This window comes from Trifolium pratense, linkage group LG7 (genome assembly GCF_020283565.1).
Source record: "Trifolium pratense cultivar HEN17-A07 linkage group LG7, ARS_RC_1.1, whole genome shotgun sequence".
Lineage (NCBI taxonomy): Eukaryota > Viridiplantae > Streptophyta > Magnoliopsida > Fabales > Fabaceae > Trifolium > Trifolium pratense.
In genome coordinates this window covers 24,720,438-24,864,616 of record NC_060065.1, presented here as the reverse complement: position 1 = coordinate 24,864,616, position 144,179 = coordinate 24,720,438, and the positions used below count along the sequence as shown (strand labels likewise).

General features: G+C 34.0%; 8 protein-coding genes, 1 long non-coding RNA gene, 1 other non-coding gene and 2 pseudogenes across 20 annotated transcripts; 4 read left to right on the top strand and 8 right to left on the bottom strand.

Moving 5' to 3' along the window:
• Positions 1-18,018: 18,018 nt before the first annotated feature.
• Positions 18,019-20,851, top strand: LOC123896112 (annotated as a pseudogene).
• A 6,262-nt stretch (positions 20,852-27,113) lies between these two features.
• On the bottom strand, positions 27,114-33,871 carry LOC123897607 (diacylglycerol kinase 1-like). The gene is made up of 13 exons (XM_045948317.1): positions 33,661-33,871; positions 32,887-33,094; positions 32,091-32,213; positions 31,831-31,959; positions 31,371-31,456; positions 30,879-31,002; positions 30,370-30,418; positions 30,121-30,203; positions 29,580-29,647; positions 28,686-28,760; positions 28,287-28,374; positions 28,074-28,190; positions 27,114-27,676 (listed from the first exon to the last, which is right to left on the bottom strand). The coding sequence occupies exons 2-13, from the start codon at positions 33,079-33,081 to the stop codon at positions 27,350-27,352; spliced, it is 1,464 nt and encodes a 487-aa protein (XP_045804273.1). The 5' UTR covers positions 33,082-33,094; positions 33,661-33,871; the 3' UTR covers positions 27,114-27,349.
• Positions 33,872-54,828: 20,957 nt separating this feature from the next.
• Positions 54,829-55,515, bottom strand: LOC123896111. Its single transcript, XM_045946544.1, has one exon. It carries the CDS (start codon positions 55,513-55,515, stop codon positions 54,829-54,831), a length of 687 nt encoding a protein of 228 aa, XP_045802500.1.
• A 2,072-nt stretch (positions 55,516-57,587) lies between these two features.
• LOC123894618 (probable serine/threonine-protein kinase abkC) lies at positions 57,588-63,302 on the top strand. Its single transcript, XM_045944670.1, has 5 exons — positions 57,588-57,841; positions 58,813-60,121; positions 61,182-61,454; positions 62,179-62,334; positions 62,911-63,302. Exons 1-5 carry the CDS (start codon positions 57,834-57,836, stop codon positions 63,031-63,033), a joined length of 1,869 nt encoding a protein of 622 aa, XP_045800626.1. The 5' UTR covers positions 57,588-57,833; the 3' UTR covers positions 63,034-63,302.
• A 91-nt stretch (positions 63,303-63,393) lies between these two features.
• LOC123894617 (putative disease resistance protein At5g05400) lies at positions 63,394-71,036 on the bottom strand. Of its 7 annotated transcripts, none has more exons than XR_006803881.1 (6): positions 70,827-71,036; positions 67,486-70,557; positions 66,778-67,365; positions 64,349-64,429; positions 63,887-63,927; positions 63,394-63,775 (listed from the first exon to the last, which is right to left on the bottom strand). XR_006803881.1 is itself a non-coding variant. In XM_045944668.1 (5 exons), the coding sequence occupies exons 2-4, from the start codon at positions 70,537-70,539 to the stop codon at positions 64,388-64,390; spliced, it is 3,684 nt and encodes a 1,227-aa protein (XP_045800624.1). In that variant the 5' UTR covers positions 70,540-70,557; positions 70,827-71,004; the 3' UTR covers positions 63,394-63,927; positions 64,349-64,387. The 7 variants fall into 7 exon arrangements, 2 of the variants coding, with proteins under 2 accessions (XP_045800624.1, XP_045800625.1); XR_006803884.1 differs by having other exon boundaries at positions 63,520-63,775; positions 66,755-67,365; positions 70,827-71,002; XM_045944668.1 differs by having other exon boundaries at positions 63,394-63,927; positions 70,827-71,004.
• A 1,075-nt stretch (positions 71,037-72,111) lies between these two features.
• LOC123897381 lies at positions 72,112-103,974 on the bottom strand (annotated as a pseudogene).
• A 2,314-nt stretch (positions 103,975-106,288) lies between these two features.
• On the bottom strand, positions 106,289-108,291 carry LOC123897384 (thymidylate kinase-like). Its single transcript, XM_045947984.1, has 4 exons — positions 108,117-108,291; positions 107,943-108,002; positions 107,427-107,531; positions 106,289-106,801 (listed from the first exon to the last, which is right to left on the bottom strand). Exons 1-4 carry the CDS (start codon positions 108,219-108,221, stop codon positions 106,781-106,783), a joined length of 291 nt encoding a protein of 96 aa, XP_045803940.1. The 5' UTR covers positions 108,222-108,291; the 3' UTR covers positions 106,289-106,780.
• Positions 108,292-111,138: 2,847 nt separating this feature from the next.
• On the bottom strand, positions 111,139-113,476 carry LOC123897382. The gene is made up of 5 exons (XM_045947982.1): positions 112,847-113,476; positions 112,576-112,767; positions 112,312-112,503; positions 111,847-111,913; positions 111,139-111,573 (listed from the first exon to the last, which is right to left on the bottom strand). Exons 1-3 carry the CDS (start codon positions 112,961-112,963, stop codon positions 112,315-112,317), a joined length of 498 nt encoding a protein of 165 aa, XP_045803938.1. The 5' UTR covers positions 112,964-113,476; the 3' UTR covers positions 111,139-111,573; positions 111,847-111,913; positions 112,312-112,314.
• A 1,822-nt stretch (positions 113,477-115,298) lies between these two features.
• On the bottom strand, positions 115,299-117,669 carry LOC123897383 (protein transport protein SEC31 homolog B-like). The gene is made up of 4 exons (XM_045947983.1): positions 116,995-117,669; positions 116,646-116,859; positions 116,120-116,248; positions 115,299-115,398 (listed from the first exon to the last, which is right to left on the bottom strand). Exons 1-3 carry the CDS (start codon positions 117,070-117,072, stop codon positions 116,124-116,126), a joined length of 417 nt encoding a protein of 138 aa, XP_045803939.1. The 5' UTR covers positions 117,073-117,669; the 3' UTR covers positions 115,299-115,398; positions 116,120-116,123.
• A 2,441-nt stretch (positions 117,670-120,110) lies between these two features.
• On the top strand, positions 120,111-121,956 carry LOC123899096. Its single transcript, XM_045950152.1, has 2 exons — positions 120,111-120,696; positions 121,290-121,956. The coding sequence occupies exons 1-2, from the start codon at positions 120,385-120,387 to the stop codon at positions 121,830-121,832; spliced, it is 855 nt and encodes a 284-aa protein (XP_045806108.1). The 5' UTR covers positions 120,111-120,384; the 3' UTR covers positions 121,833-121,956.
• A 9,186-nt stretch (positions 121,957-131,142) lies between these two features.
• Positions 131,143-131,224, bottom strand: TRNAS-AGA. Its single transcript has one exon. It is a non-coding gene; the product is annotated as a tRNA-Ser (tRNA).
• Positions 131,225-132,413: 1,189 nt separating this feature from the next.
• On the top strand, positions 132,414-140,240 carry LOC123897179. Of its 5 annotated transcripts, none has more exons than XR_006804849.1 (4): positions 132,414-132,848; positions 132,960-133,382; positions 134,615-139,108; positions 140,023-140,240. It is a non-coding gene; the product is annotated as an uncharacterized LOC123897179 (long non-coding RNA). The 5 variants fall into 5 exon arrangements; XR_006804850.1 differs by having other exon boundaries at positions 132,931-133,382; XR_006804848.1 differs by having other exon boundaries at positions 132,414-133,382; positions 134,615-138,574; positions 138,686-139,108.
• The last annotated feature ends 3,939 nt before the right edge of the window (positions 140,241-144,179 follow it).

Genomic DNA, 144,179 nt, shown 5'->3' with positions numbered 1-144,179 from the left:
AATGACTATAATTTGTCACGAGAGTGAGAATTAATTAAAGTAGGATCAACATAGAACGCCACTTGAGATTTCTACTAGATAGTAAAAACTGAACATTGATTCTAATTCGGAAGAACGCCCACTTAGGATTAGAGTCGATAATTATTTCTAATTCGGAAGAACGCCCACTTAGGATTAGAAGTAATTTAATTATATTTGGTTTTCAAAAAGTACTTTATTAGCGGATGTGAGACGAGAGTTTAGCATCACCTTTATAATCTACAACATTAGTCAAGATTCGCGATAGCTGAGATTAGTGTTTTTAAACCAATATAATTCGAAAACTTAATTGTTTACACCACTAAATATCTAGAAGTAATGCAACTACTTTGTAAAGTATTTTATTAATTTCATGATGAGAGTTGTGAGAGCTGGAAGTGAGAACGGCTTTCGCCTGGAGCATCGACTTTATTAAAATACGACAACTAGGTGGTGTAGTAATTTTACTTAGCACGAAAACTACTTTGATAAGTATTTTATAATTTCATGATGAGAGTTGTGAGAGCTGGAAGTGAGAACGGCTTTCGCCTGGAGCATCGCTTTTATTAAAATACGACAATTAGATGCGGTAGTAATTTTACTTAGCGCGAATTAAATATCGAACCCTGTGAAGCAACTAAGAGCTCATCCTAGCAATACGCTTTATTATTCTAAAAACCCAAAAAAATATTTTCTTTTGTTTTATTTAAAAATTCTACTACTATTTACTATTTAGCCTTAGATTTACAACGTAACATTAGATAACGGTAGGTCGACTATTGGTCTCTGTGGGATCGATAATCTTTTAAAACTACACGCGACAAGGCTGTATACTTGCAGCGCATCAGATAGCACCAACAACAATGTCCTTTACTCTATGATGCTTAGTGTAGATTTTTAAGTTAGCTGGTGTGAGTAACTTTCTATGCTCAATGGACAATCTTCCATGTTCATTTAAGTTTTCAAAAGTTACTCCCAACTCAACCAAATCCCACAACTCATGATCAATAGCAGTAATATTGCTATACAGTCTTTCCTTCCACCACTCAAATAATGATGCATCACCATTAAATATAGGGGCTTTTCTGTTGCCACTATGTTCATGTGATTCATTACTCAAGTAGTCAAAACCAAAAGCATCACCGGCTTCACCGGTTGTTCTAGTGCTACTATCGTCTCCTCGAGACATAGTGTTCTCACAAGATCTTTACTGTCTCACTGTTAAGTGAAAGTAACACACCAGTGCTCTAGATACCAATTGAAGGTGTGAAAACACAAAAAGGGGGGGTTGAATTGTGTTTTAGTCAAGTTTAAAACTTTTTCAAGTTCTCAACTTAACTTCAACAGCAGCGGATAAATAACACAATAAAACAAGTTAAGAGATAGAGAGAGATCACACAAGCAATTTATACTGGTTCCTCTCACAAAACGAGAGTAGTCCAGTCCCCTTGCACTTCCAAGGGATTTCACTATAATCACACAAGATTACAACTGCTCAAGCACACAAGCAAGAGACTTCACCACAATGCTCAAGCACACAAGCAAGAGACTTCTCAAGTACAAATGTAATGAAAAAATAGAATGAATACAACAGCTCTTTAATCAGAACCTAGAAGAACAAATACTAAATATTTGAACTAAAAGTGCAACAACACAGTTCAGAGGTTCAGAGCTTGTATGTGGAATTCAGAGTTTGTTCGTCCGTGTTAATAATCCTTGATTATTTTTACAACTGATTCCTTTAGTATATATATAACTAGAAAAGAGTCGTTGCAAAGATGACCGTTGAAGTAGATAACCTTTTGTCTTCAAGCAGCCTGTCTTGATGCAGTTTGGTTGTAACTAAAACTGAGTAAGAGTTTCAGGTACTTTGACTACTGCAGAGAAGACTTTCCTTATTCAGCTAACACAACTGATGACCCACGTTCTCAAGATAGGACAGATAAAACGAGAGTAGCTGTTCTGATCAGGCTTGAAAGGTCCTTTTCTTCATTGGTAGAAGAGTTGACTTGCAAAAGAGAATCTTTACAAACTTCAAGAAGATCATCAGAGTTTGATGAAGCTTAGACCTTAAGAAGTTCTGAAGACTTCATCGTCTTAAGATTACAACTTCTGAGTTACAACATCTTCTGAACGCTTGCAAACTTCTGAACTCCTTATCTTCTGATCTTTAATCAGAGTTTAATTGAATCTAAGTCCTGCACACTTAAATTAAATTTTTAGTCCTTCCAATTGTTTATTAATACTTTGTTATCATCAAAACCTCAAAAGATTTAGGGGCAAACATTTTTAAATCAATTTTGTTCCAACACTGGTAAGAATGTGACAATTGTCCACCAAGGACAAAGATCTGTTGGGAAGAAACCTTTGTATGGTCCACCAAGGACAAAGAGTAATAATGTATCTGTTACTGGGGAGAAGAAAAAGAGTCTGAAAAGAAAAGTTCATCCTTCTAGTAAATCAGACTTTGAAAGGGAGACAAGTGTAGCTACATCTGGTGGCACATTCAGAAGAAGTGTGAAGGAAGGAAGGTCTGATGAGAACAGTGTCTGATCTAGGTGACTGTTTTGATAAGCTGGTAAGGGAATTTGTAGTGAATGTTGGTGACAATTGTGATGATCCTAAAAACCCTGAGTATAGGCAGGTCTGTGTGAGAGGCAAGTATGTTCATCTCTCTCCCTCCATAATTAACAAATTTTTGGGAAGAAGTGATGAGGAAGTAGCTGAGCTGGAAGTCACAGATAATGAAATTTGTAGAACAATTTGTTGCTGTTAATTGGGTTCCTACCACTCATTCCAGTAATGTAGCCAAAGAATTGGCTAGGTTCATTTATGTTGTTGGAACTAAGGCCAGGTTTGATTATGGTGCTTATGTCTTTTATGCCACTTTGGAACATGCTAAATCTTTTGCTCTGCAACTACCCATAGCATTTCCTACTTTACTGTGTGGTATTGTTCTTGATCAGCATCCAAGTATTTTGATCAGCTCTAATGTTGTCTGTAAGAGGGAATCTCCTCTCACATTGCACTATAGAATAGTTGAAGGGACAAATGTCCCACATAATGTTGCAACATCTGGCAAGAAAACTTCTGACTTCATGACCAGAAAAGAGATGATTGCTGATTCGATGAACCTATGCAAGTTGAAAACCTTGGTCGAAAGAATTATATCTTTATAGTTGTTGATGATTCCTCCAGATTTACTTGGGTAAATTTTATTTTAATGTCTTCAAAGACCTTTGTCAACGCCTTCAAAGAAAGAAGGAGGGTGTAATTGTCAGGATCAGAAGTGACCATCGGAAGGAATTTGAAACTGCTAAATTCTCTAACTTCTACTCCTATGAAGAATTAGTCATGAGTTCTCATCTACCCTCTATGAGCTTTGGATGGGGAGAAAACCAAATGTTAAATATTTCCATGTGTTTGGGAGTAAATGCCATATCTTGGCTAATAGAGAACAAAGACGAAAGATGAATCCCAAAAGTAATGGTAGGAATGGTGATCCTTTTGTTGTTGTCAATGAATCTCATACTATGACATGTTTGTATCTTGAACCTATCAAAACCCCTAATGTCGAATCAAATGTTGTTACTCATGTTAAAGGTTTTGTCAGTTCAAATGTTGTGAGTAGTGCTGGAACATCTGTCAGATGTACCTCTGAAACTTTCAATCTAGTATGAATGTTGTTGTTGTTGGTGACACTGTTGTTGAAATTGTGCATGTGTCATCTTCCAAGGTTGTTGGTTCTGACACTTTGTCATCCCTAACTAAAGTTGTGGTTGAGTCCCCTAAAGGAACCTCACATAAGTCTAATGTCATATCGGATGTTGAAACATCCTGGACCAACCCGTTAGTGTTGTTGAAACCTGTTCTGCAATCCCCCAAACTGATGCTGATATGGTTCTGAGAGTCCTCAATCTAATGAGGATCAACTAATGGTGGTTTGGAGTATTGAGGTTTTGAATGTGGTAGAAGAAACTGATCTTGATGATCTTCCACTTGTCCAAAGTTGTTGCTCAAAGTGTGACTAAAAGAGAACTAGCATGGTACGATTGTTTGTGTGGATGTGCATTCTGCTGAGAAGTATTATATGTGTTCAGATGTGTTATGATCATATGCGATAATGCTCAGATATGTGATGATCAAAGGTGATTACCACTATTGTAAGTAACTATTTCAGACATGTTTCTGAAACCTCTAGTTTGATGTTCTTATGTGATGACAATATATCTATTGTTGAAGATGCTTTTGGTATATGTCTCTTGAGATTGAAACTGAATAATACTCATCGGTGTTGAATAACTTGTCTGTTCTGGTACGAGATGTTGTAACATCTGTCTCAACATCGTGTTATCTCAAGTATTCCAACATTGTGTACAACATCTGTCGCTAAAATGCCAGAATGTTGTTGACTATGAGCCAAATATTGAGGATGATGTTCTGGGCATCATGTCACTTGACAGGAAGAAAGTTGACATCTCTTCTGTCCTCTTAGAATGTTTCATTCATTTTAAAGAAAATGTCTATTTTATGAGTGTTGACTATGGAGTTTGATGTGGTGGATATGATATGGTTCCTCCACTACTGATTTATATATGATGAACTATGTATCCCATGGTGTTATATTTGGTTGTAGTAGCTTTGTGCACTATGTGGTTGATGTGATGAAGATAGTATAGGTTTATGCCTTGTTACTTATGATCTTCATGCTATACTGTTGGAGTTTGGTCATGGTATTGTGGATGAAAGCGCGCATGTTCTCTTTCCACTACTTTTGTTCTCCGTATCTTTTGTGGGCTAGGCCCTGGATTTCTAGCACCTGTATGTGCCTATGGTCTGTAATATGTGCACTCTGGATATTTCTGTTTTTGCTACTCTGTGTTCTGATATGTATGATGTTTGTCAAAATTATGACTAAAAAGGAGGAGTAGTGTGTGTGTGGACAAATGTGTGGACCGATGTTCTTACATTTGGTGAAGTTGTTGTTCTTATGCTTCTATGCTCGTATTGATGTTCTTATGCTTCTATGCTCGTATTGAGGGGGAGTGTGAGTTATATATATATACATGTGTTAAGGGAGAGTAATGCTATTCAGGAGGAGTAGTAGTGTGTAGCTAGCCTGATAATGTGTTCTGATAGCTTATGCTCTGATAGCGTGCTTGATGGTTGTGGGAGTGCTATGTTCTTGATGTGTGATGTCATGCCTGATGTCTAGACATCCTGATCTGATGTGTGAGAATTTATTTTTCTCAGTATGCGGGGGTTTATTTCTCCCTATGTGGTTCTTTTGTGAGAGTTTAGTTCTCTCTGTTATGTAACTTGCACTTCTGATACTGTTATGGTACCTCTATGCCTCTGTTCTTTTGTTTAATGCACACTGACTTTATTTGTCATAATTTGTGGCTAAAAAGGGGGAGTAGTGATCTGTGATATGTAAGATCTATCTGCGTGATGTGTGGACAGATGTGCTGACATCTGGTGTGTATGTTGTTGCGGTTCTTCCTGCGATGTGTTAATCTTCTAGGCCTATGTCTGAGCGGAGTAAATGTTACCTTCAGCTCTGTGTGATGTGCATGCAAGAATTCCAAAAAGCATTTAAATTTGTAGCATAGGGCATGATCATAATCATAGTCATAGAAATATGGATGATTCATTGTGCTTAGTCATAATCATAGCAATATGGATGACTTTTATGCTTAGGATCACAATCATAGAAATATGGGTGATTTGGGTCACAGTCATAGCAATATGGGTGACTTAGTTAGTTACAATCATAGAAATATGAGTAACTTGTACATGCTTATTTATGAATGCACACATGTGTGTCTACAACAACTATTAAGCATTGATCACTCTGATTGAATGCTTCTGCTATTACAAGGATGTTGTAGTTCCTATGGTTGACTACATTGTATGCTTGTGCTCTGTCATGCACAAATTCAGGGGGAGTGGTAGTATGAATAAGTGACAAGTGTGATGCCAGATGCTGAGACATCTTGGCTTTATTCTCTGGTGGCTGGGAATTTATTTTTCCCTGGTGATCTTTTGTTGAATGGATGTACTCTAATTGTAGGAGTTTATTTCTCCTATCTTTGAATCCACTGTGAGAGTTTATTTCTCTCTATCTGCTCTGTGAGGATATATGTGTTCACTCCTGCTGTTGCATGCCTCTGTTACTACCTACAAGTTATTCGTAGCTGAAGAGCTCTCTTGGAAGTAGCTTAGTTGTGTTACTTTCTTTCCTAGTTGTGGGCTCATGTTGACTTGAAGGAAAGTATGGATTGTATCTCTCTAAAGACTGGTCTAAAATTGTTTTAGCCAAAATTTGCCAAAGGGGGAGATTGTTGGGTTTTTGTATGTTGGCTACATTTTGCAAAAACATCTTTTAGCCAAGTGTTGAGACATGTGTGCGTACACCAAGTATTGAGACAGATGTAACAACACTTGTATGTCTGATTGTTCGCGCTAGCTAGCGTTTTTATTTTCTACTCAATCTTTCGAAGATTTGATTGAAGAATTGTTTCGTGGTTTCTTACTCAACAAGGCGCACGTGATCAATGTGTTTCAGAAGGCAGCTGAACCCTAGTTCTATTTTCTAAAGGAATAAAATAACTTTTAGAAAATATAATATTTGTTTCAAAAATATATCTTGTGAAGATTGCTGCAGAAAATATAAAAGATTTATTTCAAGCAACCTGTAGGTAATGAGTTGATTATTGTACTTGGAGGAAGCTTTTAAGCAAGTCCAAATTGTGAACTTAGTCGTTGGCTAGGTGTTAATGTCATTGAAGTGTGTCTTCATCTTTGTCAAGGAGAGTGTCTCCATTATGTTGTTATTGAAATCCTTACTGGTTGTAAGGTTGAGGGGAGTGAAACGGGGTGTCATATCTAGGAGTTCCTAGGTAGAAGTGTCATTGGGTAGGGATTAAGTGAGGAGTTGTAAACGGGTGAGTTTAGCTCTGAATTAATACTGCTGATAGTGAATTTCCTCCTGGATTGGTATCCCCCAGATTAGGCTGTTAGGCTGAACTGGGTTAACAATTATGTGTGTCGTTTATGCTTTTCAGTATATGTTTTTAATGCTCTGTTTTATTGTTCTTACTGCTAAGACAAGTGTTACGACAAGTGTCTGCACATCGTGGACAACACTTGTCTACTATGTACCAGAATTTCAATTTCAATAAGCTGAAAAATAATAATGCATCACTTTTTACGGACATTTACATATAGCAGCAACACACATAACATACTCATGTTGTTTAGATTCTTATCATGTTAGTCTTTCGAATAATAGAGATTTAGAAAGAGTCTCTTCGAAGACTATAATTTGCCACGTTATTTCATGTTATAGAATCAAAAAAATAACAAACAAAAAATAAAAGTCCTAAATATCAAACGAAAAAAATATATCATATAATTTGAAAATAAGTTTGTTGTTTTTTGAGAAAATGCATCAAATTTAAAGGATATTAAATACCTGTAAAAGTGACGCATACCCAGCGAGCCCCTTTGTGGTAAAGACAGAAGCATCATTCAAGGTATCATATAATTCAACCAACGCAATAGCACCCCAAGCAAATCTACCACATGTAGACAAAACCCTAAACATCGGTAGATATTTTGCATCCACGCGTGTAAAACTCTTATCAGTGCAAATGGTACAGCCGACCAACAACAACAAATACGACCTAGCAGCACAATCATAATTCTTAACTTCACACTGCCTTATGTAGTTATCAAATCGCCATTGTTGAGAAAAATATCCACCTCGCTGCTTTCTTGTCTCTCTGGCCGTATACTGAATATTGACACCCAACAAATCAGCTGTAAGTGCCGCGGCTTCTTCCTCCGTGAACGATGACCGTGTGTAAAAGTCACCCCTAATCGGAATATGCAACAAACAGGCAACATCATCCAGTGTAATTGTCATTTCACCGAATGGCATGTGAAATGACGATGTCTCTGGGTGCCATCTCTCAACAAATGCGGATATAAGATTCGGATCGACCTTGTCCAAACTGGTCCGCTCAAGTGGACTCAACCCAGATGCAGTCATCCAACCTTCAACAATTGGTGGATGTTGATCAGGAACTCATTCGGCCAGTTTGCTACCGAGAGATGCTATCTTTAATTCAATTCTTGGTCCATGACGTTCCTACATTATATGACAAAGGATTGTAAATAAGTTTATCACAATTACAACTATTTTGGTCATATTATGGGTGACAGAAACCAGAGAATAGCGTAGTAATTAAGTGAACAAAACAAAACAAATGCAATAAGGCAGCAAGTAAGTGAACAAAACAAATGCAATAGCTATTTATAAATAATACTAGGTTACGAGTGTTACCAAAACATTAAGTGAATTTTTTCATAATTTTTGACCTGAGATTCTTTCCCCAGACATTGATCATAAGATACATCCTACTGCTATACATTTCATTGAACTTTAACTAAAACTATAAATAAAAATTGATTACCTCGCCAAACCATACATGACGAGCAACGTGCTCATGATACCGTGTCAGAAGACTAGTATCAATCGGTCCTCCAGGCCACACCACAGGCTGCACCACAGGTGGCACCTCCGGCACAAGCTCCTCTGCCTGGCGCCGTAGAAACTCTTCATGTCGGAGATCTTCGGAACGCCTAATTCTACCATCGCGTCCTCTGATACGCGCCACTGATAAAAAAAACAACATTCATTAATAAAAAAATGCAAATACAGTTTAAAAATGCATACCGGAACACTTGGGTTCGAGTATTCCGGTATGCAAATATTAACAAGCGAAACAGATGAGAAATTTTCATACCGGAACTCTTTTTTCAAGTGTTCCGGTATGAATATCATACCGGAACACTTTTTTTTTTTTTTTTTTTTTTCAAAAATGGAGAGCATGGCATCATAGTAATTCATCGACATCCCAACTATGTTGGCACCTCAATGCACTACCACTCCTCTACCATCTCATCAAAAGTATTATTAGAATGAAAAAACAAGAGAAAGGGTGGGGGGCATAAACCAAACCCACCAAAACAAGATTAGCGAAAGCGATAATTAGACAAACCAACTCTATCTCTAAAGAAACTCTCTCTAGTGCAACTTGGTAATTGATCCCACCAGACTAACCCATCAACAAAAAAACCCGCATTAGCTAATCTGTCTGCACAAGTATTTCCTTCCCTATAAATATGAGAAAATCTAAAACGAAAATTTCTAACGATATGAAGACAATTTTTCCATTTAACCTTCAGCTTCCAAGGGACCACATTCACATTAGTGAAAGCTTGAACTAAGAGGATAGAGTCACATTCAAGCCAAAGACGGGTCCATCCTTTAGCAGAAGCAAATTCAATAGCATAAATTGCAGCGCAAATTTCAGCATAAAGAGAGGTTGCAACACCAATGTTAGCCGAAAATGCACCTAAAAAAGTACCAAGATGGTCTCTAAAGATGCCACCACAAGAAGAAATACCTGGAGAACCTCTAGAGGCTCCATCAGTATTGCACTTCACCCAAAAACTAGGAGGCATGATCCAATTGACTTGTTTAATAGATGGCGGAGGGGGAGGATGACAATCAACACCAAAATGCTTGAGGATAGAAAATTCTTTTATAGATGAGTACATGTGACCTTTGGAATAATGAGCTGCTTGATGAATAAGACTTTTCACATAGATCAGATCACGAGAAAAATAGGGATAAATATCATTAAATCTGACATTGTTCCTGCATTTCCAGACCTTCCACAAAATATTGACAATGGCTGCAATAATGAGATCATGTAATTGAGGACTCCAACCTTTGTTACATATGCCAAGAAGGGAATCAAAATTTGAGAGATCAAGAGGCATGCCTAGCAAAGAAGATAACCAGTTCCAATACTGCATTATAAAGGGGCAGCGCAAGAACAAATGAGTACCAGTTTCGTAACTACTTCCACAAAGACTGCAACAAGAAACAATCGTGAGGCCTCTTTTGATCAAGTTATCATCAGTGGCAATAACATTGTGCATAATTCTCCAAGCAACTAAAGATCTAGAAGGAGGAATAAAAAGTTTCCAGATGAACTTGGTCCAACCTAAACATTGAGGGGGCTGCATACCACAAGAATATGCAAGTTTAAAAGTCAATTCTCCAGAGATAGAATCTTCCCAAACTAATTCGTCGGGTTCCGGTATGGATGGGAGAGAAAGAGCATGAATATCGCAAGTAATAATAGGAAATTGTTGTTTAAAAATTTCAGGTAAAGCCCAAACTTGATTATGAACGACTTCTGCAACTTTGGCATTCACCAGATGCAAAATAGGATTAGGAAGTGGCTCCAAAATTAAGTCTTTTAATTTGTAACCAAGCCAATTATCATTCCAAAATGAAGTAGATAAACCGTTACCAATTTGCCAAATACTATGATCACGAACCAAATGTAAAACATGTTTCAAACTTGACCAAATAGATGATGAAATCGCATGATTGATGGGACTAGAATTACGAAAAAATCTGCTTTTAAGAGTGATAGCCCATTGTTTGTCAGATTTAATCAAGTCCCAACAAAGTTTAAGACAACCAGCTTTGTTCACGTCTTTTAGTTTTCTCAACCCAAGACCACCAGCTGAAGTAGGAGTACAAACTCTGTCCCAAGATAGAGTGACCAATTTCTTCTTATCTACACTACCAGACCAAATAAAATTTCTAATACAACGATCCATCTGCTTAATCAAACCTTTAGGCCAGGAATAGACCTTGAAGCTATAAGTCAACATGCCATGAATCACAGAATTAACAAGTTGAACTCTTCCCATCATAGACAAAGAATGACCCTTCCAAGAAGCTAGTTTAGATTTGACTCTATCTGCTAAAGCCTGAAGATGAATGTTTTTAGGCTTCCCTTTAAAGATAGGAACTCCAAGATAGTCAAAAGGCAATGAACCCAAAGAAAATCCAAGAGTATTGGACAAAGTATTTAATCTGGTAGGACTAATAGAGCCTCCATAAAGTTTGCTCTTATGAGGACTAACCCTCTGGCCCGAGTTAGCACCATATTCTTCCAACAAATCATGAATGTTTCTAGCATTTTTTTTAGTAGCTTTACAAAAAATCATCAAGTCATCAGCAAAAAAAGAGTGGCTAGGAAGAATAGTTCTACCTGAAGTAATACAACTTAACTTGTTATCATCCACAAGAAGAGAAAGATGTCTGCTCAACACTTCTTCTGCAATACAAAAAAGAAGAGGGGATAAAGGATCCCCTTGTCTGACTCCTCTAGAACAGCCGAAAAAGCCAACAGTTTTACCATTAACCAAGAGAGACAATTTTGCAGAATGAAGAATAGTGGAAATCCAAGAACAAAATTTATGATTAAAGCCAAAAGCCTGTAGTACTTTGAGAAGGAAACTCCAATCTAAAGTATCAAAAGCCTTTTTAATGTCTATTTTCATAGCCATATTACCCCCGAAAGATTTTTTGTCCAACATGTTAATGGCCTCGGAGGCTATACAAATGCATTCATAAATATGTCTTCCTTGTACAAACCCTCTTTGATGTTCTGAAACAATTTTAGGAGCAAGCACCGCAAGTCTGTCCGCCAAAATTTTTGTAATAAATTTGAATTGAAAATTTGCCACCGCGATTGGTCTAAAATTTTCAATAGTATCCGCACCTGGAAATTTAGGAACAAGAGCCACATGACTAGAATTCAGATTGGGTAAAATCCAACCTTGACTGAAAAATTGAGTGACCGAGTCCACAACATCACTGCCAACAATATCCCAATAATTTTGAAAAAAACACCCCCCAAAACCATCAGGGCCGGGTGAAGAAGAACCATCCATATTAAAAACAGCTTGTTTAACTTCTTCAAAAGAAGGAATTTTGGTCATCATATCATTATCTGCAACAGTTATAAGATGAGGTATAGTGCGCTCAATAATATCAGTAGGAGCACAGTTATTGTTACTAGCAAATAATTCTTTGCAAAAATTTAACACATGATCTTCAATATCATTAATGTCTTCAATGTAATTATCCCCTGCCTTGAGTCTAATCATTCTATTAGATATATGCCTTATTTTAGTGAGCTTATGAAAATAACCAGTGTTTCTATCCCCCTCAACAAACCACTTGGACCTGGACTTATCTCTCCAAAAATGTTCCTGCACTCTTAAAGCATCATTCAGACTAACTTGAGCAAGTTTTTCTTCATCACCTAAAGCATCCGTGTAACCAGAATCATTAATAATTTGTTGAATAGAATCAACCTTAGCAACAGCATTTGACACTTTGGTGTTCACATCACCAAAAACATCTTTATTCCAAGATTTAAGAATAGGTTTCAAAGATTTCAATTTTGCTTGCAAAATAAACATTGGACAACCAACAACATCTTTTTTCCAATGCTCAGATATAACACGCTTACAATCATCATGAGACATCCACATACTTTGAAACTTAAATGAAGATAGAAAAGTTTGAACATCAGAATCAAAATTAAAAAGAAGAGGGTGATGATCAGATTGAACCTTAGGAAGAGTACAACAAGAGACAAAATTCCAAGTGTCAATCCACATAGAGTTGCAAATGACTCTATCCAAACGAAGAGCAGCATAAGCAGGACCTCTCCTAGCATTGGCCCAAGTGAACTGGTTACCAAGAGTATCAAGATGAATAAGATGATTAGAATTGGTCCAATTAGAGAATTCATCACAAGAAGTTTTATTAGGTAGACATCTGCCATATTTTTCGTGAGCACCTAAAACAGCATTAAAATCACCAATCATGCACCAAGGGCCAACAAAACGAGATTGAAGGGAATTAAGCTCCGACCATAGTTCTCTCCTATTCACATGGGAGGTACTAGCATAGATTGCAGCAATATAACATGTTTGTTGATCAAAAGTAAGAGAGAAAACCACGTGTTGTTCTGACAACTGAAGCACCAAGGGATCAATATTGAGGTCACAAAACCCCCAAAGATTAGGAATACCGTGTCTTCTAAAGTTGAGAGCAAATCTTTTAAGATTAAGAGGTCTCAAAAAATCACCAGGAAATTGAGCATAAGATATCATAGGTTCAGATATAAAAATAATATTCGGTTTATGCTTTAAGCATAAATTTTTTAAAACTAACCTTGTGTCAAGGTTTCCAATGCCTCTGGCATTCCAATAGAGAATCTTCATAAAGAATTAAGTTGGCTACCCGTCCTAGACCGGGTGTGTAAATCAGGTTTAGGAGTATATTTTTTATTTTTACCCCTACCTTTCTTTGAGGTGACAACAGTGTATTCCCCTCCTTCATCTTGTGAATCGTCAACTTCATCTGCCCATGATGATGGATTCTTATCTAAGTGGCGGTCTTTCTCATGAACAACTGGAATGTCACTTGTTTGCTCTACTATCCGAGGATTCAGAATTTCATGATGTTGTGCATGATCCACAGTGACATCCACATTTTTGTCATTTTCTGCATGCTTCACAATCATGTCAGCATGATTACCATTATCTGCACGCATCTCCTTATTCATTATAGGTTCTACAAAAGTGTCTTTCACCACTTCCGCATTCTCTTGATCAGATTCGGGATGTAAAGATTCATAATCAGAGACTTCTTCATTTATTTTCTCATTGTCCTGGACAGGTTCATTGTTCTTATTTTTCTGCTTCGGGACAAATTTTGGATTAGGTTTGTTAGGAACAACCTTCTCCACACTTTTCTTTTGGTCCTTTGCCTTGTTGTTAACGTTTCTACACTTGTCAATAGAATGGCCAATGCAGCAACAATGTTCACAAAAATATGGCAAGTTTTCATAATCTATTTCAACAAAGAAGGCATAGCCTTCCCTTTCTACAAGAATCTGATAATGCAGCTCCTCAGCAAGATTAACATCAACCAAAATGCGCGCAAAGTGACCCATGGTGCGCTGTTTAGTTGCTTCATCCAAAGAAAGAGGTGTACCTATGCCAGATGCAATGGAAAAAAGAGTCGTAGGCATCCAATATTCTTGTGGCAAACCATAAATACGAATCCAAATTTGAGCATTAGTAACCTTCAAGTTTTCAGGTTTAAAGTCACTGGACCAAGCAGACAGACGCAACAAACCCGGCTTAAGATTCCATGTTCCGATGCTCCAAACCCGATTGAGGTCTTCACAATTTTGAAAATAAAACTCATAAAAGCCCTTTCCCAACGGAGTGATTTGCCATTTATTTACCGGAGCCCAAGCTTTGGTGAGCTTCTCGCGAATTTCATGTAAACGCAAAGGCTTATCTCCCTTAGCCATGATCAAACGGCCATGGAGATTGTTCTTGCATCTATCCAAACCCGCTTTGTAAGAATCCTCCGGTATTTTAATAGATAACCTCTTTCCTTTTAAGCACGGTTTAGGGAAATTACCTACCGGAACGTCGCAAACATTATGTAGAGCTTGAGCAAACGATTTCCGTTGAGGTGAAAGAACAGGAGCAGGCACAGCAGTGTCATGGGGACGATCAGAGGACACATTGGCAGCAAGAATTGACCAAGGAAGGTCCCTGGAACGATGATAGATGCTAGCAGCCATTGACACACAGTCAGGAGTCGAACTCTGTTACAAGCGTGTAGAGAAACTCACCAATCTTTGCAAAGCTCAATCCAGGAAAACCTAGAGAGCCTTGACACGATTGATTCTCTAACACAATTACAGAACAAAGAAAACCCCAATTGATTCACAATAACAAAAGAACGCAGAAGCCAGAAACGTGAAGCGAAGAAAATCACAGATCGACAAACGAGAGAGAAAGAAGAATCGACAGTAACCAATCAGGAAGCGACGGAGATCGTGGTGGCTGGACAGTATAAGAACGGCGATGGCTGAAGAACCCGTTCCGGCAGAGACAACGCAAACTAAATCGCAAACCAGAACAACCTTCACCGTTAGCCGTTCAAGCAACCGTCGAAGTTAATGACTCAGAACACCAACTGGAACGGCGGTGGTCGTGGTGACTGGACGGTATAAAGGCAGCGAAGGCTTAGGCGAGACTCGGCGGCAGAGACATCGCGAAACCCTTTTCCTGGTTCAGCATTCCCAAATCAATAATACAATTTTGTCTTGAATAAGATTCGAACCCGCAACCCTTTAGTGCAAGGCAATATTTCCAACCACTTTTTTTTTGAAAAAAGAGTTCCGGTATGAATATTCATACCGGAATACTTAAACGAAAGTGTTCCGGTATGAATATTCATACTGGAACACTTGAAAAAAGAGTTCCGGTATTAATATTCATACCGGAATACTTAAACGAAAGTGTTCCGGTTTGAATATGCATACCGGAACACTTGAAAAAAGAGTTCCGGTTTGTTATTCATACTTACTCTCTCGATTTCCTCTTTCACAACACCGGAACACTTTTTTGAGAAGTGAGTGGAAAATGAATTTTTTTTTACGGTTTTACTTTATATACGGGGGCATTTTCGTCATTACAAAATTTGTGTTGGGGTAGATGGAAGATTGTTGGGGTAGAAAAAAAATTTCTTATAATTGAGTGATTGTTCCACTTTTTAGAAAATATGAAATTAAATTAGGAATTTTGATTTTGACACAAATTTATAGAGATTAATTAAACTAATTGTAAAAAAAAAATTATGTGTGGTTTGACAAAAAAAAATTAAACTATGAATTATTGTAAGAAAATTGAACAAGAGCAAAAAAATTGCTTTGAGAAAAACAAAAAAAAAAAGTATTGGTTTTGGATATGGATATCCGGTTAAATAATCGATTTTTATATTTGGATAACCCATACATATATCAATAAACCGGTTAATTTCATTTTAGAATTAACCGGTTTTTTTATTTTGGATATGGTTGTGGATTAATGACTATAATCGATTATTTTGTGCACCCCTAACTGGAACAACATTGTTACGGTGCGCAATTTGCATCTCTGCCACTTAACCCTAGCAGTTTACCTACTTTCTGCATAATGCATGCCAAATACCTTAATACTTGCACCAGTTAAGCGGCAATCATGCAAAGGAAGAGGTCTGCAATTAGTTATGTAATAAGATCATTAGCATACATAAAAAGACAAGTAAAGTATTTAAATGGTTTAACCAAGAGATATAGATAATAAGCTAATCACAACTCAAACCACATACGTCGGCTGTATTAGAAACAAACTATTCACCTAATAATAATTTAAATTCATACTAAAATCATGCTAAAAAGATCAATTATATGTCCTACAACCAGAATCATATATATTTGTGCACAAACCAGTAGAATATCCTGATGAATATGAAGTTGTGTTGTTAGAGATTGTTTGAAGTCTCACATTGCTTAGTTTCTCGGGATGTGATGTGTATAAATATGTGAGGGCAACCTCACCCTTTAAGCTAGCTTTTGGGGATAAGATCCAAGCATATTTAACATGGTATCAGAGCCGGGTTAAAGACTACAATGTGGGCATCTGACCCAGGACCACGCTATGTGTGAGGGTGGGTGTTGAATATGAAGTTGTGTTGTTGGAGATTGTTTAAAGTCTCACATTGCTTAGATTCCCGGGATGTGAAGTGTATAAATATGTGAGAGCAATTTCACCCTTTAAGCTAGCTTTTGGGGTTGGTAGGAGATCCGAGCATATTTAAGAATCATATGTCCTACTTTCATCCTTATGTCAACACCTCCTCAAACAAGTAAAAGCCTCGATACAATTTTGGTTGCAAAGTTGCAAAAAACAGTTCTGAAACTTCACAAGTTAACATATATAATATCATAAAAAGTAAAATCTTGAAGAAACACATTAGATATAGAGCATATCATATACAGCTAAAAAAATACAATCAATACCACCATAAAAATTATAAATCAAACTAATTCAAAAATTATTTCTTTTTACAAAATGAAGATTTTTTCTATAAATAAAATCACTTTATAACTCATAAATAATTTTACTACTTTATTTATGAAAAAAAAACTACATTTTGTTATTTCTTTGAAAATAAAGTATTAATTTATAAAATTAAATTGTAATTTTTATTAAAAAACACTATCAATTTTTTTTATATCATCAAAACACTATCAATTTTGTTATTTATTTTATTTGTTGTGTAAATGTTAATTTTATTAATTATCTCTTAATTTTTTATTTATCGTTTCAATTTCAATGTTACGGAATATGATATTTTTTTATGTTAATTACACATATAAATAACTATTTTTTATTGTGTTAACATTATATATAATTTAAATAAATAATGTTTTTTAAAAAAAAAATTATATTTTTTATTAGGGGTCTATTTTTATTATTTGCCCTGGACCTCCAAAATCTCGGAACCGGCCTTGACTCCACTTATTCACCTTTAAGGTGGAATTTCTAGCCACTAGGCTACTTGACAAAAAAAAACTTTTATTTTTGACTGAACAATTACAAATACTAATAAAATAATAAAGGTGATTTTTTATTTTTAGAATTTTTTTTTTCTTTAAAGAGTCTCAAACAAATTATTTTAAAAGGTAATATCTTCTTATCAATTTTTTCAGATTCTATTTAAAAAAATGAGTGTTGTAGTGGATAAGGATAAGTGCATAAATTACAAAATAATTATGAATTTTCTTACAATATTCTCTTAATAATTCTCTTAAATTATGAAAAAAATATTAAACTTTCTTTTAGTCGATATTATATACTAAATAAATATTATTCAATAAATTTAAAAAAAAATCTTATAATAAGGAGAAAAGGGATTATTATTGTTATGAAATATATTCAGATTCAAACTACTCTTTTTATTAATATATTTGGACTTAAACTACTGTTTTTATCAATTTTCACGTGTGCATTATTCAGTGAATCCGAGGACAAAAAAAGCATTGCATATCAAATCTTATCTTTTGACTATTTTGTTTTTCTTCCTTTTGTTATATTTGGCTATATATATTTTGTGTAACCACTTTAACATTCATATAAGCTTGTAAGTTGTAACAAAAGCTAGCTAAACATCATTGAGTCTAAAACAAGCAAAAACAAATGGGTAGAGAGTGCTCAATTCCATCGCTGAAGAAAAAATTGCTAGATGAAGAAAGCCTTGTTGAGTCAAATACAAAGACTCTCCAAAGAAAGCCTGGATGGAAGGCTATGCCTTATATTTTAGGTGTGTTAATATGTAATATAATTTGAATTTTTTTTAATTTTTCTATTGTGCTTAGGGGAAATGATTGATTAACATGAAGAATAATGTGCAGGAAATGACACAGTTGAGAGGTTGGCAACTTTTGGAATGCAAACAAACTTTATTGTGTATTTGATGAAAGTTTATAACATGGATCAAGTTCTTGCTGCAAATATTATGAATACTTGGATGGCTGTCTCCAATGTTGTTCCACTCATTGGTGCCTTTGTTGCTGATTCCTACTTGGGAAAATTTCTTACAATTGCCATTGCTTCCTTTGCTAATCTTATGGTATGTTTTCATTTCATTAATTTTAGTTGATATATATACACCCTCGTGTCACTATATTATAAACAAAAAATATTCTTAGCTTCATTAAATATCGAGTTATATGATCTATATTATAGATTGATAAATCAGTTATTCAATGAATTTGAAAATAGTTTTTCCACTTAAAATGTTCGAGTCATACCACTACACTATATTCTCTCATATTTTATCCTATTTCTTTAATAAAATTGTTCTCTTATAAAAATAATAATAATAATAATAATAATAATAATAATAATAATAATAAATAAATAAATAAATAAAATTGTTCTATCTTTGGAATTAAATTTTTGGGTTCCTAACATTTCAACACATCTTTAATTTGTTATTAAACCATTTGGATTATCATATTATATAATTCAACTTTTGTTTCTAAAATTGATTATAGGGATTAGTGATACTAATGCTAACAGCATGGGTGCCACAATTTCATCCAACACAATGCTCAATTCAGCAGCAACAACTTGGTGTGTGTAATGGTCACACAGATTTCCAACTATGGATCTTAATTTTTGGTCTATTCTGGTTATCAATTGGCACCGGTGGAATTAGACCTTGCAGCATTCCCTTTGCAGTTGATCAATTTGATTTGACAACTTCTGAAGGAAGACATGGAAGTAGCAGGTTCTATAGTTTGTACTACACCACACAAACCATAGTCATGTTGATAAACCAAACACTTTTGGTTTATATTGAAGATTCTGTTAGTTGGACTCTTGGTTATGGATTGTTCACTTTGTTTATGTTGATTGCAATAATAGTTTTCTTTGCTGGTACTAGAGTTTATTCTTATGTTCAGCCTGAAGGAAGTATATTATCTACCATTGCTCAAGTGTTGGTTGCAGCTAGACACAAGCAACATCTTCATCTTCCTTCTTCTGGTGATACACAAGGAGTTTTTTATGATCCTACATTGCAGAATGAATCAGAAGAAAAATTGCCTCTTACAAAAGAATTTAGGTAAGCACTTATATGGTATTATAGTCAGTGTTTTCAGAATCAGACTTGTCAGTTTAGCCGGTTGAATTGAGAACTGGCCAATTTGTCAATCAATTCAAATGAGGTCAAATCTTAGCCTCTTAAAACTGGATTGAACCGAGTTAAACTGCGCAGATGATTCAACAAATTTTGTTTTCTCTTGATTGTTTTAAAAAAAAAGTTAAATCTAAAGTCAAAAGGGATAGTTGATCTTTAAAAAAATAGAACGAGTTAATGTAGACCTTAGTAAAACTCTTATGGAGGGTTTGACCTCCATAATTGTGTCCCAAAAGGCTCTGAAGGTTAATATCTGCAGATGCGCGTAGAGGATAAGCATTTTAAAAAAAATTATAATGTAGACCTTAATAAAATACTTTCATTTACCTAATTATCACATTTAAAATATTAGTAAGAAATTTTTAAAATATAGATGCTTCCTTAACCTTATAATTAATGATTTTAATGGCTGACATTTTTATTTATTCTAGGTGTTTAAACAAAGCTGCTCTTGTGGTTGAGGAGAATGAATTAAACGGTGATGGATCAAGCAAGGATCCATGGAGACTTTGTAGCATCCAACAAATTGAAGAATTAAAGTGCATGCTAAAAATAATACCAATATGGGTCTCAAGCATCATAGTCTTCATTCCAATAGGACAACTATCAATATTTTCAATATCACAAGCCTTAAAAATGGACAGATACATAGGAAATTTTGAAATACATGCCGGCTCAGTATCAGTAATAACATTGATAGCAATAGGTATATTCCTACCTTTCTATGATCAAGTAATTTCACCATTACTAGAGAAAATAACAAAACAAGAACAAGGACTAACAACCCTTCAAAGAATTGGACTTGGACATGGTTCTGCAATTTTATCAGTATTAGTTGCAGGGTTGGTTGAAAAAAGGAGAAGGGAATTAGCAATTTCAACGCTGGACTCTAAAGGCGTTGCGCCTATGTCAGTAATGTGGCTAGCTCCTCAGTTTTTGCTTATAGCATTTTGTCACATTTTTGGAACAGTTGGATACACCGAGTTTTTCAACAAAGAATCGCCTAATAGCATGAGAAGTATAAGCAATTCTTTGCTATGTCTCAATCTTTCAGTCGGTAGTAACCTTAGCACATTCATTGTTAACATTGTGCATTCTTATACTGGAAAACAAGGTGAAGTAGATTGGCTTGATAGTGATATTAATAAGGGAAGATTGGAGTATTTCTATTTCATCATTGCTGGATTGGCAGTGCTAAATTTGTGTTATTTCATATTTTGTGCTCGTAGATACCGTTACAAGGCCACTTCATTGAAAGGATGAAAATAATGATAATTGACATATGGGGGAATTGCATAGTCCTTCTGGTTTTTTTTTTTTTTTTTTTGGTGGTCAAGGAATAGTGTGCTTCTGGTTTATAGATATGTTATACATATATTTTCCATAAACTCTCCTTGTAATAGAATTGACATGAATCATTTTCAGAGTATTTAATATTCAATGTCCGTTTTCTACCTATCATAGCTATAATTTTGTAATTTAGTTTTTTTTTTTTGGTATAGATTTTGTAATTTAGTTATTTATACCTTAGCATATATTAAAATGGCTTATATTTTCTTATTATAAGAAAAATATTGTTGAGAATAATACCTAAATATCTTTTTTTGAAGATTTTAGATTTAAATATATTTTATATTAATTTTATATTTATATTTTAAATAAAATAATATATTAGGGTTTAAGATTAATATTTTTGTTCTAAATATTTAGGATTTGTTTAGAATTTATAGGATTAGTTTATATTTCAAACATATGATTTGTTTTTATGTACATCTATATATAGAGCAATATAATTATGAATAATATATGATAAAAGAAAAATAAAAACATGAGAGTATTCTCCAGGTAAAAATATGTATTCTTCTCTGTTTCTCCATAAAAATATATCCCATCAAATTCCGCAATACTAAAAACACAAAAAACACCATATCAGTGGTATCAGAGCGCTCTCTTTCACAAGGACCTGTAAAGATGGAAGGAGAAGATGAAGACGAAGATGAAGAAGACGAAGAAAAAGAAGAAATCAACCAATAACCCATAACCAAAAATTATAACCACAACTATATCTTTATGTGTTACATGGAATATGCACATTTAATAACCAAAACCAAAATCAAAACCAAAGGAAGAAAAAAAAAACAATCAGCGCAAATCTCGGATTGGGTACAACAAAAAAATATTCAGTCAAGGAGGAGTGTTGAGAATAATGCCTAAATATTTTTGAAGATTTTAGATTTAAATATATTTTATATTTATATTTCAAATAAAATAATATTAGGGTTTAAGATTAATATTTTTGTTTTGAATATTTAAGATTTGTTTAGAATTTATAGGATTAGTTTATTATTTCAAATATATGATTTGTTTTTATGTAGCTTTATATATAGAGCAACATAGTTATGAATAATATATGAGAAAAGAAAAATAAAAACATGAGAGCATTCTCCATGTAAAAAATATATATCCTTCTCCATTTCTCCCTAAAAATATATCCCACCAAATTTCGCAATATCAAAAACACAAAATACCATATCAAATATCACAAACGCCCCAAAAATACAAGGGAAAAATCAATATTAATAGTTCTAATAAAGAAACTAAATCACACAATATAGAAGTTTGGATAATAATAACATTAACTTGCTCGTTAACACTACTGGCCAACCTGTCATAGATACAACTCTCAACGCGTGTGTGATGTCTTGAATCCAATAGGAGATTGGAACCATAACTTTCTTAATGATAATTTCCGTGTTAAAACCGTAAATCAGAGCGCTCATTGGATAGTCTAGATACCATTGGGTGGGGAGGAACAACCACAAGACACTTCACGGTTCAGAGCACTTATAAACTCCAAAGAGGGCATTATCAACCTTTAGATGGAGAGTGGAAGGCCCTCATTAAATTCAAACTTTCATTTGGATGGCTGTCAGTGAGCGACTTCTCACCAACTAGGAGTAAATGGGGTGTTGGTATTTCCCCTTTATGTAACAATTGTGAAAATGAAGAGACAATTATTCATGTGTTAAGGGACTGTCCACGGATACTATGAGTTTGTTCATATATTTATCCTTTTTGTTTTTAGCGACTTTGAATTGCATCGAAGTACTCTATCAATTTGAATGAATGGATATCGTTATTTTAAGTAAAAAAAATAGAGATATCATTAGCTACGATAATAAATGTTGAACCAAAATTCTTTTTATTCACCAAGCCGAAAAAGAGATATTGTTTATTATTACACACGGGTTGTATATTTACATTTATTTAATTATGTTGTCTAGAATTTTTTTAAATAAAATTGTGTTTTGAATTTAAAATATAATTATTTCATTATTTGTCTATAAAATGTAGTATTAACCTTAAAAATCAAATTAGGCCTGAAAAGGCATACAATAAGAATATTAAGCATAATAGTTAAGATGTTCTTAAAGGATAATGATCTTAACTGTTGATCAGAATAAGTGGATGGCTAGCTAGCAGTCCATTGAGCAGGTGGTTGACAACAGGTCGAACAGATGATCCACGAAGGGGTTTGTACCTGTAGGTGCTCCGATGTCAAAGTTAGAGATGGAATGAGAGCAAGAGAGATACAAGAGAGAGAAAGTAATTGAGTGAATGAATAGTGTTACATAGCTCTCCTGTATAGGAGAGTTTATATAGCCCTCAGCTCTGGGCCAAAGGTCCTCCTATTGGGTTGGACTGTGATGTTAGGCCTAATAAGAAAGACTGCCAAGATACCCCTTTTGCAGTGGCGTCCCTGGGTTTTCGGGGGCTCTGTGCGAAATATGAAAGTGGACCTTTAATAAAAAAAAACGTAACTTTTTTTTATAAAAAAATCATCATCGATTTAAATTGCAAATAACATAAAATTATAATCATTCTTGTAATAACATAAAAAAGATTCATAGTCTAACAATAACAACAAAATACATTATAGTTACTTTGCTTATAAAAAAAAATTCTCTTGCTACTTAAATCGACTCATTCTTGCTGCATTTTTTGAAGCAAATTCATCAATCAAGTCTTCATATTGTATGTCATCCAAGAGATTATTCTCAATTGCTATCAATGCTAAGCCGTTAAGTCTTTCTTGTAACATGGTAGACCGCAAGTAAGACTTCAACAACTTCAATTTTGAAAAGCTTCTTTTCTGCAGAGGCAACTGTCACAGGAATAGTTAATAAAATTCTATATGCAATAATTGTATTAGGAAAACAATTCATGCCTTTCAAAAAATTTAATATATCAATAGGCCCCATCTTTCCTCCAGGCAACATATTTCTTAGTAACCTTAACTCCACACATAGTTCTTTCCCAACAACATCAAACTGCTCATTATGTTTCAACCTTTCCTCTAAATTACTACAACAAGAGTTCAAAGTTGCATCATCCAACAATTGTAAATTTTGAGAACTAAACAAGAAACCAAAAATACTTTCATATTGTTGGTATTGCTCAAATCTCGTTTTAAGAGATACAACAGCTTGATCAACAAGGTAAAGAAGATAATTAACCCTAAAAGATTCCTCTTCAGATAGCTCAACTGACGCGGTACTCAAATTCTCATCAAATTGTCTTTTTCTTTGAATTTTACGCTTTTGAGAAAATACTGGATCAATGTTCAATTCAAGAGCAATTTCCGTAGCATAATTCAAGGCATTTTTAAAACCAGTTTCTCTATATTCCTCAAAAAATGAAATCAACCCCTTTATTTTTTCCATAGCAAAATCAATAAGCATATCACTTGACTGTAAGAGTTTGCTAACCGTATTAATTGCAAATAATATTTCATACCAAATAACTATCGCCACTAAAAACTTAAAATCACCAAGCTCATTTGTTGCTAAGGATTTGGCTTCACTTTCTATTTTAGAATCTGAATCATTTTCCGACACTTCAAGTAAAGCTTCTCTAAAATCTGACATTTGAAGTCTTATAGCTTTGACACTATCTATATGACTCTCCCAACGAGTTGAAACTAGGAATCTCCGGCTGGAAGGAATCACATGTTTACATAGAATGGGAGTAGGATTTGTGATTAACATTATAGCTAAGCTACTATAGTTTCAGCATTAGTGGAAATTAAAAGAAAATCAGTAGCAAAATTAACACTATTGGTAATTATACTGCATAACTACAGTACGGCTATTGGTAATTAACTAATTATATGGGAACACTATTGGTATCATTACTAGAATAGCAAAATTAACTTTGGGAGAAAAAGAATGATGGGAATTGGGAATTGAGAAACACAATTAAAATAGCAAAATTGTGATTTTACATTGCAAATTTTAGAAACCCTAACTTGTAAAATTTAGTTTTTACCTTTGAGAATAGAAGGAAGGAGGTTAAGTGGTTAACCGACGCCTGGTGATGGTGGCAGGAGGCAGGTCGACGCCGGCCTGGTGGTGAATTAATGGAGGCAGGTCGTAGGTTTTGAAAGAACTTGCGAACGCAGAACGCAGAAAGAAGGCAAAAACACATAACGCAAAAAGCAGGCTTCTATTGCTGCTTTTTTTTTTTTGTTAGGAAAACATTGTTGGGTTGGGCCTTTACAACAGTTTCTAACATACATAATTAATTTTTACACCCCCTAACTTACTAATACTACTACCCTATAAATTTTTTTTTGAGGCCCTCGATTTTAAGAGACCTTGTGCCACGGCCCATGTCGCACATGGGCCTAGGCCGCCCCTGCCCTTTTGCATAGTGGGAAGAGTAGTAATCTACTCATATCTTGGTAGAGTTGATCTGTTTGTGCTCTGCTGATGTGGATACAGTGGATACACTGTATTGGTCCAGGTAGGCATTGATGTGGACTAGCTTTAGTCCAAGTCCAGAACAGATAAAAACATAGCTTAGAGATTCAAATTAATGAATTTTAGATCCTTGTGTGTGAACCAATTAAAAGATAAACAGAAAGCACGTGGAAAATGAAGTATATCGATTATGTTTAAGAAATTATTATGACATTGTGTGAAACAAAGTATTTTCTAAAATTGAATAAATATAAAGATGGTAATACTTATATGAATAAAAATTGTTTAAATTGATAGGAATCAAAACAAAACTTGATCATTTGGTCGATATTAGAAAGTCCTAATAGAATCAAATTTCATAGACTTAGTAAGTCTAGACTTACTAATCAGCAAAGACACAATTTAGCAAGTAGTGTGAGAGGGAAACAACTCCCTATTTTCATGATCAATTAATGGTGTAGTTGGCAATGATCCTACAAATTCAGTATTTTGAAATCAATGAAATGCAATCAACACAATTAAGTCTTTGGAGGAACATCTTTACACAATGAATTATCTTCTTTTCTTATTATTCTCTTTGTTCATACACTCAAGTTCTGCAACAATTAACTTTGATTACTTCATGTTGGCTGAAACATGGCCAGCAACTTTGATTATTATTTTTATATGGTGTTGGTAATGAGATAATTTACTTCTATTTATTTTACCAACTTAATCCACTGAAGCCTGGGATTGAAAATGTTTGGCCGTCTCTAACTGGAAAGAACTTTGGCTTCTGGAATTATGATGAGTGGAAGGTTCACGGAACTTGCTCCACATTGACAGCATATGATTACTTTAAGCTCGCGTTAGATCTTTATGCGAAAAGTGATATCAAAGACCTTCTCCAAAAGAAAAATATAACACCGAGGATGCTATAAAGGTAGGCCTGGCGGCTCTGCACCGCAACTTAATTGTGAAAAAAAATCTGGGAATTTGCTGGAAGTTAGACTTTGCTTCGATACTAGCACAAATCCAAAGTATAAAAATTGTCCTACTTATACAAATTGTCCAACTAATGAATATTTGATGATGTATAGATCCACCGATTGATTGTATATGATTGGTTTGAAATTTAAATTAAGTTAATAGGAAATTAAATTGGAAAATCTGTTATTATTATAAGTTTGAAGAAGAAAGTAAAGAGAATGTAGTAGTAAGGATCCATGTTCAATTGATGCAAACTCCATTCCTTCAAAGGGTAATGGTAGTCCGTTGTTGAGAGGATCCATGTCAATAGCAGTTTCAAGCACATCATGAGAATCTACCATGGTGGAATCTTCATGCTTATTTTTCGTCTTTAATCTTCCTAATGACACAAATAGTACCTAACAAAATTAACATGCTAGTAAAACTAAGGTCATACTTGTAAAGCTAGAAACAAAGGATACTGTAACGTCAAAAAAAAAAAAGGATATTGCACAAATAAAGCAAAAAATAAATAAAATGAACTACTGTTACTCAACAATTGTACCAAGATTGTGAATATGTAGAGAGTAGAGACCAATCATGCACAAATTGATGTAATGGAAGATTGGAAGGGAACGACGGTACTGGTGAGGTGCAAGAGAGATAATGAGAAAATTAAGTATAAAATAAATATCGGAAGTTAATTACTATGTATTAGAAAATATTTGATTTTTTTTTTTTCTATTTTTAACACTACGATATGTCTAAATGAATGATTTTAATTGGTCGACCGTGTAAAATGGTTTTACTCTGTCAGAGTATTCTAATTAAAATTACTTTTTTTTTTTTCAAGATATATTTCTTCGCCACTATGCAAGTGATTTGATTTCTTAGTCAATCTATTTAATGGAATTACTTTTAGAGTAAACTTACAAATACTCTGACCAACCAACCAAAAGGCCTCTACAAACTAGAATTACAATTGAGTTCTTTAAAAAAATAAATTAAAATTGAGTAAAAATGGTATGCACAAAAACAAATCGTTCACTCCCTCCCTATCATTCCTACCATTATTTCCTATTTAAACACCCCAGATTAAACAAACTTAGCTACACTAACTTAAATGAGCTATATCAACTTCTTCAGGATACTTGAATGTGTCGGCTGCACCAAACTTGCGACGTTCTTCACTACTATCATCTTCTTCATCACTACTATCATCTTCTTCATGGTCTACAGAAGGTGAGGAAGGATCATCGTCATGCATACTTTTAGAATGACGTAATGGGGTAGCAAGCATGCTCACTTGACCATGATGAGATATCTCAACAACAACTGTGGCATCATCTTTTGGGAGAGGTTGTTTCCATGGTTCGCCATCGATTCTCATGAATGTATAGTCAGCTGCACCCTTGTGAAACTCAAAACGGATTTTGCTAGCCTGTATGATTATTTTGAATTAGAATTGAAATGTGAGTTAGTCAAAAGAAGGGGAAGAAACCAATTCATTCAATATATGGTTTCTAAAAATTGGTCAAATAATTGGTTCTACATTTCACATTACTAGCATCTATAAAGAAAAATAAACATATGTTTTCCCTTTCCTATATGGATGGTCAAGTCAAGATTATAAATCTTTAATCATTAAATGGTCATTTAAAAAGTCACATGGTGTTATTGTTTTGTCATTGACTAATCACAATCAGAATTCTATGGTCAATATAAAATTATAAAGTAGTAGTATTAAATGGTCAACATAAAATAATCATACATTGAACAATAGAGATTAAAATTTTGACCATATAACCACACATTGAACTATAGATTAAATGGCCTACCTGTGCTAAACGAGTCCCGTGCCCATTTGGTGCAAACAAAACAAGACCATGCCATGCATCTCTAAAACCAACTACTTCAAATAGGCCATCATCGACATATGGAAGAGTCAGGTCTCTCTGAAAAGCAAAATTATATACATATCCAATCAAAATTCCAGATAAAAATATGCGTATGTTTTAACAAATGTAGAAAATTATACAAGGAAAACTTACATAAATTGACTTCTTTCTATTTGGCTTTCCCCAAGGATTGAGTCCACCAGAAAAGCTTGGCAAGTTGAGGCAAACTATTGATCGTATGCTGTATATGAAAGGTCAAAAGTTTGAATTAAAGAAATTTTATCTTCAAGTATAAACAACATAGGTCATCAAAGAAATTGAAAATCAAATCAACTTAAATTGCCAGTTCCTATTTTAAATTATTACATTAAACAATATGCATAAATTTTATGATGTATTTCAACTCTTTATTGTACGTACCCCTGAATCTCTTACAATTCAGCACAATTTATTATTCAAAAGTTAGCTCAATGATATAGGAATTATTGAACCATAATCTGATTATACAGTGAGATAGATAACCCATGATTACATGTTTTGCATATATCTCACCTGCGAGGTATGTGAAGGTCTTCCCACTGACCTTGCCTTTTCATTATCTTTACCTTTGTCAGCTGAGCAATATTCCTGTGTCAATATAAACATTTTGAATTATACTACCTAATAGAAGGTAAATTGTGAAGTTAGCAGTTAACACCACATAGTTCAGTAAACAATACAATAAAAAACATAAATATCCCAACAGAATCTAGCATTATTGTTAACAAGTTTGAACTGACTCAAAATATTATAAGCAATTATTCCTGTCTCAGCTTAGTACGAAGAATCATTCCTAGCTAAGGAAATATTTGAAGGACATGTTAATTATTTTTTTGCACTGTTCTCGCTTTCTAATATTGTATACCTGACTCTAATGAGGTGGAACACTCATCTTGTACAATAAATTTTAATGGATAAACATAAAGAAAAAACCATACTGGATAAACTCTCTCCTATTTGGTCTCTAAACTATAGAAATATAATAAGTTAGTCTTTCGGTTGCTCTAAAAATAGGAGAGAGAATGATAGTTCAGAACTAAAATGATAGATTAAAAATAGTTTAGGGAGTACTTGTTATATTTTTATTTTCAAACCCAAAAAGGAGAGAAAATTGACGGTTCAGGGACCTAATTGAAGGTTTATTCTATCATTCTCTTAAAAATCATCTTTCGTAACAATGGTAAGTGACTGCAAATGGAGGATGTGAGCAAAAACCAAATTTCTTGCACCAAATACATTGTAGAATTTCCGACGGAATGGTTGAAAACTAAGAAAAATAAATTTAATCCCAACTTTGTAAAATAATATAATCATGTGTTACTTTAATAAATAAATTGATCAAGAAACCAAAAAGTAAATAAAATGATTGAACAGTAATACAAATTGTTGCCTCTTTAAATAACTAACCGGGAAGAAGATTGAAACAAAGAACTCAAGAACCAGCCTTGCGTACATCCAAGCTTCAGATAAGCACTCTGGTTACCAAAAGAAGATGAGAAGACCCATTATTGACAATTGTGAGATAAAAGCAAATTATTCATCAAATGATATATGAAATTCATCAAATGATATGTAACTGGTTTATAAAATATTGCAAGAACTCCACAAATTATTCAGCCACTTGACAATGGATTATTTATATTTGTCTTTCATGAACTAGACTGCAATAAATGATAAGCGATAAATACTAAACGTTTTATTTAACTTCAGGTGATGAATATTTTGTGGATAGCTATCAGATAACAAAATGCTCAATTAATTTGGAAAAATGAAAAGAATTGGCAAGCAATAAGCAATTAAAAAAAAGATTATTCATGAACAGAAATTTTACTGTACTTGTCTATAAACATTTCGCATCCTGATGAAAGAATTGGAATTAAAGAAATTATGAAAATTAAGTTCATTTTCAATCCATAATATGTCATGAGTCGACAGAGGAATTTGGTACCTGATTATATAACTGATTTTTAAATTTTTCTGGATGTAACTTCCTCTCAGAATGAAAAGCATATGATACTTGCGCATCCATTCCTACATAAAAAAATACACATTTATGGCACTCGTTCTGGTCGGCGACTCTAATCTAATAGCTTTGAAAAAAATAGTCTTTAGTGTAGAACTCTTTTTACAAGCACAGTATCAAAATTTTCATAAAACACACTGCCAACAAAATTTAAGAAAAAGTTGATTTTCTTACCCATGCTAAAATAGTTCCAAAATCCACCTCGGTAAGTGTGGTAACCCTCCTGTGAAAAGACAATAATAATTCACTCATAAGCATACATGGAATGCCTCACTCCTTGAAAAGTAAACGAAAGTAATAAGAACTAAAAACTAAATAAATACCAAGGGCTTGTTTGGTTTGACACAATTTTCTGTTTCACTCTTAACTTCAAACCACATCAACTTATTTTCACTTTGTTTTGAATGTATTATTTGAAAACAGAAATGTAAATGTAAAAAATAATAGCACTTTTTTATTAAATGTTGGAATAGAAAATAAATACAAAAAAGTATTGTCTGAAACAAAATATACCCTTACCACAGAAATTTCCTATTTTGTTTTGTATCACTTTTATCCTATATTGTCAAAATTCCAGTTACTTTTATAGTTATCAGATAACCAGAAAAACATTAAAACCATCTCTGTCGTATACAGCTTATATAGTTTGTTATTTAATTTGTTATTTTACATATAAAACTCACCATGTTTAATTTATCTGATGAAGAGACACGATTAAATGCATGCAAAGCATGGGGCAGCTCAAGGGGCGCAATTGGGTCACACGAACCTTCTTTTGGAGCCTTCATTCTCATTATTATATGCCAGCTGAAAAACATTTTGTTATTAATCAATTATTTAAAAATTAAATCTCAGTAAAATCAAGGAAATTCATCAGTTGCAAAATAACTAACAAAAGATGCCAGCAACTTTTGAATTATTCCATCTTTTTACATTAGCAAGTCTTATAATACCAAAACTTTATGTTTGATTGGATCAAAAAGTCTCATTAGAAGTACTGATAAGGAGCGAAAATTAGATGGACGGTAGTCCATTAGTTAGAGGAAAGGTGAGACCAATGAAATTGGCTGCAATGCTACTTTATATTATGATAAATGAATCTTGTTTAAATTGTTGTTCATCCATGTGAGAGGTTTCATGGTTTCTTAAATTTAAAAAAAAAATGGTGAAAATACCTGTCTATTTTCATTTCCTTCGCAGCTTTTACGTGATTCAGAAATGATACCACTGATTGGATGTCGGTGGTCGGATTTTTCTTTCCCTGTGTGAATGAAATAAATCATATTGAGCACATATACGACATATACACTGTTTCTAACACAGGGCACCATTCGTTTGACTGTGACTAGAAATATATGGGCTTGTTAATCCAATATGATTAATGATTCATAAATTAGCCTTGTAATTCAGAATTCCAATTGCAATTTGGTAACTGTGGTTTGTTACAAAATGATAGTAAAAATGCAAACAAAATGATTATTGATCCAAATGATAAAATTAAGGCAAAGAAATATTCAACCCTTTGAATTGATATTGACATTGACTCGCTTAAAAAAACATTAACAAAATGAAAATTTTCCATGTGATTCAAAAATTCTCATAGTTCAGGTTAAGCAAAATAGTCAAATAATATACCCATCCAAATGCGAAGGGAAGATTATTTCCCGTCCCGAGTGGCACCATTGCAATTGGCGGTGGATGAGGTAATTTAAGGTCAGATACCACTCCAAGAAGCCAGCTAGCAGTACCATCTCCACCTGCAACCTAGATTTCAAACAACATATTAAAATTGTCAGACCAAAAGCATTGAAATAAGAGGCTAAAAAAAGCATTTGCACATGGTGCAGGGACAAAAAAAACGCCTCAAAATTTGAAAACACAAACGATCAACTTACAATTATTCTCAACCTATTCTGAATTTCAGCAGCAAAATTATCTCCATTGTGCTTTAGCTTTGCTAAATTAGCATAAAGCTGATGCAGCACCTTGTCTGGAGCATGTACTCCCAAATCAAAAACCTGGCAAACAAAAATTTTAAAAAGAAAAAAAACTTTAGCATCAATCTAACCAAAATAAGTAATAGTTGCATAGAAACTCTTGATATTACAGAGAACCACCATCAAATACGACTTAGGTAGCCTTGATTACAATCTCATTATGTGTTGACAGTCCAACTTTAGATGAGATATGGCGCACGATTTTAAATTGCAGTTGGGGTTTAGTTGTGAACCTTTATATTGCGGTAAAATGTGAGAAATTGACGTTGATATTGTGGTTGTGATACCATTGTGGATATCTCAAGATTCTTTATATTGTGACCGCAATCATGATTGCAGATCACATTTACAATTGCAAACCACAATTTAAAACCATGATATGGCCTGAAAGTGCATTTATAAGTAGGACGCGGACGCAGACCATTAAGTTAAGTCCAATGGCGCATGGCAGACGGCAGACGATTGCATAAAACAAAAAATCCGCCATTTAATCTGCCATAAAACATGGTGGTCGTAAAAAAATCTGCCACCACAATCCGCCATGGCCAATATTTAACAACATTGGTTAGATCCAACCCAAATTCTAATCATATGATCACAGAAACATCAAAAACCCTGATATCGCCCAAATCCCGGTTTCCAAAACCTTGGTTGCAAGAGGGGGAAAAAAAGCTCTCCTCCAAGATAATTATACCTGATTTTTGTTAAGAATTGAACTATAGGTAACAAAAAGCTCTCCTCCAAGCTGACCACCACTTTTGGAGTTTATGAAAACAACCACTGGACATGCAGGTACATGATAAACACCTCTGTTCTCAGCTCCCGGCAATAGTATATAATCCGGAATCGAAAATTCCTTCAATGTTCTTATGCTATTTCCATCACCCATTGTTATCTCCCAACTGCACAATTTCAATTATTTCATCAAAAATAAAACCCTTCATTTTTTTGAAGCAAAATAAAACCCTTCATAAAATCCAAAATTCAAACCAAAAACAGCCTTTTTGACAGCACAAGACACACGAAAAATACTATAAATTATTAAAAATAAAATTCAAAAATTAAAACAACGCGGTAATGGTTTTCAACCAAGATGAAAATTTGTTACGCGGTTTGTGCTTCATTGGTTCTAACCGTTTGAACTTTCCAACAACTTTTGCGATCAGCTTAACAAAACACAATTATTATTATTATTATTATTATTATTATTATTATTATAGAGATTGTTGAAACAGAGAACAAGTTTATTATCCAAGAAAAACTTAACCACCATGAAACAGTAATAAGTAACGAGTAAGCAACAGAATCAGATTCGCCAACTAAAAAAATAAATTAATTCGGAACTTTTTAATCAGCCAAACAGGACTTTGTTCCAATAGTTGAAACAGGTATCATCGTTCACGAAAATGATAAAAAAAAAATTGAAATTAAAAAGAAAAAGTTAAAGAAAAAAAAAAGAAGAAAATACCTTGCGGAAAAGGTAAGTAGAAAGAAAGATAGATTCAAGAATGTTCTTAAAGGAATTAGTGTTTAGCTTTGAAGCGAGGGTTGATTCGTTGAAAATGTGAGGGAGAGAGAGAATCGTTTGTTTTATTGTTGAAGGGTGGTTGGGTTTAGAAGTGGAATTGGAATGTTCTTATATAAGACGGAATTACAGTTGAAATTGAGTGTGGGGCCAGCAGACATAAAGGAAATGGGAAAGGAGGAAGACGAACGTTACTGTTTACTCGGATACGACAGCGACCTTCTGCCACGTTGTAAAACTTTTTTGTTTAGGATTTTCTTTTTGTTTTCATCACCCCAACAATTTGCTTTTACGTTGTAAAACTTTTTTACGGTTTAAAAGCTATTTTAAAATAAAATTTAAATTAAGTACTTTGTAAATAAAGTTAAAGTTATTTAGTTATTTCATTTTTAAAAAAACTTAAAATAAACTACAATTTAAAATTTGTTTGATTAAATCTTACTTATTTATAAAGAGGATATAAACAAATTTTAATGTCAACTTTTTAAAATACTAACAATATCTTCTTTTTTTTTTGAGTGGCAAAAGATTTTATTAACAAACTCACCATAACATAAGAGATATCTTTTTTTTAGTAACAAAAATCTTTTACTAATAACAAACTCACCATAAAATAATGCATGTCTTTGCATAATAAACACAGACTGGTGCAGAACATGTCTGTCTGACTGCTAATATTTCATAAGAGTTATGATAATATATTAAAAATCATTATAGATATATAAAATAATTTAAAAATATAATAAACAAATATTAACATTTTGTGTGTCCATATATAACATTTTAAGTTAACTAATAGTATTTTATAAAATCTACCTTTTGATTAAAAGTCTATATTATTTTAATCATCTATGTAAATTTTTACACAAATCTAAAATACATTGATGCGTTATTGATATTCATAAAAATTAAAAATGTTCAATAAGATACATAAATCTTTAATTTTAACGGATTTAAATAACATAAAATAATTTTAGGTTTATGTAAAATTTTATATAAATAATCGAAATTATATAAACTTTAAATTCATTGTAAATTTTATAAATTTATATAAAATATTTTTTTTTACTCCTAAGCGGAGAATGTAAAAAAAGTATGTAATATATTTTTTTATTGGTAGATAAAAAAAAAATAACAATATTTATAAGAAAGTTACACACATAAATAGGGGAACGAAGTTTGAAAATTGAGTACCACGTCCAAACTAATAATTTTGATATTTTTATCGCTTAATATAAGATTTGTAAATAATTTTTTTTTTTGGTATTGTATATACAGTAGTATTCTTTTATTTGTCAAAAATGCATGTCTCAATAATAACTTTTTTCACTAAAGGCGATTCTTTTCCTTGTATTTTTTTTTTCGCATCTTTCCTTGTATTTTTTAAAATGGAGTTTATGATAACTTAATTAAAAATAATAAAATTTATTTTAAATTCATTTTTTTATATATTAAAAAAGTAATTTTGACATCCAGTAACTTAAATATTTATGTTAAACATTTTAACTTAATAAAAATCACATTTTTGTAAAAAAAATATATCTTTCAAAAAAAATTATGAGAAGTTATTGAAATTAGCATCTTATTTTAGATATTTTTAAAAAATTTATGATCTAAAAATATTCGTAACAAAATGATCAAATAGTTAAATTGACATTCCACGAAAAAGTTATTTAAATCAATTTTTCATTTGAATAATTTGTAAAAATTTATTTGTTAACAATTTTTTACCCCTCCATTTCTAATTATAAGACCCTTTTATAAAACAAAAAAAAAAGTGTCCCTAAATATAAGATCCTTTATAAATTTTTAGATGCATTTATTACACTTTTCGAAACATATCTTTTAGGAGAATGTTAACTTGTGCCCTTAAGGGCACATGTTAAGAAGATAAATGTGGAAAAAATTTATTGAACTTGTGGTGTATTCAATTATCTAAACATTAAATTCTTTGTATCATTTAATGCTATATTTCTATTTTTAGATAGCTTAACATGTGCCCTTAGGGCACAAGTTAACATGACCCTATCTTTTATTAATATATTTTTTTTTAGGCAATAGGAAACATATATTAAATAAAAATAAAATATATAGAGATTGGGGGGACATTAGACCTGACCCAATTACAATCCAAACGAAAATACATCGTGATAATACAAATTAGGTGGAACAACAACCCTAATCAATTCTAACAATATAAACCCTCTTCATGAGCGCAACCCAACAAACCCGCGTACAGGCACGAAACCAAGTAACAAAAAAAGATGAAGAGTGAGACCATCGACAGAGATCAACAAGGGTTCAAAATGAAAAATCAATAATCAGTGTATTAATACACAAGAGTAATTTAGTAATAATAACACACTATGACAAAATTATTACTCCAGTAATTTTACTTAATATCGTAATTTTAAAAAAAATTCTTATAAAAAGGTATGGAGATGGTAAAAAAAATAACTTTGGTACGTTCGAAGAAATGCACCGTATGGCATATGAATAATAAATGTTGCAACAAAAATAATCGTGCGAAACCGAGTACACGCTGTAAAAGAGCCACCGTGTAGCAGACGTTCATTTGGCTCCTATTTCAAATTTCATTAAATTAATGTTTAAGTTTTTATTTTTTTATATAAGCAAAATTATTAATGTATAAACTTATAATTGTCTTCAAATAATATAACTTTTGTGTCCCGTGAACTTAGTTCAGTTGGTAGGATTTTGTTTTATATATGCAAGAGTCGAAGTTTAAATTTTTTTTTTTTTGGTACAAAGTTGTAGTTTAAATTCTGATCATCTCACTTATCCACTTTAAGGTGAAATTTTTAGTCTCTATGCTACTTGACCTAAAAAAAATAAAAAATTTGATAAGTAAAGCTACTGAGTTTGTTCTAGTGATGAGGAGTTTGGGTAATATATTAAAAGTTGTATGTTCAATTTTAATTTTTTTAAGTAACAAACAGTCAAACACTAGCAATATATATTTATATACATGGTATTTTATTTTGACATTAACAAATATTTTGAAAATGAAAAATTGGGGGTTCGAACTATCAGCATCAATTAGTTTTCATTCATAAGAATATAATAATTTTAAACTTTTTTTTTGTTGGAAATAAAAATTTTAGACTTTAATACACAAATATATGTATGCTATTATTGTCTTACTAATTATTTTATTTTGTTGCAAAAATATTATGAAAGTTTTTTTTTTTTTTGTTGGAATGTTCAATTAAACTATCAAGAGAGATTTGTTTTAATGGAAGAGAGTGTTGGAACAAAATTGATTTAAAAATGTTTGCCCCTAAATCTATTAAGATTTTGATGATAACAAAGTATTAATATACAATTGAAAGGACTAAAAATTTATTTTAAGTGTGCAGAACTTAGCTTGAGATAAGCTCTGAAGAAAGCTCAGAAGACAAGTCTTCAGAAGTTCGCAAGAACTCAGAAGATAAGAATCTTCAGAAGTTACTTACATCAGAGGATGAAGACATCAGAACTTACTAAAGTCTGAAGTGAATCAACTCTGAGGTATATCTTGAATGGAGTGAAGATTCGAATTTGAAGGTCAACTCTCCTACCAATGAAGAAAAGGACCTCTCAACCTTGATCAGAACAGCTACTTGCATTTTGTCTGTCCACAATGGAGAACGTGGGTTATCAGACTTCTTAGCTAAATAAGGAAAGTCTTCTCTGCACTTGGTCAAAGTTACTGAAACTCTTACTCTGTTTTGGAAACGACCAAACTGCATCAAGACAAGTTGCTTGAAGACAAAAGGATATCTTCATCAACGGTCATCTTTGCAACGACTCTTTATCAGTCCTATATATACTAGAAGAATCAAGTTGCAAAGTAATCAACAATCTTACACGCGCTCGAACAAACTCTGATTTGCGAATACAAGCTCTGAACCTCTGAACTAGTGTTTTTAACTCTTAGTCCAAATACTTTGTACTCATTGTATTTGCTTATTAAGGTTCTCTTAAGAGCAGTTGTATTCTTTCAACAACTTTATTATCTCTGTTATTTGAGAAGTCTTAAGCTTGTGTGCTTAAGTGAGAAGTCTTAAGCTTGTGTGCTTGAGCATTGTTGTGAAGTCTGTTGCTTGTGTGCTTGAGCATTTGTAATCTTGTGTGATTATAGTGAAATCCCTTGGAAGTGCAAGGGGACTGGACTACTCTCGTTTTGTGAGAGGAACCAGTATAAATTGCTTGTGTGATTTTTTCTCTCTCTTATCTCGTTTTATTTGTGTTACTTATCCGCTGCTGTTGTAGTTGAGTTAAGAACTTTGAAAAAGTTTTAACTTGGCTAAAACACAATTCAACCCCCCCCCCCCCCCCCCCCCCCCCTTCTTGTGTTTTTCACACCTTCAGAGAGTATCCTCTATCAGGACGAAGAACCTAACCAATACTGTGTAAAAAGTAAAGCAACTGATATATTTTTTTGAAAAAGCTAAATTAGTCCACCCAAATTGGCGCCAGAGAGAATCGAACCTCAGACCTCAAGAGGAGCACACTCTCAGGTCCCAAGCCAATACCAATGCACCAACCCAAGTGGGTTAGTAAAGCAACTGATATTATAGTTTGGGGTCTCGCGTCTCAATTATTTATGTAAGTTTCAATTAAAATATCAAAAAGGGTTTGATTAAACGAAAGAGGTTAATCTCTTATGGTGTAAAAAACTAAATCAAGCAGTGTAAAACGTAAAGCAATTGAGACTACAATCTTAGGCTTCACATATTAATTATTTTTTTTAGTTGCTAGACTATATTTAGTTGCTCTAGTTACTAAGTTAGTCTAGTTAGCTAGTCTATAAATAAGCTTTAATTGTCATTTGCACTTAAATTTTTTCATTATTGTAATTCTACTCATTACCACCATCTATACAAGTTTTTTTAGTTTTCTCTCTACTTTTCCATGGATGTCATGTTTCTTAACACTAGTAACTACTAACTGAACTACACTTAAAGGATATCACACTCAAAATTTGTTGGTATTAACCTTCTGATTTTTAGGGAAATAAAAGAGGCTCAAGTAATCTAGAGTTTGATCACGAGGTAAGTATAGTCAGGGGTGGAGCGCCTCATGGGCTGGGCAGGGCCATGACCCGCCCCAACATTTTTTTTCATATACATGTTATTAGGCTGCGGTTTTAAACCCCCGCTAAAAAGCCTGTCTGCTTCCAGTTTTGCGGGGGTTTATTAACCTCCCTTTAATAGTTCGAAAAAAAAAACTCCATTATTAATAAGTCAAATATCCTTTCTAATTTCATTTTTGAAGGATCCCTTCAAATGTTTTATTGTTTGATAATTTATAGATGTTTTTAAAATGAGTAATTTATTTGGTAATAAAGTACTCAAATTTTTATTTAAAATAGAGTTTTAGTGTATAAAAATTCATTTTCGATCAATCTTTTGTTAAAAAAAAATAATTTTTTTAAAGAGATTTATATAATACTATAAATATAAATACACGAACTAATTAAAAAGAATCAAGTTTACACATGAATTGACATAAAATATATTTTTAAAATGTACTTATTAAAAATTATAATGATCCATCTTTTGACTATTTTTAGATATTCAAATTAGATGCACCCTTAATATGATATGCTTTTTTTTAGTAATTTTTTTTGGGTATTCAATTTATATTCATAGCGGCCCGCCCCCATTTTTTGGGCTAGCTCCGCCACTCCGAGTATACTCTAACAAAAATTATTCACACTAGGAATCAAACTCTAATATTCTCATGAACGATTCGTCCAAGAAGAATTGATTAACCGCTAAAATCTAATTTGCAACTAAATAAAAATATCACATTAAAGTTGGGATAAAAATGTTTTTTATCCCCGTAAATATTCAAAGTTTTGTTTTTAGTCCTCCAAAATTTTAATCACATCGTAGTGCCACATCACAGTGTCACGTCAGCTTCCGTTAACCCAACTTTGTAGTAGGGACCATTTTTGGAAACAGAACATTTTTGGGACTAATATTGAAAGAAATTTTTTTTTGGAACTAAAAACAAAACTTAAAATATTTAGAGGGACTAAAAACATATTTATCCCATTGAATTTTCAGCACACCCGTTGAATTTTTGTTAAAGGAAAGAAAGAAATGAGATGACATAAATAAATGGATTTGGTCAGTTAGCCAAAGCTTTGGCTGCTTTTCCCTCGCTCTAGAAATCAAAACGGACCAATATGTCTGTGGGACTATTTCTTCCGTGGAATGGGAAGAAAATAGTGGCAACTAGCAAATGAAAGAAAGAATAGATACCCGTGAAAAATACTTTTTTTTTTAACAGCAAAAAGTATATATATATATATATATATATATAGAGAGAGAGAGAGAGAGAGAGAAGACTCCAATGGAGAAAGTACAATTGGTACTATACCCACACTCGGGATAAAGTACAAGGGGTACTTGACCCAAGGTCAAAATAAAGAGAGCAAAACATCACACACTACCTACGAATACAATCCATAGGATATGTCATCCATTCATAAAGAGAGCACCCACTACCCATCTTCTTATCTACAAGCCACTTCCATGAGGTAGAGGTGATATGACTTAGAACATCCTCCATTACCGGCACTTGTGCATTGAAAATCAAATCATTTCTAGCTTTCCAAATAGCCCACACCACCACATGTCACACCGCAAGGAGACCCTTAAGCCTTTTACCGCCCCCCACTCCCACACTAAACCTTCGGAAAATCTCAAGTGGATCTCTCGGCACCGCCACATCCCAATCAAACCATTTAAAAATTTTACCCCATAAAGTCGAAGCAAAAGCGCACCAACCAAAAAGATGACTCTGACACTCATGGTTCATTGGGCATAAAACATAAAAAGAATTAGAGTCATATTCAACAATTCCCCGTTTAGCAAGATTAACCCGTATTAGTAAGCGCCGGAGTAGAAGTTGCCAAGAGAACACTATCACCTTTGATGGGGCAAGACTTTCCCATAAACATGTTAGAAATAATATAAAACCATTGATATGGCTCTTGTAACGACCCGATTTTTAGTAAATCGATATTTTATATATTTGCATATATTTTGGGTTAGTGTTAAATATTTATTTACGCGACCTATAATTATTTATCGCGAACATAAGTTTGTGAGCGAAACCTTTGTCGTGTTAGTGGGCTTGGGCGTGTGATAGAAGCTTAATGGGCTTAGGCTATTGGGCTTGGTTCATGACCATTGGAGAGTAGTATAAGTAACCAAGTCAAAACCATGAATAGTATCACAATTCATTTTTCATGAGAAGTTAGAGTTTGTGAGCTTGAAGCAAAGCAAGAACCCTAGGAGAGCAAGAAGAAGAACTCGAGCAAGGAGAAGAGATTTAGAGGCCAAGAATCATCATTCAATCTAAGGTGAGAGTGGTTAAGCATAAGCTTGGGTGATCCAAGAGAGGGGAGGTGTCTAGCCTCCATTCCTAAACTCTCTCATCCAATTTCTTTGGGGTTTGGGTGAAGTTTCTTTATCATAAACATGTCTTTTCATCTTAGTATGCTTAATGAACATCTAGGAGGGAATATGTATATGTTTGATGATGGTTTTGCATGTTTATGCAACTTTGCTTATTTTGCAAGAAATTGACATGATTTTGTATGTGTGATGTGTTTTGGTGTTTTTGATTGTTGATACATGTATATATGTATGGTATATACATGATTGATCACTTATTATGCATTTATAACATGTTATGATGTATTTTGGATGGATTTGAGTGTTAAACCGCCTTATTGAAACTCAAGAACAGATATTTTTCTGGTGTAGTTCGCTAAGCGACCAGGAGTTCGCTGTAGCGAACAGGTTCGCTGAAGCTCGCCAAAGCTCGCCATGAGCAGGTGACTTCCGGGTATGGTTCGCCATGTCTCGCTAAGCCCTCGCTTAGCGAAGGCCTCTGTGACAGCAATTTTTGCTGATGTTTGTAAAGTGTGTGTATCCATGTATTTGGTTTCGTTTTGGTTTGGAATTATTATATGTTTAATAATTGTGTTGTGTGATGGCATTTATATAAAATGTCAAAGAAGTATATGTATGTTTGTATATCGGGTTGTCCGATAAAGAAGAATATCAGTTTGTCTGATAAAGAAGTTTAATGGATTATGTTATCCATGTAGTGAGCAGTAGCTTCGTGCTAAGTGATTATCATATGTTTGGTAAATGCATGGCATTCATAAATTCATGCATTATTTAGGGATATCAGACTTGTCTGATAAAGAAGGATATTGGACTTGTCCAATAAAGAAGGATATCAATGGTAAGTTCCTTGATAAAGAAGATGGTACCACATGCATTAGTCGTGTCTAGGTTGGCATGACATTGAATGTTTGGCATTAGTCGCATTTGAGTAAATGTGCAATTATGTGTTATGTGTTATGTGAGTTCTTTGTGTTGTCCGAAACGACGTGAAACTATCTGGTTGTGTATTTGTGAGTATGTGTTATCTGGTGTATTGCTTATGGAGGCATGTGTGTGAGTTAGTAATATGTGATAGGTTGAATATAGGTGCGTTTCTATATTCGTATGTATGTGATTATGTTTACTAACTCTCTACCTATTTGTTATGTGCTGGACCTTTGGGGGTTCAGGTATTCAGGTCGAGGTTTTCGACGAGCTTTAGCTGTAGATCGTTTTGGTGTGGAGCACTTTTGGTGAGGAGCTAGTGTAGGCTACCTTTGTATAGTTTTGTTAAGTTAGTTTGGTTGTGATGTATATTAGTGCTCTGGTATTTTGTAACATCGAGTCGGGGATCGTTTGTATTCCGTCGTATATCGATGCGAACATCTTAACTTATGTTTTATGTAGATGAATTATCTTTTGAACTATTTTGTTCATTGCTTTGAAAATCCTTTACTTAATGTTTTCCGCTGCGACGTTTCGTGTCATGTGCACGATCGTTTTATAAAAATGTTTTCCGTAGCGCTCCGGCTACTTATCTTTAAAAAGTTTTTAAGATCACGTTTTTAAGGGTAGTTAGTTCGGGGTGTTACAATAGTTGGTATCAGAGCAGGTCGGTTCATGTGAGCCATTAGGATTTTCTTTCTCTTGTATGAAGCATGTGTTGGGTACACTGTTAATACATTCTAACGTCGAGTGGTGATTCGTTCAGGAATCATGGCTGCTGCTAGGACCAACGCTCAGATTGCACAAGCTTTGACTGCTTTGACTACATTGGTGGTAAGGGATAATGACCCGGAAAGGGATAGTGAGAAAAGATTGGAAAGGTTTATGTCGCATAAACCGACTCTGTTTACCGGAGGCTATAACCCGGAGGTGGCTATCAAGTGGTTAGATGAGGTTGAGATCATCTTTGAAGCAATGAGTTGTTCTGAGGAGAACAAGACTACTTTGGGAACTTATGCCCTTAGAGAGGAGGCAATCGTTTGGTGGAGGAATGTGAGACTCAGGATAGGAGTGGACGGTGTTGCTATCGTTTGGGAAACTTTCAAAAGGGAATTTTTAAGGAAGTACTTTCCGGCTGATGTGAAGAATAAGAAAGTGATCGAGTTCATGGAGCTCAAGCAAGGAAATTTATCGGTCGCCGAGTATTCGGCTAAGTTTGAAGCTTTGTGTGTGTTTAGTCCACACTACAACACGGTGGAAGCCGAAGAGGATAAGTGTGTCAAGTTCGAGAGTGGACTTCGTCCGGATATCAAGCTTTTGATTGGATTTTCTGAAATCAGGGATTTTCCGACCCTTATGACCAAGGCAAGGATTTGTGATGAAGATAGCAAAGCCAAGACCAACTACTATAAGGCTTTGAATGATAGGAAAGGAAAAGGTTTGGATCGTGGTAAGCCGTATGAGAACAAGGGCAATGGAAGTGGAAGGAAGAAGCAAGGAAGTGGAAGTTGTTACAAATGTGGAGAGCGGGGTCATATGTCATATGATTGCCCGAGGAGAAGCGACAAGTGTTTCAATTGTGGACAGTTTGGGCACAAGGCCGATGCTTGTCGGGTGAAAGTGTTTTGTTTCAATTGTGGCGAGGAAGGTCACAAGAGTCCGGTATGCAAGAAACCGAAGATGCCGCGTTGAGGGTTCGTTCTCCGCTTTATCTCTTAGGTAATTTCGAGGGCGAAATTCTTTTAAGGGGGGTAGAGTTGTAACGACCCGATTTTTAGTAAATCGATATTTTATATATTTGCATATATTTTGGGTTAGTGTTAAATATTTATTTACGCGACCTATAATTATTTATCGCGAACATAAGTTTGTGAGCGAAACCTTTGTCGTGTTAGTGGGCTTGGGCGTGTGATAGAAGCTTAATGGGCTTAGGCTATTGGGCTTGGTTCATGACCATTGGAGAGTAGTATAAGTAACCAAGTCAAAACCATGAATAGTATCACAATTCATTTTTCATGAGAAGTTAGAGTTTGTGAGCTTGAAGCAAAGCAAGAACCCTAGGAGAGCAAGAAGAAGAACTCGAGCAAGGAGAAGAGATTTAGAGGCCAAGAATCATCATTCAATCTAAGGTGAGAGTGGTTAAGCATAAGCTTGGGTGATCCAAGAGAGGGGAGGTGTCTAGCCTCCATTCCTAAACTCTCTCATCCAATTTCTTTGGGGTTTGGGTGAAGTTTCTTTATCATAAACATGTCTTTTCATCTTAGTATGCTTAATGAACATCTAGGAGGGAATATGTATATGTTTGATGATGGTTTTGCATGTTTATGCAACTTTGCTTATTTTGCAAGAAATTGACATGATTTTGTATGTGTGATGTGTTTTGGTGTTTTTGATTGTTGATACATGTATATATGTATGGTATATACATGATTGATCACTTATTATGCATTTATAACATGTTATGATGTATTTTGGATGGATTTGAGTGTTAAACCGCCTTATTGAAACTCAAGAACAGATATTTTTCTGGTGTAGTTCGCTAAGCGACCAGGAGTTCGCTGTAGCGAACAGGTTCGCTGAAGCTCGCCAAAGCTCGCCATGAGCAGCTGACTTCCGGGTATGGTTCGCCATGTCTCGCTAAGCCCTCGCTTAGCGAAGGCCTCTGTGACAGCAATTTTTGCTGATGTTTGTAAAGTGTGTGTATCCATGTATTTGGTTTCGTTTTGGTTTGGAATTATTATATGTTTAATAATTGTGTTGTGTGATGGCATTTATATAAAATGTCAAAGAAGTATATGTATGTTTGTATATCGGGTTGTCCGATAAAGAAGAATATCAGTTTGTCTGATAAAGAAGTTTAATGGATTATGTTATCCATGTAGTGAGCAGTAGCTTCGTGCTAAGTGATTATCATATGTTTGGTAAATGCATGGCATTCATAAATTCATGCATTATTTAGGGATATCAGACTTGTCTGATAAAGAAGGATATTGGACTTGTCCAATAAAGAAGGATATCAATGGTAAGTTCCTTGATAAAGAAGATGGTACCACATGCATTAGTCGTGTCTAGGTTGGCATGACATTGAATGTTTGGCATTAGTCGCATTTGAGTAAATGTGCAATTATGTGTTATGTGTTATGTGAGTTCTTTGTGTTGTCCGAAACGACGTGAAACTATCTGGTTGTGTATTTGTGAGTATGTGTTATCTGGTGTATTGCTTATGGAGGCATGTGTGTGAGTTAGTAATATGTGATAGGTTGAATATAGGTGCGTTTCTATATTCGTATGTATGTGATTATGTTTACTAACTCTCTACCTATTTGTTATGTGCTGGACCTTTGGGGGTTCAGGTATTCAGGTCGAGGTTTTCGACGAGCTTTAGCTGTAGATCGTTTTGGTGTGGAGCACTTTTGGTGAGGAGCTAGTGTAGGCTACCTTTGTATAGTTTTGTTAAGTTAGTTTGGTTGTGATGTATATTAGTGCTCTGGTATTTTGTAACATCGAGTCGGGGATCGTTTGTATTCCGTCGTATATCGATGCGAACATCTTAACTTATGTTTTATGTAGATGAATTATCTTTTGAACTATTTTGTTCATTGCTTTGAAAATCCTTTACTTAATGTTTTCCGCTGCGACGTTTCGTGTCATGTGCACGATCGTTTTATAAAAATGTTTTCCGTAGCGCTCCGGCTACTTATCTTTAAAAAGTTTTTAAGATCACGTTTTTTAAGGGTAGTTAGTTCGGGGTGTTACAGCTCTATCCTAACACCTTAAGGTTTTAGGATAATCGGTCATTTGACATGGTATCAGAGCCTCTATGACTAAGTGGTCTAGAGTTCGATCCCCGCTCCCCTCACTTTCTAATTAAAAAAGTGGAATTTAAGCATATGGTAGGTGGGCCTATGCATTATCCACACTTCAAGCTCAAATGGGCTCTTGCGTGAGGGGGCGTGTTAGAAATAATATAAAACCATTGATATGGCTCTATCCGAACACCTTAAGGTTTGGGATAATCGGTTATTTGACAAAACACCCCAAATCCCTAACCAACTCCGGATCCAACGAGATCGGGGTAATGATCTTTTCGGATAGATATTTGTAAAGCAAGCTAACCGAGAACGTACCTCCGTTTGATAAGTGACATCTCCACTCGTCCTCGACATTAGCTAGTTGTATACATGGGGAAGCAACGTCACGTGAATATTTTAAGATTATTTTTTATTTGACCATGTTAAATTTTAAGTTATAAAAATAATAATTTGTGTTTGGTAAATTTTATAGTTTTTTTTTTCCTATAAGCTTTTTATTTTTAAATAAAGACTTCATAGCATTTCATTTATAATCAAATGAGCAATATATGTCGGTACATCAATGAACACGTGGAAGTTAGATATAGATGTGACTTCTCTTGATAAAACATGAGCTATCTCATTTGCTTGTATCCTATTAAATTCAACACATTTCTTTTAATTTATATCTTATTATTTTTCTTTTAATTGTACCTCTATCATCTTATTTAAAAATATATTTAAAAATATTAAATATTTATTAAGCGTATCTTTTTATTTCATTTCATATTCATAAGATAATTCAATAACTAATTTTACAAAACACTACAAATATAATCAAATAATTTATCCGCTATATAGTTATAAGCTATCAACTATTTCCACCAAATATATATTAAAATATGTTTAAATTTTTTAAAAAAATAAAAAATAAAAATTAAGTAGGTATTGATGTTTTCTTTTTCTTAAAACGTCTTATAGATTTCAAATTTTTAAACAAAGTGGCCAAGCCCAACAGAAACAAAAACTAAGAAATAATCATCTAGGGATAATGATAGAGCTCCTTTGGCACCCTAACACATGTCATGCAAGAAAATAATTAGCTTAACATGAGAATTATCATGGTAACATAAAGTAGTCAAAACATGTGCAACACATTTATCAAGTTCATCTTAAAGAACCTAACATAGTTATTCACTATATCGCATAGTTAGCAAAACGACAAGTCAATATTTCATGGCAATTAATCTAGCACATATCATATAAAATAAAACACAGTTCAAACATATTTTAGAATCCACTTTTACTACCAATTTCTATCCTTATAAAAATAGCATAACCACTTATTATACCTCACAAGGAACATATCAAGTTTCATGGTAATTATCTAGTTCATGATATAAACAAAACACATATCAAACACATACTAGAATCCACTTAACTTTATTACCAATTATACTCTTCTTATTTATATAAAAATTAATTTCATTTACTCAAAAAGAAAATAATTTAGATTTTCGACAAGATTCACATCATAAAGAATTACTACTAGCTCGATATTTATTTCATGTCATAAAGAACTACACACAAAGATACACATAAGGACATGCATAAGAATACATATAAACTCTACTACAATAGTTTAATTAAACCTTTAATGTCATTAACTCATTCAAGTCCTATTTGAACCTACGTTGCATAAAATAAATTTCAATATCTCATACAAGTTAGAATAACAAAACCATTACTATCTTTGCATTTAATTTATTCACAATAAAGTACAAAGAAAACGACAAGTCTCATATTCAAGCAATTAGAGCAAAACATCATCTATTATTAATCAATAGGAATCACATCATGTCATAACTTTAAGCATATTAAGTTATATTAAGCATAGAAGCATAATAATAAACATGAATTAACTTTCAAACATGTGAAATTAGATAATCATCGCATTTTTCTCATAAGACTCATAGTAATTCAAGTATTAACGAATTAGCATTTAAACAATCATCATTTTAGCAATCAAACATGAAGCGAGAATTATAAGTGCTAAATTCAATATCAATTAAAATACTAGTCTCAACTCTCAAGAATCAAGTAAAACATATGCCAATAACAACAAGATTCAAGAAACTAATCACACATATTTGCAAAATAATTAAATAGTGACTAATGTGCAAGTGTAACTACAAAATTACATCACAAGAAGACACAAGAGATACACAAACGCGACTGACACTACGCCCACTCAGTCTGACTGCACAGACTTGCTCTGATTGACACACATAACCCACGCAGTCCGAAGACAACGGGGCTCTGATACCAACTTTGTAACACCCAAACCCAATATTAGCCTTATTCTACCTTTAGAATCTTATTTTCAAAAACTACGCAGCGGATCAAATAAAGTCAAAGACTTAAATCAAAAAGATTGATAAAATATTGGTTCGAGATATTACAAATTACTTCAAAACCTTACTAATAACATTAATTGGTAGAATACGAGTTTAAACAAATCTTTGAATTAAATAAAGTATTATTAATTATACAAAATAATTAAGACTAGAGGACTCTACATATATAAAACCCCATTTTCCCGTGTCATAATCAGAGCGGAACTTCATCAATACTCGAACACACGACCTGAGAACCTGGACCCCCAAAGGTCCAGCACATACACAAAACAGAGAGTTAGCAAAATATCCGACTAAGTGCAAGTAACTCGATTACTATCCACACTTGAGTAAATAAAAGTAAGGCATAAGCATATATGTTCCTACACAATTCTATCTAATAAGCATACTCATTAACAATATAGCATAGCGAATTAGATAACAAATACACACATAATTATCAAAGAAACACTTATGTTAAATCAATGACAATTATCAAGTATCAAGTACAAATGACACATAATTCCTAAATGTACACTAATGTCAATTAGAAATGTATGTCTCCTAATGCATATCTAATGCATGTGGTACAATTCCTTTTTTTTTGGATAAACTTATATCCCTCTGCATCTCTCATTTGCTTACCAAAGCGCTTATGCATTTGACCAATTACATTGGATTTCCAACCTTACCAAAGGTCAATCATACAACATGAGTGCATGAAATGTTCACATAGCAATTACATGATATTTACATCTACACATATACCAATATGTATGTACACTATCAATCATAATTACTATTTCAATTAACTATCAACTTCATGATCAATTAACAATTCATATTATGATTCAATCACAAACATCATTGTCACACATAATGCATTTATTCCAATCAACAATCCAATTATCATTGAATAGAATACTAGCATATATTCCTAATTATTCAATCATTTGAATTCACAAAACTCATTTTATTTCCAAATAATGTTTCTAACATAAGAAATTATTAACAAGCAAGCATTATTCCAGAAAACTAACTTCAGATTTGGAATCTACACAAAAAACTGTGAAAAATAGGTTCAGGGTGCATGAACCATCGAAAAGTCAACACTCAGTCAACAGTCAATGCAGTCTGGTCAAAGTCAAGGGTCAACAGTCAAACTGTCAAACCTACAGTTGCGTCGGTTATAGCGTCGACAAGTTTCGACGCAAGGACCTGTTCATACTGCATAATTATTATGCAGAAGAATCAGCGACGCCATAGCGTCGACCTATTCGACGCAAACACTAAGTTGCAGATTTCCAGCAAAAACGCGTTTTGAACTTGGGTTTGACCCAAAAGTGCTTATTTTCACCAAAATCACTTATTTGAACTTAGGAAAAGTACATACACTTAATACCCAACATATAACTCATATAAAACAACTTAAACATAAGTTAAAAACATCAAATCATCAAGATTAATCATTTATCTTCAAGTTATTAGATTTTATCATAAATCTCAAAACCCACAATTTATGCAAAGCTTGAGCAATCAATCAAAAGCAATGATATCATATATGCATCAACAAGGAATAAAAACACATTCCTAATTCCCAAATTAACCACAACCCATAGAGATGAAAGAGTTTGGGTATGGAGAAGAAAGGTTCTTCTCCCCTCTTTATGAACCATCTCAAAATGAATAAATTACTACTCTCATACCTTATTGATGTTGGATTCTCTAGTCCTTCGTCTCCTAGCTCTTCTTCAATCTTCCCCTCTACTTACCTTTCCTCTTCACTCTTTGTTCTTTCTCTTCTTTTCTCTTTATCTATTCTTTCTTGAGATCTTCTCTCTCTACCTCCATCAAAATCATAATTTATGACAACCTCTCTCTAACTTGGTCTTTATATAGTTAGGTTTACCCCCTTCTTCTTTTACCAAAATACCCCTCTACTAAATGGGCCTAAAACGTATTCTAACATATCACTTCCCTCATTCTATTCTTAATGAGTTATTTCTATTAAAAACACGTAAACCAACAATTAACACATAATTAATTAATTACATTAAAAACCACAAATAAAATAAATGCAAATAATCAATTAATTACTAATAATTAAATTTGGGTCGTTACAACGGGTATTATTTCAAACATAGAACGGTTGTTGCAGACGAATCCGAACATGTTCAAGACATTTTCTTTGCACATCCTAGATCTATAAGCTTGTTCAATTCTTTTTCTACTGTGCTTTTGATGGATTCGACATACAAAACAAACAAATACAAAATGCCGTTATTTGAGATTGTCGGATTCACTTCAACTGGGAAAACATTCAATGTTGGATTTGCTTGGCTTACCAATGAAAAATAAGAGAACTTCACTTGGGCTCTAGAGCAATGTGTCAGTCTTTTAAGGAATGAGGACGTTAGACCGAAGGTGATTGTCACTGATAGGGATTTGGCTCTGATGAATGCAGTTGCCGAGGTATTTCCAATATCGGCTGCAATGGTTTGTCGTTTTCATGTAGTCAAAAATGTGAGTTCTAAGATGAAGGAAATTGTGAAAATCAAGAATGGGGAGAATGAGAAGCAGACTGATGTGTGGGATCGAATCACCAATGCTTTTAAGAATGTGTTAGAGTCGCCCACGGAGACAGAATATGCTGGCAATGTTATGGAGTTTAGGGAGCTTTGTGCGAGGTGGCCAAATTTTTTGTGGTATGTTGAAGAGACTGTCCTAGACACTGATAAAGAAAGGGTTGTCAATGCTTGGGTAGACCAACATATGCACATGGGGAATCACACCACGAATAGAGCAGAATCATCTCATGGTGTGTTGAAAGGTTACTTGATTGCGAAGAAGATAAAAAAAATAAGAAACCTATCCGACTGGATGAGATTCACTCTCAATGGGAGAAATTGTGTTTTGAAGATGAACATGCACCAGGCGACGTGGCTGGCGATTATGCTTGCTTGGCTGAGTGGAAAGCAATTCAAGTTATTACACTTTTATAAATATAATGTTACATTTCGTAGACTTTTTTATTATGATTTTAATTTTACATTATGTGTATAATGTTACACTTTGTATAAATTTAAATTTAATGAGTTTGATTTTTTTCTTTCTTTGTAGGAACGATTAAAAACAGCCGATGTTAGCGTGAAGAATGATATTAGGAATCAACTTCGTCTCATTGCATATCCAGAAACCACCAATGTGAAACCTCCGCTTCAAAAAGCAAAAACAAAAGGTGCTAAAAAGAAAAAATCAGTTCGTGTCACAAGATCCACGAGCAGGGATAAGTCTTGGTGGGAGCATGTTGATGATCATATTGCAGCTACACAGGCATCTCAGTCAAAACCAACAAAGTCAAAGTCGTCGACTTCACAAACAGTGCCTGAGGTGCCTAAAGAACTCGTCATCGGTACTTTGACTCCAACTCCTCCTAAAATTCCTTTTATCAACCATATGCCGAAGTTCATTCACCCATTTATCGAAGATATTATTGATGTTGATGGTGACGGTTATTGTGGATACCGTGTGGTAGCTTTGCACCAAAAAGGAACTCAACAAGATTTTGAGTTGATCAGACTGAACATGGAGAGGGAGTTGAGATTGCATAAGGAATCATATGTGGAGTTATTCGATACTGATGAGCGTTACAAGTATGTCACGGATGCACTTTTCCCACCTCCGAGAAGGAGTAAACATGCTTTTGCACCAAAGGACAAATGATTTACTTTTCCGGATATGGGTTACGTTGTGGCTACTCATTTTCAAAGGGTCGTTGTTCAACTGACAAATATGAAAAGATGTGGAGCATCTAGAACTTGTTTCCCATTGTGTGGCAAACCTCCATCAGACACATCAGACTTGGATTCCTAGATTATTTGCATCGGCGCGCTCGCTGACCACTTTGTGTTAGTGCGGTTGAAAGAAGGATGTCTGATACCTCCAACGGCTCATCAGTGGAAAAACTATTGTTCTGAAGAAGCTGCTACATGGGAGCCCATGTTTTTGGATAGAATGCAAAAGTTTGATGAGCTCTTGATCATTGAAAGAGCAGGCAACGACTTAGCCACGATTGGAAAGGGTAGCAAAGACAATCCACTCGAATTGTAGTTGATTTTAGTAGTTACATTTTGAATTAGTTAAGCGCATTATTTTTTGAAATGGTAGCTAAGCGCACTATTTTTTGAAAGGGTAGCTAAGCGCATTATTTTTTGAAGTATACCATGCCGATTATGCGTTGTAACATATTAACTTTGGTTATGTAATTTACTCATGAACTTTGGTTATGAAATGTGGTATTGTTGTAAATGAACTTTGGTATTATTGTTATGAAATATGGTTATGAAACTTTGGTTATGAAATGTTGTAACATATTGTAATAACATTGTAATAAGCTTGATATAATTTTGGAAATGAATGGAAAGAAAAAAACAGGTTTGGACCTCGACGATTTTGAGGTGGTTATGCAAGTGATTCTGCATAACCTGGCCTTGTTTACAGCTATTTCGAGCTTTATAAACTGAAATATACCAGTAATTTCGGGCTTTATCAATCGAAACCTAATTTCGGTTTCTGCGAATCTAAATAAGTTAAAATCGAAAGAAATACATGTAGGTAGGGGGTATAAAAGACTTGATGGGTGGATTGAAGAAAGGTAGGCATTCATATGAAATTGGGGTAATTAATGCAAAAATGCATCGACAGATTTTTGTGATCGATATTGCACCGACAATATTTTGTGGTCGATATTGCACCGACTTTTTTTTTTGTGGCTATTAATGATTTCTATGTATTATAAATACGTATATGGATAGTTAGAAAATAATTGAAATCGTATTTTACAAAATGAGTACTTCAAACCGGTTTGTTAAAAACAATTTAGCGACTTCTTATGCATTTTCAATCAAGTTTCGCGGTAACGACGAGTTGTTCTGCGTTGATTTGAAAAACACTTTAACAACTCTTCAATCTATCAAAAATACGATTGAAGTCATGTATCGCTTCAAATACGTCAGACAAATCAAAATAGATAAACTAGCGTATTCTGAGTCATACATCGATCTGGCAGCTGACCATGTTGGAGGATATGATGATGCACCACGAAAATACAAGTGGAAAGAGTTGAAAGATGATGAAGATGTGAAAAAAATGTTCGACTGGATTGAAATTGATCCAAAATATCCACGCTTGTATGCTATCTTAGTAATTGCAAAATGATTTTTGGTTTATTTTGTTGTTGATTTTCCGTTTATGTTGTTGATTTTCCGTTTATGTTGTTGTTGAATTTTATATTATGTTACGTGATTTTCAATTAATGAATGTTTGAATTAAAATTGTAAGTTGTAAGTTTTTTAATTAATCAATTTAAGTTAATTTTTTTTTGTTTCCCTCAACCGGATAAACACTAAACAAACCCATTTAAACCCCATCTACCACATTTAAACTCATCTACCACATTTAACCTCACCTAACCCATTTAAACTCTATCTACCACATTTAACATCACCTACCACATTAACCACCACCTACCACAATAATGTGCAACAATATGATCTATAAAAAAAAAAATGGATGTCTCACTCACACAACGCATGAGATCTACTCTTGCAGCATTTTACTACAACCACGGAAAACCAATTTTGTTTTCGCATTAACGATGATGAAACGTTCGTTGGTCTGAAACAACAACTGGACCAACTGAATCGTACCGTCAACAACCGGAACGACAACAGAACAGTTTCAAGTCTCAAGTATCGTAAGCCGTCGATCGGTTCCGACGGACGTGTTACCTTCACTGATATGATGCTTGAAAACAACGATGATATTCAAACTATGTTCTCAATTTTCGAGCAGTATAGCACCAGGGGGCCTATCGAATTAGATGCAACACTGACAAGATCTGTCGAAGCCATCCTTGCTATCCTTGTTCGTCCGGAAGATCCAAATCATGTTTCCATTTGATGCGTTATAACAATTTCACTCCGATGTAATACTTAATTTCCGTTTATTGTGTTTGATTTGTCTAATTTTGTTTCAATATTAGAGTTTTATCGAAACAATTTTAATAAATTTCAAGTCAAATTCATCCAGTCTTTTTCACCCCCAACAAAATCTTTTTCCCCCCTATGTACAGTTATTTCTATGCGTATATATGTTAATTTCGATTCGCAGAAACCAAAATATGTATTTCAATTAATAAAGCCCGAAAATACTGGGAATTAATATTATTTTGTGCCTTAAAAACCGAAGTATTTCAGGCCAAAAAACCTTTCAATGTAGTCACTGACTTGTAGCACCACCTCTACACATTTGAGGTCCAAACCTGTTTATACCACATTTTAGTATGTTATATATGTCAGAACATCAACATTAACCATCCAATCTAAAAATATTTTAGCGAATAATAAAAACGTAACAACCGGTAACAAATTACGAATTAAACGATACTAAAATACGTAGTGTACTACATCATATTGTCATAATCAAAATTACATCAAAATTATAAACAAACGTCAAAGTTACTAAACAACCACATCAACATTAAAGTTACAAAATTAACAAAGTCTACCCCCGAGTGTTGTAGCGTGTCCCCCTCGCCCACTTAATTCGCCTATACGCAAGTATCAGATTAAGCAAATTCAGAATCCGCTGCAAAGTACCATGAATAGGAGTTCCTTCCACCGCCTCACCATCGCGAACTGCCCTTTCGACCTCAACCTTGACACTCCGGCAAACTTGCATTATATTAGGGTCATTTCTTGCTTCCGCCGCCTCTATTAACACCTCTAAATTAGGTGGCCTTGGTGGTGATTCAGGAGATTGTACGGGTCGCATAATTGGATGCGACACTCTATAAAACCATGACATATATCCAGGTCCAGTGTCCCACGGGCTAGTAACAGGCTGACCCCTCATCGCTTCATCAATCATCCTCAATTCCAACTCTTCCGTAAACACACGATCTATCTCACACAAGTTCATTCCCGGCGTTGCAAACATACTCGGGTTTCTTGGAATGCCTTGCACATGTTGAAATTGTCTTAGCACACGTTCCGGCAAATGCTTGCCTTTCAATTTACCACACCTTAACCATCCAGAAAACCAACATGCATTTATCAAAGGTCGCACTTGTCGGTGGGCATCATACGGGCTGCACACGCAATCATAAGTTTGAATATTGTCCACAGTGCTTCTATATCCAGCTGCATCCTTATGTCCTTGCCCAGGAACAACCTTTGAATTTAGTGGCATGTTCGCTGCATAATTAGGAGCATCCACCCACACACTAAGTCTCGGAAGTGCGCAATTATCTATCCCTGAAAGTATGACGAACAAGATTCATTATAGCCAAACATACTTATGTAATATATGTCTATGTGACAACTTAGACAAATACAAATAATATCTTATATAACGCTCATATATTTTTACTTGAAGAAATGACATGTAGCCAGCCATCTGAGTCGTGCTAACCGTAGACCCGTGATCCAAATTCCATTCATGAACGCATGATAAATCTTGAAAGTACTGCAAATAAACAACATCCGCGTAGTAACTGCTCTTGTTGTTGAATATGGTGCAACAGACCAAATGTAGCATAAAAGCCCTTACGCTCCTCTCCCTGTAGAGCCTAACAACATGCACCGGCTTATTTTCAGCAATCGCTTTTTCGACAAGAGTCTGGTTTGTTGAATAAATAGTTTGCAGGGAACCATGCTTCAAATGTACCCTATTGATTTCGGCGAATGCATATCAATCTCCTCTCGTTCAACTCCTAGATATGAACTAACCATGTCAGCCCCTTCTCCCCTTGACATATTCGTATGGTTCAGAAACTTTCCTTGGATTGGAAGATGTAACAGACATTGAAACTTTCGGAGCTCACCTAATGGAAGGTGGAAAGTACTTGTTTCCGGATGCCATCTTTCAACAAATGCCCATATAACCCTATAGTCAAGTACGCTAAAATTGACACGGGTAAGCGGCTCCAATCCCGATGCTTCAATTGGATCCCAAAACCACCTCTCACTATGAGGCAGTTTGACAATATTTATAACCTTTTTCCCGCTAGCTTGGCAACGCAAAGTCCTCTTTAAAACCAGAAAAATTCCAACAACGCAAAACATTGAAAACTTAATTAACATAATCACGGTATTTAAAACAATTAATACATTTAATAAAACAATTAATACACTTAACGGTACCTCGTGATCATCTGGTGCTGCTTCCCATATCGGAACCGCCCTATGATTTCCGTATGTGTTAATAGGGACATATCACTTGGTCCTCCTTCGTAACCCTCATTTGCTGCATCTCGTCGTGGTTGTCGTGGTGGCTGTTGCGGTGTTTGTTGTGGTGGCTGTTACGGTTCTTCAGGTTCGCCATACTCGACATCCTGATTTAGAAATTGATCCGCGTCAAAATCATCCTCAACATTTTGTGCTTGGCCTAAACGTGACCGTGCACGAGTACGCGAACCACCCGCCTCAGCATCATGTGTTCCTCGCGCCGGAGTTGGTCCTTGCTGCTTACTACGACCTCGTTTGGAGGGCGATTTGCAGTAAGCTCTCTACGAGCGGAAGCATTTGCATTGCTTGTCTTTTCATGCCTACCTCTCCTAATATTTTCTTCCATATTTATCTTAACATGGAAAAATATCTTCACAATCAATACAATCTTATAAACTATGATAAATTCAAACAATAATTCAATCAACATTCAATCAACATTTAATCCTAACACCTATGGGAAACATTATTCATATGGAAGCATATTGAATTTTACTTACACATTTTGTCAAACACTTAGTGTACACCATAATACCAACTAATTACATACACAAATTGAACCTAATATCACATGCATTCATGTTAACATCTAACTAAACTAACAACTAACCATTAATCAACAATTCAGACATAGAATTTTGAGATAGAAAATTACTCAGGGAGGGAAAAAAAACGTAGAAAAGAGTGCATGTGATAAGAAAAACATGGAATGAGAAAAAAGTGCATGTAAATGTATGGAACTTACTTGATTAAGAATGGTTTGAGGTAGGCTGTTGAAGTTTTCCACAAAATCGCACACAAGAGGATGAAGGAGTAGTGTTGGATGTGTTTAGGAGAAAAAACGTAACTGAAATCAGAAGTCAAGCTTCTGTTTCTATATCAATTAACTTCGGTTAACAAAACTCGAAGTAAAAAGCGAACGATTTCTATTAACCGAATTTTTTTAAAGTTCGATTCGTATAACCCGAAACACCATACAGGGGCAAAAACGTAAGTTAGGGGTATAAAAGAAACGTGGGGGCCTAAAGAGAAAATATCTTCTCCAGGATGAAAGGAAGTTCAGGCCCGTAAAACAAAAAGCAGCCCATTTTGAAACAATTGGAATAACATTGACCACAAAGAACTCTCTCTCTCTCTCTCTCTCTCTCTCTCACTTTGCGGTGGCTGAGACAAGACAACATGTTGTCAACGCTGCCATGCACCACCTGATCCTCACCGAGACAGGACGAGGATGTTGTATTCAATATTCGAACTCATAGTCCCAAAATCATCTACGTCATCATGTCAAGGTTCTTCTTTTGTCTTTCGATACCCTGCAATCTCAATTTTGTGCTTAATACATCAATTTTTCTTTCATTTCTCCTTTAAATTATAAATAGTAATGCATGTTTTCATTTATCATATATAAAATCATAATCTCATTAATGTCATTCATTCATATTGTATGCCAATGGCTTAAGCTTGTTAGTTTTTTTTTTTTTTCCATTTTTTTCCCATTAATTTTTTTTAGGGTTCTGCAACCCTATTATTGCTATGATTATCTTTATCTTATCAAAATGAAAGGAAAGTAGATAACAAGTTGCGCCGCTAACCCTTTCTTTTCTGAATTTCAAATCCTACATTTTATGAGTTTTGTTTGTAGGACTTTTCTGCACCGGTAGGAGGACAATTTGAAGAACTTATTTATAGTTAAAATGACTTATATCATGACATAAATTTTTAATACAATTATTTGAAAGAACTTCCAAAAAATATCTTATGAAAATTCCCATAAGCTGTTTTTCAGCTTATTTTAATATACTGTTTGATTTGTATTTACACTTGAATTCTACCTATGTAGTGAATAAATGTTTTGATTTTATACAAATAGTTTTTCAATGTTCATTTTTTAATGTAAGTAGTATATTAGATATTAGCTCTTTAGCTCTTATGGCATAATCTCTCATATCATATGCTAAGAACTTCTTGAAAAAACGCTTAATTAAGTTTTTACCAAACACTTTTTTTAACGGCCAATTTTAATAATTAGTTTTTTGATTAGGATTTTTGTCCTTCACCAGGGTTTGAAACCTTAGTTCAAACCAGTTGAGCTACCCATCCCCTCTTACTGAACACTCTCTTATGATCAATTTGTATTTGTGCCGAGATTTCAGATATTGTATTCTTCTAGGATTTATGTGCGTGTATCTTTTGCATCTCCTAGCTTTGTTTGAGTTTTAGCATATGAAAAGTAAATGTTCAACTTCAATCTATTATGCAGGCTTCTCGCTAGCGGAAATGTTAGAAGGTTTGTGCATTCCTTTCGACGGAAACAGAACATTGTCAACTTGGAAGGATTTCATCCAATCGGGATCCCTTATTCAACGTACAAATTTTTCTCTCACTGTGGAGTTTTGCAGAAAGGACACACTCCATTTATGCTCTTTAAATCAAAGGTTACATTGTTGATGAATAGCAGTGCGAGGAACTTGTATACCTTCCCTGCAAATAATGTAAAATACCAGCATAGTCAAGTTCTTTGGAACGTGATGCATTTCCATAAAGGTCCAACTCTACCTCCAGTAGGTCGAATTGCCCGTGCTGTAAGCTTAGCTATGGTCAAATCAAATTTTGTTGTTCATGGTATGATTGCTGTCATAATAAGCGCTTGGACAAAAGGGAAATTAGCAGGAGCAGAAGCATTCCCGACAAGTGATTCATTGTACTTACACGCACAAGATGGACGTGTATATTTAACCTCAGCCCTCTTGGAAGTCCTTGAGATATTTATCTTGTTTCTCAGGGCTTTGTATTTACTGGTTTTGTTTTCTCCTTGCATAGCTATGGCTCCTTTAGTTCACCATTTTGGTATTCAATTTAGAAAAACATGGATACGAGTTGTACGCCTTACACTTGAAAAGGCTGGCCCAGCATTCATTAAATGGGGTCAATGGGCTGCAACCAGACCCGATCTCTTTGCTAGGGATCTCTGTAGTGAACTTGCAGAATTTCAAACCAAAGCACCATCACATAGCTTTAGTTATAGCAGAAAATGTATTGAAAATGCGTTTGGTCGTAAGTTGAATGAAATTTTTGAAAAGTTTGAGGAAGAACCAGTTGCTTCGGGCAGCATCGCTCAAGTTCATCGAGCTACACTAAAGTACAAATACCCTGGTCAGCAAATCAAGCCTGTTGTTGTAGCAGTTAAGGTTCGACATCCGGGGGTTACTGAAGCAATCAGAAGGGATTTCTTCATTATCAATGTTGTTTCCAAGATTTCCTGTGTCTTTCCTAATTTGAAGTGGTTGAGATTAGACGAAAGCATACAACAATTTGCTGTTTTTATGATGTCTCAAGTTGATCTTTCGAGGGAAGCAGCACATCTTAATCGCTTTATCTACAATTTCCGGAGATCGAAAGATGTTTCATTCCCAATACCTCTGTACCCTCTTGTGCACCCTTCTGTTTTGGTAGAAACCTATGAACAAGGTGAAAGTGTTTTGCATTTTGTTGAAGAGCTTGAAGGACATGAGCATATCAAAAGTTCTCTCGCACATATTGGAACACATGCTCTTTTAAAGATGCTTTTGGTAAGATATTCTGAATTCTCGTCTGATTTCATTTCTTTTTGTTAATAACATGGTTGTAGATTTGTGTTTATCAGACTGTTGATAGTTTTCTCTAGCTCATTAAAGTATTAAATGATGTAACGCTTAACCCAATTGATTAAGATTGCGCACACACATGCACACATACCACAGAGGGTGTTTTGTTAATGGGAATAAGGTCAAGTCTGGTTGCTTCAAAATCATCTTCATCCAGAAATTGCCCTGCTAACACTGGTTATAAATTGATGCCTTGTTTGTTGTATTTTATTCGGATATGCTTATCTGAAGGAAGAATAAAAAAAGAAGGAAGAATGAAAAACAAAGCTTATATTTACCAAACTTGTTTTTTATGAACAAAAACCAAACTTCATGTTAACATTCCAAAACTCTAATCATGCATTTCCTTGGTGGGTTTAAGACAAGAGTTAAGTTCTTCATGTGTTTTGTGAGAAAGGATTCATCATCTTCATTATGTTTTGTTAATATTTGTTTATCTTATATGCATGCGATAAAGCATCATAGAGATCTAGAACTATGTTTCAATAGTGGTGTGATTGCGGAATCACAGAGCATCGGAGGGATCAGCTGCGATGCTAAACTGGTGCATGTTGTTGGAGTGGCTCTAGCCACTGGAATCGCACTGAATGTGACAGGGGCAGGCAAGAGTTCAAAATGCCTCTCTTACCCCAGTGACTTCAGAGAATTCCCAGTCACAATCTGGTGCTTTTCGACCAGCATGAAAGAAGAGAAAAATAAATAATTCAATATAACTTAATTAGTATCAATTTGTTTAATTATTTAATAATTACAAAAAATAAAATAAAATAGAATAGCTGCTATCCCGCTATGTGCTTTGCCGCTATCCCTGTTTTGAGGTCAACTACTCTTTGTTGCTTTCCAAGATTGATTTCATTGATCCACAATGATTGTCTCTTTTTCATTGGTTACAAGTTGCAATCACTAAGGTGATATCTTATGGATAATTAGACATTTGAGTGAAATATTTGATTGCATTAACTTATACATATATCGCTTCTTCCAGGTAGATAATTTCATTCATGCAGACATGCATCCTGGAAATATTCTTGTTCGTATGGCAAAAAGGAAATCACCACCTGCTGTACAGCTCTTTAAGTCAAAGCCTCATGTCGTTTTCCTTGATGTAGGCATGACTACTGAACTTTCTAAGAGGGAACGAGAATGTTTACTAGAATTCTTTAAGGCTGTTGCGCTTCAAGATGGCCGCAGTGTTGCCGAGTGCACACTTAGATTATCGAAACAACAGAATTGCCCTGACCCAAAATCTTTCATTGAGGTAAAGAATTAAAGTTTTGTTTTCCTTGTATGATTTGTATCAACATCTAGATAACTTATCAGCACATAACATGCTTAATATTGTTTTGCATTCATATTTTTGGTGAATTTTATGCTTTGCTTACAATTCTACTAGTTGTGGCTTGAGGTCCATAACTGATTGGTACTCTATTTTTGAATATTTTTTGTTGTCAAAATTGTGTTACGGATATAGTGACTCCCGTGAGCATTGTGGGATTTCTAGCAAATCAGGTCAAGGCTTTGTTAGACCTCTAATCAGGCCAGGGGATGCATCACATCCGGCAACCAATTTCTCATTATATTGTAGGAACGGATCTTATGACATGAGCTAAGAAGAATTTGAACAATTTTATTCTCTTCCTTAATTTCTCTGGAGCTTTATCCTTCCTTGAAATTATCCTATCATTTTGCTAAAGTACATAGTTAGGATCAAGATGCAAGATTTTTCAACATCGTCAGAAAACTTAAGAACTCTTGTTTAACTGCCAGACCTGTATTTTTGTGGGACATTAATTGGATGCTCGTAGAGACTTTATGGTGAAATAATGATATTTTTTTTATTTTACGGAGTTCTGTTTTCCTGGATCTCCATAATATATAGTTGACAAGTGGTTTACCGTTGTATTATTGACATACCAATGAGTCATAAGTGATTCAGCATCAGCATCAGCCTTTCTTTACCTAAAATTTCCAGCGTTTAACAGGAGGTGGATAAATCATTTAAGTTATGGAGGTCCTCAGCTGGTGAAGCTGTCCACTCAGGTGACCGTATGCAACAATTGCTTGAGCATGTTAGGAAGTGTAAAGTCAATATAGACGGGAATATTTGCGCTGTGATAGTGACCACATTAGTTCTGGAGGTAAGTTCTGCCTCTAATATACCCTTTTAACAAATCATTCTTCCCACCCTTATAAATGAAGTGAATATTATCAGAATGAATGATATTTAGCATTTGTGCATTTCTTAGGATTTAAAGTTCATGTTTTTTTCTTCAATGTACACATTATACATCTTAAATTTTAAATTACAGATTATGTAAGAACAAGGAAGTTAATAAAAAGAGTCATGCAGAAACTCTTAACTCATAATTTCGTAAGTTGCAATAAAAAATACACAAGCTAGTAAGAAACACCAAGATATGACAAGATAGTTCTCAAATGCACGAGTTCATTATCCGCAAGAATTTAGTCCGAGTTTTCTGAGATTTTAGTCCACGATTAGATTATTGCAATTCTTGATTAGCCCGTTGAAATTTTATATATTTATTTAATTAATGTATGAAACTGAGGTTCTCAACTCAGGAAATTCAATTTGTAAATTTTAAACACCATAGACGCAGAGGATGGTTATACATGAAGTAGTTATGCTTCAGAGATACAAGCTAAATGTTTTTTGTTTTGCTTAAACATGAACTAATAATTTATGTTGCATTTAGGGGTGGCAACGGAGACTTGATCCAGATTATGATATGTTAAACGCTTTGCATTCGCTGCTATTTAAAGCGGACTGGGCAGAAGAATCTCTATCTTATGCCATTGAAGGACCTGTGGCTCCATAAAATGTGACCCTTTTTGGTTGCACCAAATATTGAGAATGTTGGTGCGTACAATTTTGTTGTAAATTTTTTAGCTATTGTTGCCGATGATCTCCAATTTTCCAATGCCATGTTTATGTCTATGTTGGGGATCTGGCATTGTGTGTAGTATTTTTTGAATAATTTACGATATTGAGATTAACTCCGTTGTAAAAGTTAAACTAGCAGGAAATAAAGTTGAATAAGTGTGTGTTGATAAAAAGTATATTCTATATATGTAATTATTTCCAGTATTTTTTTTTCCTGTAACAACCAAATCACATGATTTAATTGAACTACACTTGATTAGATAGAATCAAAATGAACTACATGTTATTTGTATCATTGGATTAAAAGCTTGTTATTTGTATTATTGGATCAAAAAGCTTTTTTCCTGTAACAAGTACAATATGGTGAATTGAGCATGACAGGAATGAAAGAACATTTTACAAATGTTTTAGATGAGTTTTGTCAAGGAAAGTAGGAATATATATGAATCACCTAGGTCTCTTCTATGTGTTCGTGACTTGGATGTTGCAATTGCACAAATTGTTCATCCCAAGCTCGAAATATCAGCCGAGTACCAGTATAGTGAACAAAAGTACATAATCAATATAGAATACACCATAATTATAATAATACTAAAACTAACAATAAGATCCATTTGCCGACGTCCTCACTGGCGAAGTTCATCGAATGCTCAATCCACACCTCTTCTGGACGGGATCTGCAGACAACACCATAAATGTCCTTCATGTAATCATTGAAAATAAGCACGGTAAAACAAGGCATCGGCCATGTCAAGGATCAATTGAGAAAAGCAAATTGAGATGCTCACAGTTAGCATATCAAAATCATCATTTGTGACTGACTAGAAACCTGTGTCAAAGCAAGGAAGTGCATAGTATCCTATTAGATTCATATAAATTTTGCAGGACAATACTGCATAACTGTAAAATGATTAAGATTGGACCATTCATATTGTTGAAAGACAAATAATGGGTTAATGTTATATTCACCAAGACTTGTACACAACTAGATAATAAAACAAAAGCAAAAATCATTTAAAAAAAGAAAAAGAAAAAAGGACTTCCATAATTAAAATAACACAGAAGTAATATACTGTCCATGTGCATTAGCAGCACACACAAATTGGTTGTATCAAGAACAACCATGCGCAAAGGATAATTTCATGTATAAATTGGCAACAATATTAGATGATCTCAATTTGTATGTGTAAATTTGTCCTGACTTTATATACTGATTTTAAGGTTATCAGAAAACATTAGATTTTCTTTACCTCTTGTTATCTCACAGTTGGTAGATAAAGATCAAGTCTTCAATCATCTTTTCCTTCTCTCTTGGTTTCTTCTAGTTGTACCTTCATCAACAAAAAATTCAAAATATTAGTCATGAGATAAACTAATTTCACACTAATTGAGCTCAGCAGCTGAACAAAACAGTCCTTGCCTCTTTTATACTCCTTCCACTTTGGTGGTTCTTGTAATGGTTGAGATACAGGATCAACAACGGATGTTTTGCAATATGCACCATCCACTTTACCATTCCCAATGCCAATTCCCATTTACGTTTCCACACAAGAGGCAGCTAGATCATCCTTAATACCATTACTGAATTTTTTTCGTCATCATCGTTACTGTCAACACGTTGGACATCATTGCATTCGTTGTTTAGGTTTTCGGAGTCCAATAAATAACCACCACTATTTTGGTTGACCAAATCAATGTGCTTTATGATGTTACTCGATTCTAACTGGAGTTACGGGACAAAATCATCCAGATCTAATGGCAATGAATTCAAACACCCACATTAGATCTGGAAAAAGAGTTTTGAAGCCTTTTGTGCTCAAATCTAGAATCGAGTAACATCACAAAGCACATTGATTGGACTACGAAAACCTAAACGACAAATGTGAGGATGTCCAACATGTTCATGGTGACGGTAATAATGATGACGAAGAAAATTCAGTAGTGGTGCTAGGCATGATCTAACTGCCTCTTGTCTGGAATTTTTTCAGGAGGAATTTAATTCTCGCAAACATAAAGTGTCAGGAATGGTAAACTGGACGAGGCATATTGCAAAACATCCATTTGATCCTGTAGCACAACCATTACCACAACCATCAATATGGTTCAACATAGAGGAGAGGAGGAATTTTAATGCAGGGGAAGGAGTAAAGTTTAATTTGATACATGTTTGGTCAAAAGAGGGAAGGGGACGGGTGAGATTTTAACTAGAAACATGTTTTGGTTCACAATCTTACTATAAGACACTATGAAGCTAGTACACCTCTATGATTAAGCGTGTCGCGGTGTTCGACACGTGTTGATGTTAGACACTCGTAAGACACTCACGACACGTGTCGAACAAGTGTAAAAAAAAATTGATTTTTCTTTACTTATACTCTCCTTACGCACATATCAGATATATCTACAAGAGTTAAAGAAGTGTCGAAACAATATTGATGAATGAGAGATTGAAGACATTATATTTTGATTACAATAATTTTTTCGATAGTAGATGGATAAATAAAGGTAAAATATTATTATACCTTGTTTTAAAACTTTTTTTAAGAATTAACTTTTCCAACTTAGATTTACATGTATATATTTTTATTCTCAATTTATATTTTTTACAAATATGTAGTGGTGCCGGTGTCCTATATTTTTTAGCGGTGTCACCGTGTCCGAGTCCGTACTTCATAGATCACACATAATCCTTATAATCTTCAACGCAGATCAAATTATCTGTTAGTATCGATACCAGACCGGTCGTTGAACCAGAAAGCATACAGTAAAATATTAATAAACAAACAATTACACAACATTGGTAGTTTCATACTATTAAAAACATAAAATATCATAAATCATCATAGTAGTATAAAATTAAAACATTACACATAAAACAATTCAAATCAAATTACCTTACATACTTAATAAAATTAAAATGATATAATACATAGTTATTAATACCGTAGTAAAATTTCTAGCCACTATACTATTTTACCCAAAAATAAAAAAATGAAAAACAGATTAAGCTTTTTACTTCATCTTTCATCTATTATTTTCCGCACCAAGCCTCAGTTTCTACTCAATAAAGCGTCGTTCTGATCAATATTTTTTTTTTAAAAAAAAAAGAAGAAAACTGCCCAGACCTGCCAAACTGTCTAGATCGCCGACTTTTACTGGTTCCACGTCGGTTTTACGGTTTTAATTCTGGTTCCCATGCACAGCGCTCGGACCGGATACAAGTCCGATTCCCGGTCAAACCGATCAGTCCGTTCCGGTTTTTATTACCTTGGTTAGTAGCAATTTTACATAACGTTCTAGCAAAAACAATATTTATAAAATAATTTTTAATAAATATTAATTTATATATATATAAACAATAAAACATTATCCTAAAGAAAAACAAACTTGAAAATGTAATAAATTCATAAACAATACATCTTCTCTCTTCCACTCCCCTCCAAACACCTCCATTTAGGGAAAGCAAAAAGTGAGCTTATAAGGGATTTTGCTCCCCTCTCTTTCTCTTCGTTCTAAAAATTGAACCAAAACACATAAAAATTAAAGACTAAAGAGAAGTTAAAAAAAAACGTGCAAGGACTTCTAATTGCACATTCATTGGAATTCTTTTATTGAAATATGTATATAAAAACTAAAGAGAATTTGCGTAAGTAAACCTTGTTTGTCGAGGAGTATTCACCTGAATTTCTCTCAAACTTGGAGATATGCTCGGGCATTCAACTATGTCAAGATGTTTAATTTTCGGAGTCTGTAACTTAAAACCCTTGCAAATATCAACAAAACTTGGCAACTTATGCAGTTCTATTTTTGATAAGTTTACAAGTCCAATTGCAACATCATTGGTGATAGTGTTGCCTCCCTTAAAAACTTCTTCTAGTTGAGTAACCTCTGACATTTCAAGAGTGCTTAACTTTGGAAGCATTCTAATCATAGCAACAGAGAAAAGACTTTTCATTTTTTTGCAATTTACAATCTTAATATCTTTTAGCTTTGGAAAACACACTTCAGTATTGGACACAAACTTTTCACTTTCTTCAATGATTTGTTCTAATTCATGGCAGGAGTATACTCGAAACGATGTCAACTCTGGTAGGCTTCTATGTAGCTGCTCCATTGAGAATAGAGATCTCAAGTTATTACAATTGCTCACTGCTAATCTTTGTAGACAATGGAGATTCAAAATATGTCTTGGAGAAGGACCTACCCTTGATATGAGGCTCAATCCAGAAAAACCACTTAAGGTCATTTTTTCTATCTTGACAACTTTCTGAAAAAGGAATTTTGCATCATATGAAAATGGTGTAAACAACACAAATTAATAAAGTATGAAATGCATGTTTGAAAAATAACATTTAAACAAATTTTCCATATAAAAAAGAATACGTACTTCTCTATCCTCAGAGCCGGCCAATGTAGCGATCCATGATGCACTCAACTTCGGGCAATTCTCCACAATTAGTACTGTCGAAGAAGGCCATTTTTCACAATTGTTTTCAGGACATATTCCAATGAGATTATCAAGATCTGTGAGTTTGAGACGTTTCAAATAAGGATGCAAGTTCTGATTTGGATATTGTTGAGAGGAATGATTTTGGTGATCACATTCACCAAATACAAGTTTCAAATGAGGAGCCTTCTTTATTTGTATCTCTTCCAGTGGTGCAAATCCTTCAACACAACAGATTGGTAATAACGACTCTAACTTCTTACACTTAGAAATGTGAAGTTTCTTCAATCCAGACATCACAAAATGAGAACTCTTTATCGGAGTCTGAAATATTTCATTGTTTGAATTAGAACCATCCTCACTTCCGGTGGCAATTATAAACTTCAGTTCATCACATTGTGCTACTTCTAGCACTTCTAGTTGTTGTAGATTGTGGGCAACAGATATCGAGAAGAGAGCTTCACCGAACACATTGTTTTCTATTTTCAGGACTTTAAGATTTCGTAAGTTACAGTCCTGTGGAAATATATTGTGTAACTTCAAACATTGTTGTATTTCAAGTTTTTCTAATCTCTCAAAGAAGCTTAACACGTGTTGAGGTGGACCACGACACAATTCTTCCAAGTTTTCTAATCTTAGCAATACCAATTCTACCAACTCAGGAACCAGACACTCTAGCTTGGAATCAGAGGCTGTATTGAAGATGTATTCAATCTCTGAGCAACCTTCGAGACAAAGAGATTTAAAACAACTCACACCTCCCATAACTCCAATCATGTCTGGCATGATAGTTTTACATCCTCCATGAAGATTTATGAAATGAACTGTTTCGGCTATTTGAAGAAGATTCTTCGTAGAAGCCTTCATATTGGAGATATTAAAATCCATTACTTCTAAATGTCTGGAGGTTTTTGCAAAATCTCTACTACGGTCAGCATGTATTACAAACCTTTGCAACCTTGGAAGAGTAATAATGTCCACAGCACACTGATAAATGTACTCTTTTGGCATGCATTTGAAAGCATATAACTCTTCCAATTTTGACAATTTTCCTATTGCTGCATTATAGTTTTCTTCAAGAAAACGACAATATGACATATCTAGAAGCTTCAATCTGTTTAGTTTTCCTATTTCTTTAGGAAGTTCATTGATGATACAATGTCGCAAGTCAAGAATCTCAAGTCTTGTTAAGTTTGTTATGAAAAGAATGTTATCTAACTTCCATCCATTCAAGCGTAGAGTTCGAAGATTTGTCAATGAATGGGTTGAAGATGGCAATGATAATGATGGATCACCATACCCATTATAGATTAGAGAAAAAACCTTCAGCCCTTTCACTCCTTGAAAGGTTGCACGGGATAAATCAAAGGATTTCCTCCTCCTAGAATGTACCAATAAAATTTCAAGGTTTGGAGCATGCAATTGATGAAATTTTTGATCTTGCTTGTCATACCACGAGGATAGCGCAAAACAATCTATTATATTATCATCCATTACCAATTCGCTAACTTGTTTGTCAACATTTACCACGATTTTGTGATTCTCTGATCTCTTTGCAATCCATAAGGCTGTGTCGCGAACTGTGTCGTGCATCTTCACGCACTCTTTGCTTTCCCCGGCATTCATCAACAAACATGATTGCAAAAGTCTGTTAGTCGTTGCTTCGATCTCATCTCTTGCCGAGTCTAGCGGAAATTCTCCTCCTAGTCCAAGTCCGACTGCATATCGGATCAAATCTTCTATTGAGATTTTATAATCTTCTGGAAACATAGAACACAGTAAGAAGATAAGCTTTTCTTTGTATGATAAATAATCATAGCTTAATTTCAGACAACTTAAAGCATCTCCCACTCCGTCCATATGATCGTCAATGGTCTCTGAATGTGTCAACCTATGAAATGCAACCTTCCATTCAGCATCGGATTTTCCTTTCAAAGAAGATCCCACCGCTTTGATTGCTATAGGTAGTCCTTTACATTCACGGCAAATTTTTTGTGGAACACCATCCAACGACTTGGAGAATGTTTCATCAATATGTGCATGTTTTTTGAACAAAGTCCAAGACTCATCTTCAGATAAGAGTTCTAGATGGATCTTCTTTTGACAATGCATCAAATCACATATATGTTGATTACGAGTGGTTACAAGGATCTTCCATGCACCCTTGTTATGGTTGTCCAAGTGAATCCCTATATCGTTCAAATTAAACTCTCTCCATAAGTCGTCTATTATTACGAGCATCCTCTTTTTTTCTTTCAAATTCAACCAGAGACGTTGTGCTCTTCCCTCGTCACTTTCTTCCTCCAATTTCAAGTTCAAAACATCAGCCACTCTCCCTTGAATATCTCTAATGTTTGGAGTTTGAGACACTGTAACTAATATAGCCTTGTCAAAAATCTTTGATGCTTCAACCTTCTTAGCCACTTCTGTTACAAGAGTTGTCTTCCCTGTTCCGCCCATTCCATACACTCCTATCATGTAGATGTCATCATCTTGAAGTGCCTCCAATAGTTCACTATTAGCAACTTTTGTTGATTCAAAATAAATAAAGTTCTCTGATGATGGGTACTGTATGCCAGGAAGAGGAGCACGGTGAGAAAATGGTTGAATATTGCTTTTGCCTTTGAATTTTCCTATTAACTCTATCTTCTTTACTATTTGCTTGCATAAACGGTATCTTTTCCAAGTTGGACACTGCCCTTGAAAGCAACTAGTATTTTCTCTCATCATCTGTTCTAAATCTTCAACCTGTTCCAATAGATTTTTCACATCATTTAGCCACATTTCCACTGGTTTCTCAATTTCTTCAGTTCTATGCTTGGCTTGTTCAACACGATCCAACAAGTTATCTCTTTCGATTACTAGCTCTTGCTTTTCATTCTCAAGATCCCCGATAAATTTATTAACGCAAAGAAAACATTTTCCTTCGCGTATTGCCGGTCCAAGCAAACGTTCAACCAAACTAGCCACAATCGAGATAGCAACATCCGCCATCAAATTATCAAAGGTGATCTAACAATAGAATCATGTGATGTGAACAATTAGTCAAAAAGTTTATAGCATGAATATAGTTTGCAGACAATAAAGAAGCATCTTAATGTTTGTCGGGCATGAAATCAATTTAAAATATAAATAAAGAAAAAACAAGCTAAACTTTCAGTCACACACAAAAGAGTAAAAAAGAAGCAAACCATGAACTTTATGTTAATCACATAGATATATCAAATTTAAACGGTAGATTTAGGCCTAATTATGACTGCTTAATATGCAAACTATCATACCTTATCTCGTGCTGGACTGGTGAAGGAGGTGCTCCGTTGGATTGATTTGGCAGGGAATTAAATTTTATGGTTCTCTTTCTTCTATGATTATGTTTCAGACAACAAAGTCGAGTGACGATTCAGCTTCAGTCAATTATTATCTCAACTACGGTACTAGTACTCTATTATGATTTAAGTGACCCCACGTACAAATTTCCTACCTTATTATTAATGCTAGCTGAATAATAGTCGTCCAACTCCAATCTGCTGGCTCAATAATCCAACCAACCCGCTGAGAGCATTCATAATGAAGCTCCCCAAATTTAAGTATTTAATTGGGTTTTACGTGCATACATCACTCATTTATAATTCTTTTAATAATAGTCAATTTCTCCAACCCAACACCTCTTAAAATGTTCTAAATCGGTCCCACTAATAACTCTATATCTCATCAATAATACTACATCCTTATAAGTAGGTCCCACAAAAATATATTATAATGAGGATAGAGGGGGTACCTATTTGAGAAGCAGTACCTATTAGATACTCAATTGGTTTTGTTCCAATGGTAGTACTTAATAAGTACCTATAAGTATCTAATAGGTACTAGCATTGCAGATGTTCTTGGTATTGTGTCTTTTTGTTTTTTACAATAGCACCTTTAATAAAGGCTAATTTAAGTGATTTCATAGAAGGATGAATTTGTTACTTTTTTTTTTACTTGAAGATACATGATGTGACAAAGTGAGTAGCATAAAATAGTAGAATTAGTTTATATTATCATCATTAATGTTTAACTACACAATAAGGAATTCTATCATTAATATAAGATACCTTATTTTTTCTATCGAGCAAAATATGAACGAGTTGCATAAATATAGCATTGAAGAGACCACTTACTAATAGTTTACAAAAATCAAAATACATTACTTAAAATAAAATAATGTTTTTAGTAAAAAAAAATGGAGTATATATTTACTATTAACAAAGGCATTAAAAAATAGTTTACATTTATTTCGGGTCAACCCGATTTTGTCTTAAATATACTTGAATTGACCCATAAATTATCATGTTTGTTCAAATTTTAGGATGGGTTAGAGTTGATTATACCTTATCCCAACCCTTGTTCACCCCTAAATTTTTCTATCATATTGAAAACCGTCGGTCAAGATTCCCACTCTCTCAAGCAAGTTTTTTTTTTGGTAGATAGAATAACAAAATCATTATAAACTCACATACATAAGGTGTTATGTTAAATGACGCTATAATTTCATAATTTGTCCACGTTCTTCTTGAAAAATTCTCAAATCCGAAATTGAAAATTTTAATTTATAAACATGGAAAACACGAAGGCCATACCCACCAACAAAAGTATGAAACTGTAAAGTATTTCTCCTAAAACTGGCCATTTGTCGCTTCCATTGTGATTTAAATTCCTAAACATGCAATTTCTAAAGGATAAAGGAAAATGTCTATGTTCCAGAATGCTTCATTACAGGTGAACCCAGAAATTTAATATGACATTTAATGACACAGGCCACTAAGATAAAGGTAGCAATTGGCAAATATGTATAACATGTTGCGTCCTTCTAAAACATCATGTTCCGCTTCAAGGTTGAGAATGTGCACCTTGTTCAACGTTTAATGAACGCTATATCTTTACTCAATCAATCATGAAGCCTCTCGAAGAAATAAAGATAACCCATTTCCTTGGGTGGATTAACGGAAGCCCCAACCTTATTATCATCGAAAATAACCCATCTACCATCTTTTAAAACATGAGCAACGTAATGACCACACAGCGTAGAGGTTCCACTGTGGCTAACAACTCCCATAAGTCGATATCCTGTGTTGAAAAAAACAATGAAATTAATATCACAATTCACAACAAAATTTTAACATCTTTCCCTCAAGCATTGTCCTGGCAGATATGAGCATAAAAAAACCTAAGACCAATTTTGAGGGAAAAATATGTTTGTATTAAATCTTGTAAACTTAAATTGGGAGTGCTACTAGTGCTTTGGATTCACAATTTTCTGACATACATAACTTGTTGCCTTCAAATCTTTGTCTTTCAATAGTAACGTTATTTAACCTTTTTTAAAAGACAAGAATGTTACATATTTTATCCAGAAAAGTTGCCATAAAAGTTTAGCTTTATGCCAAGGCTTAGCTCAACTGGCAATGCCAATATTGTTAGACTGAACATCTTCACACGGGTTCGCCCAAGACATCGCAGTTGTGTGTGTGAGTTTCAAGTGGTGTTTGTTACTTTGTCTATTGACCAAAAAAAAAAGTATAGCCTAATGCATAAATTGTGAAGGAAAAAGGAAGTTTGCAGAAAATATGAAACATCTAGTTCCACACTACCAAAGTATAAAAACAAACAGTAGATATATTAAATTAAATCAAGAAGAAAATGTAACCATTTACCAGCTATGGAAGGAAGGAACAACACAAACATGACATCAGGTTGGCACTGTTGTTTTATAATTGTTCAAACCTAGTTTAGAAGTTAGTTTCATTTCAAGTTAGTTGGTTGTAACTAACTTGTTAGTTAGTAGTTGGTTAGTTGGTTACTTGTCTATCAAGTTAACCACCTATCTTTTGTTTTCTATAAGTAGGAGTTAGAATAAAGTGTAGAATCATCTCTTGTAAACTTCCACAATATTCACTAATCAATAAAATCTCTTTTCTTTCTCCTAAATCTCCTTCCTCTTCTTCAATAACACAAAGTGTGTGTGCTTGTTCTCCAACAAATTGGTATCTAGAGCCTTTTGGTTCATTGTGTAGCATCACAAGATTCAGGTTCTTGGGTAAGATTGTCAACTTACAGAGGCAATGGCAAGTGGCAATGGTGGTTTACCCAACAATCTTCCAATTCTTGATGGAAAGAATTGGGAACGATGGAACAAGCAAATGAAATCTTTGTTTGGATTTCAAGATACACTAGATGTGATGATTAATGGTGTTGCAGCATTACCTGCAAATGCAAAGGCAAGAAACAATCACAAAGATTTGAAGAAGAAAGATTGCAAGGCAATGTATGCAATTCAGGCTGCACTGAATTCAGCAAATTTTGATAAGATCTCTCATGCTGAAACATCTAAAGAAGCATGGGATATCTTGGTGAAGTATTATAATGGTGGAGAAAAGGTGAAAGCTGTGAAACTACAATCATTGAGGAGGCAGTATGAATTACTGCAAATGGACAACAATGAATCGATTGGATCTTATGCATCAAAGGTTCAAGCACTGGTTCACACCATGAAGAGTTGTGGTGAAGAAATCTCTGAGAAGATGATTGTTGAAAAGGTAATGAGAACCTTAACCCCTAATTTTGATCATGTTATTGTTGCTATCCAAGAAGCTGGTAAAGTAGCAGACATGAAATTGGAAGATTTGGTCGGTTCTTTAGAAGCACATGAATTGATGATTAATGAGAGAAAGGGTGTACAAGAATCTGTGCAAGCGTTGAAAGCTCAAACATTCAAGAAGAATGGTGGCTACTGTTGAAATATAAAATAACAGAGAACACAAGAGGCATATGGTGAAAACCGTGTGTCATAGAGCATCACGGACATTCCATTATATAATATTAAGAGCATTAATTACAAAGGAATATTACTATGGAATATGCTATGCTAAGAATACTCTAGAATATATTTACAATAATATTAAATATCAACACTCCCCCTCAAGCTGGAGCATATAAGTCAAATGCACCAAGCTTGCCACATATGTAATTGATTCTAGGACCTCGCAGTGATTTTGTAAAGGCATCTGCCAATTGATCATTGGAATTGACAAAGCTTGTGACAATGTCGCCTGATTCGATCTTCTCTCTGACAAAATGACAGTCTATCTCAATATGTTTGATCCTCTCATGGAAAACTGGGTTTGAGGCAATGTGCAGTGCAGCCTGATTATCACAGATAAGTGTCATTGGTCTAGCATTTTCAAATTGAAGTTCTTTGAGTAACTGCTTCAACCAAATCAGCTCACATGTTACTAGTGCCATGGCTCTATATTCAGCCTCAGCGCTTGATCTTGCTACTACATTTTCTTTCTTACTCTTCCAACGAGTACACAATACCCAGAAGTGGATCGTCTATCAATGGGTGAGCCTGCCCAATCAGCATCCGAGTAACCAACTATCTGAGTATGACCTCTATCTTCATAAATGAGACCTTTTCCTGGTGCACCTTTGATGTATTTCAGAATTCGGATTACAGCATCCATGTGTTCTTGGCAAGGAGAATTTAAAAACTGGCTTACAACACTAACTGCAAATGAAATGTCTGGACGAGTGACTGTGAGATAATTCACTTTTCCAACCAATCTCCTATATCTCCCTGAATCTGATAAAGGCTCCCCCTGATTAGGTAGAAGCTTGACATTTGGATCCATAGGAGTATCAACAGGCTTTGCATTCAATAAACCTGTTTCTTCAAGAATATCCATTGCATATTTTCGTTGTGAAATCACAATGTCATCCATAGATTGAGCTACCTCAATGCCCAAAAAATAACGGAGTTTACCAAGATCTTTAGTCTGAAACTGATTCGAGAGGTATTGTTTTAGCTGAACTATTCCCTGCTGATCACTACCAGTTATGACAATATCATCAACATAAATTATCAGATAAATGCACCCTTGGACAGAGTGACGATAAAAGACAGAGTGGTCAGCTTCACTGTGAGTCAAGCCAAATTGTTGGACTACGGTACTGAACCGGCCAAACCAAGCTCGAGGAGACTGTTTAAGACCATAAAGAGACCTGTGTAACTTACAAACCATATTAGATGACTCCCCCTGAGCAACAAACCCAGGTGGTTGCTCCATATACACTTCCTCTTCAATGCCATTTTAGCTACAGACGAAAAAGTATCACTATAATCCAACCCAAAAATCTGAGTATAGCCTTTGGCCACCAAGCGAGCCTTAAATCGATCAATCTTACCATCCGGACAAACCTTCACTGTATAGACCCAACGACAACCTACCAAAGACTTTCCAGGGGGTAGAGGAACCAGTTCCCAAGTACCACTGCTTTGGAGAGCACACATCTCGTCAATCATTGCTTGCCTCCACTCAGGGTGTGATAATGCTTCACCTGGAGATTTAGGAATAGAAACAGAAGACAAGGATGACAAGCAAGTGTAATGTAAAGGGGAAAGACGACTATAACAAAAATCAATATAGTGTGGAGACGGGTTACATGTTGAACAAGTACCTTTACGAATTACAGGAGGAAGATTAGGCTCAGATTGCGGGACCGGATCCGATGACGAAGATTGCGTTGGTGGTGAGTCTTCAACGGCCTCTGGAACATGTGTAGGCACAACAGAGGGTCGTGGACGACGTTGATATGTTTGTAGTGGTTGTGAAGTTGGAGGAGCAACCATAGGTGTATCTGGTGGGACAGACTGACAAGGCTCAAGAGGAACAATGGTAATTTCCTGAATGGGTTCAGGATTAGTGTCTTGAAGTGATTCAGGAGTCATTTTGTTCGCTTCAAAGTATGGGATAGATTCAAAGAAGGTAACATCAGCCGATGCGAGGTATCGTTGTAATGTAGGAGAATAGCAACGATAACCTTTTTGTGACCGATGATAACCAAGAAAGAGGCACTTTAGTGATCGGGCTGACAGTTTGTCAAGACCAGGAGAGAGATTGTGAACAAAACACGTGGACCCGAAGACACGAGGAGGCAGCAGGTGAATGGGGGAATTAGGAAAAAGGACAGAATGGGGGATATTGCCATCAAGGACAGAAGATGGCATGCGGTTTATAAGGTAACATGTCGTTAAGACAGCATCCCCCCAAAAACGAAATGGAACATTACCATGGAGAAGCAGGGTCCGAGTGGTTTCAATGAGATGCCGATTTTTGCGTTCGGCTACCCCATTTTGTTGAGGTGTGTGAGGGCATGATGTTTGGTGGAGAATACCATTCAAAGCCATAAAATATTGAAATTGGTGTGACAAATATTCACGAGCGTTATCGCTTCTTAAAGTACGAATAGACACACCAAATTGAGTTTTGATTTCTTGGTAAAATTGCTCAAAGATAGAAAATAATTCAGATCTATTATTCATTAAAAATATCCACGTACAACGAGAAAAATCATCAATAAAAGTAACAAAATATTTTGATTGTAAAGTAGACATAGTACGAGATGGACCCCAAACATCGGAGTGAACTAAAGCAAAAGGGGACGAAGCCCGTTTATTGACTCTATCGGGAAAGTTACTACGAGTGTGTTTCCCTAACTGACACGACTCACAATGTAGACTAGACAACTTAGATAAACTTGGCACCAACTTCTGAAGTTTGGGAAGACTTGGATGACCCAACTGAGCATGGATTGTAAGTGAGGAATCTGTGGCGGAGCATGTTTTGGATGACAAAGATAGGTAGTAAAGGCCTTGAGACTCACATCCGACGCCAATCGTTCGTCCCGAACTCCGATCCTGCAAGGTAACATTACTATTAGTGAAAGTAACAATACAATCGAGAGAACGAGTTAGACGATTGACTGAAAGAAGATTAAATGGACAACCAGGTACATAGAGAACAGAGTCAACTGAAATTGAAGGTAGAATTTGGACAGTACCAATCCCTTGGGATTGAGTTTGAGAACCATTTGCAGAAGTTATACTGGGTAAGAAACCAGATGTAGAGAGAGAAGAGAAAAGACCTTTATTACCGGTAACATGATCAGAAGCACCAGAATCTAGAACCCAAGGACCGAGAGATGATTGAGAGAGGCAAACAGATGAGTTACCAGTGTGTGCAACCGAAGCAGTAGAACCGGAGTCCTTATTACTCTGACACCACCTGAGGAAATCTTCATAGCTTGTCGGAGAGCCTTGGGGAGAAGGCTTGGTTTGAATGATGCGAGACTGATCAGTTTGAATCATATTAACCCGACGTCGATGAGGTTTGCCATGCAACACCCAACAATTATCAATATCATGGTTGGATTGGTGACAATGCGCACACTTGGAATTGGAACGAGGTTTAGAGTTGGATGGCCCTCCTCGGTATCGATTCTTGTTATTTCCAAATGACGCAAGGGCAGCGGTGTCACCTGGTGCAAGGGTAATAACAGGCTCGAGTGAATGTTTTGCAGATACTCGAAGGAGGATAGCAGATGCTGTAGACATATCTGGAACAGTTGCAGAACCCAAAATCTGATCACTAATCGCAGAGTACTCTTCTGGTAAGCCATAAAGGGCAAGGGGCATGAAGAAGGTGCTACGTTGTTCACGTTCCTTCTCCTGTTCAGTTGTAGAGCTTGCGGTAGGAGGGAGAAGCTCATTAAAATCATGAAGTGCAGAATGAACATTACCGAGATATGTTGAAATAGAGCCGTCTATCTTTTTCGGAGTAATGATATTCATCAATTTGTGACAAACTTCATAAAGGCGCTGAGTGTCATTAGTATAAAGTTTCTTAGCCTGACTCCAAACTGATTCACACGTGATATGAGGACGGAAGATCGGTTTGATATCAGGGTGAAGTGTGGATTTGATAACACCGCACAATTGAGTATCGATCTGTTCCCATTTTGGTTTATCAGCTTTAGTTACCGTATCGGACTTCGTAGTGAGATGGTCCTTGTAACCTTGTCCGGTAACCCATAATTTGATATCAGCGGCCCAACTATCGTAATTGGAACCATTCAGTTTCTCTATAGAGAGAGGAGATGTAACGTAGTTGGTAAAGATACCTTTTAAACCATCAGAAGTGTTGTTAGCAGCCATGGGTAATCAGAAGAGGTAAACAACATGCACTTCGGTATAAATATGGGCTGTTTGTGAAAGAACACGTATTTCGGTCAGATATGGAACAAGAACGGAGAGGCGATTCCGGCGATCCAAACGGCGACCTGAACGGCGGCCGGACGCGCTGTCACGCGCGGGTACAGCGGCGGCGCGTGGGCGAAAGCGACGGTCAGAGAGACGGCGCGTGTGGGCGCGTGGATGATCGTTTCCTAACGCGGTTTTGGGGACAGGCCGGATCGGGGATTGCGATTCGGATGGTGGGGTTGGTTGTCGGAATGGGTGGCAGCAGCGGCGGCAGTGGTGGGAGGGGTTGAAAACTGACTGAAAATTGCCGGAATAATCACGGCAGCAAATAATGGACAAACTGGAGTTAACACACAATTTGTGGAAAGAAAAAAAATAAAAATAAAAAATCTTACCGAAGGACAGTGGGTCCACCGGGTAAGCACGGTGTAGGGTTGCCTCTTAATAGGCTCTGATACCATGTTGAAATATAAAATAACAAAGAACACAAGAGGCATATGGTGAAAACCGTGTGTCATAGAGCATCACAGACATTCCATTATATAATATTAAGAGCATTAATTACAAAGGAATATTACTATGGAATATGCTATGCTAAGAATACTCTAGAATATATTTACAATAATATTAAGGGTAAATGATCATTTACCCCCCTGCAAAATAAGCAAATTTTCGTTTACCCCCTTATGCAGATTTTTTTTCTGTTTACCCCCCTGCAAAAAATAGATTCACTCATTTTGCCCCCCGTGTGTACAACAAGACATGTGAATGTGCAAATCTGCTGACATGACTTGTACACTTGGAAAAATATAATTAATATTTATTTTTTAAATTCCACGTCAGATAATATATATATTTTTTTTAAAAAAAATCCTACAAATTAAAAAAACGGATTTTTTTTCCCAAAAAAATCCTACAAATAAATTTTTTTTCCTACAAAATTTTTTAAAAAATTTCCTGCAAAAAAATAATTTTTTTTCCTACAAAGAATTTATAAAAATGAATTTTCTTATTTTGCTCCCAAAATAAAGTTTATTTTCAAAATAAAAATTTTAAAGATTTATTTTCAAATCTTTTTGAATTAAAAAAAAACATGATCTTTATTTTTTAAAAACAAAACATTATTTTTTTTGTTAATCTCTTTGAATTAAAAAAAATAGAAAAAGAAGTTTTATTCGTGTTTTCCTCTTATACCAAAATCATTTGCCCTAGAACTAGAAAAATAGAAGGAAGCAGAAGACAATAACGAAGTAGAAGACGATTCCGGTGATTGAAGAAGACGACGACGAATATGATCACGACGGTGGAAGCAAACCGGCGAAGATTCTGTTTTTTTTTAAATCAAAAAGATTTGAAAATAAATTTTTAAAATCTTTATTTTGAAAATAAACTTTATTTGGGAGAAAAATATGAAAATTCGTTTTTTTATTTTAGGAATAAAATAATAATTTTGTACGAAAAAAAACTATTTGTAGGAATTTTTTAAAATTTTGTAGGGAATTTTTTTTTTATTTGTAGGATTTTCTTTTAATTTTGGAAAAAAAAAATCGTTTTATTAATTTTGTAGGAAAAACAATTTTAAATTTTTTTTGAAAAAAATATTTTCTGACGTGGAATTTAAAAATAAATATAAATGTTTTTTTCCACGTGTACAAGTCACGTCAGCAAATTTGCACAATCACATGTCCTGCTGTACACACAGGGGGCAAAATGAGTGAATCTATTTTTTGCAGGGGGGTAAACAAAAAAAAATTCTGCATAGGGGGTAAACGAAAATTTTCTTATTTTGCAGGGGGGTAAATGATCATTTACCCTAATATTAAATATCAACAGCTACAAAGGAAAGAATAAGTCCAAGAATGCTTCACAAAACCAGCAGAAATTTGATGAAAAATCTGAATCCTTCAAGAAAGGAGGAGGAACATCAAATTCAAATCCAAAGAAAAAAGGATAAAAGTCACATTCAATGTTACAATTGCCAGATCAAAGAAGGCAGAAGACAGTGATGATGAAGCAAACTTGGTGGAAGAAAACTCAGATGAAGGTAAAGGTGTTGTAACCTTCATGGCTGCTATGTCAGAAGATAAAATTGCTAGTGGAGCATGGTTCTTGGACACATGGTGTTCCAATCATATGACTGGTCATAAAGACTGGCTGATCAAATTTGATGACACAAAGAAAAGCAAAGTGAAACTAGCAGATGGTAAGTCCATACAAGCAGAAGGCACTGGGAACATGGTAATCAAGAGAAAGAATGGTAGTTCTGTCATAGTTGAAAATATCTTGTTTGTACCAGGTATGGATTGTAACTTGCTTAGTGTTGGTCAATTAATAGAGAAAGGCTTCTCAGTTAGTATAAAGAATGAAAACTTTGAACTCTATGATCCTGCAAACATGTTAGTTTTGAGGTCACCTTTGGCTAAGAATAGAACTTTCAAAACTGTGATCAACAATGCTACAGTAGAATGCATGAAAGTTGTGTCAGAAGATAAACAAAATTGGTTGTGGCACTTGAGATTTGGCCATTTGAATTTTAAATATCTGAACCAGTTAGCAAGTAAGGAAATGGTAGCAGGACTGCCCAAAATTCAAATGCAAGATAAGATTTGTGAGGGTTGCTTAGCAGGCAAGCAAACTAGGAACGTTTTCAAAAAATCTTTACCATTAAGATCTGCAAATGTTTTGGAAGTTGTACACTCAGATGTGTGTGGACCATTTGATGTGAAATCACTTGGTGGAAACAGGTACTTCTTAACATTTGTGGATGAATTCAGCAGAAAAATGTGGGTTTACTTGATACAGTCAAAAGATGAGGCATTTGAGGTGTTCAAAAGATTCAAGGCTTTGGTAGAGAATCAATGCAGCAAGAGAATTAAGATTCTCAGAATTGATGGAGGAGGTGAGTATACTTCAAGGAGGTTTGAGTCATTTTGTGAAGAGAATGGCATTGAACATGAAGTCACAGCTCCATACACACCTCAGCACAATGGTTTGTCTGAGAGAAGGAATGGAACAATACTTGACATGGCTAGATGCATGGTGAAGCATAGAAATCTGCCTAAGTCATTTTGGGGTGAAGCTATAAGTACTGCAGTGTATGTGTTAAACAGATGCCCTACAAAGAAACTCAAAGACAAAGTACCAGAAGAAGTATGGAGTGGCAAGAAGCCAAGTGTAAGTCACTTTAGAGTTTTTGGTGCATTATGCTACAAGCATGTACCAGAAGCAAGGAGCACTAAGCTGGATGATAGAAGTGAATCAATGATTCTAGTAGGCTATCATGTAACTGGAGCTTACAAACTGTACAATCCAACAACAAAGAAAATGATATACAGTAGAGATGTCATTGTTGATGAAGCAAAGAGCTGGGATTGGATATCTGGCAGCAGTACAAGCAAGCCAGTGATAAGCTTAACTGATGATGAAGCATCAGAAGCAGCAGATGCTGAAGCTTCAGGAGCAGCAGATGCTGAAGCTTCAGAAGTTGGAACCAGAGCCAGATCATCATGGGCAAGAAAAACTCCAGCCAGATAGATTACAAGATTGTGATGTGGTAAATGATAATGAGGTAAATGAAGATGGTGATCTAGTACACTTTGCACTGCTAGCAGGAGCAGAACCTGTTAATCATATTGAAGCTCTGAATAACATGAAATGGAAGCAAGCTATGGAGGAAGAACTATGTGCCATTGAGAAGAATCAGACATGGGAGATAGTCAAGTTACCATCAGGCAAGAAAGCAATAGCAGTAAAATGGGTGTTCAAATTGAAGCTCAACCCAGATGGCTCCATAGCAAAGCACAAAGCAAGATTGGTTGCAAGAGGTTTTCTGCAAAGAGAAGGGCTGGATTACTCAGAGGTTTACTCACCTGTTGCTAGAATTGAGACTGTAAGGCTGGTAGTAGCTATAGCAAATGCAAGAGATTGGCCTATGTACCATCTAGATGTCAAATCTGCTTTTCTAAATGGACCATTAGGAAAAGTAGTTTTTGTGACTCAACCTCCTGGTTTTGTGATAAAAGGTAAAGAAAACATGGTATACAGGTTGAAGAAAGCCCTATATGGTTTCAAGCAAACTCCAAGAGCCTGGAACAAAAGAATTGATGGATTCCTTGTGAAACAAGGTTTCAGCAAATGCAAGTCAAAATATGGAGTTTATGTACAAAAGTCAACTTCAAGCATCATTCTTATATGTTTGTATGTTGATGATCTCTTAGTAACTGGGAGTGACATAGCTAAGATTGAGAAGTTCAAAACTGTCATGATGACTGAATTTGAAATGACAGATTTGGGAGAAATTTCATACTTCTTAGGAATCGAATTTTTGAAAACTTCAAAAGGATTAATGCTACATCAAAGAAAGTATGCTGGTGAGATTTTGAAGAGATTCAATATGTCTGATTGTACCTATGCTATAACTCCAATGGAGACAAATCATAAGCTGGAAAAGAATGAAAGTGAAGATGCAGTGGATCCTACAATGTTCAAACAGATTGTTGGTTCATTGAGATATCTGTGCAATAGCAGGCCAGACATATGCTTTGCAGTTGGCTTGATTAGCAGATTTATAGAGGATCCTAGACAATCTCATATGAAAGCTGCTATGAGAATATTGAGGTACATAGCTGGCACACTAGATTTTGGAATTCTCTTTCCAAAGTCAGCAGTGAATGCAAAATCAGAGATAATTTGCTATTCAGATGCTGATTGGTGTGGTGATAAAGTGGATAGAAGGAGTACCACTGGCTATTTCTTCAAGTATTTGAATGCTTCAGTTGCTTGGTGTTCAAGGAAGCAACCAATAGTTGCACTTTCCTCGTGTGAAGCAGAATATATTGCTGGTTCTTATGCAGCATGTCAAGCCCTATGGATTAACTCAGTGCTTAAGGAATTGAAGATCAATGTGAAGAAGCCAATTACCCTGCAAATTGACAATCAATCTGCAATAAACTTAGCTAAAAATCCAGTGCTGCATGGAAGAAGCAAACATATAGAAGCCAGATTTCACTTCTTGAGGGAGCAGGTGAATCAAGGTAGCTTAGAAGTAATTCATTGTGCTACTGGTTCACAAGTTGCAGATATTATGACCAAGAGTTTGAAGATTGACAGATTTTTGAACTTAAGGAATTCACTTGGTGTGTTCCAACTTAGATCATGATGTTGAGCTTGTTGTATAGGTTTGAAAATTAAGGGAGCATGTTGTTTTATAATTGTTCAAACCTAGTTTAGAAGTTAGTTTCATTTCAAGTTAGTTGGTTGTAACTAACTTGTTAGTTAGTAGTTGGTTAGTTGGTTACTTGTCTATCAAGTTACCACCTATCTTTTGTTTTCTATAAGTAGGAGTTAGAATAAAGTGTAGAATCATCTCTTGTAAACTTCCACAATATTCACTAATCAATAAAATCTCTTTTCTTTCTCCTAAATCTCCTTCCTCTTCTTCAATAACACAAAGTGTGTGTGCTTGTTCTCCAACAGGCACAAATTTTCAGTTGTGCAGTGAAAGGGGGAAGTAGATTTTAAATGATGTGATAATTGATAAATGTGATCTTTTTTCTGATTAAAGATCAATATAATGAACAGAAAGGTACACCAGAAGAATTAGAAGCAACTTACTCCCTCCTCCATCAGGCAGGCCAACATCACCGGAAATGGATGCAGTGTCTGATGTGACAGTATCCATACTGGAGATCGACTGATGCCTCAGGATTGTTAAATATCCAATCTGTTGCTTTCTCAATGTCACCACCCTACAAAACAATAATTTCCATTTAGACCATAAAAAACCTTCCTTCACAATTTATTCAAAACCTAATCTTAGGCTGTGTCTGTTTCCAGCTATGTAATATTACTTCCGGGAAATTGAGGAAGGGAATGCAACATTCCTGTTTTTTGTTCAAATTTTTAAAAATTATTCCCGTGTACGGTTGATTCCCGGAATGTTACTTACCATTGATTTCCCCACATTTTCTTTTAATGTTGGCGGTAAGAGTAATAAACCCCCACCAAATTTTACCACATTCATTTCTATTTTTATAGAATACCATTTCAAGGAACATATGATTTTACATCTAGAAACAAACACCCCTACCGCTACAAAGGAGAAACAGAATATATAAAACGAGAAAATTACTGATGCCTTAAGCGCCTTTCGAGCAATATTTTCTTGAAACCCAAACGAAAGTAGAGTATCAACTTTTGATTGGTCAAGAATTGTCAATGCTTCAGAGCCATAAATAGGAATGTCAATATCTATGTAAAACAAATTAATCCAGCATTATGTACGTCGTGCATTAAAATGTACCTTGCAAACAAGTTTGCTTTTACATAATAAGTGAACCCTATTTCAGATTTTCAGATACCTGGATCATCCATGTGAGATAGTAACCAAGTCATTGCTTCTTCAACTCCAACATTTGATGTATTTACAGCAGCTTTCTGACAATGGAGATGATTAAGCCCATGGAAACAAGTTGAGAGATGATTTCTTCATTGGCTAAAGGTTTATTCGAGTCTTCCTCGTTTGGCACTGCCGGTCACAGATAACAAATGCCAAGAGATTCAAAGATCTTCATATAAATAGTCCAGTTAAATGATAATTACATTATTTAGTTGAAAGAGGCACAAATTTACATGACAATAACAGTTGCAAACTTGATGAAAAGAGAAATCTGTCAGTTCAATATATAAGGTTATTTTGCATGAACGGATTTATCGCAATAATTCATTTAAAAATTCAATTCCTTCATGGGAGATAGCGATCAGTGCAAGCTCAGTGCAAACAGGAATAAAAGAGACAAGAGTATTTAAAAGATTGTTAGATGGACTAAAGATATTACCAATGTAGGATAAATTTCAAAATGATATGCAATGGCATAGTGCAAGCAATCCAACTATGTTGGCACTCCAGTCATAATTTGTAAATCATAAGCAATAGAAAATGATATTACCATTGTAAGTCGACAAATTTATAAAAACTTGGCGCTGTGGTGGGAACTTATTATACATAAAAAGAAAGGTAAATGTGGGCAATGCCACAGATTAGAGACACAAGTTGCATTTTGGTTTCTATGAAACAAATCACAGTTTTTTTCTCTATTAGAAACTGATAGTCCCGCGTGACAGGGGAAAAATTAGGAGAGGGGACATCAAAGAATTGAACAGGTGACATTTGTTGAGTGGAGAGAGACAGAGAATCATTTCTATATATTGGAGAGGTGGAATTCGATGGGATGCAGGCTAGAATTGAGGGGAATATTGAGTTGGGAAAGTCAGGGTGAGGAGCACAGGATTCTTTCTCTGGTAGGTTTACGTTTATCATTTTCTACTTCAGTGTAATGAATATAGGCCCGGAGAATAAAATAGGCCCAAATTGTAGTTACTCATGGATTCTAGATCCTTCCTCTTTATTAGTGAGTCACTCATTATCTAGAATGTTCTAGATATCTCTTTAGGATGAGATGCTAGAGAATATGCCAAATTCTAGTCTATATATAATGGTATTAGATGAATATAATAATCAAGCAAAAATGAATGAATGAATTTAGTTATTTTAGCTTAGTGTAGTTTGTTAGTAGTTTTTAGCAATTATCTCTTCAAGTTATGAACAATCAAAAAGTTGTTCATAACAATTGGTGCTTTCATTGAGAGTTTTTTCTCATTACCATGACTTCTCTCTACCATAATCCGTTTCACCACCATGACCCAACAATCATTAGTGTTCATACTTTGTTGAAACCACAGGCATATCAAAACCCACCATCCATCAACACCGATATATCACCACCACCTACATACCCAAATTCCATTGCCAATAACTCCCCTCACTACCTTATTCGTCACATTGATTATGCTACCCAACAACTTCTCCATTCCCAGAGAGCTTGCCTCCATTCCATTTCCAATTTCGCCTCTGAGATTTCAGCACTCAACAACAGCCTCATGCCTCCCAATTTCACTTACCAACAACCACCTTTCATCGCTTCCACAACTATGTTTAATCACAACTTTAATCAACACTTCCATGATCCATTTCCACCACCCAAATCAACCCCCTTCAACCATCACAATTTCACCTACAACACCACCACCCACTTTAACAACCAACCTGTAAACCCACAAACCTTTGTTTCACCTTCCATTTCCACATCCACAGTCACCCCCACCGTTTTCACGCCATCACCACTCGAAATATGCACTCATCCATACAAACCTCCGGCAACTTCCCAAATTCTTCCATACAATTCCAATCACGTCACCATTGAGATCGACGCTGCGAAGAAACTTGTCCCAGATCTCTCAATCCTTTCTGATTCCGCTCCTGTGTCTGAAGTCGTTGGCGAACAACACGTTGCTATTATAGAGGATTTCAACGATGTGGCTTCGTCACAGCTCATACAAAATTTCACTGCAGATTTCTCAACACCTGAAACTGACGAGAGATCGAGTGAGGATGACGTCACAGTGAAGGACCAAGAAGAAGTTAATCACCGATTAACTCCATCAATTCCTCCGCCACGGTATGATTCAAATTGTGTTACCTCTTTCACCATCAAGTCCTTTGGCGATGTTTCAAAGAGTTTGGTTCCGGCGAAGCACCGTCCAATCTTTCCCACTCGGCCTTTACTTCTACCATACCGTTTCACTGTCGTGACAAACAACGACAACACTCATTCCGGCGTGACAAAACGACAAGTACTGAATCACAAGCTTTTCGTCAGCAATTTTGAAAGCTCCTTCGGTTTTCGTGTTGGGAGCACCTTCAATTTTGATCCCGGCGGTGACAAGTTTAGTCCGACGGAAAATTCTTGCGTCAATCGTTGCATTTTCTCTCTGTTGTGGGTGCCATGGGATAGAGGAAAATTGTGGGTTTCCAGCTTCCTATTTTCGGCAACTATTTTGTTTCCGGTGAGAGGCGCCGCTTCTGGTTCGCCGAGGGTGCCATGGAGCTCAAAAACGCCGATGAATGCACTCATCACAGTTGCTGCAATGCACGTGAAAGGGAGAGGATGCAATAAAGTAAGGGTAAATTGGGAATTGAAGTCATTAAAATCCTCTAATGATTTAATGGGCTTGTCTCCATACTTGGCCCAAGGTGCACTTTCACATTTGGCCCATGCTGCTAAGAAGAATTGCATTTTGAGCAAGAATTTGTGAATAAGTCCACTCAACACAATTTGAATTTTCTTTGGGTTTTGATTAAATTCTACGCTGCACTACATTGTGGATTTTGTTAGATTACACCTTGAGGACAAGGTGATTCTGTAAGACCAATGGAATGTAATGAATACAGGCCCGGAGAATAAAATAGGCCCAAATTGTAGTTACTCATGGATTCTAGATCCTTCCTCTTTATTAGTGAGTCACTCATTATCTAGAATGTTCTAGATATCTCTTTAGGATGAGATGCTAGAGAATATGTCAAATTCTAGTCTATATATAATGGTATTAGATGAATATAATAATCAAGCAAAAATGAATGAATGAATTTAGTTATTTTAGCTTAGTGTAGTTTGTTAGTAGTTTTTAGCAATTATCTCTTCAAGTTATGAACAATCAAAAAGTTGTTCATAACATTCAGTTTTGACTTCATTTCCATTACCCTTTAGTAAGGAGCTCAGTCTGGTTTATCTCAATATTTTCATGTTAAATAATGCTCCAGTTTCAGTTGATTGGGAAATACATCTTACTCTTATGCGGAAAGTTTATCATATATATATATATATATATATGTTCTGTTTTACCTATTGTCAGAAAACTTCTTACATACCCCCATCAGGTAATAGCTCTTCACCATCCTGGCGACCTTTGCTGCGTATATGACTGATATCTATGATATCAGGAACATCAATATACACATCTGAAAAATGGAAAAAATGCTTAGCAACTGTTGAAGTTTTGAGTTTTAGATAAAAGGAAAAAAGAAATAATAAGAGATTGAATATTATTGATGATAACTTGATAATACATACTTTATTAGTAACTTGAAACAAAGACTAAATACTGATCATATTTATAGAGATAGGTAAATAATTCTATATAAATAAGGAAATTAGGAAACAAATAATAATAATAATAATAATAATAATAATAATAATAAGTAATATAAAAATTTATTCTAAGCGATAATCTAAGAAACTATGTCAATTACTTTTGTTTGCCGGCTTTGTATAACCAACCACTTTTCTTTTGTCATTTGATATAAGCTGGAAACTTGAATGTTTTTAACTTTTTGAGGTTCATATATGATATATCTGCTTAAAATTTTGTTATGCACTTGATTTTTTTTATTTTTTTTTTACGAAAATGGCATAATTTTATTGGCAAAATGTATCTTACTATTTCATAATAAGATTTGATTCACGATTCAAAAAAAAAAAGGTCTTGTGGTTTATGATTTGTATCTCGATTTGATAGCATAAATAGATCAGAAAACTATTTAGAAAAATAGTACACTGTTTCATAAATAGGAAAATTAAGACAGCATACCAAGTTTTTTGGGTACTCATCCTGCCTCCATAACAAATCTTCGCATGTGTAGCACCAGGTAATCAGGAAATGAGGTCAAACCTGCAGTCCTAAAGAATAAACGATTGTTTCAGCATCAAGATGATTTTTGAATGCTATAATAGTAAGAATTATGAACTATAATAGTTTCACAACACCTAACCCAATGCAATTGTCATCCACTCGCCAGACACAATTATACTAATATATGATACGATGATAAGTCATTCATTAACAAGTTTAGGATATGATACGTTAAGGGTACATAGATTAAGGTTCTGTTTGGTAAAATTAAACTATAAGCTATAAGCTAGCTGATAGCTGAAAAGCTAGATAGCTGAAAAGCTAGCTTATAGCTGATAGCTGAAAAACTAGTTGATTGAAATTAAAGTGTTTGGTAAAATTAGCTTTTTAAATGATTGATAAATATAAAAAGACATAAACGGGGATATTTATATGTAGTGGGTAGTTTTTTTTTCAGTGGGTAGCTTTTTATTTTATAAAAAATAACATCTCAAAAAAAGCTATAAGCTCGTGAGAAAAGCGTTTTACCAAACACTTTTATTTTTTTCAAACAAGCTTATAAGCTAGTCCAATAAGCTATAAGCTAGTTTATTGGACTTACCAAACACACCCTAAAAAAATGGTAATGATACATGTTTACAGTCTTGCATCGAATGTGAGATGGCCTGTGTTGGGTTTTTGTATGTTGGCTACATTTTGCAAAAACATATTTTAGCCAAGTGTTGAGACATATGTGCTGACCCCAAGTGTTGTGACAAATGTTGGTACACTTTGGAACAACACCTGTCTCTGTATCTGTGCGCGCCAGCTAGCGGTTATTATTTTCTACTCAATCTTTTGAAGATTTGATTGAAGAATTGTTTCAAGGTTTCTTACAGAGGAAGGCGCACGTGTTTAATGTGTTTCAGGAGGCAGCCGAAACCCTAGTTTTATTTTCCAAAGGAATTATATTTTTGGAAAATATATTTTTGCGTTTCAAAAATATAACTATTATTTTCAGAAATATATCACTGCTGCCGCAATTCTAGCCCTAATTTTGTCTTGAAGCCCAAGTCGTTCTACTACTATAAATACGAAGGCAAGCATATGGTTTCAAGCATCTAAAATCGTGTCTTACAAAGCGTGTGTTTTTAGGGATTTTAGAGTGTTAATTGTGAGCCTTTCTTGTGTCTCATTGATGCAAGCTTAGGACCTGAGTGTTATTGAGTTGTAAGTGTGAACTTCTCCTAAGCTTTGAAGTACGGAGATTGTTCTATTGTGTTGTGTGGTTTGCTCGCAAGCTTTTAAGCAAGAGTGAATCCTAGTTTCTTAGGAGTGTGTCTCCACCGTTTGTAATCGTTGAATTGAATAACAACGCTGTCTGTGTTGTTAAGGTGGGAATTGGGACGGGGTCTCATATCTAGGAGTTCCTAGGTAGAAGTGTCATTGGGTAGTGATTAAATGAGAAGTTGTAAACGGGTGAGTTTAGCTTCGAAGTAATACTGCTGATAGTGGACTTCATTCCTGGATTGGTATCCCCCAGAGTAGGCTTTAGGCTGAACTGGGTTAACAACTCTTGTGTGTTATTTACTTTATTGTTTTTATTGTTTTATGTTAAGTACTCTGTTTATAGACAAGTGTTGGCGCACCGGTAACAACATCTGTCTACAACAGACAAGTGTTGATACACCTTGATCAACACCTGTCCACTGTGTGCCAGGAATTTCAATTGGTATCAGAGCGGGCACCCTGTTCTGAATTTTAGGGTGAGCTCCAGGGAAACTTTTTCTGGCAAGGATGGACAAAGAAGGAGGGTTTGTTACCAGACCACCTATTCTGGTTGGTGCTTCAAACTATGACTATTTGTAGTCCCGCATGATGGCCTTCCTAAAACAAATTGATAGCAAAACATGGAAGGCAGTTCTGAGAGGGTGGACTCCACCTGTGAAGATGGACAAAGATGGTAAACCAACTCTTGAGTTGAAATCTGCTAAAGAATGGTCCAAAGAAGAGGATGAGCTTGCTCTTGCAAACTCAAAAGCATTATATGCACTATATAATGGTGTTGACAAGCACATATTCAGACTCATCAAAAAGTGTGTCTCTGCTAAGGAAGCTTGGACAATTCTTGAGACTGTTCATGAAGGTACCTCTAAAGTGAAGTTGTCAAAGCTACAACTCCTAACCACTAAATTTGAGAATCTAAGGATGAATGATGATGAAACTATTCAGGATTTTCACATGACCATACTTGATTATGATAATCAATTTGATGCCTTGGGTGAAAAGATACCTGAAGAAAAGCTGGTAAGGAAAATGCTTAGGTCTTTACCTAAGAAGTTTGACATGAAAGTCACAGCTATAGAAGAAGCAAAGGATATCACAGATATGAAGCTGGATGAACTGGTTGGTTCATTACAAACCTATGAGGTAGCTACAAATGAAAAGATGGATAAGAAAAACAAAAGCATTGCTTTTGTCTCAAATGCTGAGGAAGAAGATCAACAGAGTGACACAGAGTCTGAAAACAGCATCTCTGATGCAATGGTTCTTTTGGGAAAACAATTTAATAAGGTGCTAAAGAGAATGGACAAACGCTCTAAGACAGGTGCAGCTGACACTGGTCGCAACACTTACAGGAATTTCAGAAAACCTGTAACAGATGAGAAATCAGCTCCAAATAAAGGTGTTCAATGCCATGAATGTGAGGGGTGTGGTCACATTAGAAGTGAATGTGGAACCTTCCTGAAAAAATAGAAGAAGGGGTTAAGTGTAACTTGGTCAGATGAAGACTCTGAAGGAGAAGCTGATACTGCAAAGGCTATACATGCATTGACAAGTGTATGTACATCTGACACTGAATCATGTGAGGAATAACTGACCTTTGATGAACTTGCTGAGTCATATAAAAAACTGTGTCTGAAGAGTGAAGAAGTCTGCAGAGTCTCTGAAGAGCAAAAAGAAACAATTGCTAAGTTGCAAACTGAGAGAACTGCAAATCTGTCAAGAATCTCTGAATTTAGTGCTAAATGGGAAGAAAGTTTAAAGATCATCGAGGAACAGAAGGCAACTATCATCAACTTAGAAGCAGACAAGATCAAACAACTGACAGAGATAGTCCATCTGAATGAAGAGGTAACTGAATTAAACTCTCATCTTGAGAACTTAAAGAAGCATGTTCTTAGGCTATTCAAAGGAAGTGATCTAGATGAAATCCTAGAAACATTGCCTACTCCTAGTAGATCCAAAACAGGCATTGGGTATGAATACAAAAATGTTAATAGGATTATGGATTACAACAAAGAAGGGAAATATATGCCTGAGATAAGTAAACAACCTTCTCCAAAAATGCATGACAGAATGTCGCCACACCTGGCTCCTAGACAGCAGAGACAAGTGTTACCACATGTGGCACCACATCAGCAAAGATGGCAGAGACCTAGATTTATACCTAGACCCAGAAGCAGGTACCACTCATGGAGATGTCATCACTGTGGAAGAAAGGGGCACATAAGGCCCTACTGCTACAAATTGTATGGGTATCCAAGTGAAATTCCTCAAGAGTCTGATCCATCCATTACTAAAACAAGGATGGAATGGAAGCAAAAGGATGATACAACCAATGTCAAGGAGTATACAGCTGAAAGCAGTGGGAAAAGTTTGATTGCCCATACGTCTCTCAGAGTCTCATCAAAAGAAGATTGGTACTTTGATAGTGGTTGTTCCAGACACATGACTGGTATTGAAAAGTATTTGAAGGGGGTAAAATCCTATGCCACAAGTTTTGTGACATTTGGAGATGGAGCAAAGGGGGAAATTAAAGGTATTGGAAGACTGATTGACCATGATCTACCAAAACTTGAAAATGTTCTCCTTGTAAAAGGGCTAACTGCCAATCTAATCAGTATAAGCCAACTATGTGATCAAGGCATGAAAGTCAACTTTACAAAAAATGAATGTCTTGTCAGCAATAACGGAGGAGACATCCTTATGAGGGGTGTTAGATCAAAGGACAACTGCTACCTGTGGATCCCTCTTGAAGAAGCTAATGTATCTACATGTCTCTTAACTAAAAATGAAGAGGTTAAGCTGTGGCATCAAAAATTAGGACACTTTAACCTGAAGAGCATGAAGAGAGTCATATCTGAAGAAGCTATCAGAGGACTACCAAGTTTACAGATACAGGAAGGCAACATCTGTGGTGAATGTCAGATTGGGAAGCAAACCAAAGTGTCGCACCAGAAGTTGCAACACTTGTCCACTTCTAGAGTTCTTGAGTTACTACATATGGATCTGATGGGGCCCATACAAGTTGAGAGTCTTGGAGGTAAGAAATATGTTCTTGTTGTTGTTGATGACTTCTCTAGATATACTTGGGTCAATTTTATTAGGGAAAAATCTGAGACTTTTGAAGAATTCAAAAATCTTTACTTACAACTTCAAAAGGAGAAAGATTGTAGTATTGTAAGAATCAGAAGTGACCATGGTAAGGAGTTTGAAAACTCTAAATTTGCTGATTTTTGTGCTGCTGAAGGAATAGCTCATGAATTTTCTTCACTAATTACACCTCAACTAAATGGTGTGGTTGAAAGAAAGAACAGAACCTTACAAGAATCTGCTAGAGTGATGTTGCATGCCAAAAATGTTCCTTACAAGTTCTGGGCTGAAGCCATGAATACAGCATGTTACATTCACAATAGAGTAACATTAAGAAAAGGTACTGCTACAACACTGTATGAACTATGGAAGAATAGGAAGCCTACTGTGAAATATTTCCATGTGTTTGGGTCAAAATGTTACATTTTGGCAGATAGAGAACCTAGGAGAAAATTGGACCCCAAAAGTGATGAGGGGATATTTTTAGGTTACTCAACCAACAGCAGAGCCTACAGAGTTTTTAACTCCAGAACAAGAACTATGATGGAATCAATTAATGTTGTTGTTGATGATAGTGATACAAGTGCAGATCCAGCTGAAGAGACAGATGTCATTACACCTGTCTCAACACTAGATGATGATCAAACTGAACCTGAACCTGATCAACATTCTGAATCTACTATGATGTGGGTACAAAAGCAAAATTTGATTATGGGTCATATTTCTTTCAAGAAACCTTAAGCCATGCCCTGACATATGCTGTTGAGAAGCTAGTTGCTCTTCCCACTCTGTTATGTAACATCATCCTTGAGCAACACCCAGATATTCTGAGAAGCACTGATGTTCCTTGTAAAAGGAAAGGGGTGTTGGTTATTGAGCAGAGGCTGCTGGATGGGACAAATGTTGCAGCAGGTGTTGGCACATCTGTCCAGGCTGATGTACTCTCTAGGAAGCAGATGATTGCAGATCTGACTGAAGCAAGCAGAGCTCTTGAGGCCAGGAAACTGAAAATAGATCGTGTGATTGCGGCCCTCAAGGCTGAGGAAGCTGCTGAGACTGCTGAGGGTGAGCCTGATGGACAAGAAGGTGAAGAAACTAGTGGCTCTGATGATGACACTGAGGATGTGATGGAGGACTTTGATGAAAGTTCTTCTATCTGATTTCTGATGTTTTCTTATATTTTTCTGATGTACTTTTGGTATTTCTCTTTTGTTCCTTTTATGGGCAAGGCCCTGGATTTATGGCACATGTGTGTGCATTATGGTCTGTAATATGTGCACACTGATATTCTCTTGTCTACTACCCTATGATTTCCTATGCATAGTGTTTGTCAAAATTGTGGCTAAAAAGGGGGAGTAGTGTGTGTGTGTGTGACAAGTGTGTGGACAGATGTTCTCACATCTGGTGACTGTTTCTGTGCTAATGTTTGTATGCTCGTATTGAGGGGGAGTGTGAGTAATATGCATGTGTTGAGGGGGAGTAATGAATATTCTTTCTCTATCTGATGTTTGTATGCATGAATTCAAGGGGAGTGTGAGTGATATTAACTCTTGATCGCCTGAAAATGTTTGATGACAAGTGTTGTGCCAAGTGATATGGCACCTGACTAATGAGTCCACTATCCACTATGACTGAGAATTTATTTTTCTCAGATGTTTATGGGAATTTATTTTTCCTGATGTTCTTATGTTGAAGGAATGCGCTTTAAACTATTAGGGGTTTATTTCTCCTACTTCTTAGCATCTACTATGGGAGTTTATTTCTCCCTTGTGTTGTTCCATGAGGCTAGTTGTGTTTTATTCCGCTGTTGCATTGCCTCTGACTATCTTGGAAGTAGCTTTATTGTGTGTTACTTTCTTTCCTAGTTGTGTGATCATGTTGACTCAAAGGAAAGGTAATATTGTATCTCTCTATATACTGGTCTAATATTGTTTTAGCCAAAATTTGCCAAAGGGGGAGATTGTTGGGTTTTTGTATGTTGGCTACATTTTGCAAAAACATATTTTAGCCAAGTGTTGAGACATATGTGCTGACCCCAAGTGTTGTGACAAATGTTGGTACACTTTGGAACAACACATGTCTCTGTATCTGCGCGCGCCAGCTAGCAGTTATTATTTTCTACTCAATCTTTTGAAGATTTGATTAAAGAATTGTTTCAAGGTTTCTTACAGAGGAAGGCGCACGTGTTTAATGTGTTTCAGGAGGCAGCCGAAACCCTAGTTTTATTTTCCAAAGGAATTATATTTTTGGAAAATATATTTTTGCGTTTCAAAAATATAACTATTATTTTCAGAAATATATCACTGCTGCCGCAATTCTAGAAGCCCTAATTTTGTCTTGAAGCCCAAGTCGTTCTACTACTATAAATACGAAGGCAAGCATATGGTTTCAAGCATCTAAAATCGTGTCTTACAAAGCGTGTGTTTTTAGGGATTTTAGAGTGTTAATTGTGAGTCTTTCTTGTGTCTCATTGATGCAAGCTTAGGACCTGAGTGTTATTGAGTTGTAAGTGTGAACTTCTCCTAAGCTTTGAAGTACGGAGATTGTTCTATTGTGTTGTGTGGTTTGCTCGCAAGCTTTTAAGCAAGAGTGAATCCTAGTTTCTTAGGAGTGTGTCTCCACCGTTTGTAATCGTTGAATTGAATAACAACGCTGTCTGTGTTGTTAAGGTGGGAATTAGGACGGGGTCTCATATCTAGGAGTTCCTAGGTAGAAGTGTCATTGGGTAGTGATTAAGTGAGAAGTTGTAAACGGGTGAGTTTAGCTTCGAAGTAATACTGCTGATAGTGGACTTCATTCCTGGATTGGTATCCCCCAGAGTAGGCTTTAGGCTGAACTGGGTTAACAACTCTTGTGTGTTATTTACTTTATTGTTTTTATTGTTTTATGTTAAGTACTCTGTTTATAGACAAGTGTTGGCGCACCGGTAACAACATCTGTCTACAACAGACAAGTGTTGATACACCTACACCTGTCCACTGTGTGCCAGGAATTTCAGCCTGAACTCCCAATTTGTAGGGTTTATAATTAGAGGCAATCCTCACTTTTCCATCCGGTTTTGTAGGGTTGAGTTAGACCAAATTTCCAATTTATTTATTTTTTAAAAACTCTCAATCTTAAGATGATATCGGAGCGTCCTCCAAAATCCGTTAGACCACTTGCTATCAAGTTTCCGCTATCCACGCACCAATTTAGGAGTGAGGGGGTGTGTTACGAGTCTCACATCCGATGTGAGATGTCTTGAACATGAGTTTATAAGTAGAGACAATTCTCACTTTTCAAGCCGGTTTTGTAGAGTTGAGTAATGCTCAACTCCCAATTTTAAGAATACAATAATGTATTTATAAAAAATTAAAATGATAGAATAAAATTTTATCAATGACTATTAATATACGAATTAATACATGCAATATTTTTAGTTTGGCTTAATTAGTTCAATGGTCCCTTAAAGACATTTTAGGTTTCACAATGGTCCCTTGAAGAAAAAAACGGTTTGAATTGGTCCCTTGAAGAAAAAAACGGTTTGAATTGGTCCCTTAAAGACATCTCCGTTTGACGCTTTGATCCTTTCCGTCAATTTTTTTCAAAAAACGTTAGTTCCACCAAAGATGTCATACAGTGTAAGTAGTCCACCAAAGACCTCATTGATTTTTTAAATTTTAACCATTTGATTTTTTTGTTGAAAAGACAACCATCAGATCCTGTAAGTCTATTGTATATAATGATGAACCACAAACACTTAATCTTTTTCTTCATCTTCTTTCTTCCATTGTTCTTCATCTTCAACAACACTTTCATAAGCTCAAAAAAAAATCCAGAAATTACAATCCAAAAATGCAAAAATTAAAACACTTCAAGAAATCTGATCTATTAAAACACAGTGAAAGAACCACAATCACTCCATCAATCATTAGCCTTCCTATTACACATTATCTCTTACTTTTTCAAAATTGTAATGATTTGACTATAAATGGTTTAAAACATATACATAAAAAAGTCTGCAAAGGCACGAAGCATGAATGCCATCGTGCATTATGGCTCCTAGGTATCGACACTGGATCGAAAATATGGTGTTAGACCCTAAAAAATAAGTCCCAAAATTTTCATTTTCAAAATAATAACGTTGCCTATTTGCAACATCATTTCTTCAACTTGTTTCTTATCCAATGCGCCTCACTATCTCTCATTGTGCAGCACATGCAGTTGTACAATAGTTATTTATTCAGTTTTGACCAACACAGTTATAGATTTGTATTTTGTCAAATAAAATATCACAATTACAAACTATATAACATAACATTAATAATATACTAAAATGTAATATTATGATCCATCATAAAACAAAGTAACATTATGAAGTAAGAATATCCGATATGTAAATAGTAAACGATAGATTACATATAACTAATAAGTATTATTAAGAAACAGAAAAAATATGTTAATAATAAAATAAATAAGTATGAAAATTTATATATGCAGTTAGAATTTGAAATTAAATTTAAATCAAGTCTGTTTCACAAAGACGTCCATAAACATCCAATAAAAATCAAATTTGTTTCAGTATTCGGTTTTTTTTGGACCAATTTGGATGTGCAACACCATGTTTCTATGCAACCTGGCTAGTTTCAGTGTTCGACGCCGGTCTCTACGGGAGCGGGTCAACGTTGTATCGCTTGTGTATTGACAAAGAATTAGAATTTAGTTATTTATTTATTTTGAAAAAATAATGCATCCATTTATTTTTTGAAAAGGGTCCTAACCGAACGAGTACACTTTCTCATAAAAAATGGTTTATCACATTTATAGATGATCACTCAAGAGTTTGTTGGGTGTAGGGAAATCTGATGTTTGTCAGGCCGTAAAAGATTTTGTTAAAATGGTGTAAAATCAATTTCAAACAAATATTCAAGTATTTAGAAGTGATAACGGCAAAGAATATTTTAACACAATGTTGAGTATTTTTTTTCGTGAAAATGGAATTGTGCATCAAAGTTCATGTCCTAACACTCCCCAACAAAATGGAGTTGCAGACATGGTAGTCAATCCCGGGCGATCCCAGTGGGATCCCGGTGGAGCAGAGCGGAGTGGAGCTCTGCCGGGACGGGATGGGATGGAGCGGCGCAGCTAAGCTTCTCGGTGGGATCCCAGCAGGTTCCCAGTGGACCGGAGCGGAGCGGGTCCCGGGTTGCCATCCCGGGTTAGGGCTGAGATTTTGTTTTCATGGGTTTTAAAGGCCATTTTTGAAATCTCACTCATTTTAGTAAGGGTAAAATTGGTTTTTTACCTTTAAAACTGTTACTTACTCCTAACTAAACCCTAGCCGCAATTCATTCTTTCTCTCACGCTATCGTACTATCTTCTCTCACTCTCAAGATCCAAACTTCTTCAAGCTTCATCTGCTGTTTCTTCTTCAACCTTCATCTGTTGTTTCTTCTTCAACCTCGGATGATTAGACTTAGACTTTGATGATGAACTCGAGTTTTAATTTTTAGTTACTTTATTAATCTAAGTGTTGGAGACTTGACTTTTGCTTATTTATTTTGCTTGACTATTGTTGGTAATTTTTAGTTACTTTATGATGAAGGTTTTTTTTTTTTTTGACAAAGATGAAGAAGGTGTTGTAGACTTGAGATTTGTGTTTTTAATTTTTAATTTATGAATGTTTTATGGATTTTGAGATGTTTGTTTAATTTTACATTAATTATATGTTTATAGTATTATTTATGTAATTTATAAATAAATAAAAAATAATAGGGGCATCCCGGCCATCCCGCTCCCCGGGATGCCGCTATCCCAGTTTTGGGGCTGGCCGCTCCGCTCCGGGATCCGGGATTAACTACTATGGTTGCAGAAAGAAAAAATAGGCACTTGTTGGAGGTGGCTAGAGCTTTACTTTTCGCAAGTAAAGTACCAAATTATTTGTGGGGTGAAGCAGTTTTAACTGCTGCATACTTAATTAACAGAGTGCCCTCCAAAGTTCTTAATTTTAAAACTCCAATTCATATTTTCAAAGAATGTTTTCCTAATGATCGTGTTTCAAACGATTTGACCTTAAAAATCTTTGGTTGCACTGCATTTGTTCATGAACATAAGAATATTAGCAAACTCGAACCGCGTGCTATAAAATGTGTTTTTGTTGGGTATTCTCCAACCTAGAAGGGATATAAATGTTTTGATCCAAAAAACCAGAAAATGTTTGTCACCATGGATGTTACATTCTTTGAAAACAAACATTTTTTTGACACGCATCTTCAGGTGGGAATTTTAAATGAAGATTCGTTTCAAACTGAGAACATGAGTTTTTTTAACTCGTTTCAAACTGAGGACATGAGTTTTTTTAATAATAATTTATCTTTGCCAGTATCACAAAGTTCTAAGACTTATACTTCTGCACCAACGAAAAATGGCCATGATTCTTTATCTAATCCTACTCCTGTTATGAGTAGTGAACTTGGTGAATCCGAGCCTACATTTTCTCATGAAGAAAACAATGAGAATCTTGAAAACAATGATAATGATGATCTAATTGAAATGCCACAAAATAATGAGTCATAAAGATAATAGGTTTAAAGCTGGAAACAAAACTTGGAAAGGAAAGGATTTTGTGAGAAAGAATCACAAAGAAAGTGATGAGTCCACATCTCAACACTGTCATGAATCTGAACCGGGGGATGATCAACTTCCTAAAAAAAGAAAAGGTAAGTCTATCTCTGTTTCTGAGAGTCGTATTTTGTATCCTGTTAGATCTTGCACTAAATACCCATTGTCCAATTTTATATCATATTCAAATTTGTCTTCGTCTTTTTCTGCCTTCACCTCAAAATTGTCTAGTGTAGAGATTCCAAAAAATGTACAGGTTGCTCTAGAAGTTCCAAAGTGGAGGGAAGCTGTACTTGAGGAGATGAAAGCTCTTGAAAAGAACAAAACCTGGAGTGTTATGACACTACCGGATGGCAAGAAGACGGTTGGATGTAAATGGGTGTTTACTGTGAAGTATGATTCAGATGGGTCAATCGAAAGGTACAAGGCTCGATTGGTGGCTAAGGGTTTTACTCAAACCTATGGTATAGACTACTCAGGGACTTTTGCTCCTGTTGCAAAATTGAACACTGTCAGAATTCTCTTGTCTCTTGCTGCTAACTTAGATTGGCCCCTACATCAGTTGGATGTTAAGAATGTTTTTCTCAATGGTGATTTAGAAGAAGAGGTATATGTGGACATTCCTCCTGGCTTTGAAGACAAGTTTGGATCAAATGTATGCAAACTAAATAAGTCTTTGTATGGATTAAAGCAGTCTCCTAGAGCTTGGTTTGAAAAGTTCACTTATTCCATGAAGAAACAAGGGTACATTCAAGGACAAGCTGACCACACCTTGTTCACAAAGTTCTCCCAAGATGGAAAAATTGTTGTCCTAATTGTTTATGTTGATGATATCGTCCTTACTGGAGATGATATAGTTGAAATGGCAAGAGTAAAAGAGAAATTAGCATTAGACTTTGAAATCAAGGACTTGGAATCCATGAGATATTTTCTTGGTATGGAGGTTGCTCGATCAAAAGATGGTATTGTAGTCTCCCAGCAAAAATACATTCTATATTTATTGAAAGAAACAGGAATGAGTGGATGTCGACCAGCAGATACTCTCATGGATCCTAATGCAAAACTTTGGGAAGAAGGTAGTGTTCCTGTTGATACTGGAAGGTACCAGAGATTGGTTGGGAAACTGATTTATTTGTCACACACTAGACCTGACATTGCTTTCTCGGTTAGTGTAGTAAATCAGTTTATGCATTCTCATTTTGAGGAACATCTTGAGGCAGTCTATAGGATACTGCGATATTTGAAAGCAAATCCTGGAAAGGGATTATTTTTTAAGAAAACTAGTGAAAGAAATGTGTTTATCTTTACCGATGCTGATTGGGCAGGTTCAGTCACTGACAGAAGATCAACCTCCGGATATTGTACCTATGTTTGGGGTAATCTTGTGACATGGAGGAGCAAGAAACAAGGAGTTGTAGCAAGAAGTAGTGTAGAAGCTGAGTTTAGAGCTATGGCTCAAGGTATTTGTGAAGGATTATGGATCCACAGAGTCCTAGAAGAGCTTAAGATGAAAATTGAGCTTCCATTGAAATTATACTCTAACAGTAAAGCCGCTATTAGCATAGCTCATAACCCAGTTCAACATGACATAACCAAGCATATTGAGATCGATCGACATTTCATAAAAGAGAAGTTAGATGCCGGAATCATATGTCTACCTTTTGTAACTTCGAGTCAGCAAACTGCAGATATCTTGACCAAAAGCTTAGCAAGACCCACCTTTGAGCATTTGATCGACAAGTTGGGCATGATAGATATCTATGCACCAACTTGAGGGGGGTGTTGAAAAATATTTAGTTTCCTAGTTTGTTATTTCTAGGAGATTCTAAGCTTATCTATTATTTCCTTTTATGTTTGTACTCTTCCTATTTAAACCAGTCTTGAGCTGAGGAATAACACACAACAGTATTCACTTATTATTTTCCACATTATATGTTGGTGTTAACTCAGCCTCCATATCACTCTACTCCATAACTCTCCCACTCCAACACACAAGCCAACCTTATAAGTTATATCCCCTAAAAAAATTCAAAATATATCAATATCGATGGCACGAACAGAGTTTCATGTATCCATGCATCATAGATATTAGCAGAAAAATTTCTCACAAAACTAAAGAAAAAATGTGATATACCTTAAGTAAAATCTGTTGACAATGAATTAAAAAGGAAGTTCTTCTAATTTAATATATTAAAAAAATTTAGAATGCTTACTTCAGTGTTGTTGTCTTTCTTTTCAAAGCAGTGCTGTAAAAATCATGTATATCCTCATGAGCAGAGAAGTTTGCAAGGCAAGCTTCTAAAGGCACCCTTGGACGCACAATCTCATCACCAGATCTACAAGAACAAAAATGCTTAGAGGTGTCTAAAAAATCAGATGAAGGAAATAATAAGATTTCTGAGCATTTGAACTTACAGATCCTTTCCTGTTAGCAGCCAACACTCGGTGGGATTTAATCCCACATCGGATAGATAGGACTCTTGAGAAGAGTTTATAAAGAGGAGGCAATCCTCACCTTACAAGCCGGTTTTGTAAGGATGAGTTAGGCCTCGATATTCGTGACATGGTATCAGAGCCTATCGGGTCTATCGTTGGGCTTCCGACATCGTTCACGCTTCAGGCCCATTGGGCCGGGCTGAAGCGTGAGGGGGTGTGTTAGCAGCCAACACTCGGTGGGATTTAGTCCCACATCGGATAGACAGGACTCTTGAGAAGAGTTTATAAAGAGGAGGCAATCCTCACCTTACAAGCCGGTTTTGTAAGGATGAGTTAGGCCTCAATATTCGTGACATTTCCTTCTGCAAGTTTCTCTGCTTTGAGTTTGTGAAAGGATTTTAATTCTTCTGAGGTTTCTCAAACAATGCAAATATTCAGTTTAAGATCACAAATGCATCTCATTTTTAAGTTAAGTTAAGGCTGATGATTGAAAAACTAACCTTTGTTAGTTGCTTCATGTAATGGGATATTGAGAGAAAGAATATAATCCTGCCTTCTATTGTATTTAACTTTTCCAGATGAACATGAAATTCTATCTTCAATGCCAAATTTGAAACTGTTCGCAGGATTCAGTTCAGTTTTCCCGGCATTAGCTTGTTCAACTCGGTCAATAAAATGAAGGAAAAATTCTAAAGCATCCTATAACATCAAGTGTGGGAACCAAGCAGTAAAAATATAGCAACATAACTTTAACTAAAGTACTTATTAAAATAAGGATAACAGATGCGGATTATGAAAACTAAGAGGATTATGAAATATGAATGCAACTATAGAAAAATTACAAATTTGGATCCTCCTTGATCCTTGCTCAAAAGCGGAGCAGTATAAAATAAGATAGAGAATGAGTTAAAAGGAAGAGATGAAAATAAAATGCGGCGAAGTTAACTGCTTGATTTTAAAAACAGCATTTGATTACTAGGTGTGTTGGTTATGACAGATGATATGCAATAAGAAAATGAGGTGGCGAACACAAAACTTGACATGTGAATTAAGGACTTACATTTTTTAACTCATCACAGAATACCTAATAAATTATGGGGAACCAAATGTTGGGAGATCATTTGAGTACAGAAATGAAAACATTCCCCACAAAATAAGCTTAAATAAAATCTGATTTTCTTCATTCATGCTCAAGAGATATTTTTATACGAATTATTATATATGTTTAAGCTCACGTTTCCTTTCCCCAATATATGTTTAAGCTCACGTTTCCTTTCCAAAGTAAAGTAAGAAAGAACTTTTAGCATAAAAAACAGAAAAACATTAAATACTTCTTATATATCATTAATTTTTGTTTAAAAGAAGTTACTAAACATACCTGTTGCCGAATAGATGAAAATTCAGGATGGATGGCTGGCAGCCAAATATGTTCAAAGCTGTAATTGCTGCCACTGGCAGCAATTACAGCTTTGAACATATTTGACCGTATTCCTTCTTGTTTCTGATGTTTGAAGAATAGTGGACAAATAGACAGAAATTGGGCAAAGAAAATTCATAAGAAACATGTTACGTCCAGAAGAGCATAATCAATTTATAAAATTATGACAGTCATTTAGGTATATATGAGCTAAGAATGTTAATCATCAAAGAGCCAGAAATCTTACTGCAGTTGTAGTTGAGGTAGCCAAATTTTCTTTTTCATCATTCTGGATGACAGATATAAAGGTAACGTATAAATTTGCAAGACACAATACAAATTGTAACATGAAGCTTATTAAGCTATGAAGACGTTTGCTACGAAGACATACCTTAAACTCTGGAACAGAGTATTTCCCAGAAAGTAAACCATGCGCCAATTTTGTCCTGCCAACAAGCGTACACATATATGCCTTGATGAATGACCTCTAAGAACAAAAAAATGTGTTCTTGTATGTAGGAAACAGTGTGTTCTCCTAAACTACAAACACACACATGGCTGGATGTTTTTACCATATTTTAGATGGTGTATTATAGGTTAAAATGAGTGGTTTGATCAATTAATCAGTTAGTTTCTGAATTGTATAGAATTTAACAAATAAAGTATTCTCAATAGTTGGGCTCTGACTGTCTTTGTTCCAAAAAAAAAAAAGTATTCTCAAGTCAAGCGCTTTCAAGCAAATGGTTAAATTGACAAAATTAATCATTCATAGAAAAGTTATCAAAAGATATATAACTATATATGTCGAGACTTACATCTAGTGTTAACGGATTTGATTCTTCATTTTATATATAACAACATGACTATTAAAAACGGATTTGCATTGCTTAATTTTTACAAATAAGGAAGGCTTTTCAGCTAAAAGTCAAAAGATTTTGATTACAAGCTTTCCTACGCACAAAATAATATTTTTATTGGTGGATAACATAAAATAGTCTAATCCAAATATGCACTTACTACTGCATATTCAGTTCTACAGTTGGATCAGCAGGAGACGACTCAAATGCCTTCTTTAGACTGAATATTGAATTTTCATTTTCTTGTGTTGAATTGAATTGGTTACAGGCAGTTACAAGTTCCTCATTTATAGTAGATGAAACTATGACCAGCTATAGCAGGTTCTATCCTAATTGTGACTGCCAGCTGTCCATTAATTGCCAGCTGTCATAACTACCTAATTACACAGAGAGTAAGCTTTGACTCAGCTAATTACACATAGAGTAAACTTTAACTAAGCTATATTTATATTCTGTTGATGTATCTCTAATAAAGCACAATAGCAAACACATGTGCCTTACATTTATGCCTTATATTTTTCATCAAAGCACAATTGCATTTAAGACAACAACTAGCTTTTGCATTAAGGCATCATCCAACATTTTCGGGTTAACAAGACAATCCCTAACAAAAATCATGGGAAAAAGTAAAACCATCTTATTATCGAATTTGGAGTTAGTAGTTTCATGTATACCATACCACCCTTTATTATAGATAATGAAAAGAAAAAGAAAAACCATCTCGGTGACATTTTCACAATTAGTAAGACAATGGAGACCATACACATTTTGAATAAAAGTTCATATTCAAATTTCATTAAAGACCACCATCCAACTTTTCCTTTATGAATAAAGAGTTCGTAATGCATTTTACTCTAAGGTCATTGAAGCATCTCATCCCTTGCAAAACTTATGAAACACTAGGAATTAGGGTGATTAAGTTCATAATGCAAAATCACTTTTAATTGCAGTTGCAGAATTGAATTTCGGAATTAAGGGTCATCAAAGCAGAATATATACCCATTTATTCATTATTATGAATAAAAATTCATAATTTTTTTTTAACAGAAAAGCGGACACCGATAGAGACAATTACTTGAGTAGCAGTTAAGGCAACAACTAGCTTTCACATTCAGGGACTAGGGTCACTAAGTTCATCCAGCATTTTACTCTATAGTCATTGAGGTATCTATGATCCATCCGTTACAAAATTTAAAAAACAAATTGTATGCATCAATTCCAACGGTCAAATTTAGGGTTACTAGGGCAATATACTCCACCCTTTTTCAGATAATGAAAAAAGATTATGTCACACAATGATTGAATGTTCTTGACTAAATTAAAAATAGATATCTCAACATGTATCAATGAAAATATATTGGATCGAAAGTTCCAAAATTACCGTAGCAAACGAAAAAGTTCTATATTTCAAAATATTGGTACCAAATAGGGTCTTAGAACAAAACACCTTTTGCTCAATTAGTAAGGTTATTTTGTTTTAATCAAGCAGAAGATTGAATGTTGTTGAATTATCAAGAATTAGAAAATGAGTATATCTGATCTGAGCATGCATCAATGGAAATATGTGGAATGAAAATAAAAAAATTACCATAGCAAACAAAGTTTATCTCTCAGCAGAGAGCATATCAGTTTATTTTGAATGTTCTTGAAAAAATTGTGTTTGATTTATCTAATAAATTGAAACTCAAACAATTATTACGAAGAAAAAAATATATAAACTAGGAAAATTGATACATCCACTCATGAAATCAAAACATAAGAAACTGAGATAGGAGTCATATACCTCTTAATCTGACTTTTCATTTTCAAAAGGTTGCTCTGATTCGTGCATCAAGACGCATCTGAACCATCAACCTTCCATTTACCCAACAACATTCTTTCAACTTCAGTTACAGTCGTCCAAGAACAGTTCCATGAGATTTCGGTTTCCAAATTACCGTTGAATCTTGGGAATTAACCACCTTATTAGCATGCTAAACCTGAACACTGTTATGCTCAGCAATAAAAGGTTTTGTATTTATCAAGAAGATTGAATCTTATTGAATGATCAAGAATGATAAAAATCGGTAAGGTTCTAACTTTTTTCAGTTACTAAATCCAAGACTTAAATTTATAATTATCAACACAAATATAGTGCTATTATGCCAACACCCACTGAATTTTATCAGATACAACCTCATTATGGTTTCCTCCATTAATCACAATGCAAGCATCCTTATATGGCATAGGTTGTCTGCATAATGCCATACATACCAGATCGATATTATAAGAAATAGTTTATACTCCAAAGAGTTAGTTTCTTTTTACTTTGTTCCTGAGAATTCCTTTGAAACCCTTATCAGTAGGGTCATCAAAGCACAATAGATATTATCCTTGCAGAAGATTATAAACCAGATAGGGCAAATATGTTTGAATGAAAATTCTAAAAACTGTTGTTTTAAAATATTGGTATCAAACATGATCTGACTTTTTGTTCTTCAATGATCAAGAACGGGAAAAATGGATAAAGTTGTACCTCTTTTTCAAGCAGAAGATTGAATGTTCTTGACAAATAAAAAATGAAAAAATGGGTCTTTGTATTGTTCTTAAGGCCAGAAAAACAGTTCATTACCTTACAGGAGGCATCATGAAGGACTTTGTAATGTTCGGCAACTTTCTTCTGAAACTCAAGCTTTTCATATCTTTCATCACCATACCCTCCTCTTTCTGCAACTTTCTGATATGAATGTGCAAAGAATATAAATAAGAAACAGGGAAACATGCATGAACCAAGCTCAAACAATGTAACCCATCAATAGTGAAAAAAAGTCAGAAGATCAAGGTGGATGAACTTTAGAAGCAAGAGAGCTGAAATCATTTATGTATTAGGACTTGAACCACCCTCCTGAATAAAAGTAACACATCTAACTTTTGTAAATCAACGCCCCACTCCCTATTTAATTCAAAATTTTATATCCCAACAACATGGAACATAGAAAAGGGAGCAGATAAACATTATAGAAAATAAGCATTGTTTTACAGAATAAAAACCTTTTCCAGCATGAAAATTAGTAAGCAACGTTGAAATTGTGTCTCAACCTAACCCAACAAACCACTATTTATTGGCCACATAGCAAGTGTTGCTTACATCTGGTGAGATGTCAAGGTATGCTACAAGATCTAGAGCAAGCAATCCAATTTTCAGGGCCTGCAAAAATTAAAATTCAACATTTACTAACGGAGAGAGAACATAAGAAATTAAAAGAATTCTAGACTAAGCTAGAATAGAAGACCTCCTAGAAAGTCCTCGTGAATCTTTTACCTTACACCATTCAATATTTAGTCCCTTAGCAGATGAGAAGGCCACCCCAGAATAAGAATATCGGTCAACAATGAGTGTTATTCCACTTTTCAATTTTGTTTCCATCAATGACTAGCACCAACAATACAGTTTAATCAAAGAAATCTTGGAATTTCACTTGTCATGAGTAAGTACCAGCAAACCACCCATACTTTCACAGCGGTCGGCGGCGGTGCTCCGGTGGCCGGCCACCACCAACCACCCATACTATTTTATTATTATTTTATTTTAAAAATCAGACTTTTAATAATTATTTTAAAAATAATTAAAAAATCAGTTTTTAATGCTTTTAGTTTTTAAAAAATCAGTTTTTTTTAAAAATAATTAAAAAAATCAGTTTTTTTTAAAATAATTAAAAAATCAGATTTTAATGTTTTTAGTTTTTCAAAAATTTAGTATTTTAATTTTTTTCCTATAATAAATATTAGTTTCTTTTGTATTTAAAAATCAGATTTTTTAATTTTAAAAATTACTCTTTTTTTAAATTTTTTTTTTTTAAAACAATATAAAAAACAAGTTTTCGGCTAAGTAAAAAATAATTTGGGTTTAGAAAAAAAAAACTTTGTGGGTTGATTATAAACCAATTCAATCATAAAATTAATGAAAAATTATGTTTTTAAAATAATTAATAAATCTATTTTTTTTAATCAACTAATAAAAAAAATTAGTTTAAGTAAAAAACCTATTTAAAATTGGATCATGTGAATAACCTAAATTTTATTACAAATCGGTTATAAATTGGTTTCGATCCGGTTAATAACCAAATCCAAATTAGTTTTAAAAAATAACCGGTTTCTCATAAAAATGGTTTTGGTTAGAACCAAAACCATCAATTAGGTGTGATGTGGTTTCCAAACCATGCACACCCCTACTAATAAGAACAGCATTCTAGGATATAACCATATTAACATAGTAACTAGAGCCATGTATCAAGCTTATTGAATTATGCTTCCCTCAGAGTCAGAAACCATGCAAGCTTTACAACACTACGTCATCACAACTTGCTTCTGCGGATTACATAAAGGCTAAGGAAACTAGAGGTTTTGATCAAAGGACTTAAATGCCTAAGCTGTCTATGGTTACCATTTCTTCCTTTATATGCCCATTCTTCTTGGAATACTGTATCCCCTTTCTAGCTAGACAATGGTCCATGGCCATATATTAAAGTTGCAACTTGCAAGTGATGAATAAAAAAAAATTGTTGTTCTTTCCGTGCTACTTTTTACAAACAAACCTCCTAAGCCCCCAACAAGACCCGTCCTCCTAGAAGCTACAAGCTTTCAGAAAACTACAAGTGAAATTAAGACATAATCACGATTCGCATGACATAAACTTCACAAACTAAACCCCAAAGAGCTGCTTATGACAATAATAACATAACTGGAAAATAAAAACAAAAGCAAAGAAACCTCTTTTCCCAATTATTAGCACTGAAGAGAAGATGAATAGTATGATCATTCGACTGTGATACATTTGTAAGATAAGCAGATACCTCCAAATTGTTCTTGAACTGTTTTTCTGAGATATAAAATGAAAGTTCCAAAATTTACCTTACCAAACAAAAAAGTTAATCTTTGAAAAATTTGTACCAAACAAACAAAAGGGTCATGGGACAGAAAGAACACCTTTACTCAATTAAGGTTCTTTTGTTTTGTTTTTATTAAGCAGAAGATTGAATGTTGTTCATAATGCAAAATCACTTCTAATTGCAGTTGCAGAATTGAATTTAGGGACTAAGGGTCATCAAAGCAGAATATATATATATATATATATATATATATATATATATATATATATATATATATATATATATATATATATATATATATATATAGGGGAGGGATCAAATTACACCGGTGTAACATTTGAGTAATGTTACACCGCTCAATAACGCTTTAACGAATACAAATTTTACAAAATCCACCGTTGGATTGAAAGCTTATATCGTATAGATCATCCATATTAATTTTTACAAAAATCTAAAATCGTTTGGTATGTTATTGAAACCAATCAAGATTAATGGTTTATGCGTTTTTATTGAATACCATTCATCTTGATCGATCTCAATAACATATCAAACGATTTTAGATTTTTATAAATTCTAACATAGATGATCTATATGATATAAACTTTCAATCAAACGGTGGATTTTGTAAAATTTGTATTCGTTAAAGCGTTATTGAGCGGTGTAACATTACTCAAATGTTACACCGGTGTAATTTGATCCCTCCCTATATATATATATATATATATATATATATATATATATATATATATATATATATATATATATATATATATATATATATATATATATATATATATATATATATATATTCATTCATGCATTATTATGAATAAAAATTCATAATTTTTTTCAAAGGCCACCGATAGAGACAATTGCTTGAGTAGCAATTAAGGCAATAACAAGCTTTCACATTTAGGGACTAGGGTCATTAAGTTCATCTAACCTTTTACTCTATGGTCAGTGAGGCATAAATGATCCATCTGTTACAAAATTTATAAAACAAAGTATATTCATCGATCCCAATCGTCAAATTTAAGGTTACTAGGGCAATATACTCCCCAACCCTTTTTCAGATAGTGAAAAGAGATTCCGTCACACAATGATTCAAGATTGAATGTTCTTGAATGATCAAGAATGAGAAAAAGTCGTAAAGTTGTACCTTTTTTCAAGCAGAAGATTGAATGTTCTTGACTAAACAATAAAATGAAACAAATTGGTATTTCAACATGTATGAATGCAAATTACCGTAGCAAACAAAAAAGATAATCTTTGAAAACATTGGTACCAAAGAAACAAAAGGGTCATGGGACAAAAAGAACACCTTTAGTCAATTAAGGTTTCTTTCGTTTTGTTTTAATGAAGCAGAAGATTGAATGTTGTGTTAATAGTGAACAATGAGAAAATGAGTATCCGAATAACTATTCAAATATGTGGAAAGAAAGTTGAAAAAATTACCGTAGCAAACAGAAGCGACTATCGGCACAGATCGAGCATGCCAGTTTCATGATTCTTGAGTGACCGACCCAACACCATAAATTCCACTGTGCTGCACGTTTCATTCATTTCTTGAAGAAGAAACAAAGAATGAGTTTTTATTTAGTCTCATCGGCACCCCTGACATGTCTTTCGAGCTGTAACCATTAAATCTTGTGTGGCTTCTTTCAATTGCATCAAACCCATTATCCCTGGCATCTTTATAAACTATCTTGGAATCTGAATGATCAGATTCTTCGGTCATCTTAGCATCATGTAATTGATCAATAGCATCACCATTGCTATATCTGGATAGCGATGAGTTGGTTTTAACCATATATGCAGCATCTTTTGCAGGAGCAGGCACATTGGAACTCTCAATTTCATCATCGGCATCAGAACCATAATATGCAGGACCTAAAACATCTCCAGGAGAGCTTGAATTAGATTTTTCATTGGCACCATCATTCTCTATTTCCTTTGCTTTAACTGGAACTAAAACTTTAGCAGTTGCCTTAGCAACCGGAGCAGAGGGTGGAAAGGCTGATGCATTATGGTTTGAAGTGGCAACATTATGACCCAGTGGGGGGAAAATAACGGTTAGAGCTTCCAATACCTAATACTACATGGCTAGAATCTAATCATTTGTGTTTAAGGAAGATAGAGAAAATTAGAAGATCGGGAAATTACCTTCAGCAGGCAGATTGTCTTCACTAAGAACTTTGGTTGCAATCTCATCAAACAATTCATCAGTAACCTAAGGAAGAGGCTAAAAAATTAGAACTGTAATATATCTTTTTCTGTTACAGTCAGTATACAGATGTCAATCATGAATTGTTTTGTTGCGTCTTATTTAACGTCTTTTTTTCCACCAAAATAAAAAAGGTGTTAAATAAGACAAAGGTTTATGTTTCAAACAATGCTTACCTTCAAAAGAAGGTTAGTAGGAATTTTTCTTATTTTTTGATTGATTTTTGCAGTTCTATCAACTTCAACCTGATCATACATTATATGTCATATCAAATCTGGAAGTGGATGAAGGATGTGTGTGTGTGTGTGTGTGTGTGTAGAGATAGATAGATAGATAGATAGAGAGAGAGAGAGAGAGAGAGAGAGAGAATTTTTTTTATGGGAGAAAATAGTAAAGAAGAAAACCTCTTAGTCCTCTTCATCCTCAGCTGATCTAGACGAATCAATACTTCTACTATATGTCTCATCATCAGCCTTCACATATGATTTATCAATGCCATCACGCACAAGTGTTTGTTCAACTTTTGGATGATCTGCTGAAGGAGCAGCAATGACTGTTTTCTTTATTTCCTCTCTAAGCCAGTTAGGGACTGGTGCCTGAAAAATAATTTCAAAATAAGGTTGGATGAATCATATCTATCAAAGCACTAACCTTCAGAAAGCAATTACCTTCTTAGGACGTTCAGGAACACCAGAAACGCCATATGCATCAGCAGAGAAAGCAGCAGTATGATGAATCGTAGCTACTGTACTAAGGGAATAGGGTGCACCATTTGGTGGAATTGTTGGAGGGTGACCAGGTCCAGGAAACCTTCCGTGTGGTGCTGCTACATGACCATGAATGGTAATAGAAGGATTGTGCTGTTAAATTAACCAAGTGTCAGGTGTTAAAAGAAACATATTAGTTGACTAGAAAAAACAATGCGCTAAAATTTATAACCTGTGGCCCTGCAGGAAGACTTGGAGGTATTGGTGCATAACCAACACCAGGTGCCACTGGAGCACACCAGTTATTCATTGAAGAACCGGAATCATCATGATTATAAGTTGATTGCATTTGCAGGTCACCATCACGACAAACCTAGGTGCAAAATCTAAAGGTTAATCAGCAACATTGATAGATGAGTCAGAATGGCTGTGAGATGCAAAGGATGGTGCATGCATTGATGGTTGCGCATGGTATTGTTCTTGAGATGAGGAACTTGGCAAAGGAAACATTGCATATGATTGTTGGACCTGATCAGCAGCCTCTTCACCTGTAAGTCAATATTCAGAATAAGCACGGAAAAATAAATGAGTGACAACAGGAATCACCGGAGTTCAAAATATAGAATTATGCTCTCCAACGGCATGCTTATGTTCAAGAAAGCTTAGTAATCTTTATAAACCTTCTCTCATTGATAATTCTGACAACTAGCAGTTTTATAATTCATCTTTAGAAAGAAAGTATTTAACACGTGTCTACTAATCATAAGATACAAATTAAAGCAGCAGGATGGTCGGAAACGGGTTTCTTCCCTAGCCAAAGTCTTCTGCAAATGCGTAAAGATGAATTAATTTTTGCAGGTAACGCAGTGTGGTGCTATTGGCTCACACAATCCCTATATCATATTACAATAAACAATGTACAGGAAACAATAAGATGGTCGACATAAACAAATAGTCAGGCACACACTTATAAACAACTTGTTTGAAAGCTAGCTTAATACCGGTGCACATTGAAGTGAATAAAGAATTTTACTATATTATTATATAGCATGACTATTCATTAGCCTTGTTATTTTAATGCAGTTGATTGGTAGCAAAAAACATGCAACCATCCTTACATTTGAGCCACTCGTGTCTCAGCTCAACTAGCACATATATACAATTAGAAACAATTTTCGACAGGAATCATGGGGTTTTAAATATGGTTCTCAATATTTATAAACAAAAAAAGTAGACTCTCTGTTAAATCAACTTCAGGAAGCCTATAAATCATTTAAAAACATGATATTATCCATCTTCACATTAATTTGACAGGAACAATCAATAATATTGCGGTACATCCTTGATCAAAAAGCAAGAGCCGGAAAATACAGTACTAAGGAAGAGAACACCATAGGTAAGAATAATACAATTAAAGTAACTGCTAAAACAATAAGAGAAATATTATATCGCATACTCTTTAACATGCCCAAGCTATGTTATGTTCTAAGATATCTAGATTTTGCTAAATCCACATGCCCATGTAAAATACACATGTTCTATATTGTATTTTTGCTTCCTAGCACTCTCTATCACTTGTCATATATAATTCACACATAATTGGGATCTACAGCCATGGGACTTTAATTATTTTTTACTAATTACTCGTTTGTTTCCCATATGATTTTTCAATGGATTCGTGGAAGCGGAATAAGAATATAACCAAAAGAAAAGGTAGCATTGATAATGCCAACAAACTCTAGTACAATAAATCATAAATAAATGAATGGCTGGCTTTACCTCTAGTGTGCCCCACAAACTCCTTTATCGGTGTCATTATATTCCTCATATCATATCCCAAAGCTGCGCCAACATGCTCATATAAAGTCAATACACAGACACATTACCTTTAAAATAAACAGACAATCCGCAGAGACTATACCCTTATAGAAGGAGATCCGTCTTCATCTGATGCAACAACAAATTTTGTAGCAACATCAGGATTCCACTCACTGCAAAGCCGAGCACCGCCGTCTAACTGAATCTGCAAAGCTGTCGGTTCAAATAGGACATACAAGGTTACAGTAAGTTCTTTTTGGCAATATAATATCAGGCATTTTCAAAACCAAAAGGCAAGAGATGATCGAGTTACCTTATCACTGGCTGTTGCTTCTTTAGGTCCCAAACCACTAGAGAATAAAACTAAAATTTTTAAAAATAAACAAAAAAATTATCATCCCAACGAACAATACAACAATGAGAACAAAATATAAAGGTTGAATTTAATCGCTTCCTCACTAGTGGTCCCATTATATGAAGTGGATGCAAATATGTGTTGCACTTGACTATTCCAAGATAAGAATGAAACTTCCCCCTGGAAGCAGAGCCACTACCCTGCACAGTCATCATAAACACTATATGGGTAAAAATATATTTGAAGATTAAGAGCATATTAATCCATCAAAAGAGGGGGTGACTAAACACCATAGAGGGAAAAAAATTCTGACCTTTAATGGTGGAAAATGTGTAGGCTCTGAAGGATTGGCCAAATCCCATATGCAAATTTCACCATCCTCAGCCCCAGATATGAGAAGATTGAGTGCAATTGTATTAAACTCAAGTCCACGAACCTGAAATATAAGAATGTCAAAGATATTATTTCAATAGCAAACACTACATATATGCCAGAGAACAAAGAAGACAATAAAAACTTGCAGCAAGTAGGCTCATAAAAACAGAGAAGAACATATCGGTCTCTTATGCCTTACAAGGTGTCCAACGAGAGAACTTTCATTTTCCTCCGAGCTGAGAAAATTTATCAGAAAAACAAAATCATCAGAAAGACATTGAGAAAATTGTATCATGCAACACTAAAATTAAAACATTGATCAACAAAGTTGTTAACCTACATACTGAATTATAGGTGTATTTTATCAACAACTTCAACCAAACCAAAGAAAAACATGAAGCTAGCAAAGAAGCTCGATTTGTTCACTCAAACAGAAACTACTGTTTTTCTCCATTTTCATGACAACTGACAACCATTCTAATACGGGAATTTAGTTTTGAGTTTCCCAACACATAGATTATGTATAAATGGCAGCCAAGATTATCCTTCACTTGCATCAAATCACAAAAATTGACAGGAAAATGCGTCTTAAAACTCTGGATAATATGGCATTGTATTCATAAAATAAAATTGGTGGAATTCTGCATACAAAAGTGTAAAATTAAGGACCCAACCATAGTGATATATTCATCAAGAAAGCAAATTGTAATAACAAGCAGAGAAAGTATATATTAAAATGAACCAAAATTCTCCAGACTTAAACCACCAAAGCATTTAGCACTATGTGAAAATTGTAACTGAATAACGTCAGAAAAACATTTCTTATTCCCCGAAATCCGAATTCCTGATATATAATCATATCTCCAATCAATGCATTTCACAATCTATTAAACGAAATCATCAATTCTTAATATGAAAAAAACAATGCGCAAGATTGAAAAAAAAAAACCAAATTACCGAATCAGAGTGAGAGGATTCCAGATATCAATGTTTCCATCGAATAATCCACCAGCAACGAGACCAAGAGAAAAACCTTCAGAAAAAGAACCGTTTCTCCCGCAAGATAAACGGTTGAAATGGTCGGAGCTGGGGTATTCAGCAACAAGAGGCAGTCGGGATCAATAAGTAACCACTCTACTAGTTATTAACAATGGTAAAAACAATGTTAAAAGAGTGGTCAATAAGTAATCACTTGAGTAGTTAGGTCTTTCTAAAACTGGCAATATCTTCCTGAAATATGGTTAGGTGTATATTGTTGCATGTTTAATAACAGCAAAATATAACTACGCACTGATGTTCACTATGCAATTATAATGGTAATGCTATCCCACTAGAATAAAATACACAAAAACGCTAGTACTAGAAGTATTCCTCAACCATAAGTGGCATTTGAAGAGTCACTTGCTAATAAATAGCATTCAATTTGTATCATTTTCCTCTATTTTTTTAACCGAGCCATACAGAAATCCAATAAAAAGTTTACCAGGTTCCGTAGACAGTGCAATTCGGTCCTTCAATATCACAAGTTCTGTCAAAAGTTCTTCAGAACCCAAAAGTTTTAGATACTTTATTAATGTGGTCAGCAACCCTTGACTTGCTAAGATTTCAGCATATTTCTCAACAAGCTTGCACAGAGAGGCACTAAAGCGCTTCTGCCCAGTTGCCAAGGCAAGAACAATAATTTTTTCCATCAAATCCTAACAATGTATAATTGTCAGTTGTCAAGCTGTACTATTGGTAAGTGGGAGTTTTATATTATAGTTATATATATTTACATGTACAAATACGAGTACAATCTTACCTGAAGCAGGTCAACATAAGATTGACAGTACCTGAAGGTTCATTTTTTTCCGAAGCAGAAGATTGAAAGTCCTTGAATACTCAACAATAAAAAATCGACAACCCATCATTTTTACCAATAGGTATTGATTATAAACCAAACGGAACAAATATGTTGGAATGAAGCTTCCAATAAGCAGAAAATTGAAAGTTCTTGAGACAGAACATTGTTTCCTCAATTATAGATTTGTGTTTTCAAGCAGAAGATTGAATGTTCTTGAAATATCAAGAATTAAAAAAATGGTATCACAACAGGTATCAATCGTAAACATGATATCTTGGCACAGAAACGCATTTTTGCACGATTAAGGTTTTTTTTTTGTTTTTCTCAAGCAGAAGATTGAATGTTCTTGAATGATCAAGAATGAGAAAAATGGGTAAAGTTATACCTTTTATTAAGCAGAAGATTGAATGTTCCTGATTTAGGGTTTATACCCTCAAAGCACAACAGATAATAGCATTTAGGGACTAGGGTCAACAACTAGCTTTCACATTAAGGCATCATCCAACAGTTTTGGGCCACCCTTACAAAAATCATGGAACAAAGTCTATCCATCCACACTTTGAATAAATTTCATATTATAATTACTTTGCTTTGAAAGCCACCATCCAACTTTTCCATTATGAATAATGAATTCAAAATGCATTTTCCTCAAAGGTCATTGAGGCATCGATCCCTTACAAAGCTTATGTAACATTAGAGACAAGGGTCATTAAGTTCATAATGCAAAATCACTTCTAATTGCAGTTGCAAAATTGAATTTAGGGATTAAGGGTCATCGAAGCAGAATATATATCCATTCATGCATTATTATGAATAAAAATTCATAATTTTTTTTAAAAGAAAAGTGGACACCCATAGAGACAAGCAATTACGGCAACAAACTAGCTTTCACATTCAGTGACATTTAATCTCTTCCAAAAATTGAAAGTTTATATTTTTCCAAAGCAGAAGATTGAAAGTTCTTGAATACTCAAAATGAAAAAATCGAAAACTCATCATCGTTACCAATAGGTATTAATAATAAACCAATACATTGGAATGAAGTTTCCAATAAGCAGAAGATTGAAAGTTATTGGGACAAAACATGTTTCCTGAATTAAAGTTTCATGTTTTCATCAAGCAGAAATTGAATGTTCTTGAAATATCAAGAATTGAAAAATCAGTATCACAACTAGAGTCTAGAGGTATCAATCGTAAACATGATCTTGGCACATAACACATTTTTACCCGATTAAGGTTCTTTTTGTTTTTCTCAAGGAGAAGATTGAATGTTCTTGAATGATCAAGAATGAGAAAATGGGTAAAGTTATACCTTTTGTGAAGCAGAAGATTGGATGTTCTTGATTTAGGGTTTATGCCCTCATTTTCATCAAAAAAGAAAAAAGGGATTTGATTTTATGAAGCAGAAGATTGAATGCTCTTGATTTAGGGTTTATACTCTCAAAAGGGATTTGACTTTGTGAAGCAGAAGATTGAATGTTGTCGTAATCAAAATGCAAATATGTGGAAAGAAAGTTGAGAAATTACCGTAGCGATTATCGGCACAGATCGAGCATACCAGTTTCTTGATTCTTGAGCGACCGACCCAACGCCATCAATTCCACTGTGTGCTGCGCGTTTCATTCATTTCTTGAAGAAGAAAGAAAGAATGGGTTTTTATATATTGTTTTCACAAATTAGCGTAAGATTGAAATTTTGAAGCGCACACACATATTACAATCCCTTAGCTCTTCTTTTTTCTTTTTTTTTTTACGCAAGCTTAATGGCCGTTTTAGTTTTTTCAAAAAATAAATTTTTAAACTTTTTCAATTTTAGGGTTAAATATATTTTCCGTTCTTATAATTATAAAATTATCGAATTTTATTTTTTGTCTCTATAAAAAGTGGCTTTTTTATCTCAAAAAATTATTATACACGTAATTTAAAGGCCAGTTTTGATTGAAAAGATCATTATATGAGTGGACTTTAGGCTCCGTTTGGCACTACTTATTTTCTACTTCTCCTTAAAAAAAATAGAGAAGTAGAAAATTGTATTTGTCTCTATTACTTCTTAAATTAATTAGAGAAATAAAGTGAAGAAGTAGAAAATAAGGAGAAGTTTGGTCAAACACAATTTTTTACTTATTTACTACTTTTAAGGAGAAGAAAAAAGTGGAAAATAAGTAGGGTCAAACGGGACCTAAGTACATAAGCAAAATGGTTACGATGAGGGGGGTGGGATTCTTCCAACCAAACCATAGATAGCTCCTCTTTCGGCCTCCATGTTTCTTTTATATCGAAAGAGAAGCTATCCAAACCTTATTAGGTTCTGTATGGGCCAAAGAAGCTAAGAAGTGAGCTGGCTTATTGGCATCTCTTTTAACATGGCAGAAATTATATGATGAGGGATCCGATGACTCCAAGAGTAAGTCTCCATTGACTTACTCCGCTTAATAACTCGATATCGGCATTATATTTCTTCAATCCAACTGTTGAATTCAAAGATCTCATCGAGTAGATCAACTCCACAAATTTTTATAAAAATTCGAAATTGTTTTATACTTTTTCTGATAACTTCAATAAAACGTACGACAAACTTAAAAAAAAAAAAAATTAAAAAAAAAAACCGTTTTGAATTTCAATAGTGTGAATACATAACTATATTTTTTGAATTTTTATAAAAAAATTGTGGAATTTATCTACTCAATAAGATCTTGGAATTCAACGGTTGGATTGAAGAAATATAATGCAGATATGGAGTTATTAAGCGGAGTAAATCTCTAGAGTCAACGGATCCCTCCTCATATATGTGTCTCCGTCCTAAAATATAAGCAAAAAATGGTCAACAAAAATAAATGTATTTGATCCAAATTTTGAACCAAATACATCAAGTTTATTTGACTCATTTTTGTTTATATTTTGGGACGAATCGAAGGGCGTATATATATTTTGAAAGCAGGATATATAGTTTGATATTTTTGTTTTTCAAAAAGGGTCATTTAAAAAAAAAAACAACTAAATTTCTGGGGTTAAGGGTTATCGTTGACTCTTATGTTTCTGTCGCTGAATTAATCTAATGGTTGAGAATCCAAATTCATATCTAGATTTTCCTCTACCAAAACGAAAAAGGACTAATCCAATTTTCATGGGATTTCTCATCCATTTTTAGAATTTTGTTTCACACTTTTGTTCAAGAAGAATTGAATAACGGCGACAAGATCGGACACAAATCTAAAACACAAACCACACCCACTCTTTGCATATCATAGGAAATTTGAATCCCTTCCGTATCGCATGGAACATAAAACAACACTTTTTCCTTCATTTCTCAAATCCTCAAAACATCAACAACATATCAAAATCTTGTTCAACACTTGTCTTATTTTTCTTCCAATATTCATATGGAATCCCCAAATACAATACCACCGATTAATACAAACAAAAACAAACGTCATTTATTCAAATGCTTCAAACCGGATGATGTTGTAGAATCGCCACGTCGGAAAGCAAGAACTAATAGTGACCCGCTTCTTAGTTACCTTGTCGTGGCCGAGAAGCAAGGCATGGTGTTGCCTACCATGTTGTCGTCCACTATGACTGGGTCAAAAGGTGGCGCCCCGGATGGAAGTGCAAGTCGTCGGCGAAAGTTTGGTAAAGAAAAGTCTCATCGACTTCGTCAAGCTATAATTAGGGCTTTAAATCATACATCATTGGTACTTTTACTCTTCCTTCCTTACGTTAATTACTTGCAATTAAATTTCTAAATAATATATTTTGTTGTTTGCAACATTTTTAATTGTTGTCACATTGTTATATCCTTGATAATGCATTCAAAGAGGTTGCAATTGTGTTCTTGTTATGCGGTCATGGACACAATTGTCTTTGACATCATGCCAACTATTATGGACACAACTCGTTTTTTTAAAATTTATATAATGTGAAATGTGAAATTTGGTAGAGAGGGTAAATGAGATGAGATAGAAATGGAGATGATATGTAAACACATGGATGATATAACATTTGAGTTTGGTTTATTATATGAATGGAGACACATAAAAATTAAAAGTTTATGAGTTTTTATCCAAAACAGTTAATATTGATGATTTTCAAAAATATATTAAATGATTTTAGATTTACTTAAAATGTATATAGATTATCTACATGATATAACATTTCAATCAAACGCGGTAGAACGTTAATTAAATGTTACACCAGTGTAGTATATACTATATTTCTATTTTGTCATTTGTCTTCTCTTCATCTCTAATTCATATATATATTGTTAACATTTATCATATTATTACAGGGCAAGAAATTTATTAATAGAACTAAAATAAACAACAATGAAAATACTTGGAGCAAATCATCAAGGTTCAACAAGTTAGAAGGAGAAGGTGATAAAATCTCGAACACAAATCATAAAGAAGAACCACAAAGAATCAATTCATTTAATGATTCATCATCTCATCATTCACCTACATTCACCCCTTCTACATTATCATCTTCTACATGTTCAAGTAGATCCCAAGGTTCACATATTTGGGGTTTCTCCTCTGAATTGTATCCAACAACAATGAATGGAATTGAGGTGAAACAAGAAGTTGTAGAGTGTAGAAAATATTTTGGTTTAAACATGGGTTTGTGTTTGCTTTTTTTGACTAGTCTTTTGGTTTTGACTTTGTTGGGTAAGTTTTGTGCTATACTATGCACTTCAATAGGGTTCTTTGTGGTGCATTATTGGCAGAAAAAATGGTGTAATGAGGAGGATATGTGTGAAGAGAGCATTGAGTTTGATTCGGCTAGGTGTAAGAGGTTGATCATGGAAGATTTGTCTAAAAAAGAGTTGTGAAGGAGACCCTTCTTATAATTTTTCTTATTCTATTTCTTTTTCATTTTGTAATTTAAGGTTTTGATTCAAACTCAAATGACATGCATTCTTTGCATCAATGTATTTTTCATATATGTTCTACTTGTATGTATCCTGAATTATGAAAAACGTATGATGTCAATTGGTAAACTATATGTTAGTTGTGCCTAAAAATACATTATAATCAAAATATAATATTCTAGAATATCTCAAAATAATTTCTATGTACAACTATATGTTAGTTGTGCTTAAAAATACAATATAATCAAATGAGAAATTATTTTGAGATATTCTAGAATATTATATTTTATAACTATTTCTTTAAAATTATAAATTTTATTAGATGGAAGTATAAACTTTTTTTTTCTGTTGTCAAGGCTAGAAAATCCACCTTAAAGGTGAATAAGAAGTGTGAACTCCGACTCTTTCACATAAAGTGCGATATTCCCACCAACTGAGTCAAACTCACCGAAATAATGAAAGTATAAACTTATTTTATCTTAACCGTGCACAAACACACACGCATGTATCTTTTAAATCCTATAATTAATACCTCATCTGCTCCTATTAATTTGTTTTAAGGTGTAGCTGAGAAAAACACAAGAGGAAGAGAGGGGGGAGGTTGAACGGTGTTGATTTTATCAAACTTATTCTAATCTAAGTGTTTTAGCTCAAGTCATATTCTAAAACAAAAGTAAAATCTGGTCAGTTTGTCAAAGAGATTGCAGCAGATAAAACAACACAAAGATGAGAGAGAGAGAGAGAGAGAGAGAGAGAGAGAGAGAACGGGTATATCCAATTTATTCTTTCAATTATTTGTTATGATCAAAAGTATATCCAATTTATTCTTTCAATTATTTGTTATGATCAAAACTCTAGAGCCAATGTGCGGATTCATTTTGTTCCAATACAATGTTGTGCAATGTTGTGCGCTACATAATACTCATTTATATATATGTTGTTGAACATCATCCCCATAATTAACTAGTTCTGCATGTTCAGAGCAATATATATTAAGAGTTTATTAATGAATTCACTCTTACACATAACTAAATCCAATAATAATAATCAAATATTATTCTATATCATATAATAATTAAAGTGAAATATAGTAAGATGATTTAATTTGGAAGAACACCATGTTGGTGTTAAATGTTGGAGTAATTTATATATTCCAATAATATTATGGGATAAATATTTTTATATAATTATATTAGCTATTTATCAATTAGGAGTTTAATTGATTACGTGATCAAATAATGTTAAAAGGTTAATTAGATTTATATTTAGAAATTAATTAATTAATTAATTAATTGGATATGAACTCAATATTAGTGGATGTCAAGATAACCGATTAAATGATCAAAAAAAGTTAAAAAAACTAATTAGACTTCTCCAAATGTTTAATCCAGACATGCATTTCTTCCTCCATTTTGTTTTAACTCTTATTTTTTTTAACAGGAAAAAAAGATGATAGATAAAACTTGATTTCAAGAGTCGAAGCTATGATGCCAACCGATAAAGGAACTTGACCCTAACCGTGATCAGCCGGTAGAACCGAACGTTATCAAATGAATAAGGAACTTGACCATAACTGCGACCTGCCGGTAGAACCAAAGTTATCAAATAAAGTGTGACCCTAATCGCGACCTGCGGGTAGAACCAACACTATAAAGATTTTATCTCAACCTCAAGAAAAAAGGAAAACTTCTCACAATATAAAACTCTCAGATTGATAATATTCAAGTTGTTATTTGAGAAGTACATATGAACCCTATTTATAGCATATCTTTACATAGTAGGATTTATTATCCACTACCATACATTCATCATAGGCCTTAGAAAATGAGCACTAGCATGCTTATAAATTCTCACTAGTCAATATAATGACTCAGTGCACCACTAGGAAGCATTTAGAGAGGCTAGAAGGAAGCTAAATGACATCTAAAAATCCTCCCAATACCAAAAACAAAAATTACAATAAAAATAAAGAAAATTAGACTTAATTGTTTTCTATTTAGTCCAATATTATTAGACCACAAATCAGCACACGAATGTTTCTTATCATGTGAATTGGGCTTTATTCAATCTATTCTTCAAGTTAAATACTTCTTTTGACCAATTGGGATAAGAGCCAAAAGACGCCAAAATATTTTAGTGCAATTTTTTATAAGTTTTCTTCCACATACTTAGGGAACTCATGATCCTATCACAAATATTTATAGTACTAGAGCTTATAACACAAGAGCTTACATCATAAGTTCTTATATTCAATAAAATCTTTTTGTTTGGATGTGTACAAATACTTACCTAAATTGAAGTGTTTGGATATGAGTGTCATTGTAAAAAATATTATAAATTTAAGTTTTTTTTTTAAAACTCGGTATCCAGTCCTAGAATCGACTAAAAATTTAAGATTGTCTTAAAAAGATAAATTTTAAAAAAATAAGCGAGATAGTTTTAAAAAGACAAGTGTGTGAACCAAAAAAACAACAACATAAAAACAAGATAAGGGTAAATTTAACTCCAAAAATTAATTAAAAAGAAAATGCTAATATGAAAGACGCGAGAGTCGAAGCGGGATACTTTTCATAAACTCCATAATAAGTTCAACTATAAGCATATTATGAGAACTTATTAAAATATGCCATAAATAACTTATTGTTATGAATTATAATATGTAATGAATGTCCATTATTGTGTAGGTTTTCTTGTCCCCTAAATGTGTCCTATAAATAGGACCCCTTTGTTACAATGTAAGGCACACCTTGAAGAGAATATACAAACTCTAATCTTTCTCTTTTCTCTCCTTCATCTCTATTCTTCTATATTCTTAGTTATGTTTAGATTAGTTTCATAACACGTTATCAGCACGATAGTCTCTCCTCTTTCAAGAAAGGTATAACAATCATGGGAAGTGATAATTTTATTTTTTGTATGATTTTTTATTCTATTTTTTATCGGATCATTTTATTCCTTCTCGTTTTTTTATATTGATTCACAGTCTACGATCCAGAAGTATCGTGATAAAATTTTTTAAATATGAATCCTGAAGATTCATAGTTTGACAAAATTTTAAAATATGAATCCTACAATCCAGAAGTATCGTAGTGAAATTTTTGAATTATGAATCCTGAAGATTCATAGTGTGATGAACTTTTAAAATATGAATCTTGAAGATTCATAAGCCTCAATTTCTAGAAGTACCGCAAAATATTTTTAAAATATGAATCCCGAAGATTCATAGATATAAGAATGAATCCCGAAGATTTATAGATATAAGTAAAATGAATTGGATAAATAACTGATTTGATCTTATTATTCATTTAGAATTCCAAAAGAATTCAATATCTATATGCATCCCTGAAGGATTGCACCAATATATTTCTCATACTTTATAGTATATATTATACAGTTCCTGAAGAACTCAATGTTATATATGCATCCCTGAAGGATTGCATAAAGAATTATTTTTACATTATAACGATATTATATCTTGAAGAACTTAAAAATAAATAATCAAATTATTTTCTATATATGCATCCCTGAAGGATTGCTTAAAGAATGATTTTTACAATATAACGATATTATATAGTTCCTGAAGAACTTAAAAAAAAAATCATGGAATATTAACTCATATGTATTGTGATAGTTTTAAATTACTACAAGCGTATTTTATCTCTTTGCTTATACATAGAATTATATATAGAATTTTATGAAAATGAGATAAGAAGAACATGTGGTATAATTTGTTAGTCCCTAAAGAACTAAACCCTTTTTACGTTCTTATTTTAATTCAAATAAAGAGTGAATGTAAATACATTTACTATTTTGTAACCTCTTGGATCATATGATTTCATATTAAGATTACATTTATGAAAATATGAAGATTTTGTAACCTCTTGATTTTACCCTTTTATGTTCTTATTAAAATACATTTACTATTTTGTAACCTCTTGGATCATGTATGAAAACGTTTTCATCACTTTTAAGAGAATTAATTCCATTTTTTGTACATTAATTCCGATTTTTTGTTTGATAATATATCTTTAATTCTTTATTTTATTTTTACATGTACAATTATATATAGTCTTATGAATTCTAGAAGAATTCAACATTCAAGCATCCTTGAAGGATTGCTTAAATAATGATTTTTCTTGATCATTGTTTATGAAAATTATTTGTGATATAGTAGTTCCCGAAGAACTAAAGAAAAAAAAAACCTTAATATTGAAGTATCTTTGAAGAATTGCTCAAAGAAAGAAGTTTGATATCAATGTTTGAAGATTTCAGACACAACTCTTGGAGAACTATAAATTTAATACCAAGCATCCTTATGAAGATCATTTGTGATATAGTTCTTGAAGAACTACATCACAAAGAATATGGAATTAATATTAACGCATTATGGATGGATTGCTCCAAGATTATGGATTTCCTTAACTATTGTTAATGAAAAAAATTATTTGTATAGTTCTTGAAGAACTTAAAAATCCAATATTAAAGCATTCTTGTAGTATCGCTCAATGAAAAATTGTAAAAATTGTGAATTTCTCCGGCCATTCTAAAAAGAGATTTGTTATTGAGTTCCTGAAGATTAAATTCTTACGGCAGATTACAATCTATATGATCTATTTGATCTTGGTATAAGATGGACCAAAATTAAAGGAAATTAATAGAAGAATTGTTTATGTCTCTCGAATATGCTCCTGAAGTAGCAACTTTGAAAAGATAATTTCAAGAATATTTTGTATATCAATTGTTGCACATACATTGGATGAATATTATTGATATATTTAGCGCATGATTGAATGCATGGTTCATACATTTTTTCCCCCTCTCATAATAAAGATTATTCTCTTCAAATATAAATTGGTTTTAATTATTCGGTTACTTATTTAAATCAATTTATTGATTTTAATTTTAAAAAAATTTTAATTGTTACTATCTTCTAATTTATTTATTTTATTTTGGTTACAATCTTCTAATTTCTAATTCTGCTAAAATCCACATAAACATTATTCTGTTATACTTTATTTTTACTCTTTTAATTCTCAAATAAATAAATTATTACTATTTTTTATTATGTTCTACCGAAAAAAAAAAAAATTTGCTGAAACATATTTTTGTTAGCATGAAAGTATATATCTATATTACTATTCATAAAAAAAAAACAATTGGAAGGAATTAAATCCTATGTTTTATAGTACAAAAATTATTGAAGCTTCAGAAGAGCAAATACATTGTTATATCGAGAAACAAAGTTACACTTTGCTAATGTATTGGATATTTTAAAGTCTTAAAGAAATTTAGTATATATGCTTGGAGGATATTCACATAAATAAATATCATATTGAAACAAGTAATGGAGGAGATCTTGTATCTCTATATTACGAGACACATTATCAATTTTTGTCTCTAGTTTGTGGCATACATATAATATTAGTGCAACTCAAGCACATATATGTTTAAGTAAACCAGAAGTTTACAATTTAAATCATATTAAGTTTGTAATTGGCAAGATCGGATGGGTCATCCCGAATCTATTATGATGTGAAATATAAAATAATTTTATATGAATTGAAGGGCCTGAAGTTTCTTCAATCTAATAATTTTATGTGTTACTAGTTCCCGAAGGAAGTTGATAAATTAAGTAAATGAGCATCTTTTATTTTTTAGAATATATATAAGGTGATATTTGTAAATCAATACACCGATCACGTGGACCAATTCGATTCCTAAAATTTTAATTGATGCATCAACTAAATGGTCACATGTATGTTTGTTATAAACTCACAACCAGAAGTTTGTGAGATTATTGTTAAGAGCTCATTTTATATATATTATTCTAGAAAGTATTTGATAAGTATCATATGTTAATTGAAATTTATACTGAACATTTTGTAGAATATGTTCATACAAACAAAAATAATGGACTTGAAGATCCATTCTTTAGAGGTCTAAAGTTAATTACACGACTGATACTTATGAGATCGTAAGGGAACACTCAAACATGTATGTTGAAATATTAAATAGCATCATGCCAACAAATTATTATATACATAAGCTCTCCGCTAATTTATTTGAATTTTGGTTTATAAACCTAATTTCCCATATATAAACATTTTTGGATGTGTTGGGTACGTCTCAATTGCTCCAATATAATGAATTTAAATGGGTCGTAAAAGAATATTGGGAAAATATATTTGATATACCTCTTCATCCCTTATAAATTATATCGAGCCAATAAGGGACTTGTTTATAGCCTAGAAGGCTAATTTTCAAGTGATGAATTAGTTTTCCCAATATTAGGGGGAGGGAATAAGCAGCTAAAAAATATGAACCAGAAGTTCAAATGAATCACTTAAAATAAATTATTATTATTATCTCATCTTGATCCTCATATAAAATAGCTTGAACCAAATGTTCAAAAGATAACTCATTTGCAAAGTTTATGAAATCAATCAATAGCTGCTAATGCTCCGATAAAAATAAATGTCCCTGTCGGACAATCTAATATTGCAAATGTTTCTTAACCACGCTTGAAGCATGGTAAGCAAATCGGTTTCAAGGATAAATTCCTCAAATAAGATAAGGAGCTAAAAAGAAAGATGACTCAAGGGAGGATATGAAAAATTTTGAAAAAAAGTATTTGACATAATTAATTTTTCAGTTCCAGAAGAACTCATCAGGTACCTGTAATTTATTAAAACAAAGAGATCTCAATAAATTATGTCATGAATAAAATACGATGGAACCGAGATGAAGTCAACGTTGACACTATTTTTGCACATAATAAAGCGCTATATGTGATAAATGACAATGAGGATCATGGATCAAAGTCTATTAAAGATTATAGACAATAAAATTATTGACTAAATAGGTAGATGCGATTGATACAATATTAAACTAGTTTTGCAAAGCAAAAGGTTGTTGGACGAGCAGTCCGTACACCTGAAGATGAAAATAACTAGTACAAATTAGTTTTCGCGCGAAAAGAAAATGATAAACGTCTACCATTAATTTTCAAGAGGCGTATTCACCTGAAGTGAATTCAATATTTCTTTATAATTGATTAAGTTTTGTAGCACATGAAATGCTCGATTTATTTGAAAGATGTGTTACAACGTGTTTGAACGGCTCATTAGATAATGATTATGTGAAAATCCCTGAAGGATTTAATTTTCGTGAGACATGTAAAATAGACTATTGAATAGATGATTTAATAAAAATGAATAAGTCTCTCAAACAGTTTTGATGCATGTGAATATTTCCAAATGAGGAATATGAGAAGGACATCATTTATCCATTTTTAAGAAAATATTTGAAAATGAATTTGTTATATTTGAGGCTTATATCGATGATAAAAAATATCATTAAGACTCCTGAAGAGCTTATGAGATATTGTCATTTTTCTTACAAAATAAGTAATTGAAGAATGCTTCGTGAATCATGAATCTTATAGAAAACATGATTCTATATGAAATTGTTGTAAGTTCCTCAATAGTGAATTACTAATCGGTCCTGAAGTACCATATATCAAATGCTAATATATTTGTTGAGAAATATCATTTGCTGTAAATATTATCAGAACTCCTGAAGAGCTTCTGAAATTTGTAGATTAAAGAAATATCTGGATGCGCAAAATTTATTTGGAATTGCAAATTTATAATTTGAATAAAATTTTGTGCCTCAATAAAATGATATTTGATATTGACAAATCTAATTTGTTGTGTACTAAAATGGATGCGATGTCATTTGATGTGTCAAGCCTCAAGACAATGATGAAAATATGATATCTTAATTCAATTGTGGACACTAATATATTTTACTCGTTATACATGTAGTATTTTATTTTAGTCTTTTCAGCCAACATAAATAGTGGAACAAAGTCAAGCATATTATTTACCTTAAGGGTTCGTTTGATCTGCAAAATATAAATACTGGACAGAACAGTACAGGACAGTACAAGACAGAACAGCACAAGACAAACGTTTAAGGTATTGTACAAACTTTGTGTTGTACCATGTTTGGTGGACAAAAGGTTATTTTGGTATTTTAGACAACTTGTGCTGAGGACAAAAAGTTGTCCCGTGGTTCTGTGGGGGACAAGAATTTCAAGTTTTGTCCTATCCATTGGCCACCAGTTTGTCCAGTACCAAGAACAGTTTTAAAATCAAACACAGTACAACATGAGTTGTCCTGTCCAGTCCCTTATTTTTTAGCAAATCAAACGCACCCTAAAGAAACAACAATATCATCCAATCATATGAAAATTTTAGCACTACATCAAGCAAGTTGAGAATGCACTTTTGTCGAGGCCCGAGGCCTGTAATTCAACGCATACAAGAAACTTGTTGTTTTTATTACGAAAGGATGGTTCCCGCAACAATTCAATATGAAGATAACATAAGAAGCACTGCTAACTTGGAGAAAAGTATAATAAAGAAAATATGTCAAATCTTTCTACAAAATCAACTTCAAGCAAATCTTTTGAGGAACTAGCACCGAAGATTATTTGGTTTTTTCATCTCATATATAACTATTTTTATGAGGGGGAGACATAAATATATATGTTCTGCACTCTTTTTCCCTTCACCGTGGTTTTGTCCCACTGGGTTTTCCTGGTAAGGTTTTTAACGAGGCAGTTCACATATAAAGGATGATATGTACTCTTTTTCCTTCACTAGGATTTTTTTCCTAATGGTTTTTTCTCTAGTAAGGTTTTAATGAGGCATATCCTTGATGGACATTCAAGGGGGAGTGTTATGAATTATAATATGTAATGAATGTCCATTATTGTGTAGGTTTTCTTGTCCCCTAAATGTGTCCTATAAATAGGACCCCTTTGTTACAATGTAAGGCACACCTTGAAGAGAATATACAAACTCTAATCTTTCTCTTTTCTCTCCTTCATCTCTATTCTTCTATATTCTTAGTTATGTTTAGATTAGTTTCATAACACTTATGAAAATTTAGTAAGCATTTTTTTTATTAAATTATCAAAACACTAATATAACGTCTTATATAAATAAATAAATTCACATAAATTTAAAATAAGTCGATCAAAACGGACATATATTTGAGTGAAAAAAAGGACTACGATTGTATCGAGAAACAAAATAAGTGAAGTGGAGCCTGTTTCGCAGGTAGCCCCTTAATTGAGGAGTTACTTTGCAACCTAGAGATATATGGTTCGAAACTTGGCGTTAGCAAAAAAAAAAAAGTGGAGTGGAAAATTTGATTTTCAATCAAGGCCTAATGCCTTAAAAACCAAAAATTAATTAAAGGTCGTGGACGGTAGGATTCGAACCTGCGCGAGCAAAGCCCACATGATTTCTAGTCATGCCCGATAACCACTCCGGCACGTCCACTTGATTGCTAACACATTTCGCTATACTGTATTTATCCGTAGTTATTAATAACAAAATGAAGCTAATACTAACAAAATTCCGGATCACAACTCAAGGATCTATAGCTTTTATTTTTGGTGACGTGGGTAAATTGCTTAATTTTCTCATGATGATACAATTCATGAATTATTTTATAACTAGTATCCGGACCCGTGCCAAGCACGGGTAAAATGAGACTAAAAAATTAACATTTTAATATTAAAATTTTTATTATTCTAAAATAAAAAGGATGAAAAATGAAAAACTATAACATAAAAAAAGTAGGATCCCTTATTTGTCAAAAATAAAATAAAATAAGATCCGGTATTAATATATAAATATAGTCAATTAAAATAGTTTTTTTTTTTTTTTGAACCAAGTCAATTAAAATAGTTTTAAAATCATATACAATTCAATTAAAATTGTACCTCTGATTTTTTATTTTACGGAAAATTAAACGTACAATTTTAATATATTTCCTGCGTGAATCACAAAAAAAAAAGAGTAGGCCCCGTATAAATTACAAAAAAATAAATCATGTCTCTTAATATATATGTAAAAATATAGACTCGTGTGTAACCTTTTTTAAAAAAAAGCCCCCCAAACAAACAAAAAAAGTTAAAATAATCTCATAATACCCATAGTAAAATAAATATGAAACAAAACTACCCTAAAAAAATTATTTGAATATATCTTATATTAGTTAATTTAATTTTCACATCAATATCCTCCAAATAAAATAAATATAGAACATCGTATAAATTATAGAAAAAAAATATGTCTTTGTGTTAATATATGAATAAAAATAACGTATTTATTGTAATACATGTGAAAAAATATATGCCCATGTAAATTATAAATACAAAAGTCTCACGTAAATTATAAAATAAAAATAGATTCCCGTCTTAATATATGAATATAAATATATAATCTTCATATAAATCAACAAAAAAAAAAGTCATATATAAATAACAAAAAAAAATGAACACAGACCCGATAAAAAATACAAAAAATAGATCAATGTATGAATATAAGAGTAAAAATATAAAATCTCGTATAAATGTCTTAAAATAAAGCCCCCGAGCAAACAAAAAAAGTTAAATTAATTTCATAATATCTAAAGTAAAATAACTATGAAAAAAATAGGAAAATGTGTAATATCCCAACTTTAATTAATAAAAGAATATTAATTAGAGATAACTATTAGAGACTAGTTGGAAATAAGTGGAAGGGCGAGATAGTAATTAAACATGAAATAGGTTCTTGAGTAATTCACACCATTCATTTCTTTCATTCTATGAAGTCAGAAAGAAAACCACAAGAGATGTGGCTCTCGTCTCTCTCACGCCTAAGAACACCACCATCTCCAGTCTACTCATGAAACCCAATCCCTCATTTTTTCTCCTCTCTGTTCGCCATTCCTTCCTCGTTCATTCAAACAAAACCATCCCTTTCCATTAATTGGACACATTCAAGCTTGCATACCACAACTTCAACCCTTTATGAGAAATTGGGATTTTACTATCTTGAATTGGATTTTGGTAACTTTGCATGTGAGGAATTCTGCCATGAATTAAGTGATTGGGTGGCCAGGAAGAAATTTAAGGTAATAATCATCAAGCTCTCATCTATTCCTTTGATGTTTTGTTTAGGTATGTTATGAAAACTCACTAATTTATATTTTGGAGCACTTGCATGTGAATTTCTTGTGGTCAAGGAATCATGGGTTGTGATTGGAGCTGTAATCTTGTGTTTAAAATATGCTACAGGTTGGATTTTGAAGAAACAGAGGAGTTAGAATAAATAAAAGAAAAGAAGGAATTGGATTGGTAATGTAAGAAGAACTTTCTGCACTTTTGAGTCTGGACCTGTCTTCAGTAATCGAGTCATAGCTGACAAACCGTAAATCCATTTTGAATAAGACTTACATGTCTGGAAAGCCGACGAAATTACCGTCGTCTCGGTGCAAACCACGTATAATTTGGATCAATATTGAGGGCTGGGGACGCCTTTGAAGTTGGAGCTCTGATGCAGAATTATGTAGAAAATTCTGATTATGGGTTTATAGCATTTCACTTGCAAATTATGCGTTTCGGCGAGCTCTGGAAGTGTCGCTGGTATTGTTCAAGCTTCTTTTCAGGTGGGTTCCCTTAGAGCCTTAAACTCTAGTTAGTTTAGCTCCATTAGTCTCCCCAAATAAAATAAATGCATGATAACATTAGTTTAGTTAGAATATTAATTCTCCAATTTATGAATTGCATGACAACATTAGGATTTAAGGAATTTATTGTGTGAGAATAGTTAAATCCCCAAACAATTCTCCGTTCTAAATATATGGACTAATTACAGTGTCTGAAAATAGGAAGTTATGGATTGTAGGTGACTATTGGCTTGACTTTACAGAAAAACGTAAACAGGGTTCTGTATTGATATACTTGCTTAGCAAGCCAAGGATTGGCTAGGCGAGCGTGTCAGAATAGAACACTGCATAATTTTATTTGAACTGTCAAGTCACTCGTTTTATATTCATTTCCTTTCTGGTACATTTAGTGTATGTTTGGTTTCAATTCTGGAGCATCCAGAATTGATTCTGGACGTGTAGAATTGATTCTGACTTGTTTGGTTTCTCAAAAGTAGAATTGATTCTGCCTCCAGAATTGATTCTACTTGAAGCTAGAAATCGTAGCTTCTGATTCTAGAATTGATTTTTACACTCAAATTTTTTGTTCAACTCACTTTTTCATGAATATATCCAAACATAAACCACTTCAGCTTAAAATCAATTTTAGCCAGAATCAATTTTACAAAATCAATTCTGCCAAAATCAATTCTCTCCGCCACAGAACCAAACACACGCTTAATGGACAGTGTAACAATGTCTATGTGTTTAGAATGTTAAGCACATTTAGGAAATTAAGTATCAGGAATCAGGAAAATTTAGAAATACCCGGGAGGGAATTCATGGGCAGGATAACAATCAGGATAATTAAGTTAAGTTAACAAAGTCAGTCAATCATGGTGGTTACTTATGTACCACGTTATGGGATTCGAGGAATCCAATCATGTTACGATTGTGAGCTTCATGCTGTGTCGATGCGTATAATCATCGACGACGAATATGTCAGGCCTCTGAGATCGGCTCACCTCAGAGTGTCTTAGTTATGTTAAAATGAACAAGATAATTAATCTGTGTTACACCTTTATATTATTGTGTTTATGAAATCATGTTATGAAATTATGTTAGAGACTGACAATCAGGATCAAGGAACTTTTAGTTCATCAGTTGCCCCGGTGTAGACACCAATAGTAACTGGGTAGTAGGAATCCACTAAGACGAAGTGACTGTCTCATCCCCCACTTATTTGATTTCAGATAAGCAGGTTGATCGCGGTGTCGTGGTCAGCAAGCATGAAGACCCAGATACGTGGAGTACGATTTGGAGCTGACGTTATGTTTATCTTATATCTTGTATAAGATTCAGTTTATTTATGTTTAGTTGTTGGCTCAAATTTGTATTCACTTCTTGGAATTTGTAATCCTATTCATGTGTTTGATCTTTATGTAATGAAAATTTAATGTTTTCCGATTCAGTTATGTACACTCTTGTCGATATTCTAGATAAATTGACATGAGTTGTTATAATTGGTATCAGAGCAGGTCGATTCAGTATCGGACCTTGCCGTGGATCATTAAAATTCAATCCTAAGTAGTACGGATCCTTTGGAGTCTGAACTGTTTACGCTGAAATCATCGCGTGCTGAGCCTGATCAACTTAGTATCGTGTATGGTAAGCAGGGTATTACTATTGAGAACCGAAGTGGACCAAGGAGGTCGAGTAGTAAGAACGCAGTAGGAGCGCGAACTCAGAAGGAAGTATGAACAAAGATCGTTAGAAGCCGATATTTTAACTGCAACAGTCGACGTCACAAGAGTAAGTTGGGTAACGCAAACAAGCGACACGTAGAATTGGGAATAATACGTGGCGTAGTGTCAGTAGTAAGAGGCATATCGGGAAATGCACGAATCAGATGTACTCAATTGACGGTGATGTGCGTAAGAATTCAGAGGACACTAGGGAACAGGAAAACCTCGGTATCAGCATGAGCGTTGACCGGAGTAGGATGCATGGACAATTGTATTAAGTCTAATGAAGTTATGAGAACGGAGCGTAGTGTAGATTGAAGTGTTATACGCCAGTAATAACCAACCGACACGGACGCGTTGTGTGAACCTAGAAGTAATCACCCAGTTTTGTGAACCTAATTACGAGAAGCACGTTAATTCAAATAAGACTTAACTGAAGTCAGTGAACCGAAACTTTTCCCCAAATCTGTTTGGCCTTCATTTCAGCCTAGTAGTTGTCCCTAGCGACGTAAGTCAATTAGCTACACTATAAGAGAAAGACAAACTAGACTTCACACATTTCTTTAAATCCTAATGTCAACCTATTGTACCGTTCTTGTAGGATGAAAACACTAAACGTTCCCAGCAAGATGAATTCAGCCACTCAGTTCGTAACTAGTGTATTCAAGCCAAACTAGTAGCAGTTAAGTCTTGTTTAGAGTAACGATTAGAGTTTAATTCTAATGCTATCAGTCACCTAAGAAGACATATTAAATGTCATTACCATTTGCTTCAGGAACAAGTAACGCAATTCGGTACTACCTTCAGTAAGTTGCCAAATAATTTCCCGTATTCGAACCTATCAGCCAATAACCCAAAGGACTCAATTAAACCGTTTTCAGAGTGTTGTCAGTTAAATTCAGCTAATTTCATCAAATCAATGTGATGCTTGATTCATAATCAGTAAGCCTTATTATGTTATGAACATTACGGTTTCCGAGCCTATCTAATGTTGAAAACTTTCTAAATTCCTTAATATCAGCGAATTGGATTCATAGTTAGAGTGTTACCTTATGTAACTCTGACGAAATGTCTTCAACTTTGTAACTTTGTTATCAGTAATCCATTTGGGCCTAGGTAAGTTTGAATTTCTGATTAAGAGTAATAAGTTGTGATCCTTTAAGAACTATCAGCTATTTATGCCGATCTTCAAAACGTATCATTATGTTTCCCATCAAGAGATTCTCCGATCTTTCGTTTCATTACTGATGATCAGTTCAGAACCAAAGAAGTCTAAGTTAACCATTAAGGGTCATGAGTAATTTCAGTTTAAATTCTCACGTGTCTTGTTAACCTGTTAAACAACATCGTAAGGTACCTCGAACGTTGGAAACGTTAATGCAATCAATTCAGTTCACCTTTCTTTATGAGATCTTACCAACTCATTTCGAATAAAATTCCAAAACTATCCAGAGATAATAAATGTAGTATCAAGATTAGTGCTAATGGTGTCAGCCTTTCAATTCTATTCATGTTAACCAATGTAAGCCTGTAAATGTTAGCCAATAAATATGAGTATTCCTTTGGAAACCATCGTACATCTTTGTGACCGATTAATTACCATCATAAAGCAACCCGGAGTTAGGCAACTTAATTAGTAGTAGGATCACCATCAGTAAACCAAGACAATTGTGTTTGACCTTTCCTTTGCAATCAATTTGTTTCAGCCAACTCTCTATTATATGACCGCATCAGACAATTCTGCCAAACCCCAAACCTTACCTTAATGGAGTTAATGACTAGTATCAGAAGGTATAGTATTAAGGGATGCCAATAGGATGAGCAAAATCATAAACTATTTGACAAGATTTTTTTTTTTTTTTGACTATTTGACAAGAATTTTTTTGGATTAGTCGGTATGAATATTCAAAGCTTGTACCCTTAAGATAACCTCTTCACATCAACCAGTGTCTCATGTTTTTGTGTGTACCCTAACCAGGCTAGATATCGACCTAATGAAGTTTGTTGAATAATAAAGTAATTGTCGGGAACAATAAAGGAAGTGATAAGTAAAAAGAAACCAACTTGCGAAGAATGTCACTGATTGAAGTAAGGGTCGTTGCTGGACCAACACAGTCATCGCAATCAAACTCAAAAATGAGGAGAGTATGAGTATGAAATAACTGTAAGAGATAAGAAATAAGGAGTTGCAGATATGTTAGATGGTAGTAAAGTATTATATATATAGTGGTGCGTCTAACGTCACGAAATGATGTGAGATTTATTTTGTCATGCCATATGGTAGAAGAAGTAATAAAAATATGAGAAAACGTCGGATAAGATGAAACCAAATGTGATAGTGTTTGGGAAGTTGTAAACTAAGGTCGTAATGACGCAAGATGACAATATGTAATAGAGATCAGAGTGCGCAGCAAGTATTGGTTGATAATGTAGTCAGCAGGTTGGTCTTTAGGCTAAAACCCTTTGAGAAGAGGAAAGTTTTATTCTAAGGAAATTGATGTGAATGAACGTAAAACGATTGACGAATGTGAGACGAGTAAATTATGCATACGTTCACACTTAAAAGTTGTATTGTTGGTAATGGAGTACCCGTGAGAACAAAGATTGTGAAAGGAAAGGGGTTCAACGAAGAAAGTTTGACGTGGTGAACCAATAAGATTAGATATGCTCGGTGTTGAATTGAAGGGTGCAGGAAATAGGAATATTGCGCCATGAGCAGTTGTATCGATGAAAATAACAAAAAGAGCTAATATAAGATTAGCGCGCACCTAAAAGTTGTATTATGGGCCGAGATTATGAGTTAGATGTTATGAAATGAACGAGTAGGATTTTCAAAAGTAACATAAGCAAGTGCTAACGCAGTGAAGAGTGATGATTAGTAACCTATTGAACTAGCAATCATGGTCGGTTAAAAGATGAAGTCTAAAATCGGATTAAGAATATAGATAATGTACTTGGTGATGAATGAAGAAGTTCTTGAATTTCGCGGACGAAATTCTTTTAAGGGGGATAGATTGTAATATCCCAACTTTAATTAATAAAAGAATATTAATTAGAGATAACTATTAGAGACTAGTTGGAAATAAGTGGAAGGGCGAGATAGTAATTAAACATGAAATAGGTTCTTGAGTAATTCACACCATTCATTTCTTTCATTCTATGAAGTCAGAAAGAAAACCACAAGAGATGTGGCTCTCGTCTCTCTCACGCCTAAGAACACCACCATCTCCAGTCTACTCATGAAACCCAATCCCTCATTTTTTCTCCTCTCTGTTCGCCATTCCTTCCTCGTTCATTCAAACAAAACCATCCCTTTCCATTAATTGGACACATTCAAGCTTGCATACCACAACTTCAACCCTTTATGAGAAATTGGGATTTTACTATCTTGAATTGGATTTTGGTAACTTTGCATGTGAGGAATTCTGCCATGAATTAAGTGATTGGGTGGCCAGGAAGAAATTTAAGGTAATAATCATCAAGCTCTCATCTATTCCTTTGATGTTTTGTTTAGGTATGTTATGAAAACTCACTAATTTATATTTTGGAGCACTTGCATGTGAATTTCTTGTGGTCAAGGAATCATGGGTTGTGATTGGAGCTGTAATCTTGTGTTTAAAATATGCTACAGGTTGGATTTTGAAGAAACAGAGGAGTTAGAATAAATAAAAGAAAAGAAGGAATTGGATTGGTAATGTAAGAAGAACTTTCTGCACTTTTGAGTCTGGACCTGTCTTCAGTAATCGAGTCATAGCTGACAAACCGTAAATCCATTTTGAATAAGACTTACATGTCTGGAAAGCCGACGAAATTACCGTCGTCTCGGTGCAAACCACGTATAATTTGGATCAATATTGAGGGCTGGGGACGCCTTTGAAGTTGGAGCTCTGATGCAGAATTATGTAGAAAATTCTGATTATGGGTTTATAGCATTTCACTTGCAAATTATGCTTTTCGGCGAGCTCTGGAAGTGTCGCTGGTATTGTTCAAGCTTCTTTTCAGGTGGGTTCCCTTAGAGCCTTAAACTCTAGTTAGTTTAGCTCCATTAGTCTCCCCAAATAAAATAAATGCATGATAACATTAGTTTAGTTAGAATATTAATTCTCCAATTTATGAATTGCATGACAACATTAGGATTTAAGGAATTTATTGTGTGAGAATAGTTAAATCCCCAAACAATTCTCCGTTCTAAATATATGGACTAATTACAGTGTCTGAAATTAGGAAGTTATGGATTGTAGGTGACTATTGGCTTGACTTTACAGAAAAACGTAAACAGGGTTCTGTATTGATATACTTGCTTAGCAAGCCAAGGATTGGCTAGGCGAGCGTGTCAGAATAGAACACTGCATAATTTTATTTGAACTGCCAAGTCACTCGTTTTATATTCATTTCCTTTCTGGTACATTTAATGGACAGTGTAACAATGTCTATGTGTTTAGAATGTTAAGCACATTTAGGAAATTAAGTATCAGGAAAATTTAGAAATACCCGGGAGGGAATTCATGGGCAGGATAACAATCAGGATAATTAAGTTAAGTTAACAAAGTCAGTCAATCATGGTGGTTACTTATGTACCACGTTATGGGATTCGAGGAATCCAATCATGTTACGATTGTGAGCTTCATGCCGTGTCGATGCGTATAATCATCGACGACGGATATGTCAGGCCTCTGAGATCGGCTCACCTCAGAGTGTCTTAGTTATGTTAAAATGAACAAGAAAATTAATCTGTGTTACACCTTTATATTATTATGTTTATGAAATCATGTTATGAAATTATGTTAGAGACTGACAATCAGGATCAAGGAACTTTTAGTTCATCAGTTGCCCCGGTGTAGACACCAATAGTAATTGGGTAGTAGGAATCCACTGAGACGAAGTGACTGTCTCATCCCCCGCTTATTTGATTTCAGATAAGCAGGTTGATCGCGGTGTCGTGGTCAGCAAGCATGAAGACCCAGATACGTGGAGTACGATTTGGAGCTAACGTTATGTTTATCTTATATCTTGTATAAGATTCAGTTTATTTATGTTTAGTTGTTGGCTCAAATTTGTATTCACTTCTTGGATTTTGTAATCCTATTCATGTGTTTGATCTTTATGTAATGAAAATTTAATGTTTTCCGATTCAGTTATGTACACTCTTGTCGATATTCTAGATAAATTGACATGAGTTGTTATAAAATGCTAACTTGTTCCCTTAAAATTAATGTAACACATTTAATGATTTAAATAAAAAAAATATTTTATTAAAATTCATGCGGTTAATTCAAGTTTAAATTTTCATAAATAAAATGCAGAAAAATTTATTATATAAAAAAAAATGCACAAAAATGAAGAGAATATTTTGATATTTGGATTCTTTAACATGTACTCTAAGAATTAACATGACCCATAGTCACTAATTGCGGACATAATTTTTTATTATTTAATCGTACACATTAATAGTCTACACTAATTTAATTGCGCGACATAATTTTTCTAATTTTGAGTTTTTAAGAGACTTGGGGTTGTTGTTGTTTAACTTCAGGAACACGATGTACTGTGATGGGATCCTCTTCTTCAACTTTTCTATTATATGACTTTATTGGACAGTGCGAGTGTTCCCATTTTAGCATATCTTATGCCTTGATTAATAAAACCACCTTATGTAATAAAAAATTATCATAAATAATGCATTCGACACAAACATTGAAATTAAAAAAAAGTTATATATGTCTACATCATAAATCAAATTACATTGCATTGCAACAACTGAACATAAATCTCCAAAACGTAAAAGTAGCAAATTGAAAAGACAAACAAAACTAAAAAATGTAAAGAATTATTCTTCAATGTCTTAAACTCATCTCTTAGATGAGTCCGTCATCATTCTACCAAACAAATCTACATATAAAATAGATTTAAAAATTGCACATAGTTTGTGACAAAAGAAAAATTGATGTGGGGTATCTTAATGATCAAAGTCATTATATTTGAAATTAAAAAAAAAATTGCACATAGTTTGTGACAAAAGAAAGATATAATGAAATATGACAAACTTTTAGTGTGTGAAAGAAGAAATAATTTTACTCAAACAATGTATTAATCCGCGTACATAAACGAATAGATCAAAACATTATTTTATGTTAGATGGAAGGAATATTATTTGATACATCACATATGAGATTACGATTGATTTTAAATTACGTCGGATAATTTTTTAATAACGATATCTCCATCATATCTGCAAGTTATGGAAAAATAATTATTTCTAATATTCTTTTTAAGTTAAAGTTGCAAATAATATTTGATGAAATTACTTACCAATAAAAAATCTAAGAACACATCTTAGTCCTTCTGCAAAAGAAAAAATACAAAGAAAATGGTGAAAATATAACATACATTGCAATATATAAAAATATTACATTGAAATGATATTGAAAAAGAAAAGTTTCCAACTTTAAAGATTAAGATGATGGAATAGAAAGTTTCGAACACTATATAAATTTCAGACGTATGATCCTACACATTTCAACCACAACAATTAGAAACACAATAGCTACACAAAAAGGATATTCATAGACCAAATTAAAATTCTTACCATATGACCAAAGATATCAAAGTACATGTCTCACATAAACCAAAAGTGCTATACAAAATAAAAATAAAAATCAATCAATCATAAGTGAGATAAGTGAGATCTTTGTAATTTTCATATGCATCCCAGCTACCATATATATATATATATAGAAAATAAGTGAGTAATATGAATTTACGATAGAGAAATCATTTACCATCACAAGCTTTTACTAATCCCTTAATTTTTGAAATTGCCTTAATTTATGAGGTTCATTCTATATTTAACATTTCCGAAAATATATTGCATTACCATATTTTCCAACTATTTTAAATATACTACGGTCAATAAATATATACTACTACGGTCAATTTTTTTTTAATGTATTCAGAAAAAGAAATTAATGTTTCTATAATTATTTATAAAAAATATTTTGATTTAATGTACCTATAGTTTTTTTAAAAATAAAATTATTAAAAAGCTTTTATTTACAATATAAAAATTAAAAACCTTTTCCTTACAATATAAAAAAAATCATTTAGATAAATACTTCTTTTAATTAGTTTTTTATTTTATGTCAAAGATTAATACAAAATTATTTAGAGGATTTTATTTTATTCTTTGAATTCGAATTTACTATAATTATAGAGATTGATATTTCCATTTTTATTAAACAAAACGTGTGGCTAATTTACGCCCAAATAAATATATTTCAATTTAATTTTTTTTATTTGCTCGAAAAAATGAGCTAGTAAACATTTATTAGAATTAGAATTCTTTGAATTGTTGCCTTATATGATTTTAATTCATTCTATTTTATTGATGAGTGAATCAATTAATTAATATCAATCAATTAATTGATATTATGAATATAGAAATGAAAAATGTATTTGCATTAAAAAATATGCTAAAAACGTATTTTCTTTAATTGGTTTAATAATCGTATTAAAAGAAATTAATAGAAAATATGCTAAATATATATTTGTAGTACAAATAAGCTAGTGCAACATAATGAATTAATGATATATATATATGGTAGTGCCAAAATAGCCTGTAGTACAATTTTTTTTTGTTGCATTATAAATAAGTATAGTTTTTTTTTTTTTGTGTATGTCAATTTTCATGACTTGTTATTTGGTCTATTTATAAAATAAAAAAAATACAGCATGTTTTAAAATAATAAAATAAGGTTCTTTATTTTTTTTAAAAAAAAAGTTCCTTATGTTTGAAAGCTTTGAAATTCGTCCAAAAAAGAAATTTAGAATTTTAATTTGAAATACAAATAAATTTGAAAATTGGAAGGAAAAGGCATATGAGGCGTGACCCAAATACTCTATGTTTCTAGAATTAATTACTTATTATTAGACATGAGTACAAAAAGAGAATGCATCAGTTATATTTCAAAATTATAGAAGGTCATTTGTGTAGAGATAATTTGAAATTATTGGCAATTATTATAGACAAATGAATTAATTGTCAAATGCATCAGATAATAGAATGCATGAGAAGCAAGTATATTATAGGAGAGAGAAAGATGAATAGGTCTGGCTTTATTCATATGATAGATTATAAATTATAGATGGATTATCTTATGCATTTTTAAAATTAAACCATATAAAGAAATTCTTAAGTAAGTCCCCATCTAAGTATTAAAATAAAACCATAAGAATTAAGAGTGTTGTTTTTACATTTTAAAAATAATTATTACAAATAATTATTATATCGAGATTAAAACAAATAAATTGAGAGTATTGTATTAAATTTGTTGATAATTGAGATTAAAACAAATATAATAATTATAGAGATTAAAACAAATAATTATTATATTAAATTTGTTGATAATTGAGAGTATTGTTTTTACATTTTAACCTTTAAGAATTAAGAAACGCAAGTATAATAATTGACATGTAACTCAGGTATAACCGTATAAGACCACATTCTTAACAAAATTTCTCTTTAGTTTAAACTATAACTATAATACATTTTAAAAATTTATAATAATTTACAGAAAAAAAAAATTATAATAATTTAAAAATCATGTTTTTTTTATTTGTTAGTAAAAATAAATAAGTGTAAGCACATTGTAAATTCTCAAGTTTTGTGTTAATGCAATTTTCTTCTTCTTGCTTAAGGCTCACAATGTGCCTAAGCATTAGTATAGATTTCTCCTTCATCGCTCTCACCGAAGTTCCTTCCTTGGTTCATCGCTCTCTGACCCATTGCTTTCATTTCATTCGATTCAACATCGCTCAGAGACTCAATCACATTAAATGAATATCACATTTGACAAAAATAATTCGCGACTACCTTAATAGCAGTAACTGATGATACTACCTTAATTATTTTTTTTTGATAAGAATGATACTACCTTAATTAGTTACCTTGTTTGTCTTGATTTTAAATAATTTTACATGATTTCCTACATTTGATAATTGCAGATGATTTAACCTTTTATATGCCTAATTGATTTCCCGGATATTGATTTCCTACATTTTTATGCTTCCTACATTT

Excerpts from the sequence above, each read along its gene's own strand:
- LOC123897607 (XM_045948317.1), bottom strand. The coding sequence starts at position 33,081 with ATGGGTGATGGAAATAGCATAAGAACATTGAAGGAATTTTCGATTCCG. Across the intron at positions 32,214-32,886 it reads CAATTCTTAACAAAAATCAG|GTTTTTGATTTGGGAGTACA; the intron begins GTATAATTATCT and ends TTTGTTTGCCAG. Across the intron at positions 29,648-30,120 it reads AAAATCAGTTATATAATCAG|AGTGCTTATCTGAAGCTTGG; the intron begins GTACCAAATTCC and ends TTTGGTAACCAG.
- LOC123896111 (XM_045946544.1), bottom strand. The coding sequence starts at position 55,515 with ATGCCACTAAATTCAAAGGTTGTTCCTGGGCAAGGACATAAGGATGCA.
- LOC123894618 (XM_045944670.1), top strand. Across the intron at positions 61,455-62,178 it reads ACCCAAAATCTTTCATTGAG|GAGGTGGATAAATCATTTAA; the intron begins GTAAAGAATTAA and ends AGCGTTTAACAG. Across the intron at positions 62,335-62,910 it reads TGACCACATTAGTTCTGGAG|GGGTGGCAACGGAGACTTGA; the intron begins GTAAGTTCTGCC and ends TGTTGCATTTAG.
- LOC123894617 (XM_045944668.1), bottom strand. The coding sequence starts at position 70,539 with ATGGCGGATGTTGCTATCTCGATTGTGGCTAGTTTGGTTGAACGTTTG. Across the intron at positions 67,366-67,485 it reads CCGGCTCTGAGGATAGAGAA|AAAGTTGTCAAGATAGAAAA; the intron begins GTACGTATTCTT and ends TTCCTTTTTCAG. Across the intron at positions 64,430-66,777 it reads CAAGTTTGAGAGAAATTCAG|GTACAACTAGAAGAAACCAA; the intron begins GTGAATACTCCT and ends TTGTTGATGAAG.
- LOC123897384 (XM_045947984.1), bottom strand. The coding sequence starts at position 108,221 with ATGGAAACAAAATTGAAAAGTGGAATAACACTCATTGTTGACCGATAT. Across the intron at positions 108,003-108,116 it reads TAAATATTGAATGGTGTAAG|GCCCTGAAAATTGGATTGCT; the intron begins GTAAAAGATTCA and ends TAATTTTTGCAG. Across the intron at positions 107,532-107,942 it reads ACCTTGACATCTCACCAGAT|AAAGTTGCAGAAAGAGGAGG; the intron begins GTAAGCAACACT and ends CATTCATATCAG.
- LOC123897382 (XM_045947982.1), bottom strand. The coding sequence starts at position 112,963 with ATGCAATCAACTTATAATCATGATGATTCCGGTTCTTCAATGAATAAC. Across the intron at positions 112,768-112,846 it reads GTCTTCCTGCAGGGCCACAG|CACAATCCTTCTATTACCAT; the intron begins GTTATAAATTTT and ends TTAATTTAACAG. Across the intron at positions 112,504-112,575 it reads TTCCTGAACGTCCTAAGAAG|GCACCAGTCCCTAACTGGCT; the intron begins GTAATTGCTTTC and ends ATTATTTTTCAG.
- LOC123897383 (XM_045947983.1), bottom strand. The coding sequence starts at position 117,072 with ATGATGGGTTGTCGATTTTTTATTGTTGAGTATTCAAGGACTTTCAAT. Across the intron at positions 116,860-116,994 it reads GGAAAAAAATGAACCTTCAG|GATTTGATGGAAAAAATTAT; the intron begins GTACTGTCAATC and ends ATACATTGTTAG. Across the intron at positions 116,249-116,645 it reads TGCACTGTCTACGGAACCTG|CTCCGACCATTTCAACCGTT; the intron begins GTAAACTTTTTA and ends TGAATACCCCAG.
- LOC123899096 (XM_045950152.1), top strand. The coding sequence starts at position 120,385 with ATGGAATCCCCAAATACAATACCACCGATTAATACAAACAAAAACAAA. Across the intron at positions 120,697-121,289 it reads CTTTAAATCATACATCATTG|GGCAAGAAATTTATTAATAG; the intron begins GTACTTTTACTC and ends ATATTATTACAG.